Source organism: Thermobia domestica, chromosome 12 (assembly GCF_964235325.1).
Source record: "Thermobia domestica chromosome 12, izTheDome1.hap1.1, whole genome shotgun sequence".
Taxonomy (NCBI): Eukaryota; Metazoa; Arthropoda; class Insecta; order Zygentoma; family Lepismatidae; genus Thermobia; species Thermobia domestica.
The window spans coordinates 201,949,661-202,093,839 of record NC_137465.1 but is presented as its reverse complement, the minus strand read 5'-3'; the positions used below and the strand labels follow the sequence as shown (position 1 = coordinate 202,093,839).

Genomic DNA, 144,179 nt, shown 5'->3' with positions numbered 1-144,179 from the left:
AAAATGATCGAAAATGATCGTTAATAATGTCCAATCTAGTTTTTGGGGTCGCTGAGCAGAACAGTGACACTTCCATTGCTGTTTAAATCCAAATTCAGTGCTGCAACTTGGGAGAAGAGGAGGGAGGGGATATGAAAATGATCAAAAAATGAACGATATTAAAGTCAAATCCATAGTTTTCGAGGTCGCTGAGATGAACAGTAACACTTCCGATGCCGTTTAAATCCAAATTCAGCCACGCAGCATGGAGGAAGAGGAAGGGAGAGAAATATAAAAATGATCGAAAACGGTCGATATCAGAGAGCGATTTAGTAACAGTAAAAAGTAACTGACTAACGGAACATATGACTATTTTTTCTTAATTTAACCCAGTGAAGCGGCTAATTGATGCTAGTACCTTATAACAGTAAAGGAACAGAAGAATATTTGCCACAAATAAGTAATTAACGTACTATTAGCTTTGAGGAGAATAGGATTATGGGAAATATTCATATCCCTTCCTGTTTAGAATCTTTATCTCAATGGAAGTGTAATAATAAAAATACTGAAAATACTTTTGACATAAATATTGAAACATCTTACCCCCACAGAATACGCCTTTAATCAATTTGGTATGATTTTTAGAAAGAGCTTAAAGTGAGTCCTATCTATCTTCCGAAAGTTATTTCAAATAGGTTAGCATTTTTTTTTTTTTTACAACATAGAAAAATACGAATTGAACACGAATCTCAGAGTCAGAATTTTTGACAATTTCTATTTTCCACCTTCTCTCCCCTCTGCCGATGGGACTAAACTTCGGCTTAAACAGCATTCATTTCAGAGACCCCGAAAACTATGGATTCAACACTAATATAATTCATTTGGCATTATTTTTACATGATATTCCTTTCAACCCTTTGGGGTGTCTTACTCCCACAATATTTTCTCTTCATTAAAAGCATTTATTTCTTAGTAAATCTCAATTCTGACAGTCTAAGATTAGCAGACGTTACTGTTTTCAGTGTCCTCTCCGGCTTTCTTCTTTCGTTTCCGAGAAAATTCTGTCTCTTCATCTTATGATATGTATCATATCCGTACATCCAGGGCTGGATTAACACACTCTTACGCCCCAGGATATACTCCACCCCCCAATAATGAATTTGAAAACATTTTTAAAATTGAATTTGAGGGTGGCGATGTGTTGTAATGTATGAAGAAAATTTCATATTTCGATCGAACTGTGAGTCTTTGCTGTAAGTTACAAAGCCCAACACTTTTCAAAATAATTTACTTTTCAAAGAAACCTTAAGTCCTGTTGCTTTTTAATTCTTCGTTTTATTAGCTTGGTAGACATGTTAGCAAGTTGATCCACTTGGAGAACAGTCATGGAAATTTACAACTATTTACATCATTTGATATTATCGATAAGAAATGAAATCTCAAAACATCGGAGCTTTTAAAATGTTCGAAATGAGTGACAGCATCAATTTCCAGTAATAATTGTAAACTTTTGAAATTTTGTTCTGTATGTGACTACACAAATAGCATTTAAATTTCGATTCTTTTACGATAAAAAATATTTTGTGAAATGTAAAGGAAATTCAGAGGGAGCATTCTTATATATATATATATATATATATATATATATATATATATATATATGTGTGTGTGTGTGTGTGTGTATAATATGTGCGTGTTTTGTATGTAAAAATATCACATAACTAGATACGTACGCATAGAAAATATCCTGACGATACAAGGAGTTGATGGAGAAATTATCCCGTAAATTCATAAAAAAAATTGAAAGCATTTCTTGTCAATGGAATGAGAAAAAACAGCTTGAATGTGTCTCTTCTCCTCTCATTTACATACCTTCATTTTCAACCGATATGTCTTACAAGTTCGGTTGGAATTGCTCCAGAGGTCTAAAGTTAGACAGAAATATAATTCATACACATACATTAAAATATATATTTATATAGAGCAACGTCTTCGGCGTTGGCCGTGAAAATTAAATTCTCAATCCAGCTTACATGTTCGTTCATGTCAAAGCTTGGGATTAAACGTCATACTGTTTTCTAATACCTTACCGATCCCGAAAACTATGAATTCCACTCTAATATCGGCCTTTTCGATTGTTTTATGTGCAACTCCTTTTCATCACCCTAGGGTAATAATGGTGTTTAAACATAGGTTTAAATGGTATAAAGAGTGTCACCAATCAACTTTGGTGCTCTGAAGACTATAGATTCAACACTAATATTCAGAGACGTAGCTAGGGAGGGGGTCGGGAGGGGCGCTTACCCCTGAATGATAGCAAGAGGGCGCCAAATGAGCAAGAAGAAAGAAAAAGTGTTAAAAATGAGTAAACAATGTGAAGCTAAGGAAAACTATTAGCGCCCTATTAAATAAATATACTTGTTAGTTTGCAAAGAAATAAATACATTTAAAAAAAAAAACTTGCTCGCTGCGCTCGCAACTCGAACGTTTCAATGTGAGTCACTACAAGTTTCAGTGTTTCTTAAAAATATATATATTATATATGATTTGTTCATGATGAAAAGATATATAAAGTGCCGAGTAATCACTTATAGTGTACGGACTGTACGCAGGAGCGTTGTCAAAACAGAAACAGTTAAAAGTTTGAAATACATCTTTGGCGTTTTGATGGTGATTAGTTTGTTTAGTTAATCACGTTTGTCTGTCCAATCGTATTAATCACAACGTTGAAAATGAAGGTATGTAAATGAGAGGAGTGAAGAGACACATTCAAGCTGTTTTTTTTTATTTATTGTCATTTGCTTTTATTTATTTAATGCTTTCAATTTTTATGAATTTACGGGAACATTTCTCCATCAACTCCTTGTATCGTCAGGATATTTTCTATGCGTACATATCTAGTTATGTGATATTTTTACATACAAAACACACACACACACACACACACACACATATATATATATATATATATAGTGTCTGTGTGTTTGCGAGTGTATTTTAATAAGTTAATTAATAATAAGTAACCTTAAATTCAGAACTTTCATTTCTTAAGAAATTAAGGAATTTCTATAATTTCAAACATATATAGTAGCCAATTTTTGAAAATTTCAAAAGTTTTCAATTATTACTGGAAATTAATGTTGTTACCCATTTCGAACATTTTAAAAGCACATAGATTCCAATATATTGAGATTTCATTTTTTATCGGTAGTATCAAATGTTGTAAATAGTTGTAAATTTCCGTAACTGTTTTCCAAGTGGATCAATATACCAACCAAAGGTAGTTTTGTCAAGTTTAACAAAAAGTCCAAAATAAACCTCTCGAATACAGCTCTTAGTTGTAAAAGAATACACAATGATCGCTTTTAGCCGTTGCAATGGTCTGTCCAAGCAGGTTGGTAAATTTGCGATTAATTTTCGCTGTGTTACTCGTGCGATTAAAACAATGACCGCTATATTTGTACGTCATCTGTCAGTTCAATTGAAACTATCTGAGCTGCTCAGCAGGAAAACGGCTTAGATAAAGTTACGATGCATTTTTACAAGAGTATATAGCGTTGCTAATAAAACGAAGAATAAAAAAGTAACAGGACTTAAGGTTTCTTTGAAAAGTAAATTATTTTGAAAAGTGTTGGGTTTTGTAACTTACAGCTAACACTTACAGTTCGATCGAAATATGAAATTTTCTTCATACATTACAACACAATGGGCAACAAGAACATCACCACCCTCAAATTCGATTTTAAAAATGCCTTCAAATTCATTATTGGGGGCCGCGGTGGCTCAGTGATAAAGCGTTCACCTCTGGTGCTAGGGGTCTCGGGTTCAAACCCTGCTCCCGCCAAGTGAACTTTATGGTGGAGAAACACGGTGTGTGTGTGGGTTTTCTCGGGGTTCTCCCGTTTCCTCCCACTTTCTTCATTCCACCATTTCATTCATCTCTCATCATCACCGTCTCCTTTAGCCTAACTGGCATAACCGTGGGACGTAAAACTCAAAAATTTCATTTCATTTCATTTCATTTTTTCATTATTGGGGGGGTGGAAGTATATCCTGGGGCGTGTGTTACTCCAGCCCTGGATGTACGGATATGATACATATCATAAGATAAAGAGATAGATTTCTTTCGGAGACGAAAGAAGAAAGACGGAGAGGACACTGAAAACAGTAACGTCTGCTAACCTTAGACTGTCAGAATTGAGATTTACTAAGGTATAAATGCTTAGAATACTAAATTTATGAATAAATTATCTCGAAATAAAGAAAAAGAATCCGTTCTCCGCACCAAGGCTGGGCCACGAATCAGTGCTCTTCTCTCCGGCGATGTGACAAGCTAGAAGAAGTGTTCCCATTTCCCTGGATTCTTGAAGACTACTTTCTAAAGTCTGCCATAAACAAATATGTAGAGAGAATCCTGAATCACTTTCATCTTACCATTACATAACAGTAACGTAAGTTGTTTATTCGCCGCGGGGGCTACTTAGAAAGTCGATACACTTGACCTTGTATTTATATTTATATAGTTGTTATTATCTTGGTATGTCCCTTCCTCGCTTCCTGGCCAAGTGCTTTCAGCGAGACTGGTCGGAAGTTTAATTGCCTGTGGAGGTGCTTGCCCCGGATCAGGCACGCGCCCAGATTTTTTTTTTTCTTGGGAAGGTTCTAAAGTTTGGAGGGGGATACTACACGACATTACGTATATACACCGTACAATATTCTCGAAAAGACGATAAGTAATTGTTAAGTACCACGGGCGTCTCTGGCGGGGGGGGGGGGGTGACGAGGGGGACGCGTTGCCCCGCAATATTTTGAAGTACAAAATATTCAATATTTTATTCTAATTTAATTTATTTATTAACGACAGAATAACATATAAATAATATTTATTTGGAATATAATATTCAGGCTATAAAATGATTATAACCGAGTTCTTGATATATCTCAGGTGGTCCGTGAAGGTAAGCAGAAAGGTAACAAATGATATCGAAGATAAACAGCTCGGGCTAGGTACTACCATTTAAATCTCTTTCTTTGATGTCTCCCTTCCCTCGAAATTTTACATGCCAGAGACGCCAGTGTTAAGTACTACCACATATTTTATTTAAAAAAAAGATGGTATATAGCTTATCTCTGGTATGTGAAGTCCCTGCTTCGATCCCGACCAAGTAAGTTTCTTGTGGATAACATCGTGTCCGTTTGTTTCCTTGGGGTACTCCCGTTTCCTCCCACATTCTAATTCTACCAAATCTTCCGTCATCATTCACTTGCCTTAAGGCATAAACGTGGGAATTTAAACTGAAAAATTTTTTGGTATTCACAATGAGACTGTAATTTTGTACAGTTATTAGATTTGGAAACTATGCTATTCATAACTATTAGAAGTCTTATAGAATGGCTACTGTCGTCCGTGAGTCTATCTGTCTGTCGAAATCGATAAGAGATATCCAAGAAACGTCTTTTGCAATTGATTCAGCGTTCCAAGAATAGGTTACACCTAGTCCGTTAACCCAATATTCAAACCGGAAGTGGTAGAAACAAACCATTTCCGGTTTTAACGTTGATCGCCATATAACAAGAACGGTAGTAGATAGCTATAAAGCGGTTTTTCAACGATCGATTCAGCGTCTAAAGAAAACATACAGTAGTATTACCATCCGCGACATTGTACCAAAACCGGAAGTAATTGGAATTTACTACTACTTCCGGTTCAATACTTGTTTACGTGGAGAAAAATTTTAAATAGATTTCTAATGCCTGCTGTATTGAGACAGATTCAGAGTCTCAACAATGTTTTTTTTTTCTTCGACATTTATCTATCAATTGAATCCGGGAAAATCTACCGATTTTCGGTTACAACACTGATTGCACAATGGATAAGACAGACATATCGAACAGCAGTTTTTTTTTTTATTATTATTATATAGTCAGTTTTTACTCAAACTATTTTCAAATAATTTAAACGTTTGATTTCATTATTAGTTTCAATATTTTTTTCTCTCTCTCTTTCCTTTAGCCTCTGCTGTTAAATACTTTTGAAACGAGAAAAGACAATTTTGATGCTTAGTCCAGAAGGTATCATGTCGTTGGCTTCCTGCGCTTGGACCTGCTCGTCACTGGAGGTATGGTAAGAGGGTAGCCAATCACCACCAACCGTCTACTGCGCTCAGCGAGCCACGAGTAACCAAGCTGGCCAGTCCCCATAAACGTCACTACAACTTTTCGCGGGAAGCCAACGTTGTTATACTTTCCATAGTATAGGTAAAGTTTCTTTAAATATAGAATTTAGGTAAACGCGGTTGAAAATAATAATAATAATAATAATAATAATAATAATAATAATAATAATAATAATAATAATAATAATAATAATAAACTAACGTCTCTGCAGTTTAAACGAAATGCTTCAGTTTAACATTCCACGATTATGCCTGTTAGGCTAATGGACCCGATTCATCAAGGCAAGTGAATGTTGATGGAATAATTGGTAGAATGAAAGTGAGTGAGGAAACGAGAGTACCTTGAGAAAACCCCACACACACGATGTAATCTACCACAAACTTATTCTTCAAGGGATCGAACCAAGGACTTCACGCACCAGAGTTAAGCAGTCTACCACTAGGCCACTGTTACTCTTTTGCAGTTTAAAAACAAGTTCGTAGTTTAATTTACTTTAGAAACCTGTAAACCCTTCATAATCTTCTACGACTTCCAGAGGGAGCCCCCATTCTGAGAACCACTGGTTTATTGGATCTGTTAAAAGAGTATATTTGAGTACAAGGCATTCAAGCTTCAAGTATAGAAGCTTGATATCCATTAAAAAAAAAAAAAAAAAAAAAAAAGTAAGCACGGCGTTCTGAGCATGTCTTTCCTTCAGTTTGATCCCATCTACCGGCTTATGTGTCTGATCTTCGTCCAATATTAGAGTTGAAGAAAAATTAAAATCTTCTAATCAATCAAAAGCTTCAACTATATGTCATGAAAGCATACTTTGTACTCATCTTGGTAGCGGCATGATGGAAGTCGTGCTGAGGGAATTTTTTTGTCACTTTTACCTGAATAGGAGGTGTAGTTATCGCAATTACCAATTTTCATTTTTACGAAAACAGGCTTTTCCCCGATCTTCTCGTAAACCGCGTATGAGCATTCACACTCCTCCATATTATTGGATTTAGGTGAAAGAGATCCTTTCGACCGGCTATACGTCGCATTTTTTAGAGTTATTTAAAAGCATTGCTTAAGAGAAAAGAGGCTTTCAATTCAATTCATGCATATATTTATGTTGTAGATAAATTCACGCATAAATTCGTGATAGTTTCACTGATTTTATTTTTTGTTTGTTTGTTTGTAAGCGTTTATGTTCCCAATGGTCCCGTATAAATTTTTATGGAATCTGCTTGTAATTTTTGCAGTTAGAACATAAACCACCTCAGTAGATGCTGTGTTGAAGTGGTTAAGATTTTTGGTGAAAAAACTTATAATTATTTCGTCAAACGCTTTTAATATTTCACAATTTGATAGGCTTTAAAATTCACCCTGGACACCTGGACACCAATTAACAACATTGGCAAAGAAAGTGAAAAGAATACATATTGAAAGGTACCACGGCTCCATTCCCTTGCAAGAACTGAGCGAGAACCCTGGGAAGACATCACTAAGGATCGCCAGCTACGAAATTCGAACGGGACCTGTTGATTGCTATCCAAGAAAGCTAACCAGTACCCTATACACGATATGGAGGTATGTACACTAACTGCTTCGTCATATGAGAGCCCTTCCTACATTTACTTAAAAGTATTAACTAATTCCGTGACCTAAGGAAGCCCCCCATTTGACATTCACTCTAATCAGGACAGTCGCTACTCCTCCCCCTCAAAGTCTTATCTAATCTCGTCTTCAGTTTTCCTACCGGTCTTCCAACGCTCGCCTATATCCGCCTATCTTTAATTCAAATGTATCTCCTAAAAAATCAACAGTCATATTAGTAGCGTTAATTGGACATGGGTTTGGAATGGGGCCTAGCGTTCCTCTTCAGTCGAGGCCGGAAGGTATTTTCCTCCGGAGCTAAGGTAAGTTACATTCTGATAACATGTCATCTGTGAAGGACACGGCCTTCCGCAAAATGTTCCAGTGCAGCCCCCCTCTCTGCCACCGGTCAAAATTTTCTGTAAAAACACTTTGATTAAGGCTGACAGGAAACCGACCTCTAGGTTTGTATCCAAAACAAGAAGTTACCTGGAAAGGAACTTGGGACCACTTGCACAGGAGGGAGAAATTTGCCTTTCGAGTTCCTCTTGAAATGAAATGTTTAAGTTTTACGTCCCACGGTTATGCCGGCTAGGCAAATGGAGACGATGCTGATGAGAAATGAAAGGAAATGGTGAAATAAAGAAAGTGGGAGGAAACGGGAGAACTTCGAGAAAACCCATACACATGGTGTTTATCCATCACACAGTCCACTTGGCGCGAGATGGCATCGAACCAAAGACTCCACGCACCAGAGTTGAGCTCTCTATCACTGAGCCACTGCGTTCCCTCGAATTCCTCTGATCAAGGGAAGAGTCTGTGGCCCCACGTTGCGTAGTCACTAAGGTTCTAGCTTTTCGTGCGAGTGATCCTTTGTTCCATTCCCAGTGAGGATACTCAGTCGAAAAGATATAATAGATTTTTCAGGCCAGTCATCGTGAGCGAGCTTTTCCTCAAAAATACCAGGCAAGTGCCGGTATGGTACCTAACATATAGATCCCAGCCCCCTTCTTTCCTTCTTCATTCCTTCTCCAAATGGTGTGCTCACGCGTCATCCTTCTTACGTGACGGGCTTATGATTATACGAAACGGTAATTCTCAGAACTATTTATAAATAAAAAAAAATATATGGTCGAGAACAAGGAAAACAACTGAGATCTATAGTTAACCGTCCGACAAAATTAGTATTAAGAAAAAAAAATGGTTACCTTTTCCAGAGAACTGCAGCTCCCACTCCCTGTTCCAAAGGAACTTCCGCGGAAGAAAGTAACAGAATTAATGTCTTCAAATGAACCTGCTACACCGTTCTTATCGTAAGTAACTGTAAGCACTTCGTGTACGCATGCGTGGTGGATGCATATACATCTGAAGAAGTCCACTCTCCTTCATATGCAGTAAAAGGGAAATTTCTTCTGACCGCTCTCTATAGGTGTTCGTGCATTTGATCAACCGGTGACAATGATGCTGGTACGGAATTAAGGTCACACACATTCAGTGTTGCCAAACATGAAACGACAAAAAAAGTCCCAATTTACTTTTGAATTTCCCACATTAATTGCAATCATAAATACTACAGTTTATTTATTTATTCAACACAACAGGATCTCGGCCCACTTACAGTATTCTTCTTTTTTACTCACTGTTATATCTTTTATCAAGATTACATTTATACATTTTTCCTTATTCTTATATATTGTATACTACACCCAAAAACATCTATTCCAGACATCCTTTCAATTGCATTGTAGGAAGCACTCATCCTCCATATAGGACATTTAGTGAGAATATTTGTTCTTCCCTTTTTGTAATTAAAAGTACTGTTTTTTCCTACACGGGTTTTACCTGACGGGACATGCAATTGAATCTTTGACGTAAGAACGGGAAATTCAATTTTAACATTTAGTAATTTGTGTAAAAATAAAAGTTCCGTGTGTTCTCTCAGCTGTTTCAAAGTGTTCAAATTGAAGTTTTGTACTATTTCTTAATATGACTCGGATTTGAGATACATGCCAGTTTTTCTATAAATAAGTAATTTCAATAATTTGGATTGTATAATTTCAGTCATATGTATGTGTTTTAGACCAAGTCAAATCTATGTGTTTTAGACCAAGTCAAATCTGTTTTAGACCAAGTCATATCTATGTGTTTTAGACCAAGTGAAATCTATGTCTTTTAGACCAAGTCATATCTATGTGTTTTAGTCGCATATTCTAACTGCCATCTCAGAAAACAGAAGTAAAGTTTCATTAATATCACATCGTTCTAAAACTCTTTGCCTATTCTCATAATAAAGCCAAGGTTTATGTATGAATTGTTAATAATTGTTTCAATATGATGAGTAAAAGTTAATTTAGGATCAAATAGCACTCCTAGATCTATAATTAGGTTAGTTGTCTCTAAATAATTTCTTCGATAGAATAGGCATAGCAGTTACCACCTACATCTGGGGTACTATTGTGCTGCCAACATGTCTTGAGCCGTGGCAAAAATGCGAACTGCAGCTCACACCCTCACACACCCACACGTTGAGCCAATAAGGGTTCAGCTGTTGCTTAGCGAGAGAAAGGGAGTGGAATTCCGTCAACCGATAGCAGCGCTTGCAACGGAAGACTAGGAATCAAAAGTCAATGTGGCATATCTTTACACAATATTTTCTTCCTAGAATTTCTGAACAAGCCAATTCCTGCTCTCCATACACCTGTTGATACCTCCATGCCACACCTAACTGAACACCGGAGCGTTGAACAAACACGTGCTCTCTCAACGGAAACAATCTAGGAAATATTACAAATCACAATCGGAAACATTACAATCATCAATATTACAAAAATTAAATGTAAAAATGAAACTCCTGATGTTACTCTTGTCAATATGTGGTAATATGCCCTCAAATTTCGATCTTCTATATTTGTATAGTAGTTTGTGAATAAATATTTTCCTTAACCGCTTCCCGGATTAACCCGAGTTATTTCGTTTTCCTAAGTAGGTCAGTTCTGGTCGAATTTTCTTCCCAGACATGACTATGTTTTACACGAAATATCTCGGAATAAATCACAAAAGAACGGTCGACGAAACATAGTGCGAATTTGCTCGTCCTGGTCCAAATTGAAGCAAATGCGGAAATCTTAATAACTCGGGTTGCTCCGTCAGGATCTGGTTACTTCGGATAAAGTTGACCGGGAAGTGGTTAAACGGAAATTATAGTTTGTTTACGGAAAACATGTCTCCATCACACCTTTGTGCCATCACCTTTCAGCCTAACGACACTGAATAGAAGGAAAAAACTTGGTTCTCCACATATTTTGTGGATGCCTTTTAGGATACTGAACGGTTCTAGTTTCACATCTTACTTTGTTTCTACGTTGTCATTGATTCATTTTTTTTTCATTTTCCTTTCTTAAATAATAGACAGAGCTTGTTTGTGGCTAAGCGATTAGCGTGACATGGGAGACCTAGGTTCGACTCCCTCCGCGGTAGCTCACGTAATTCCATGTCTCATATAGCCTTGCTGCTGAAAGAGGACGCTAAACTGGAAACAAATCAAACAATCATTATATAACAATTTGTGTTTCTTGGCACTTGAAATTAAAGAATCACACATTATTCAGTTACTGCACAAACCAATTCCGTACTATCATGAACATTTTCGACAACAAAAAAACATTTTAAGGAAAACTTTGAGGAGTAACACTGATTTCAGACCACTAGCGGATCCAGAAGGATCGTTTGGAGTGGGCGGTTCGCTTCCTGGAAGATAAATGTAACCTCAAGGTGACCAGAATTTTAGTTTGTGGAAATAAGACGCATATGAATCCGGGGTTGGAGGGGCGTGTAAACTTGATTCTCAGATTCCATTTTGGGACCCGAATTTGTAAGCTTTTTAAATGAACGTATATTCTTTCTGTAGATTTAGATCAAATACGCACTTCCGTTCCGGAGGTATGGAGGTGTCATGATTCACTTCACACATAGTCACCGCGATATATCAGATACGCTGTCTTGCACAGTGAATATATAACAAAAGTATACATGCATAAGAATAATACAAAATCTCAACAAATAACAAAATTCATTATGATATTTCTATGTGAAATACGGGACTAAAATTAATGACCAAAATCGTCATTAGTTTTAACGGTGATTGTGGTCTTTATTTTTGTCGCATACTTTACATTTCTTGGTAGCTTAAAAATAATACAATAATTAATTATAAAGTGATGTTTGATAGTATATGGCATATATTGTTCCAAATAGTCCAAAATATAGGAGAGCAAGCTTTAGATATTACTTTCATTTCTATTTACATCAGGATATAATTCAACAGATTGAAAATTGAAAAGAAAAAATATTCAAACTGAACTCAATGGATGTTTTAGTGGCTCCGTGATTCTTCCCCGTGGTGATTGCTCGAACATGAATTTCGAATTTCTCCCGAAAGAAGAATGTTGTTGTTTTCCCTTCAAAGAACAGGTCTGCTCATTCAAGGTTACAGATCAAGCACAGGAGAATGAAATGGATACACTTTCAAATACATAATACTAATCATCTCTGCATTTAAACCTTGTACCGTACTACTAACAGGAAGCCAGAGCGACGGTTTGAAGTCAAACTACAGCAGTAACATATAAAGAAATGAATTGTGAATATAAATCCTATATAATATATTGCAATATTACTTAGCCATACGAATCATTACTAGGTAAATACACAATTTATTCAATAAAATACTGCAAATAATGTAATAACAAAAAATATCAATATTAAACTTTCTCTTACACTAACTCAACAGAAATTTTGTTAAATCTAGCACGAACTGTGTATATATTTTACATGAATTAAAATTATTTAGAATTACAATATAAGCCATTATAATGCATAAATAGTAAAAAAAAAAAAAAAAGAAAAAGAAACCTCTTGAAAGATTAACAAAGCCTACGATAAAATGAACGAAAGAAGATCAGAAATGTAAAACCAAAGTGATATTTCCGTTCATTACTGCACACAAACTGTATTTCCTTTAACATACCGACTGGTGATATTTGGCAATATCAAATATTTGAAAAATAATGCAAATTAAAATTTAATTTTGAAAAATCCTCATCTTTAAATGAAATTACCAATAGAGAATAAATAAAGCACGTATAACTTGTTGTTTTTCTTTCATCTCAGATATAATATGAACCCCATTTAGCCTAATAATATGCCCTCCTGCTGGTCTAGTCGCTAGCACAAGCACCTTGGTGTATGGGGTCCCAGGTTCGATTCCCGGTGGGAGAGCCTTTGGAATTTTTATCGTCCTCGATGTTTCTGCGTTCGTGTCTTTGTTGTTCTAGGTTAATAGAAAAACGAGTAATAAGGAATAAAATAAATAGAAACCTAGTGTTAAGTAGTTAAGCAAGTTAATAAGGCACATTTGGTGGATCAGTTAACTTTTTTTTAAAAAAAAATGGCTAACACGCTTACCTTTGGTGCGCGTGCTCCCGGGTTCAATTCCCGGTGGGAGTACAGTTGAACGAAAAAAAATGTTCGGATTCCACTATAATGATTAGATCCACGTCTTCTTTAGCCGTTCTGGCACAGTCGTGCGACGTTAAACAAACAAATCAAATATCATATGAATAATATATAATTGTTTATTAAAATATATACACATTTTTTACGATTGTTGTTGTGCCCTTTTGATTGATTTAAAGATTTAGAAAAAGCAATTTCAAAATATTTTTCGAGTTCCTTCATCCATCCTTCTTGATTTTATTTGCGATTCTATAAATCCAAAGAGTTCAACTTTAGACTCAGACTCATAACTTTCTGGGAATGCTCACGAGTTGAAAATAATTACGGGCAAAGACCATGACGGGCGGAAACCACACAACGATCTTAATCACCTTGCAGTCTATCTCTGTGAATGTTACAGCACAAGCTCAAATCTACCTTCTTCCTGACAAATTCCATGTTTCTAACCTTCAAAGATTCTTAGATATTGATATCTTATTATAATAATTGTAATCCCGCCCCTTTTTCTTTCCACCTGTTTTTCCCCCATTTTACTACTGCGTGTCAAATTATTTTAAATGAGAAATCGAAATTCCAAATTTCAAGTGTCTAACCGTAAGAGATTCGGGAAGATGGCCATCTTATTAAAATAATTTCTACTCCGTCCCCCTTACTTTCTTCGAATTTCCAAAAAGAATCCTTTCTTAGTGATACCCTACGTCACAAATCTTATCTACTGTTCGAATTTCAAGTTCCTAGCTTAATCGGTTTGGCCTGTGCGAAGATCAGTTATTCACTCAGGACCTCGTCTTTTATGTATGAATTACAATAACAGCTTGTGTTATTTTACAAGAAAAGATGAAGTGCCATTAAAAGTCACAATGAATCCCTGGTGCCTTCCTGGTGTTTCCGTGTTGAACCCCAAAAGTCACCGCTCGCTGTTGATCTAGTAGTTAGCAAAATGTACCATTGATCTCGGATACATGAGGTTCTGTGTTTTCATTCCCGGTGAGTGAGCATCGAACGCACTACAGTAGTTGAGACCCAACTTTAAACTTTAGTACTCGTTCTGTAAAGCATCGCTTTTGACAAATAACATTAAGTACATATCAATCAATCAACGAACCGAAAAATCTGTTTCAGAGAGCTTTTCAATAAGGAGCGCTGAAGAATCTATATTCCTCTTTATTCAAGATAAAAGTAATTGAGGTCTCAGGACCCGAATTTCATTTCCACATCTTTTTCTAGGACACAATTTTAAAATATACATTTTTTAGTTCAAAGAGTGAGTCGTCTTAGCCTCCTTCCTACAGCTGTTCGTCTAACGAATGAATCATATTCTCGCTTCTTTGGGGCTTATGGTGACCGTCTCAAGGAACTAAGGACAGAAGTAGTCACAATTCAAATATGTCTGTAATATGTATGTACTATTAAGTAAAACAAATTTTGGTTAGACTCTGCTAGGCATGTGATACAGATTGAATCGGTCGGGAAAAGAGCATATTTGTATCTCCCAACGGTAAATGCTGGAAGGAAAAAAGACCTTTGGAGGGGGCGGTCGCCCCCTCCGCCCCCCACGTGGATCCGCCAGTGTTTCAGACTTATTGATGAGTTATCACATCTGTTTCTTACCTCTAAAGAAGCTTTGTTGGCGTGATGTATGCGAGAAACCGCATACACGTTGCCAATTTCTACAACAACTCGCTTTATCCATTTTGGAAAAATGAATAGTAAAAAAAATCCACGAAATGGGACTTTTCCCACTACACTTACTTTGGATGGTTGCATAGCATTAACTGTAATTGAATATTATTTATTTTTTTCTGCTTTATACTACTTTATAAAGACAAACAAAAGAGAGAAAACAGGATGGAAATGCAATTTTAAAATCTGACTTCGTCTAGGGGGAAGACAGGAGGTTGCAGAAGCATGGTTTAGTCAAAGCTTAAGGGCTGAAACCTCAATCACGATTGGATTTTCATGAGTTGCTCAACTGCTCCTCTTATGAGGTAGGTAATTTTAATAAATTAAGCTTTCAGAGCACAAGGGTATCAAGTCGCATTAACAAAGTTACGAGAAAAATAAAGTTTGTATGGAATGTTTAATTGCAGGAAAGTGTTTACACGGTTTTTATTTAATTTATAAGAGTTTTTAACAATATCTGGACATGAATCTTTTAAGCTTCCAAAGCAGTTGCCGATGGAGATTTTAAAGTTCAAAATGAACAAAAAATGCACTTGATTCCCTTGTGCACTGATCGTTCCAAATATAAATATGGATAGCGTATCATCAACGCTATTTATGTCTATTCCTGTTAGGTTTACATAAACATCCCATATCCGTAAGATTGAGTTGATCGTGAAATAAATTATTTAAATGTCAGGTATTGAGTGTTATGTATTATTTTGTGGCAATATACTTTAACTTAACGTTTATCTGGGAAGGATTGATACCAGCCCTACCATCAAGGTCGAGAAATGCTTTAATGGTAATACTACAAGTTAGTATGAATTATTATGAGTATAAATGTATAATTCCTATTTCCTGTAAATGGATGTAATTTTCAGTTTTGGTCTTAGTTATGATCTGTTTTGGGCCTACACATGCTACTCAGGTAAGCGTTGGTACAGACTTCATCATGATGAGATATAATAAAATGCTGAAAAATATTCAATACAGTCGGTACCCTGGGTTGAACCAGTGTCTTTACGGCTAGAAAGGAAGCACGCAAAAACGAGCGGTTCAACAATTGTGCTATTTAGACTTAGTATGTAAGCATTAATGAAGAAATAGGTTTATTATTAAATATATCCGAAGAAAGAAATTATATATATAGTGGTTTATCATATTTTCCTTTTGGCGAGTAATGTCAAGATCGAATGAAAAAATAGTGTCATCTGACCATACTTTTCTACAAATTCTTGCAAAATTGAGAAGGTGCTTAAAATAACAAGCAACAGATTGTCAAAAATGACATGAATTGTCAGGGAAATGCGATACTCAAACGCAATTTTTTGCTCAGTTTTATTAGGCAGATATCGCGATAGTATCTTGTTGAAGGTCAGGGTTATTACATTTTTATTCTTAAATTTACCTAGTAGGTAGCACGCTTCAATGCTGGTGATGATTTCTTCTAAAAATTTTGTTAGGGTAACTTGGAAGAAAACAAAATATGAGAGACCTGCACATGAACACTATTTAGTGAAGGAGTATAATGCACAAGAATGAAATGTAATTTATCTTTGCTATTGGACAAGTATATACAGGCCCGCAACTAGAGGGGGGCTAGGGGGGCCTGGCCCCCCCTAAACTTTTCGTGGCCCCTCCAGACCTCAACACAAAAAACATAATTTAGATATGTGCAAGAGAATTTTTAATGACTTGCTCCCCCCCCCTCCTAACATATCCATGGTCCTCCCAAACCTCTGGCTGGTTGCAAGCCTGAGAATATATAGGCAAGGACAAATAGATATATGTATATACATAGGTTTATTTGTATTCGGCAGGAGGAAACCAAGTCCCTGGAAACATGGCTGGAAGTAACATTCCTTACCTTCTTCTTCTTCTTCTTCTTCTTCTTCTTCTTCTTTTTAAATAGAGTGGCATTATTTATAGATCATTTTCAGTTTGGTCACCTATTATTAAAAGTCATGTTATACTTGTTGCTTTAACATCACAACACGAGCAACTCTTTATAAGCGCCTTTACCTCTGTGAAAGAAAAAATAATAATGTCCAAATATTAAATTTAATGTTAAATTCCTAGTCGAAAACGTATGTACCAGAAAATAAATAGAGACAGTATAGATAAAGAATTCAATCTGTGACACACTTGTTGAAAACCATAACTAGATGTCACGTGCAAGCATTTTAAATTGTCGCATCTTTTGGTTTTATCTGTATAACAATTTCTCATCTCACGATCAGTGTTTCTTTCAGAAAAAAGTGTTCCAGCGAGAGAACGCTTAGTATTCTGGTGTGCACATATTATTTTCACAAGGTACTATTCTATTTATTATTATTTTATAGACGTATTATTTTGATCTCTTTCGGGGAGTAATTCTCAGAGCTCCAGATGACAGTGTCCCCCAAAACACACCATATAACACACGCACACACAAACAGTTTTCCAAGGATTTTCCAAGTAACCCAAGTTTACGATACTAGTGCAGTAAGTTAACTGATCTAGGTTCGTAAATAAGAGGTCAAGAAACAATGGTAACAAGCTTCTTTGCACAAATTTTCGTTCCGGGTAAAATTAAAATGTGAGGGACAGGAATTTTTCCAAGGGAGGGCAAAAGACCAACACACAGTGAAGCAGCAAATATGTGCACTTTGATACACATAGTTCTTCATTGAAAAGAAGTATTATTGACGAACATTGAATAACTTTATCAACTACAGTAAATATGTTCAATATTGTAGTGTGTGAGTATGCAAATCTAATATGTTTAGAAACGTATTTTGAAGAAACGAATTCCTTTCGAAAATCGAAAGGGGATCAATTTCCACCCGTTGTAATTGTGCATGGTTGAGGGCTACACTAGAAAACTACTTGGTAAACAATGTTCTCTACTCAAGAATAACATGTACGTTCCTTTTGCTCAGAAAAGAAGAGGGCCCGCCATTGGCCATGCACCCGGAAAGATGTCTGGAAGAAAAATATTGAACATTAACCGCTGCTATTTGGTACACAAAATAAGATCATACTTATATGTATATAAATAAGATTATGATTTTCTTCAGGATTTTTAGTCGAGGCGAGGTAGAACCAATACCTGGCGAATATTCTCTATTCTTCAACTAGTGCAAATGATTGTATTTTCTCCATTATAACCTGTTCAAGATAGTTAGATTGTGTATAAGAATTACAATAGACTAAGGTACTTTTACTCCATAGCAATGCTGTTTCTCACTTTTTCGGCACGGTACCCTTAATGTTAGATAGGGTAATATATATATTCGTTTAGTGATTTTCGGATCTCTGAGCTAATACTAAACGGTAACTTTCTATTGGCAACCCTGCAGCAAGGGATTACCATTGCTCGATGCAGAGCAGGAATGAGTACATAATTACGTAACTGTGTGTTCAGGCAATCCGTGTTCAAACCAGAAGATTGAATTTGTTTTTCTGTATTCTGACAGTGTCTTTCCATGCAATCTCATATATTGCGATGTAGATATAATTTGGCATCTGCAGTCACTATGTTCTAATGCAGTGATTCCCAACCGGTGTGTCGCGTAGTCCCATAGGGTGTGTGGCGAATTTTTTAGAATTAAAATGTTATGAAGCATTGAATAATTTGTTAGAATCAATTTTGTGGTATACTTTATTAAAAGTGTTGCCAACTTTTGAAAATGGAAATACCTGACACTCTCATAAGATCATCGCTTGTCAAAAATGTGTACAACCTGAAAGTTGTTACTTCACATAAAATTGAGCGATTCGGACTTCCAATTTAATAACTTTAGTTACTTTTGAAACATTTATTAAGTTTACATATTCAAGTTTTGGTTGAGTAGGCATATGTAATTTTTGAAGTCTACAATCAATAACACACCGTATTTAAAACAGAAAGGCAAATATAATTGACAATATAATTATGGCATGCACAAAATATACGATCAGTCTGTAACCGTCATTTTGTGAAACTCAAAGAACACTACTGCCAAACACCAATCCTATCTTACAACTTTTTCTTATTTCATAGTACTTTTAAGATTTTCATTTGAATCACCTTCGTGCTTGAAAACTAAGTGTTACCAGCTTTGCTGGGATTGGTAATGTCTCATAATGTTTAATATAGTACTTTTACTGAATCTGGATGCATTATTTAATTGGAAGATGTAGCTGAGGATGAAGCTGTTCTTGAAAATGTACCTTGGTTGACCTGTAGCAGTTTTGATAAGTTCAGTAAAGTTTCCTGCATTCAACTCTTCAGCAAATTCCGCGCATGACAGGTAGGGATGCGCACGAGACACGATTTATGGCTGTCTCGACTCGAAAATGTGCTGTAAAAGAGATGTTCTCGACTCGAAAAATATATATTTTTCTATTGGAAGAGCCGTGTCTCGACTCGAATTTTGTCAGGAAAATCCTGTCTCGACTCGTCTCGTGCGCATCCCTAATGACAGGTCGATATCAAAGCGAGTTATAAGCTCTTCTTTAACCATGTTCAATGACAAACGATTCCTGTCGTCACTCCAAAATAATCTGAGTAGAACAGAATAGGACTAGTAAGTGGAAAATTGCCAGACATTGAACGCCCAGTTTTGAGATCATACTGGACACCGGACAAGGAAGTCAAGAACCGAACTGTCCGGTAAAAATACCGGATGGTTGGCAACCCTATGTACTAGTCAACAACCCCAGCAGCAGGAACAATTCTCAATACCACAGTGATTCATTATTCCGCAGAAGCTTATTGTGTTACACTACTATAACTTATGTTATTAATAAAAATAAAAATCAAGAAACTGTGTCTTGATGTCGTGAGCATTCAATAAGTGTGCCGTTAGTCTAAAAAGTTGGGAAGCACTGTTCTAATGCAACAACCAACTGACTCAAATCAAGGCTTACATGCATTAGAGATGAGCCTAATATCTGCCTTTCACGCTAGGAAAGAGAATATCACAACAACATTTCTACTTTGTAACACAAATTAAACACGTTCAGACACGCGAGTGTACTATTTCTGTTCATTGTTGCCTCTTCGTTTCATTGTTTCCAATCAGTTTTGAAAACCAAAATCCGAAAATCAATTTTCGAAAGCGAAACTGAAAATCGGTTTTGAAAATCGAAACCAAAAACCGAAAATCAATTTCGACAACACCAGTATAGGTCAACTTGTTATAATAGTTATACCAGCCAGGAGAATTACTTGTACTTGTGGCTGCACATCAACAATGGTGACAAGTCCGATTTTCTTCCCCCTCCTCAAAATCAATCGAGTTGAGTTGAATTTGAGTTTAACGTCCCTTTTGAGCAGCGAGGCTCTATGAGACGTGGACCTACTGATTAACGTGAAATCCGAACCACATGAGCTCCCACCGGCAGTCCAACCCGGGTCATCTACACCAAAGGTAGGTGCACTAGCCACTAGGGAGCTCACGAGAATACATACAACATCGAGTATATACAACATCATTATAATTGAAATCAACAAATGTATTATTTTGAACGAAGTCATAGAAGGAAACAGTTGTCGTCATCTTGTTTTTATTACTCAGAGTCAGTCTCCTACTTAAATTATCCAGTATAATGGCAAAATCTCGAAACAAAGACGGAAGTAAATAAACTGGCAATAAGCAGTTACTCCCATCAGTTTCAACGATTAATTAACAAGCTGGGCATACACAGGAGGAAAGAAAACTAAGACCCGGAGCCTAAGCTCTAATGTAACATAAGGTTTGCTTTATACGAAGCTGGATCAATAAGTCTTCGGCCTCATATCCTTAGAAATAAGATCCAGCCTTGTAAATTTAATATGTTATGTTGTAGTCTTTAGTAGGCTTATACGTGAAATCTCAAATATCTAACTCATTTTGTTTTCCAATTACAGGTATGTGAATGAACCGTTTTATGCCATTTGCTCAAAATGGAGCTTTTTGAGTACCGTGCAGTGATAAAGTTCCTATTGAAAAAACAACTAAACAGAAAGCAAATCTATAAAGGATTGGTAAGTATGTTCCATGATTCTTCCCCATCATATTCAACTGTAAAGAGATGGTGTCACGAATTCAAGCTTGGCAGAGAGTCATGTATAGATGCACCACTTGCCGGTCGCCCATGTACAGTGACGAATGAAGAAAACCTAAACAATCGTTGATATCGTTATGGCTGATCGAAGAGTAACTATACGCAATATCATAGAGGAGACTAACGTATCATATGGTAGAGTGTAGTCAATATGGTCGATGTTCTACAGAAAAACTTATCTTCTCGATGGGTGCCAAGAATGTTGTCCATAGATCAGAAGAGGCAACGAGTGGTTTGTTCCCAAGAACTTTTGGCCATGATAAAGTGTAATCCAGGAAAGTTATACAAGCAATTTGTAACCATGGATGATATTTGGGTCCACTATTTCGATCCGGAGACGAAACGGCAATCTATGGAGTGGAAACACCATGGTTACCCATGGATCCGTAAATTCCGCGTCATGCCCAGCGCCAGGAAGATAATGGCATCAGTCTTCTGGGGTGCTAAAGGAATTTTATTCATTAACCATTTGCCATGTGAACAGACCATCACAAGTGATTATTACGCCAACTTAATCGGAAGCTTTCGCGAAACCATCAAGCAGAAATGAAGAGGAAATATGTCAGGCAAAGTGCTTTTCTATCAGGACAATCCTGCGATCTACAAGTCAACAGTTACAATGACAGCCATTCATGATGCTCACTTCGAATGGATCGAGCACCCATCCCATTCACGAGACTTAACCCAAGTGATTTTTTTTATCTATTTCCGAATTTGAAGGAGCAATTGCAGGGAAAGAGGTTTGACAGTGATAACGATATATGTGTGCGATAGAGGATTATTTTGACAGTCTCGACGAAAGGGTTTTTTGAAGGTCATGCAAATGTTGGAACATGGATTTGCCAAGTGTATTGAGGTTCAGGAAGACTACATTGAGAAATAAGAAACAATGAATATCGTATCTCTTTTCTTTCTACTCTAACCCGACAGCTTATTGATCCTTCCTCGTACATTGTGCGTGACTTAAAAAAAACTTACATTCTAAAATAGCTGACCTAAATTCTTGAGTACCTAGGTAATTGCACTGAGACTCGTCTTCCAAGTTCATGAAACAAGACTAAACTTCATAACATAATATTTAAAACGAACTTTTTTTTACAACATGCCCAGAAGCAGCATTATTACATAAACAAGAAAAAAATTATATATATATATATATATATATATATATATATATATATATATATATATATATATATATATATATATATATATATATATTATACTTAAAGATATAACTTTCTATCCTGAATATTATTCACATGTTTTGCGTTAGGTTAAGCAATTATGGCAAATTTATACTACTGCTATGGAAAATAAACCAGAGTATTACTAAAAGCAAAAGGTTAAAAGTCAACTCCTCGAAATATAAATAAAATATTGAAATTACAACGTGGATAAAACATTACAGGAAGAGGACGTGGTAAAACTAGGAGATGACATGGTCAACTGGGAAATGGCATGAACTACCGTACTTAAGATCAAACTATTAGACAAGTTCACCTTAAAAACAGGATGGTTCAGAAGTAGGGCGCTCACTTCTGGTGCGAGGAATATCTCGTTCGATATCAGGCTACGTGAGTTTGTAGTAACAACATCATGTCCGTGGATTTCCGTAGTGCTCGACCGTCTCCTCCCGCATTCTCATTCCATGAATTACTTTATAAAATACATTCTCATTAACCATTAGTCTTCATTAGCCTAAAGGTGGAACGTGAAATTAAAAGTAGAAATTTCATTTGCCGGTTAACCAAGGATCCATTCGTCGTCTTCTGCAAAGATCAGTGCGTAAGTAACATTGAATATAGAATGAAGTCAAAGAATTCAGAACCAAGACAAAACGCCAAATATCAGTCTCTTGAAAAGTTTGTATATTTATTATGGACAAGCTCTACCATTTAAGCTCATTGTACTTGTATAACTTTTAAAGCTAGGAGTTGTAGTATAGTGAAAGTTTTTTTCATTCTCTCTCTCTTAATTGGACATTTCCATTGCCTCACACTTCACCTATTTCAATTACAACCAACCTATAGATTTTCCTTTCTTTTCTTTTTCTCTTTTTTGCTTATTAATTTATGAAAGTTGCTTCGAAACGTGATCTTAAATCTCATATAATCTTGTCCTCTATCGTTGAGCGATAACTGAAAATATTGACCTCTTTGACACACCTGAAAGAAATGAAATGATAATTCAGTTTAATATCCCACGATTATACGGCAACGGAATGACGATGGAAATATGGTGGAATGAAAAAAATTGGGAGGAAAAGGGACTAACCCGAGAAACTCCACGGAACAAGGTGTTGTCAACCACAAGCGTACTTAGCCGTAGATCAAAGAAGGGACCCCAACATCAGAGATAAGCACTTTACCACTGAGCCACCGCTTTTTCCCCCTTTCAAGTAAGCTTGAAACAAAATTAAAGGATTTTTTTTATGGAAATTAGGTAATTTGTAGAAAATTTATGATTAACATGCTTTTATTCATTTTTCCTCTCTCGGGTTAATTTCAATTTGAAACAACAGAAGTACGAGTTGTCTCGTAAATATTTACTCACAAGCAGAATCAGGCAAGCACACAGATTTTTGTTGTTGCTGTTGTTGTTGTTGCGAGGGGTTCAAACTTTGAAGCAAGCTCCAATACCCACCAATACGTCTACGTAGTATTGAACAGATATTATTCTGCACCAGAAAAGACGATAAATACTTTTCAATTAATAATAATAATAATAATAATAATAATAATAATAATAATAATAATAATAATAATAATAATAATAATACGAAGATGAAGAAGCAGGTTTCTTTTATAATTAATCTATACTGAATAGTATGCAGTGATAATATGTACATATATATTATCTCTCTTTTACTTAATCTTTTACAAGTATCGAATTGTAATTTAAAAACTGGATTGTTTCGATTTACGAATCGTTTTATAATTATATATATATATATATATATATATATATATATCTATATATATATATATATATATATATATATATATATATATATATATATATATATATATATATAGATAGGTAGATAGATAGATAGATAGATAGATAGATAGATAGATAGATAGATAGATAGATAGATAGATAGATAGATAGATAGATAAAATGTTCTTTTACTACCTTTTTTGTTTCTGTTATTTATTGTAATAAATAATTGTATTCTGCACTTCCATATTCAGAAAAAGTGATAGAACTAGATTATTTTCATAAGACAAAAGTACGGATGAAGGGTAAGATTAAATTTTTATGCTAATCAATCATTTCCCTGTTATTACAAATATAGCTTTATTGAGAAACTGTACAAATATATGCTGCGTTAGGAAGTTTTTTGATGGGTGTTTTCAGACCCGGTGGACCTCGGGGGTGTGTCCCTGAGCAGAATACACGCACTATATTTCATAAAATCCTTAGAATTTACACAAAAATTTTCGCTAAAGATATTTTTTTTTGTCTTCCGATTTCAACTTTAAACACTGCAGGCAATTCGGCCTTGGAATAATTATATAGTAACATTTGTATCAAAAGCAAATACTTTTTAGAAAATTATCATAAAATATTTATTTTGTTATGACTTTAACTAGGTAGGTAATTTTTATTATTTTAATTTTACTGAGTGACTTGAATTTTACATTAATTTTCAATTGTAATTAGGCAAATTTTACGAAAGTTCTCGTGGAACGGAGAGGTGGACAAAATCACAAATGACGGTTGAATCAAATAGTAGAAGCTGTTAACTTTCAAATAAACTGCAAACATTAATTTTAACGTGCTAAACATTACTGTTGTCCTCTCAGATGTAGCAAATTATGTAGTACCCCAATGAAAACCCCTGATGAGCAAGTGCAGTACAGTACTTCGTTTGATTCATAAAAGCGAAATCTGATACAGGAAGAGAAGAACATTCCAGGCTAAGTATGAAGAAATCCCACTAATTTGTTTTACTTTAAAACAAACTCATGAAGATTTGGTCCCTGTTGAATCATGACCACAGTGGCTGGCCGCCAAAATCGAACAAATTGAAAATTACGTCTCACGAAACTCGAAGAAATTATTTCGTTCTTCTGCCAGAAAACTATATACCACCCGGTCTACAATTAAGTAAATATTTATATCAGTCAGCGGTAGAGACCTGCACGGGCCGGGCTTGGGCGGGCCGACACTGATTTCTCTTCAGGTTGGACCGGGCTGGGGCCGATTAATTGCAATTCTTTAATAATTATTGACATTCGTTAAACGATAATTAGAATAAAGGCAAACGTTGAAGAAGTGTGCCCGTGAAAAACGTTACAAAATGAAACTTCGAAAATTTATCGGGCCCGGGCCGGGCTTGGGCCAAGAATTTAAAAAAAAACTTATCGAGTCGGGCCGGGCTCGGGCCGAAAATCTCCAAAACTTTTCGGGCCCGGGCTGGGCCGGGCCTACGTACATTCGGGCTGGATTGGGCTCGGGCCGAAAAATTCGGCCCGTGCAGGTCTCTAGTCAGCGGACTAACTTTGTTTTCAACATTGGGGAGGGGGGGTAAGACCGTTCCCATACTTTTTTTTTTTTTTTTTTTTTGCGATGTTCAAAATATTTGTTGTGGAGAATCACGGGAGCGGAGTAGTTACAGAAGTTTGAGTACTACTTGAAGTTTGAGTACTCGATTCTCATAGTTTACGAGTGTGATTTCACCCGGTGAAACGATACTCATATTTTGTTTATTTACTTTAGTGAGAGCACAGTGACGGCAAAAGAGACATTTTCAATCAAGCTTTTTAATATCAACATAATATTATAAAGGTAACCAAGAAAGTTCTGTCGCTTTTTTACCCACCACTTCCGAACATCGATATGTCCCCTAAGATGTACATGGAAAATCAAAAATAGTCCCCATCAGCATCGACGACCTTCTGCCAACGACCAGTGGTTAAAATAAACCATTTCCAGTTTTAACGTTGATTGCTATAAACCGTTTGTCTTATCTTGGTGTCAGGAATTATCTCCCAAACGTTGTCGGTGTTGTTTTGAAACACCCTGTATAGAGAGAAGCGTTTTTTCGCAATGAATTAAGCGTCCGAAGAATATATTCCATCTCCATTCTAATCTCTCCACTAAAACCGGAAGTGGTATAAATCTGCTACCAGCTCCGGTTTTAATATTAATAAAGAAAATATCATAATACCCGAACTCCTTCGCTTTTTGTACACGTGGTTCTCCTAATTATTTTCTTTTTTATGAGGATATTATTTATCAAACAAAGGAATAGGGCATTGATATCCTGAAACCAAGAATTGACATTTACTCAGTAGGTATTCCAACATAAATTGTTGTAACAGGAATTTCTGCTGGATATTTGAGTGCGTATGTTGTTTTGCTATTGGTAAGGTAAAAAATACAGTCTTCGGTGTTATTTGTGTCATCAACCACACTTGCTTATTCCATGAAGTGTTTGTGCAATAAATATAAAAATATTTTATGATCACCGTAATCTAATTACTTTTATAAACCATTGTATCTTTATGAAGTTAATATTTTTAAGTAACTAGTTGTTTAGTTATAGTCTGCCTCAATCAATTTTGTTTTTTTAAAGGAAATGTGGAATCAAAGGCCGTGTCCAAAAAGTACAAGTGCGCATTCAAAGTTCACTTATTTCCAGAACTGACGTCACCTAGTGTGCGTCAAAAGGTCCAGGTTCAAAAGTCTGCGAGTGCGTAGTGCGTAGTGTGTGAAGATGTAGACCATGTTAGTCCACTTCTGTACTTAAGATGGCGATTTCTCGTAGTAATAACAAGGATATTATCAGAGTAACCTCTAAATAAAACATTAAAAATTACATTTTTGTTGCTGTGGATATTTTTCTGAACTGATCTTATAATACGTTTTTAACCAGATAAATATGCAAATTAGTGATTCTATAAGTAGAATATCAAAATGTTACAAACATATTAAATGTATTTGTGTTATGTCTCTGAGTATACAATAAAATTTAAAATAGTGTAGGAAAAGCAACCGAGAGATTTCTTTAATCTCTCTATCTTACATAGACCTAAACATGATAATTACTGTATTTGTAACATGATAATGACTGTACTGCAACTTGATAACTCTTGAACTATCCGACCGATCTCGATCAAATTTTCAACATAGATGAGGTTCAGGTTTGGAATGTTTTTTTTTTTTTTTTATCATTGTACTTAGTTGGTGCAACTTAGGAAGAGGGGGCAAGACATATAAAAGTGATCAAAAATTACCGATATTAGTGTCAAATCCATAGTTTTCGCGGTCGCTGAGATGAACAGTGACACTTCCGGTGCCGTTTAAATCGAAATTATGCCAATAATAGTGATATTTAATTTTTAAGACAAAAAACATTTTCCATCAGAGAGCGCTTCAGTTATGTCAGAGATCCGTAAAAAGTGACCGGCTAACGGAACATATTGCTATTTAATTTATTTTAACCTGGCGAAGCAGGTAATAGACGCTGGTAATGCTATAAAGACATTCGTGCTTAAAATATTACATGGTTTATATACCTTAATTGTGATACTTAGACAATCAGTAATGCAGATTTTGCACGTAAATTTCTTACTTTAATGGCATATGATTTAAAATTTTAAGCTTAATCTATTATATAAAAGAGAACGCACAAATCCTTTGTTAGCTCATCACGCTAATACGGCTGAACCAATTTCTTTCATTTTTGGGGGGTTATTAGGATTTGGACCCTAGATGGTTTTTATCATATCACTTTAATTTTTAATTACCAGTGTCTTGAGATAATTGACCATTCAAGTGTCCATAACGTACAAATCCTTTGTTAGTTCATCATAGGTATAAAAATAAACGTATTTATATGCAACCCGCATGACCGTGTCACTCGGCGGGTTAACATAAATGACAGGCGATATAATGTTAACATTAATGCAATCTTCTATGGTTTTTATCATATCAATTGAAAGCGAAAAAGTAAAAATTATCTAAGTAACAAAGTTTATTGCGTTCCGGGGTGACCGCAGCGAAGCGGGGCGGGTTAACATAAATGACAGGCGATATAATGTTAACATTTACTGCAATCTTCTATGGTTTTTATCATATCACTTGAAAGCGAAAAAGTAAAAATTATCTAAGTAACAAAGTTTATTGCGTTCCGGGGTGACCGCAGCGAAGCGGGGTGAACGCTGCTAGTATAGAATGTAATGAATACCTAGATTATTCATTTCGCTTTGGCTACAGCTACGGATAAAAATGTTAATTTGTAGGTAGATAGGTCTAATTTTCTAGTTTTGATTCTAAACAAACAAGTTCCTTTCAAAACTTGATATTTCCTTGCCCCTGGTCTGTGTGACGAACCATAATGTGCCAATTATCGTACATTTTGCATTTTTGACAGGTGATCAAAAGTGAAATATAAAATTTCTTTCTATGCACTTATCATTTTTTTTTTACAAATTCCTCTTAATTCATACAATTCCATTACTGTACCCCAGCGTTTCCCAACAGGTGTGCCGCGGCACACTGATGTTCCGCGAATAGGTCGCTGGTGTGCCGCGAGGAAATCGAAACAAAATTGTTAATTCTATAGGAATCAAATTCCAAGACATAGGGAAAAATGTATATTTGTGTTTCACATTACTATGAACCTCTACTGTGAATCTACAAAAGTTTCATACTGTTACTTTTCTGTACACTTTTAGTGTTGAGAAAATTATTTGTTATCAATCTTATGACCATTATTGCTTCATTATTGTTGCAGTTTATTTCGTAAGTTGAAATTTTAAAATATCATTCAATCCTTTTGACAAAACAAACATGCGTAAAAATTACCTACATTTGTATTTTAAAAGTACAAGAGATTTGTTTATTCGTTCGTTATTTAGTAATCTTCCTTTTTAGTGAAAGGTTGAGTTAGTTTTAGGTTAGTTTTCGAAAGAGAAAGTGGATTTTTAAAAAACTCGAGTCCTATATTTCACTGCAATTGTTTACTTTTAAATTAGAACGAAAAATAAGCATAATGATTTACCGCAAAGGTAAACCAGTCATCGGCATATATATATGAATGTGCCGCGAGAACTCAAGTTACACCTCTAGTGTGCCGCAAGTTGAAAAAGGTTGGGAAACGCTGCTGTACCCACTATGAAACGATTATGAACAAGTGACTCCTCCCGTGTAGTTGAACAATGAGACCCATTACGTAACACACCTGGTGTTTTTTTTTTTTTCATAAAACCGTTTCTTAATTTTCATAAAATTCTTATTACATGGCCAGTTTTTATGTATGCTTATACTTGGACGAGGGGATTTGTTTCGTGACTGAGTAACAATTTTCGCAGTTGGAAGCATGAAGGAGGAGAGGTGGGTGTATATCAAGAGAGATGTAGGGCGCCGAAAGTGAGGTGAAATGCAAGCATGATTTGAAATGTATACAACGTACAGGACTACATTTGAACAGGTTTATAAGATAATAAATGTACATTTTTCTTCATTTTTACCATATAATTTTAATTAGGGTTATTCACCTTGAGTATATATGATCCTTATACATTGATATTTCAGTGATATAACTTTTCCCTGTAAATTTTGCAAATTTTGGTGCTCATGCACCACTTCTTACCTTGTCATCCTTCTTTACGCTTGGTGCAGATTAAGAATACGGAGACAATACTTCGAAGAATTTAACTTCGTTTCTCTCCCTTATTAATCATCCTACACTAATAACCTTTATTAGCTTTTTTGTTACTTTCATTCTGACATGTCGTTTGATTCTGTCGATTTCTTCGTAAATGTTGTATTTTATCGCCGCCATCTGCGGCACTTAATCGGATAACTTACTTACTTTGTTTTCCGCAGGAAACATGATATAGAAACAGTTCTGTGTTGTAAAATGCAATTATTTATTTACTTAACAATCACCACACTGTAAAAAGATGTACGGTCACGACAGATTACCATCAGTTCTGGCTGCCAACAAATTACACCAAAATTTACTGAATTACTGTAAAATGTATGGTTATAGGCCATAAAAAGCCGTATTAATGCCCTATTACCATAACTTGAACACTAATACCGTAACATTTTAGGGTAATCTGTTGGCAGCCAGAATTGACGGCAATCAATCAGTAAATATGGCCATAACTGTTTACAGTGCAGATAAAGATCAGAGGCCATTTTATACTGGCAATCTTAAAACAACAATAGAAAGGATTTCGGAAGGTATCGAACTGTTTAGTTGGTACCATCTCGGCATTTGCCTGGTAGGGTTGAGGGGGAAAAATGAAAAATCCGAGTCAGGATGATCGGCAGCTAAAATCGAACCCACGACCTCCCAAATGCAAAGCCAACACTCTACCGCTTGAGCTATTTCGCTCAATACTGAAGAAGATGATTCTTCAACAAATTGTATGTTGAGGGTGGTTTGGAGTGTATCTATCCAAGCGCATGACTGAGGAGCAGAAGAAGAAAATTATAAAGGCAACGAACGAAACCAGATAATATTTGGGTGACATACCCTACACAGATTCTTCCTAGTTATTGTTAGTAATGTTGGTCTTTCTTATTTATTCTTTGATGGATTCCGGGAGGAAAAGTGAAATGAAATGAAATCTTTAAGTTTTATGTCTCACATTAATGCCGGCTAGGCTAAAGGAGACAGATGAAAAATGAATGAAATGGTGGAACGAAGAAAGTGGAAGGAAATGGGAAAAACCAGAGAAGACCCACCCTTACGGTGTTTGTCCACCACAAAGCTCACTTGGTGTGAGCTGGGATCGAACTAGGGACCCCATGCACCAGAGGTGAATGCTCTACCACTGAGCAACCGCAGCGCTGGATTCCGATAGGAATTTATGTGCATAAACTATATTGTGTAGGTAACCTGCATAGTAATACAGAAGTGAACTCAGAATTAAAATATTGAATTAGCTAAATATATATTGCATTGAGGTAGTATAGCATTGATATTCAAAAAGTGAAAAACGCGCGACTGTGCTGATATTGGAACCCAAGTCTTCGTCTTGATATGCCGAGACCACTATTTAGTCCGATCCTTGAAGAGCGATATATCATATCAACTGTGAAGACGGTGCTCAACCACTTCCATGTATGAGTATTCAGGAACAGAATTGGGTAGTAGCGTAATCGTTAACGCATAGACACCGTAAGTGGGAGGCCCAGATTCCAATCTCTCTAGCAGCAATCATATAAAACTCTAGACTGCACCTTGTCATGTAGTTTTTTTTCTTTCATTTTGAATTCTTTCTTTCTCTAAAGATGTATATATGAAGACTGAGAACCAACACTGTATCAACGAATGCCTGCTATATTTTAGAAGCACAATTTAGCAAAGAACCCTTTGTTTGTTTTCTGAATGCAGCACAAAAACTTGTTTCGATTATAATTCTTTTATTTATTTTTAATATCAGTTTTATAAGAAGTCCAACCTTCTACTACGACACTTTATTGCAAGTTAATTGATAAGCATTTAAACAATACAACAAACGTTAAAAACAAGGGTAAAAAAAGAGAGAAAAGAAATTGTAGATCCCACATTGACCTGCTGTAGCCACGAGAAATCAAAACATTCACATGAAAAGAAAATAGTCTTTTGAATGAGAAGCACTTTTTGACCATTTTCATTCTCTGACAGTTTTTTTTCTTTTTTCTTTTTTTACAAAAATGAAATAAAATAAAAATAAGTATATGTTTAAAACAAGTCTTAAAGAATACACGTGTTTAAAACAAAATGTTTAAAACGTATATAAAATTTGTTTAAAACAAAATCAATTGTTTAAAACAAGTTTTAATCATTTGTTTTAAAAATTTTGTTTTAAACAAAATAACCCTGTGTGAAAGGAGAATAATAAAAGGGTGTGCGATTCATCCTCCCGGCAATGATTGCGTGACTGTCACCTTTTTGGAAGAAGATATAAATAACGGTGTCAAATCACCTACAACAAACGTCATCATCCATCTCAGAAGTTGCTACTGTTGTGTGTGTGTGGATTTGAAATTGTTTAGTCTTGTGGCAGTATAAGAATGCCAAAAGAAATATCTGGGTCCCTTTAGTTGTAGTGCAACATCTTCAAATTCGAATTTTAACTAGCTCAGAATTTTGTCCAGTTTTTGTTCACCCAGGAAAGGAATTTGTACCGTTCAAATAAACGAGGGAGGGCCATTTCAAAATTTGTCCTCATCGATCACCTGGAGTGCGGCATCTTAAAACTTGAATTTTAACTACCTCAAAATTTTGTCCAATTTTTTGTCCACCCAAGAAACATATTTGTACCATTCAAATAAACGAGGGAGGACCATTTCAAAATTTCAGCCACTTCGATCACCCGTAGTGCGACATTTTCAAATTTGAATTTTAATTAGCTTAGAATTGTGTCGAATTTTTAAACATTTTTGTACCACCAAGAATAAATTCTGTACTATTGAAATAAACCAGAACCGGTCATTTCAAATTTGGCCACTGACATTACCTGTAGTGAGACATTTTCAAATTCGAATTTCAGCTATCTTGATGGTACAAAAATCTACAAAAATATGGAAAATTCTAAACTAGTTAGAATTCGAATTTAAAGATGTCACACTAATGGTGATTGAAGTGGCCAAAGTTTTGAAATGGCCCTCTTTTGTTAATTTGAATGGTACAAATTTTTATGGCACAAAAATGTAAGGAAATTGGGCAAAATTCTGAGCTAATTAAAATTCAAATTTGAAAATGTCGCACTACGGGTGATCGAAGTGGCTGAAATTTTGAAATGGCCCTCCCTCTTTATTTGAATGGTACCATTTTTTTCTTGGGTGGACAAAAATGGACAAAATTCTGAGCTAGTTAAAATTCAAATTTGAAAATATCGCACTACATGTGATCGAAGTATACAGGTATAACAATACATACTTCTCCTTCATACCTATTCAGACTATCAATACAAAACTTGGTACACACATTTCTTATCCCCTATACTATTTCTCCAGATACATGTCGATTGTCTATCTTTACCCGGGGCCACTGCAGAGAGGTCCAAAGTTGATGGGAGGGATTTCTGGAAGGAATTTTCCCAAGTTTCTCTCACCTGTTCAAATGCATTATGGGCCCCAATACATAACATTTCTGGAAAGATTGTTTCATGCTGAACAGTTTCCAATGAACAGTGTTGATGCAATAGCTATTTTACTGCAATTTTCTTTATACCAACAGGTTTAATGGGCCACAGGGACTTACTCCGTTGTCCATGGCACCTAATTTTTTGTGCATGAACATATCTTTATGTTTATAGAATAGACTAGGTTTGATTCGGATATCCGGATATCTCGATGGCACGTTTATGTCCGTTCCTTGTTAGCTAGTTAAAATTCAATTTTGAAGATGTCTCACTGCAGGTGATCGAAAGTTTTAAATGGCCTTCCTTTGTTAATTTAAATGGTACAATTGTTTTCTTGGGTGGACAAAATTCCTGAGCTAGTTAAAATTCAAATTTGATGATGTCGCAGTACAAGTGATCGAAATTTGTAAATGACACTCCTTTAATAATTTGAATGCTATGTTTTTTTCTTGGGTGGACAAAACTTGACAAATATTGGACAAAGGTGTCGCACTACAACTAAATCGGCCCGAAAAATCTTCTAGAAGTTACCTTCTGAAGCAATGGATTGAAGTTGAGAGACGTTAACAATTCAAGATGAAAATATATTTTGCAAAGTGTATGCTAAACAATTAATAGACTACTTTCAAAGTAAGTAAGCTTGTTTTCAGAAAGGACATTTCTATTTTGTTCGACAGCAAAAGCACAAATTTCAGCTACGCTTTTTTTCCCCCTTCTTATATTTTCATAACAGTTTCAAGTGTGGTAAGAAGTTTATGCAACTATGAAACAGCCTAGATGTAGCTTTCTTTTTCATACTTGACAGAGTTAATCCCAAAGAAACCGTTGAAAATGTTTTCAGGAAAAAAAGAATTTTAAAAATGAGTTCTAAATATGAGAGTATTTAAATGTAGGCTTATGTTGGTTTCATATACACCTCTGTCTCTCGAAACGTAAAGTCCCTACTAAGTCAGGTCCTGTACACTGTGCAGAAAAATGCCGCCGTTGGAAAATGGCATCTAATAAAGCCATCCTTCATATGTACTCACTTATTTTATCATTCGTAAAGCATTTGTAATTATTTTATATTAATAACCCTACACTTGTAAACCTAAAATACAGCTGTATTACTTTATGTTTATTTCTGTCGCCTGGAGAAATTTGTTTCCTATAATCATGTCTTTTCATGCAAAGTATTGAATTTTACCTGTAAACTTCCAAAATATGGTGCTTCAAAACTGCACCTGCACCAAAATTTTGACTACTCACCATTAGAAAAATACTACTTGCGTATTTTTTTTTTACACATATACTTAATATTTTAAGTATATATTTATAGATTTGTAAAAATATACTTACTGTGCGTCTACATACGACGTATCTTCAAGGCCAGCCGGTAGCCAGCCCAAAAATGTAGGGGGGGGGCTGAAGTTAGGGATGCCGTATTATATATAGTTCATCATTATATTATAGCCCATCACCATATTATAGTTCATTTGCAAGACTACCGTGAAAATTTTAGGGATTCAGCAAAAGTTTAGGGGAGCCCGGCCCCCCTAGACCCCCCTGGATACGGGCCTGCTTCAAGGGTAAAAAATTAATCTATTATATAAAAGAGAACGCACAAATCCTTTGTTAGCTCATCACGCTAATACGGCTGAACCAATTTCTTTCATTTTTGGGGGGTTATTAGGATTTGGACCCTAGATGGTTTTTATCATATCACTTTAATTTTTAATTACCAGTGTCTTGAGATAATTGACCATTCAAGTGTCCATAACGTACAAATCCTTTGTTAGTTCATCATAGGTATAAAAATAAACGTATTTATATGCAACCCGCATGACCGTGTCACTCGGCGGGTTAACATAAATGACAGGCGATATAATGTTAACATTTACTCCATTCTTCTATGGTTTTTATCATATCACTTGAAAGCGAAAAAGTAAAAATTATCTAAGTAACAAAGTTTATTGCGTTCCGGGGTGACCCCAGCGAAGCGGGGTGAACGCTGCTAGTTATGCATATATTAATAGCGTCGTCTGTGAACAAAAAAATTTCAGATCCAAATCGAAACGGACTATGTTTGTGACTCTTAATCTCTTGAACCACCCGACCGATCTCGATCAAGTTTTTGATGTAGATGCAGTTCTGGCCTGGGAGTGTTTTTAGCTATTCACTTTGACGGCACAACTTAGGGAAGAGAGGGAATTATAAAAAATAAATAAAATTTAATAACTCTTCAACTACCCTCCGATCTCCATCAAACTTTCAACATACATAAAAGATTCGGACCTGTAATGTTTTCATCATCTTACTTTGAGGGCACAATGTAGGGTGGGGAAGGGGGGACATATAAGTAAAAAGATAATAATAATAAAATTGACTGTCTTTGTGACTTCAACACGCTTAAACTACCGAACCGATCTCAATCAAATTATCAACATTGATGAGACCTAGGGAGGTATTTATCATGTCCCTTTGACGGTAGAACTTAGCTTAGGAGGAGGGGAGCGGAGAGATATATAATATTAAATAAAATAGAACTCTTAACCACCACCTGACCGATCTCGATCAAATTTTCAACATAGATGACGTTCCAGCCTGGAAAGTTTTTTCTTTCTTTCTTTCTTTTCTTTTCTTTTTTTTTCCATATTTTCACATTAACAGTAGAACCTAGGGAGATAAATATATAAAAATAATTAGAACTTAACTCTTGAACCACCCAAGCGATCTCGATCAAATTTTCAACATACATAACATTCGGGCCTGGGATAGTTTTTATCATGCCGTTTCCCGCAACATGGGGAGGGGAGAGGGATATATAAAAATCACCGAAAATGACCAATCAAAGAGTGCTTCAGTAAATATTCAATCATTCAGATAACAATAGTGTTCTGCGCTTGCGCAGGACGTGTGGGTTTGCTGGTTATTATTATTATTATTATTATTATTATTATTATTATTATTATTGCTTATAGTGCATGTGATGGTTGGACTTTTGCGTCTCTGTCAATACTGAAACCATATGAGACGTATACCTAATTGTGAACACAGAATCCTAAGTATATGAACTCCCACCGGGAATTGAACCGTGGTCGCTCACACGAATTCTCAGTAACGAATAAGAGTTAACACGAAAGCCTGTTTCATATATTGTATTTCTGCTTCGATAAAAGAAAAGAATGTCCCTCGTCAAACATTGCTTTAAAATATTTAATATTCGTCTTTGTACAGGTTCTCCCACTCTTATGAATTTTAGATCAAGATAAAAAATATATACAGACGTTTATTATTCTTTTCAGTTTCTCTTTTGTTTTTTTAGTTTCTTTTAAAACCATAACAACATTCTAGCGATCCCTGAGGACAGGTACGTGCCAACGTACTTATTTCAGTGAGAATTTTCGAAAGTCACTCCTCACTCGCTCCAAGTACGAATCACAATAAATACCATAAACTCACATATTTATGGGTCAATAATTAAAATATTTTTACTGGAACAAAAGTATTTTTGCAGAATCCGATTAAAATGCCAGAAGGCTTCTATAATTCGCTTTAATGATAGCGTCACTTTCTGTATTTTGTGTTCGTTGGTTACTTAATGGATTTGCAAGTAATGCCAATTATTTTATTTTTTCTTTTTCTTTTTTCTTTTTTTCTTTTTTTTAGTTTCCTCTCGCAAATTGTATAATAATAAAATAGACGACTGGCTTCATCGCGCTAACACATGGTTAGACAGTGCATGTTTACTTTCGCTGATGCCGAAAAGATATGTTAGATTGCGCCTAAGAGAATATATATGAAACAATGGCCGACATATATCAGCTAGTCCTTAGGGCTATATTGTTCATATACGCGCCTGTAGCACGGAAGACCATGGAGATTCGACTGCATATTTTCCACACTTGTTTGTTTATTTTGTAATTTCCTTGCACATTGCGCTATATGAGAGACAGAATTGCGGCTTATCGTGAGATTCTAATAACTTGAGCTCCCACTGGAAATCGAACCCAGGTCTCTCGCATTAAAGATGTCTACCCTAATCATGTATCCACACAAGTGAGTTCGTATTATTTTGAGTTTAACGTCCCACGTTTATGCTTCTTGGTTAAGGGAGAAGGTGATTATTATAATTAACTAAATAGCCTAATATAGAAATTGGGAGGAAATGGGAGAACCCCGAGAAGACTCATGCTCACGGCATCTGTATACCACAGAGCCCACTTGGCAGGAGTTGAGATCAAACCCACGACCTAATGTACCGGAGGTGAGCACCCTACCATTGATTAGTCATTTTTGTTTGCTTTCATAGTTGTGAACTTTCTCAATAATAATTTTCCTTGAATAGCAGTTCAGCGTCTCTGTCAACACTCAGGCTATATGAGATTGTTCCATGTCAGAAGGGCCTGGACGAAAGGGCGAGGACAGAAAGGCCTCAGTCAAAACGGCCCAGCGACAAAAGGGCTCCGCGCCAAAAAGGCCCCGCGACAAAAGGGCCCGAGTCAAAAAGGCCCCGCGTCAAAAGGACCCGGTAAATACGGTTCCACGGCTAAAAAGCCTGAGGTCAAAGCAGAAGTGAAAATCAGATATGCACAAGGGGATAGTGTCCCATTAGTAAGTTGAAGTGTTTGCCCAATAGAACTAAGAATATCAGTGGTTAATTGAAATAGGAAATTTGAATGGCAACATTGATCTTGTTTGGTTGTTGTTTGTTCTGCAACAATCGCTATCACTTTAGTCGGTTCTCTATGAAAGTTTGTTTGCACTCCCGTCTTTCTGAGTTTGTATTCTCGAGTCATAGCCCAACCAGACTTTATCTATTAATGACTGTTCCCTTAGTTCTAAAATTCCATTTCTGTTGCACTGGGTATTATTGCAAAAACTGTATTGATTTGGAGTGTGGTCACTATTTAAGCCATCTTGAATTTCTCTTATTGGATACTACACAATATTTTTAAATAGAAAGAGGTAAGTGTGTTTCACAAATTGGGGCTACAATCTCCCTATAAACGATAATCTAAATTGATTTTTGAATAGCCTCCATCCGTTTACGAGACAGCGTATGCCACGTTTGACATTTTTCTAGTACAAAAAATGGTACAGGCAAGTAATAAATAAAACGTTCGTCGTGTTCTTCATGTTTCTGTTCGTATGCTTAAGTTTGTAGAATATTGTAAAGTCAGTTACCACATATACTAATAGTAAGTGTAACATTTCTTAAATAGCAAGTATATTTGTTGTTAATTGTTACTTTACAAATATAAAGCAATAGAATGCTCTTAATGTGCAAAGTTTCAAATATTCAGTAGAGCTCAACGACTTTTTCAAATAGTAGCAGGTATTAACAATGTTTTATCTTGTCAGAGTAATGTGCTGTGTGGGCTTAATATGGTAAGAGTATAATGGTAGCATAGCTAGAAAGAAACCATATATTATCAAAATTAAGAAAAATAAGATACTCAGGTTTTCTAGTTTACGTAGATAAGTCCAAAAATTGGTGGGAATATGTGTTGTTTACCGACGAATATAAACTAAACCTGCATGGTATGATGGTAGAATATAACGTTTTTTTTGCAAGTGGTATATATATATATATATATATATATATATATATATATATATATATATATATATATATATATATATATATATATGTGTGTGTGTGTGTGTGTGTGTGTGTGTGTGTATTACAGGCGCAAAATTTCGAAGTCTATTGCACTCGCCAATTCAAAAATGATGGCCGCCAATATCTCTCACGTACAGATTATGAGAGGTCATCTCCCCACGGCCTTTGGTTTGACAAAGAAAGAGATTACATCAGGGCATAACATTTCAAAACTAGACCAGGAGGGGCAAATTACAACGTTGTGAATACTTCATCTTCCATATTCGTTGGGAAGACTCCATATTCCGTGTTTTTTTCTCACCCAATGACAATTGTTTTCATGCGAAACAGAAACTGCGCAGCCCTCTGTGTTTAGGCAGAAATCATTTCTATTGAACACTGTCGCCAGCTCTATTTTTTTCCGGGCGACCGGAAATTTTGCGCCCTATATATATATATATATATATATATATATTACTGTTCTTAGGACAAAACGTTCTTAGTCTCCACATATAACTTTGATCACATGTTTCTCCAACGGGACGAAGCGCCGCCACACTATGGACTGAACTTTTGACATACTTACATAAAAATAAAACCTCTCCACGACGAGGGATTGGAAGACAAGTATGGTCGAATGACCTGCAAGATTTCCCTATCTATCACTCCTAGGTTACCCTCTATATGGGGATACATTACGGACAACGTGCATCACACGAAACCACACACCCTGAATGACATAGATCGTCTTGTGAAAGAAAGAAACCAGTCTTCTCCGTGATAAGCTACAGCATGCACTTTCCATTTTTTTACGACCAAGTGGCCTATTGTCAGACAATCGACAAAATGCAGATAAATATAAGTAAATGTCACATTTTTTGTCTATAATATGCAGAGTACGGCTACCCGCAGGAATATAGTAAACCTTTCAGATGTATTTGAATGTTTAATCTCAAACGTAGCACATTCTATCCCGTAAAGAATTAGTGATAGGTGAAAAGTGAGTTCAGGTTCTCGTTTCGGGATAAATCCTAATCAATATTAATGTGTCACATGTACCCTTTCCATTTATAGAATGTTGTGTAATATCCAATGTAGCGGAATCAATGTTGGCTGCCACGATGGCAAGTTTTGCACCAACACCCATTGCAACATTTGTTTTTTCCTAGTGCACATTATTACTGGATTATCCTGATACTTTTGCCTACTATGTGGAATTGTTAAACATAGCACATCTATTTTGTAAAAGAATGATGATAAGAAGAAAGAAAAAAAAAAGAAATTCAAATTCTCGTTTGTGGGAAGATTCAAGCCTAAATTGATATGCCGAATACTGTCCTTTCCATTTGAAAATATTATATGATATCCAATATGGCGGAATCCAAGATAGATGCTATGATGCCAACACCCTTAATCAATGCAGTTTTAGCATCAATACGCACTTGTAACCTTTTCCATTCCTCCGTCCACGTGTCTCGTTATTAATTGCCTGTCCAGATACTTTTGACAACTTACAAATGTCAAACGTAGCACCCTACCTCGAAAACGAATAAAGATAGATTAAATAAAAACAAGCATTTTAGGAATGATCCAAAAAATAAATCAAAAGATTGCGATTTTTCTCAATAATTAGTTTTTGGATCAGGGGCTACAAAATTTTTGAAAGGGCCCTTAATCGAGTTTTCGTATTGTTTACGGAATAAGAACATCATACTGAGTTAAGTGATAGTTCAAGTTTGGCTACACTTGTAGTTCTACAAATATATCAAACACATATTGAGTAATTACAGACTGGTTAACGTTTAATGTATTTCCACATCTCCATGTCACGTATTGAATATTCAGATTATTTACGAAAGAGTCAAGCAGGTTCTTGACTGGGCAAAATACTACTGTATGAAGGGTTTGATTTTGAATAATAATTAATGTAGCTCACGATTCGAGAAGTGCATTTTCAAATTCAAGACAAGACGAATAATTGTTCTGTTCTCGTTGGCAACACCAGTTCACTCAAGTCTTAGATTTCAAAGATGTAACACGATCCATAGTATAAAATCTATACATTGAAAAAATGATTGGATGAACATAATATAAATGATTTTGTTTTCTTTCCACGATTTTGTTTTCTGCCACCTGATCGCGCTATAGTCCGTCTGCTTAGAAATAGCCACACCCTTTAGCACTCGGCAACGTCGCGTCAGAGCTTGGGTTTTATTCGTTTAGCTGAAATGCCAAGATGTTTATCACAGGCTTTAGCATATATATTGCGGATAGAGTTATTGTGTAAAAATACAGTAAAAATGATCAGAAATATGGAATATAGCAAGAAATGATATTGTGCAGTTATTATCTTATACAAGCTGTAGTAAACATGAACACATTTTCAAGATACGCCACTGGCTGCAATTAGGTTGTGCAAAAATCTGCAACATCTACTAATAATGACCTGCCGTTCCACTAACGCTTTTCGTCCATTGAACTTTTGTTCTTAAAATTGAGAACACAGAGAACCAAGAGAAAGTGGCGTTCTTTTTGTAAAGAAGATACCTTGAGGATTGAGGGTTCATTGGAATTTAGCCACATGGATAATAATCATATATGTCTTCAAATTGCTTCATAATTAAAACTGCAAAAACGTGACAGGTTTCGCTTTTCGACCTTGTTTACCAGGAGTTCTAATTGGGCGTTAATATATCTCTTATTTCTATTTGATATAAACAGAAAGCATAGAATAACACATAAAGAACGATAAGAAGAATTTAAGGAATTATATAAAAAAAAAGGGATCGAAAGATTGCGATCTTAGCCAATAATTAGTTTTTGGATCAAGGGCCACAAAATTTTTGAACGGTCCCAAAATCGAGTTTGCGTATTGTCTACGGAATAAGCACATCATACTGAGTTAAGAGTTAATTTGGGTTTGGCTACACTATATGTAGTTCTCCAGATTGAGGCGTACAAGATAATTTTTGATTCAAATATAACGGATCTTTTGATCCCACAACAACACAATGACACAAGAATATAAAAACAGCAACAAAATACTTGATATATAACACGAGGATTTAGAGAAAACACATGCACAGGTCATAAGCAAACATCGTATAGCAGTAATTGATTCGATAGTTTAGGGATATATGCTTAAACACAGTGCTTCCCGACGTGCTTCCAAATCAATGGTGGTAAGTAAACAAATAAGGTGCATTTCGCCAGCCCCCCCACCTTGGAGTTTCGAAAAAAAACTATGCCAATCGTTTGTGCTACGTTTGTGCCGGAATGTACCGCAAAAATTTTCGTTTGTACCACTTCCGGTACGAAGTTATAAGGGTTTTAAAGTGGGGGGGCTGGGGAAACGGCAGCCCCCCCACCTTGGAATTTCGAAACGAAACCTATGGCAATCGTTTGTGCTACGTTTGTGCCGGAATGTACCGCAAAAATTTTCGTTTGTACCACTTCCGGTACGAAGTTATAAGGGTTTTAAAGTGGGGGGGCTGGGGAAACGGCAGCCCCCCCACCTAGGAATTTCAAAACAAAACCTATGCCAATCGTTTGTGCTACGTTTGTGCCGGAATGTACCGCAAAAATTTTCGTTTGTACCACTTCCGGTACGAAGTTATAAGGGTTTTAAAGTGGGGGGGCTGGAGAAACGGCAGCCTCCAAACTTGGAATTTCGAAACAAAACCTATGGCAATCGTTTGTGCTACGTTTGTGCCGGAATGTACCGCAAAAATTTTCGTTTGTACCACTTCCGGTACGAAGTTATAAGGGCTTCAAAGTGGGGGGGCTGGAGAAACGGAAGCCTCAAACCTTGGAATTTCGAAACAAAAGGTATGCCAATCGTTTGTGCTACGTTTGTGCCGGAATGTACCGCAAAAATTTTCGTTTGTACCACTTCCGGTACGAAGTTATAAGGGTTTTAAAGTGGGGGGCTGGAGAAACGGCAGCCTCCAAACTTGGAATTTCGAAACAAAAACTATGCCAATCGTTTGTGCTACGTTTGTGCCGGAATGTACCGCAAAAATTTTCGTTTGTACCACTTCCGGTACGAAGTTATAAGAGTTTTAAAGTGGGGGGCTGGAGAAACGGCAGCCTCCAAACTTGGAATTTCGAAACAAAACCTATGGCAATCGTTTGTGCTACGTTTATCCGGAATGTACCGCAAAAATTTTCGTTTGTACCACTTCCGGTACGAACTTAAAAGGGTTTCAAAGTGGGGGGGCTGGAGAAACGGAAGCCTCAAACCTTGGAATTTCGAAACAAAAGGTATGCCAATCGTTTGTGCTACGTTTGTGCCGGAATGTACCGCAAAAATTTTCGTTTGTACCCTTTCCGGTACGAAGTTATAAGGGTTTTAAAGTGGGGGGCTGGAGAAACGGCAGCCTCCAAACTTGGAATTTCGAAACAAAAACTATGCCAATCGTTTGTGCTACGTTTGTGCCGGAATGTACCGCAAAAATTTTCGTTTGTACCACTTCCGGTACGAAGTTATAAGAGTTTTAAAGTGGGGGGCTGGAGAAACGGCAGCCTCCAAACTTGGAATTTCGAAACAAAACCTATGGCAATCGTTTGTGCTACGTTTGTGCCGGAATGTACCGCAAACATTTTCGTTTGTACCACTTCCGGTACGAAGTTATAAAGGTTTCAAAGTGGGGGGGCTGGAGAAACGGAAGCCTCAAACCTTGGAATTTCGAAACAAAAGGTATGCCAATCGTTTGTGCTACGTTTGTGCCGGAATGTACCGCAAAAATTTTCGTTTGTACCACTTCCGGTACGAAGTTATAAGGGTTTTAAAGTGGGGGGCTGGAGAAACGGCAGCCTCCAAACTTGGAATTTCGAAACAAAAACTATGCCAATCGTTTGTGTTACGTTTGTGCCAGAATAAAACCGCAAAAATTTTTGTTTGTACCACTTCCGGTACGAAGTTATGAGGGTGTTAAAGGGGGGGCTGAAGAAACGGCAGCCTTCAAACTTGGAATTACAAAACAAAAACTATGGCAATCGTTTGTGCTACGTTTGTGCCGGAATGTACCGCAAAAATTTTCGTTTGTACCACTTCCGGTACGAAGTTATAAGGGTTTTAAAGTGGGGGGCTGGAGAAGCGGCAGCCTCCAAACTTGGAATTTCGAAACAAAACCTATGGCAATCGTTTGTGCTACGTTTGTGCCGGAATGTACCGTAAACATTTTTGTTTGTACCACTTTCGGTACGCAGTTATAAGGGTTATGAAGTGGCGGGCTGGGGAAACGGCAGCCCCCACCTAGGAATTTCAAAACAAAACCTATGCCAATCGTTTGTGCTACGTTTGTGCCGGAATGTACCGCAAAAATTTTCGTTTGTACCACTTCCGGTATGAAGTGATAAGGTTTTAAAATGGGGGGGCTGGAGAAGCGGCAGCCTCCAAACTTGGAATTTCGGAACAAAACCTATGCCAATCGTTTGTGCTACGTTTGTGCCGGAATGTACCGCAAAAATTTTCGTTTGTACCACTTCCGGTACGAAGTTATAATAGTTTTAAAGTGGGGGGCTGGGGTAACGGCAGCCCCCCACCTTGGAATTTCGAAACGAAACCTATGGCAATCGTTTGTGCTACGTTTGTGCCGGAATGTACCGTAAACATTTTCGTCTGTACCACTTCCGGTACGAAGTTATAAGGGTTTTGAAGTGGGCGCTGAGGAAACGGCAGCCCCCCACCTAAAAATTTCAAAACAAAACCTATGACAATCGTTTGTGCTGCGTTTGTGCCGGAATGTACCGCAAAAAATTTCTTTTGTACCACTTCCGGTATGAAGTGATAAGGTTTTAAAATGGGGGGGGGGGGCTGGAGAAGCGGCAGCCTCCAAACTTGGAATTTCGAAACAAAACCTATGGCAATCGTTTGTGCTACGTTTGTGCCGGAATGTACCGTAAACATTTTTGTTTGTACCACTTTCGGTACGCAGTTATAAGGGTTATGAAGTGGCGGGCTGGGGAAACGGCAGCCCCCCCACCTAGGAATTTCAAAACAAAACCTATGCCAATCGTTTGTGCTACGTTTGTGCCGGAATGTACCGCAAAAATTTTCGTTTGTACCACTTCCGGTATGAAGTGATAAGGTTTTAAAATGGGGGGGCTGGAGAAGCGGCAGCCTCCAAACTTGGAATTTCGAAACAAAACCTATGCCAATCGTTTGTGCTACGTTTGTGCCGGAATGTACCGCAAAAATTTTCGTTTGTACCACTTCCGGTACGAAGTTATAATAGTTTTAAAGTGGGGGGCTGGGGAAACGGCAGCCCCCCACCTTGGAATTTCGAAACGAAACCCATGGCAATCGTTTGTGCTACGTTTGTGCCGGAATGTACCGCAAAAATTTTCGTCTGTACCACTTCCGGTACGAAGTTATAAGGGTTTTGAAGTGGGGGCTGAGGAAACGGCAGCCCCCCACCTAAAAATTTCAAAACAAAACCTATGACAATCGTTTGTGCTACGTTTGTGCCGGAATGTACCGCAAAAATTTTCTTTTGTACCACTTCCGGTATGAAGTTATAAGGGTTCTAAAGTGGGGGGCTGGAGAAACGGAAGCCTCCAACCTTGGAATTGCGAAACAAAAACTATGCCAATCGTTTGTGCCGGAATGTACCGCAAAAATTTTCGTTTGTACCACTTCCGGTACGAAGTTATAAGGGTTTTAAAGTGGGAGGGCTGGAGAAACGGCAGCCTCCAAAGTTGGAATTTCGAAACAAAACCTATGCAAATCGTTTGTGCTACGTTTGTGCCGGAATGTACCGTAAACATTTTCGTTTGTACCAATTCCGGTACGAAGTTATAAGGGTTTTAAAGTGGGGGGCTGGAGAAATGGCAGCCTCCAAACTTGGAATTTCGAAACAAAACCTATGGCAATCGTTTGTGCTACGTTTGTGCCGGAATGTACCGCAAAAATTTTCGTTTGTACCACTTCCGGTACGAAGTTATAAGGGTTTTAAAGTGGAGGGCTGGAGAAACGGCAGCCTCCAAACTTGGAATTTCGAAACAAAACCTATGCCAATCGTGTGTGCTACGTTTGTGCCGGAATGTACCGCAAAAATTTTCGTTTGTTCCACTTCCGGTACGAAGTTATATGAGTTTTCAAGAGTGGCTGTGGTAACGGCAGCCCCGCACCCAGTAATTTCGAAATGAAACCTATGCCCACTCTTTGCACTACTTTTGAACAGGAACGTTTCGCTAAACTCTTTTCTGTACCACTTCCGGTACAAAGATACGAGAGTTTCAAGCTACGGGGCTGCCGTTTTGATGCCCCCTCGGAATTTCGAAACGAGACCTATGCAAATCGTTTAACAACATTTGTGTCGGAATGTATCGCAAACATTTTTGTATGTATCACTTCCAGTACAAAAGTATGACAGTTTTAACTAGGGGGCTGCCGTTTCCAGAACCCCCCATCTTGGAATTTCGAGATAAGACTATGTCAATCGTTTGTGGTACGTTTTTACCGGAATGTAAAGCAAAAAAAATTACGTGCCTGAAGTTGGCCCCCCACCTATCCCAAATCACACCAAACGTTGCACATCGTTAATGCATCGTTAGTGCACATTAGTGCATTTAGAACTAACGTTAGTGCTATCAGCGTTTACGAGATCGTTTACGAGATATTGAAGATTTTGGTTTGGGACCTACTTCATATGAAGTTAGCCCCCCACCCATCTTTATGCAGACAGATTTTCACTAAACTTAGCGCATCGTTAGTTCACTTAAACACACTAAGCACTACCGTAAGTGCTACCATATTTTGGGATTATTGAAGATTTTCGGTGGGGGGGCGAACTTCAGAAATATCAAATTCTATACAAATAGAGGTAGAAACATGGGGTTGACGGTAATCGTTAGTGCATTGTTAGTGCACTTAAACGCAATAAGCACTAACATTAGTGCTACCATATTTTGGGATTTATTCAAGATTTTTGGTGGGGGGCCAACTTCAAAAATATCAAATTTTATACAAATAGAGGTAGGAACATGGAGTTAACGGCAATCGTTAGAGCGTGATTAGTGCACTTAAATGCACTAAGCACTAACGTTAGTGTTACCATATTTTGAAATTTATTCAAAATTTTTGCATAAACTTCAGAAATATCAAACTTCAGAAATATCTTCAAAACTTCATACAACTTCAGACTTCAGAAATATCTTCAACTTCAGAAATATCAAATTTCATACAAAGTGTCAGTATTTTCAGGAATCAGTAACGAATGCACTAATTACTTTGTTAGTGCTTGAAGAGGGCGCAAATTCACGCTGACCACCAAAGATATTTTACTTGTAGCACCTACACTAATTAAGCACTAACGTTAGGGGTTGGTGCACGAAGAACCACTAACGATGCACTAAGGATTGTACTGGAAATGATCATTAGTGCTTTTTAATTTGGCAGAAATTTGACACAGTGAAAAACTCCCCTTAAATTTCTTATGTGAGTTTCCTGAGATGTAACTGGCCATAACTACACTAATAGTGAAGCACTAACGAAAACAGCTCTAATTTTTTTCGTTATTGGTTGAAGTGGAGCGCCAAGTTCATGAAAGCTTCCAAAGGTTTTTTTACTTGTAGGACCTACATTAATGAAGAACTAACGTTAGGTGTTAATGCACTAAGAAACACTAACGATTTCAGTAGAAGAGGTCATTAGTGCTTTTGATTTTGGCGGAAATTTGACGCAATGAAAAATTCCACATGAATCTCTTATGGGATTTTTGTGGCATATAATTGGCCATATCTACATCAATAGTTAAGCATTAACGGAACTATGAGTGTTTTGCAGAAGCGCTAACGATACATTAACGAACGGACTTATTTTTCGTTACTGCTTGAAGTGGGAACCAAGTTCACGCTGGCCCGCAAAGGTTTCTTACTTGTAGCACCTACATTAATGAAGCACGAAACTTAGGTGTTGGTTCACTAGGAAGCACTAATATTACAAGGAAAGAAAACTTTCGAATTTATCGTGAACTTAGCCCCCACTACAAGCACTAACGAAAAAATTAGTTTTATACGTTAGTGCATTGTTAGTACTTCTAGAAGATACAAGTAGTTTCGTTAGTGTTTCACCATTAGTGTAGAAATGGCCAATTATAAGTCTCAAAACTCCCATAAGAAACACGTGGGGAATTATTCATTGTATCAAATTCCCATCTCATTCAAAAGCACTAATTACCTCTGTTAGTGCAATTGTTAGTGCATCGTAATTGCTTCTTAGAGCACAAACACCTAACGTTAGTGCTTCATTAGTGTAGGTGTTACAAGTAAAGAAACCTATGGAGAAGTCAGCGTGAATTTCGCACCGACACTTTAAGCACTAACGGAAAAAATAGTCCAATTCGTTAGTGCTTCTATAAAGCACTAACAATTTCGTTAGTGCTTCACTATTAGTGTAGTTATGGCCAATTACATATCACGAGACTCACAAGAAATTTAGGCAAATTTTTCATTGAATCAAATTTCCGCCAAATTCAAAATCACTAATGATCTTTTCTAGAGCGATCGTTAGTGCATTGTTAGTGCTTCTTAGCGCATCTACACCTAAGGTTAGTGCTTCATTAGTAAATGTGCTACAATTAAAATACCTTTTGAGGCCAGAGTGAACTTAGCGCCCCCACTTCAAGCACTAACTAAAACTTAGTGCCATTCGTTAGTACATTGGTAGTGCTTCTGGAAAACACTAACAATTTAGTTAGAACTTCAATATTAGTTTACTTATGGCCAATTACATGTAACGAAACACATAATAAATTTATGGGAAATTTTTCATTGCGTCAAATTTCCGTCAAATTCAAGAGTACTAATGATCTATTCTAGTGCAATCGTTAGTGCATCGTTAGTGCTTCTAGAAAACACTAACAGTTTCGTTTGTCCTTCAATATTAGTGTAGTTATGAACAATTACATGTCACTAAACTCCTATAAGACATTTATTGGGAATTTTTAATTGCATCAAATTTCCGCCATATTCAAAAGCACTAATGATATCTTCTAGTGCAATTGTTAGTGGTTCTTAGTGCACCAACCCCTAACGTTAGTACTTCATTAGTGTAGGTGCTACAGGTACAATATCTTTGGAGGGCACGGTGAACTTGCGTCAACTTCAAGCACTAACAAAAAATTAATGCCATTCATTAGTGTATCGTTAGTGCTTCTAGAAAGCACTAAATGTTTGTATGAAATTTGATATTTCTTAAGTTGGTCCCACCAGAAATCTTGAATAAATCCCAAAATATGGTAATGCTAACCTTAATGCTTAGTGCATTTAAGTGCACTAACGATGCAATAACGATTGTCTTTAACTGCATGTTTCTACCTCTATTTGTATAGAATTTGATATTTCTGAAGTTGGCCCCCATCTAAAATCTTGAATAAATCCCAAAATATTGTAGCACTAACGTCAGTGTTTAGTATTTTAAGTGCACTAACGATGCACTAACGATTGCCGTTAACTCTATGTTCCTATCTCTATTTGTATAGAATTTGAAATTACTGAAGTTGCCCATCCCACCGAAAATCTTGAATGAATTCCAAAATATGGTAGCACCAACGATAGTGCTTAGTACGTTTAAGTGCACTAACGATGCACTAACGTTTGCCATAACCCCATGTTTCTATCCCTATTTGTAAAGAATTTGATATTTCTGAAGTTGACCACCCCACCAAATTTTTTGAATAAATCTCAAAATATAGTAGCGCTAACGTTAGTGCTTAGTGCGTTTAAGTGCACTAATGATGGGATAATGATTGCTGTTAACACTATGTTTCTACCTTTATTTGTATACAATTTGATATTTCTGAAGTTGGCCCCCCCACCAAAAATCTTGAATAAGTCCCAAAATATGATGGCACTAACGTTAGTGCTTAGTGATTATAAGTGCACTAACGATTCCCGTTAACTCAATGTTTCTATCTCTATTTGTATTGAATTTGATGTTTCTGAAGTTTGCCCCCCACTTTAAAACCATTATAACTTCGTACCGGAAGTGGTACAAACGAAAATTTTTGCGGTACATTCCGGCACAAACTTAGCACAAACGATTGGCATAGGTTTTGTTTCGAAATTCCAAGGTTGCAGGCTGCCGTCTCTCCAGCCCACCCCCACCCCCACTTTAAATGACTTATAACTTCGTACCGGAAGTGGTACAAACGAAAATTTTTGCGGTACATTCCGGCACAAACCATTGGCATAGGTTTTGTTTCGAAATTCCAAGGTAGGGCGTTGCCGTTTCCCCAGCCCCCATTTCAAAACCCTTATAACTTCGTACCGGAAGTGGTACAAACAAAAATTTTTGCGGTACATTCCGGCACAAACGTAGCACAAACGATTGCCATAGGTTTTGTTTCGAAATTCCAAGTTTGGAGGCTTCCGCTTCTCCAGCCCCCCCACTTTAAAACCCTTATAACTTCGTACCGGAAGTGGTACATATGAAAATTTTTGCAGTACATTCCGGCACAAACGTAGCACAAACGATTGCCATAGTTTTTGTTTCGAAATTCCAAGTTTGAAGGCTGTCCTTTCTCCAGCTTCCCCCCCACTTTGAAACCCTTATAACTTCGTACCGGAAGTGGTACAAACGAAAATTTTTGCGGTACATTCCGGCACAAACGTAGCACAAACGATTGGCATAGGTTTTGTTTTGAAATTTCTAGGTGGGGGGGCTGCCGTTTCCCCAGCCCCCCACTTTAAAACCCTTATAACTTCGTACCGGAAGTGGTACAAACGAAAATTTTTGCGGTGCATTCCGGCACAAACGTAGCACAAACGATTGGCATAGGTTTCGTTTCGAAATTCCAAGGTGGGGGGCTGCCGTTTCCCCAGCCCCCACTTTAAAACTATTATAACTTCGTACCGGAAGTGGTACAAACGAAAATTTTTGCGGCACATTCCGGCACAAACGTAGCACACACTATTGGCATAGGTTTTGTTTCGAAATTCCAAGGTTGGAGGCTGCCGCTTCTCCAGCCCCCCCACTTTGAAACCCTTATAACTTCGTACCGGAAGTGGTACAAACGAAAATTTTTGCGGTACATTCCGGCACAAACGTAGCACAAACGATTGGCATAGTTTTTGTTTCGAAATTCCAAGTTTGGAGGCTGCCGTTTCTCCAGCTCCCCACTTTAAAACCTTATAACTTCATACCGGAAGTGGTACAAACGAAAATTTTTGCGGTACATTCAGGCACAAACCGAGCACAAACGATTGACATAAATTTTGCTTTGAAATTCCTAGGTGGGGGGCTGTCGTTTCCCCACCCCTCCACTTCAAAACCCTTATAACTTCGTACCGGAAGTGGTACAAACGAAAAATTTTGCGGTACATTCCGGCACAAACGTAGCACAAACGATTGGCTTAGGTTTTGGTTTGAAATTCCTAGGTTGGAGGCTGCTGTTTCCCTAGCCCCCCATTTCAAAACCCTTATAACTTCGTACCGGAAGTGGTACAAACGAAAATTTTTGCGGTACATTCCGGCACAAACGTAGCACAAAGGATTGCCATAGGTTTTTGTTTCGAATTTCCAAGTTTGGAGGCTGCCGCTTCTCCAGCCCCCCACTTTAAAACCCTTATAACTTCGTACCGGAAGTGGTACAAACGAAAATGTTTACGGTACATTCCGGCACAAACGTAGCACAAACGAATGCCATAGTTTTTGTTTCGAAATTCCAAGTTTTGAGGCTGCCGTTTCTCCAGCCCCCCTACTTTAAAACCCTTATAACTTCGTACCGGAAGTGGTACAAACGAAAATGTTTACGGTACATTCCGGCACAAACGTAGCACAAACGATTGCCATAGGTTTTGTTTCGAAATTCCAAGTTTGGAGGCTGCCGTTTCTCCAGCCCCCCCACTTTAAAACCCTTTTAAGTTCGTACCGGAAGTGGTACAAACGAAAATTTTTGCGGTACATTCCGGCACAAACGTAGCACAAACGATTGCCATAGGTTTTGTTTGGAAATTCCAAGTTTTGAGGCTGCCGTTTCTCCAGCCCCCCCACTTTAAAACCCTTATAACTTCATACCGGAAGTGGTACAAACGAAAATTTTTGCGGTACATTCCGGCACAAACGTAGCACAAACGATTGGCATAGGTTTAATTTTGAAATTCCTAGGTGGGGGGGCTGCCGTTTCCCCAGCCCCCCCACTTTAAAACCCTTATAACTTCGTACCGGAAGTGGTACAAACGAAAATTTTTGCGGTACATTCCGGCACAAACGTAGCACAAACGATTGCCATGGGTTTCGTTTCGAAATTCCAAGGTGGGGGGGCTGCCGTTTCCCCAGCCCCCCCACTTTAAAACCCTTATAACTTCGTACCGGAAGTGGTACAAACGAAAATTTTTGCGGTACATTCCGGCACAAACGTAGCACAAACGATTGGCATAGGTTTTTTTTCGAAACTCCAAGGTGGGGGGGCTGGCGAAATGCACCTAAACAAATAGGTTGGTGAAACCGGAAATAAGATGGTGTGCACTACATAGTTCACCTAGGCTTTAGTAGAGGGCAGAGTGGAAGCGCACATCTCAAATCAGTTTCTCTCTGTGCTGCCATCTAGGATTCTCTGCTCCGTTGAATGGCTGACGACCGGAGGCGACAGTCTTCGCGTGAACATCTTACCGATGTATTGAAATGAAATGAAATGAAATGAAATGAAATCTTTGTTTTACGTCCCACGGTTATGCCGGTTAGGCTAAAGGAGACGGTGATTATGAGAAATGAATGAAATGGTGGAATGAACAAAGTGGGAGGAAACGGGAGACCGAGAAAACCCACAAGCATGGTGTTTGTCCACCACAAAATCCACACGGCGCGAGCTGGGATCGAACCAGGGACCGGAGGAGAACGCTCTACCACTAAGTCACCGCGCCCGCTATCGATGTATTGAGTATAGGAAGTGGAGAATAAGTATTCATTCTCCAGTGGTGTAATACTAGAATTTCTGGAAGGTATACGCTAGATCGTTTTCAAGAGTATAGCGTATACGCAAGACTACTTGGCATATAGACACACCAATATACGCTCATTCTTTCGTAAATTTAAGATGAGTATACGACAGACCAGAAAATGTTAGGTGGGTATACGCAGTATACTCCTCTATATGAGCCATTACATCCCTGCGTATAAGGGGCTATTAACACAAACCATCAAACACCAACATTTTAACGCCAGCAAATTACGGTTTAATGTATTTTGAATAAGCACAACGTTCTACTAAGGATGGAAATCAATGTTACCAGATCTGATAACTTCCATAAATAATAAGATAAGGTTATATTTTTGTAGTTATTCGACATTGGTACGATTGATAATGTACTTTTACTTTTAAAAATCCTTAATTTAGCCAAAGAACTAAATTATCATGGGCCAAGTATGGTTGTACCATAGTTTATGTTAATTTCTTTTCCTTTTGGGGGTCGAATTTCCTTCTCAAATTTCAGCCCAAGAATTTTCGAATTTTCTTTTTTCCTTGTAGCTTCCTTCGTTGTAGAGAGATCTCCTTAAGACTTGTCAGGTAGAACTTCGAATAGATACCTAATTGTTGACATCAATTGAACCATCCTCAGCGCAGTGTTGCCAACTAGGGAAATTAAAATTTCCTAAATTTGGGCAAAAAAATTCTAAGCATTTCATTATAAATCCGTACTTATACGTCCGAGCGTAAGTCAACTTACGCCAGTCGGACATTGGTCCTTACTGAACAAAAGAAGTTACAGATCGTTAGAGTGGTATAATTAGGAGGCGCATAAAAATTCGTATTTAGGTTCTAACCATTAATTTTTCTGGTTTTTCCCTACTTTTCTGTTTACCGTAATCTACCTTTTGTAATTAGAGGCTTTATTTCTTAAATATCGCCATGATACTTGTAGGATATATTAATGGTGTAACAATGTTTATTTTAAGATAATTTGCGTCCATCTGGTAGCAGTGTTGCCAGCTACGGAAAATTCTCGATTTTAAGTGAAAATATTGTAAAAATTCCCTTTTGTCTCTATTATTTCCCTCTTGTTGGCTACATTCGAACAAACATACCATTGTCTGAATGCCTCGTCCTTAGCCTACACACCGCACCATATAAAGTTCCACTAGGATAATTAGGGAAAGTGCAGGAGAGGTTTATAATAAACCATGTTCTGTAAATGGTAAGAAAATGTTGAATTTCTGAGGTGGAATGAGATTTTTTTTTTAATTTCATGCTTACATTGTTAGATATCGCCATGATACTTACAGGATATATTAGTGGGGACCAAGGTTTATTTCCAGATAGTTTGGTAGTGTTTCCAGCCAGAAATAATTCTCAATTTCAGGTGAAAAATTCGGAAGATTTTCCTTTTTCCTCCTGTATTATTTCTCTCTTGCTGGCCACACTGAAACAAACGTACCACTATCTGAAAGCCTTCTCTTTGGCGTACAGAACGCACAATAAAAGGTTTCAATAGAGTAATTAGGAAAACTGTAGCCTCACCATATCTCTTGATTTTTGCTTCTGAGTCGTAAATAGTGTCAGAATTTCATATGTATGATGACAAAGAATTTTTTTGTTTCTTTCTTTGTATGGCAGACAGAGACTTCAGATTTTACTGTACCTTGTCAACACACGAAACATGTGTCAACAGTGGTGCCAGCTTCAAAGAATCTTGAAGTTCGGTTAGGGAATTTTCGGTAAATTTTCGCCCCTACATTTTCCTAAATAATTTTCCTCTCGTTGGCAACACTGCAATGTAATTTACACCAAAAGAATAGCCACATCCCTCTTCTAAAAAACAAGGCCTTAGCCATATCAATCGGTACATAGGTTTTGAGCAATAAGTCACTAACTTAAAATGTAGGAAAACGCCAAAAATGATCTGGGATCAGATTTGGAAAATATAACTGTTTGGTAGATTAAAAAAAAAAAAAAAGATTGTAATATTCCCCAATCTGATTCCTCTAAATAAGGATTTGATCCTTGCTCTGAATCGAATCCTGTTTGATTGAGAGCTTGGACATTAAGGAAATTATAAAAGAAATATTTAGAGCACTTCAAAATGTGGTACTGGAGGAAGACGAAGAAGATAAAATGGACAGAAAGAGTATTAAACGAGGATGTTTTGAAACGGATAGGAGAGAAGCGGACGTTTTTAGCTAGCATCCTTCGATGAAAAAAAAAAATCGATTGGACAGAGCTTGCAAAGAAATTGTCATCTTCATACTGGCATAAAGAGAAAGATGGGGAAAAGCTAGGAGTAAGAAAAAGAAGAACACAAATAATCGATGAGTTGAAAAATAAAAGAAAATATTGGAAGTTAAAAGAGGAAGTGAAGATCAAGAAACATCGATGAAACATTTCCAGGCCCAAATTTAAGAAAAAAGAAAAAAGAAAAAAAAAACATTAGTTCTAGAACCTGCCAAGAGCCAGAATACTTAATAATAATAATAATAATAATAATAATAATAACAATAATAATAATAATAATAATAATAATAATAATAATAATAATAATAATAATAATAATAATAATAATAATAATAATAATAATTTCGAGTTGCCAATAGCCTCTCCAATGTGATTCCTCTTTGCAGCCAAACTAGTCAAACAACTTTTATGAACTGAATAACTTATTGGAAAGTTGTATTTTCGGAGGAGGGGAAGAAAGCATGCAAAAACAGATTATTTTTTTTTTAATAAGCACACACAAAGTTTTTATTTCTTTCTGAATTTTTTAGCTCTTCTTTGTTGTTATTTGGATCAGTGTTGCCAGACATTCCGTCCTGAACGTAGAAATACGGTATTTGATCTTTTCGTATGTTATAGCCCGACTCCTTGACAAAATTTTGTAGCAAAATTTTGTTTTCAAGCAAAAGATGTTAACATCTGTCATGTTTTCTATATCTCAATTTCTCTGGCGCATGGAGTACTTGGTTCGATCCCAGCTCACGTCAAGTGAAGTTTGTGGTGGACAAACGCCGTGTGCGTGTTTTTTCTCCGGGTTCTCCCGTTTTCTCCCACTTTTTCATTCCACCATTTTATTTATTTCTCATAATCACCGTCTCCTTTAGCTAAGCCGCCACAATTGTGGGACGTAAAACTTAAAGATTTCATTTCATTATCTCCATCTCCAAATGACCACTAGTCCACATGTTGCCGCAAGCAGACAGAGAGGTGCTTTGGGCACACGGATTTCCCCTTTTCGACTTCCAGTAAAATAAGTGTAATCAAATCAGTGGTGATTTGAGGAGTGACCCAAGAGGGATATTCCACCCGAAGGATGTCTCAGATCCTTCGTGTATTCAAAGTTCCCTGGGTAGGCTTACCGTAATTTCTGGATACGTTTTAGAATGGGCTTGGACGGGATTTTTGAGAAGTTAAAAACGGCTAAGTTTAAATTCAAAACATCCAATTACTCGTTTTCTTTACTTAAAATACATTTTTTTACAACTCCCGTAATTATTTTCTAAATTATTATTCTCTGATTAAAATTTTACTTTCTGATTAAATTGTTTTCTTAGAAGAACACCTTCCCCATGCCGAAAGCGTCGGTGGACCAGCGATGGCCAAAAATTGACTGCCCAGCAGCGACGACCAGCGGTGGCCTCACTTTCGTTTTGAAAATTATAGTCTACCACCAGCGGCAGAGACACGACGAAACGCCAATGAACCGGAAAATTACTACCTCAAAATATGTTAAATTGCCTATATGTGTGATTTGTTTACATTAAGATGAGTATAAAAAACACTTTAAAAAAAGCACCTCGGAGAGGATGCGAACCACCAACCTTACGATTAGTAGATGTGTGTTCTTCCCACTTCGTCACGGAGGCGATGAAGGAAACCTCGCATGAAGAGGGATACATCATTCTGGACTTTTTTGATTTTGCCAATTAGAGTGCTCGTTTAACTCTGTATATTCTACGGTAACAATTTGTGATCAGATAAAATGTATGCGCCATATAATTTTATAACAAAATTATGCGCATCCATTTACTTTATTTTATAGGTCTCCAATATTCATTTTCTAATGGTTGGCGACAGTTGCCATCCAAATTAACCCGCAAGTACTCGCGCTCTTTTTTGTGACAGCAGTACTCGCGCGTGGATCCAATAGACCCCCAAATAGATATTTTTTTACAATAAAAATATTATTTTTTATAATTAAGACAATGTAACATAACTCTTGACATGTTTTTAAAAGTATTTGCTGCAGTTTGATCTTTTGGTACTCGTTTTGAGACATTTTGCTATATCTTTTTTTTTTTTTTTTATCAGGACTTCTGGCTAGCATCACAAAATTTACGTGTTTGGGAGTCTGTGTACATCCCGCATGAGTGCTTAAGGATTAATACAATTATACGCACTCATATCAAAATTTTCACTTCATGATGTAGAGGCAGATGTTACTCTTAACTCACGGAGCACACTTTAGGAACAATTCGTCAGGGAAAACAAATACATTATTATAACCACATGCACCTGACTGCCGATAGTTCATGTTGGTGCCTTCGCGATTCTCCGCAACAAATTGGAGTGCGAACCAAAATAAAGTTCTCGCTGCTACATGGTGGTAACGGGATACGGACAAAATCTCGCGGCCGAAACATCGCCGCCCAAAACCTCGCGTGGCCAAAACCTCGCTTCCCAAAACCTCGCCGCCCAAAATCTCGCCGGGCCAAAACCTCGCCACCCAAAACATCGCGTGGCCAAAACCTCGCCGCCAAAACCTAGTGGGCCAAAATCTCTTGGTGTGGTGAGAATAGGGGCGCCGAATTCTACTTCGCCCCGGGCGCCGAAATCTCTAGCTACGGCTATCTATCTATCTATCTATCTATATCTATATCTATATATATATATATATATATATATATATATATATATATATATATATATATATATATATATATATCCCACTCCACCTCCCTTTTGTTGTGCCGAAAAAGTGAAATTATAAAAGACATCCTAGGCTCGAATCTCATCTATGTTGAAAATTCGATTGATATCGGTAGGATGGCTTAAGAGGTATAATGTAACAAATATAGTCATTTAATTTTTATATATATATAGATTTCCAAAGCATGCATTAGAATTTTTCTTGTCATTTTTTAATGTAATTATGCGTTATTACTAAATATATACATATAGTAATATATAGAATATCCTTCATTGAATAAATCGTCGTGAAGAGGTTTTATCCTGACGACATTTCTTCCCAGGCGACACTACGTCTCGCTTAATTTAGACCAGGCGAGATTCTGTGTCGCGAGATCATTACAACGAGATTTTGATCAGGCGAGATTTTGGGTATGGCGATATTTTGGGGCGCGAGGTTTTGGAAGACGAGGTTTTGGCAAGGTGAGGTCCTGGCCCGGCGAGATTTTGGCCCGCAAGGTTTTGGGTGGCGAGATTTTGGCTCGCGACCTTTTGGGCGGCGAGGTTTCGGCCAGGCGAGATTTTGTCCGCAACATTTTGGGTGGTGAGGTTTTGGTTCGCGAGGTTCTGGCCGCGAGGTTTTGTACCCAAACCGGTGGTAACTTCAAAACCTCGACTCCAGATATCTATTTCGACTCGACGAAACCCTGCTGTCTCTGACACACTAGCGGCAATCCTTTGACGTGTCACTGTATCGACGATCGACATTTATCATGAAATGAGCCATTAGATGTTGGCGACGTTTACGGCATGGGGTTACCACTCTTTATATTTACTTGAGAAAAAAAAAACTATCATATAAATCATTCGCAATGATGATAACTCGTCGGTTTTCGAATGCTCTAGATAAGAGACTAAGAGTAACGCGACTGAGCGAAAAAGTCGAGGTAGTAAGTTAATTTCGGTTTTTGATCTTTATTACACTAAGTAATTATTTCAACATTTTTCCCGAGTAGGCTTATCGTACTTCCAGGATTCAAGCTTGTGTCCAGGATTAACTACTGTTTGGAATTTTCGGGTTAGTCAATGGAAAACCGGGAAATTTTGCTCTATTTGCTCAATCAGTTGTCTTACAGAGCTGTCTTATGAAGACTTCTATGAAAAAATAGAGAGTGGTAACCCCATGCCGTAAACATCGCCAACATCTAATGGCACATTTCCCGATGAATGTCGATCGTCGATATAGCGACACGTCAAAGGATTGCCGCTAGTGTGTCAGAGACAGCAGGGTTTAGTCGAGTCGAAATAGATATCTGGAGTCGAGCTGTTGAAGTTACCACCACGTAGCAGCGAGAACTTTATTTTGGTTCGCACACCAATTTGTTGCGGAGAATCGCGAAGGCACCAACATGAACTATCGGCAGTCAGGTGCATGTGGTTATAATAATGTATTTGTTTTCCCTGACGAATTGTTCCTAAAGTGTGCTCCGTGAGTTAAGAGTAACATCTGCCTCTACATCATGAAGTGAAAATTTTGATATGAGTGCGTATAATTGTATTAATCCTTAAGCACTCGCGCGGGATGTACACAGACTCCCAAACACGTAAATTTTGTGATGCTAGCCAGAAGTCCTGATAAAAAAAAATATAGCAAAATGTCTCAAAACGAGTACCAAAAAATCAAACTGCAGCAAATACTTTTAAAAACATGTCAAGAGTTATGTTACATTGTCTTAATTATAAAAAATAATATTTTTATTGTAAAAAATATATCTATTTGGGGGTCTATTGGATCCACGCGCGAGTACTGCTGTCACAAAAAAGAGCGCGAGTACTTACGGGTTAATTTGGATGGCAACTGTCGCCGACCATTAGAAAACGAATATTGGAGACCTATGAAATAAAGTAAATGGATGCGCATAATTTTGTTACAAAATTACATGGCGAATGCATTTTATCTGATCCCAAACTGTTACCATCGAATTTATTGGCCAAATTAAAAAAGACCTGAATGATTTATTCCTCTACATGCGATTTATCCATCGCGTCAGTGGCGAAGTCGGAAGAACACACTTATACTAATCGTGAGGTTGGTGGTTCGCGTCCTCCCGAAGTGTTTTTTTTTAGTGTTTTTATACTCATCTTAATGTAAACAAATCATACATATAGGCGATTTAACATATTTTGAGGTAGTAATTTTGTGGTTCATTGGCGTATTTTAAACTCAAGTTCGACTTTCAAAAACAAAAATATATTTGTTTAATAATTTCGATTCGTAAAAGGTTTTCTTCTTAAGTTTGAAATCATAAGGTACAGAACAAAGTACTTAATCACCTACATCAACTTCAATTCTCACCTACATCAACAATTTTCAAGGTTTGCAAAATTTATCTTCACTATTTCCATGAATTATCTTGGGAGCAGATAGTAACTAAATAAACAGCATATTAAAATAGAATAGGTGGGGTGATATTATTGTTTTAAATGTACATGCCCCAACGGAAGATAAGGATGACGATATAAAAGACAGTTTTTACGAAGAAGTGGAACGGATATTTGACCAACTCCCGCGATACCATATGAAAATTCTATTAGGGGATTTCAATGCGAAGGTAGGGCGAGAGGATATTTTCAAACCGATTATAGGGAACGAAAGTCTGCATAAGGAAAGTAATGACAACGGTGTTAGACTCGTGAACTTTGCAACATCCAGAAACCTAATCGTGAAGAGTACAAAATTCCCACATCGCGACGTTCATAAATACACTTGGACATCACCAGACGGGAAAACACATAATCAAATTGATCACGTTTTAGTAGATAGAAGAAGGCAATCTAGCATAATTGATGTCCGGTCGTTTAGAGGGCTGATTGTGCCACTGACCACTACCTGGTAGCAGCGATAATACGAGAGGTTATCGTTGAATAAAGGTAATATTCATTGTCCGAAAACGGATAGATTCAATTTAAAGAAATTAGAAGAGAGCCAGGTAAGAGAGGAATACCAGATTGAAGTTTCGAATAGATTTTCGGCTTTAGAAGATTCGGAGTGCACTAGTGTTGAGGATACCTGGATTGAAATTAGAGATAGCATTAAAATTTAAGCAAAAGAAAAATTGGGACACGCGGAAATACGCAGGAACAAACCATGGTTCAACCAGGAATGCATAAAACTATCAGAGAAGAGAAAACAGGCAAAATTACGCTGGCTACAAAATCCGAATGAAATGACTACACAAAATTTCGCAGATATCAGGCGGGAAACTTCCAAAACTTTTAGAACAAAGAAACGCGATTTTCTGAAAGCTAAAATTAAGGAACTTGAAGATAATAGTAAAAATAAAAACATACGGGACATGTATAAGGGAATCAACGAATTTAAGAAAGGCTATCAACCTCGTGCTTATATATTAAAGAAATCTGACGGTACAGTTCTCACTGACACGGATAGCATCTTAAATAGTTGGAAAGATTTCTTTGACGATTTGCTTAACACGCAACCAAAAACTAGTGTGCGTGGAGAAAAGGAGATACAGACCGCAGAACCGTATATTCCAGAACCCAACCGAATAGAAGTAGAAACCGCTATAAAGAAATTAAAGAAACACAAATCTCCGGGTGTAGATGAAATTCCGGCTGAGTTAATTTTAGCTGGAGGCGAAAAATTGTGGAACAAGATACACAAACTCATTCTCCTTATCTGGAACAAGGAAGAATTGCCACAAGAGTGGAAATCATCAATCATTGTTCCAATCCACAAGAAAGGCGACAAAACTGACTGTAATAATTATCGAGGCATTTCTCTTCTGTCAACATCCTATAAAATCCTTTCAAATATTTTGTTAGCAAGACTGACCCCATACGCAGATGAAATTATTGGAGATTATCAGTGCGGATTTAGACGAAATCGATCAACTATCGACCAAATATTTACCATTCGCCAAATACTCGAAAAAAAAGTGGGAATACAATACCCCGGTACATCAACTATTTATTGATTTTAAAAAGGCATACGACTCGGTTAGGAGAGAAACATTATACAACGTGCTTGCAGAACTTGGAATACCGAGAAAGCTAATTAGATTAATTAAGATATGTTTAAATGAATCCCAAAGTAAAGTCCGGGTAGGAAAATTTTTGTTCACGAGCTTTCACGTCGAAAATGGAATGAAACAAGGAGATGCGTTGTCGCCATTATTATTTAACTTCGTTTTGGAATACGCTATAAGGAAAATCAAAGATAGCAACCAGGGCTTACAGTTGAACGGTATTCACCAGGTTATGGCATATGCTGATGATGTAAATTTAATAGGAGATGATAGGAGAACAATAGAAAGAAATGCAGAGATCTTATTAAACGCTTGCAGGGACATGGGTTTAGAAGTAAATGCAGAGAAAACTAAATACATGGAAGTGCGTCGGGACCGGAATACAGCAAATTATGGATGCGTTAAAATACTAAATAATACTTTTGGTAAAGTGGATACTTTCAAATACCTAGGATCAATATTAACAGAGGAAAATCATATTCACGAAGAAATTAAATGTCGACTAAAAGCAGGGAATTCGTGTTACTATTCGGTACAGAATCTCTTGTCGTCGCGAATTCTGTCGAGGAATTTGAAACTTAAAATATACAAAACGATAATCATGCTTGTTGTTCTGTATGGTTGCGAAACATGGTCACTTATTCTGAGGGAAGAACATAGACTGAAAGTATTTGAGAACAAGATCCTGAGACGAATATTCGGACCCAAGAGGAACGGGAATGGGGAATGGCGGAAACTTTATAACGAGGAACTACATAATTTATATGGTTTACCCAACATTCTTAGGGTCGTCAAGTCTAGGAGGCTTAGGTGGGCAGTTCATGTAGCTAGAATGGAAGAAAGTAGAGACGCTTTCAAAGTCTTGACTGGAAGACCAATCGGAAAACGACCATTAGGAAGACCTAGGCGCAGATGGGAGGACAATATTAAGATGGATCTCGCAGAGATTGGAATACAGAATAGAAACTGGATGCAGTTAGCTAAGGATAGAAGTCAGTGGAGAGCTTTTGTGAACGCGGCATTGAACCTCCGGGTTCCATAGGCCATAGAGTTAGTTAGAGTTATTAAAATAGAATGAAATATCAGAACATAAATTCTGGCATTGCAGAATATTATTATGTAATGCGCTACGGTGCAGATGCAGTATAGGGCGCATTACAGTAGTACTGTAGCAGGAGCATCATTTTAGGTCGTAATTACTCTCCTCTGGAGTTTGAGGTGTATATATACTTTTAATCAATAGTATACTTCCATACACCTGCTTTTAATACCGAAGTTGAAAGCCTTTTATTTCAAGTACCTTTCTAATTTTCTCACAATGCTGAACAATAACTATAAAGGCGCCCCCATTGACATTCAAACTGTTACTTATGTGCTTCAGAGGTATGCATGTTAGTTATAAGTTAGTATTTCTCAAGTTATATAAACTCAATGAATAAATCATTATTACAAACATTTTTTAATCGAAAGGTATTTACTACTTCCTTGCTTCCAAATCTGGTAAAAGGAATTTTTAATACATCAAACAATCCCTAGCGAATAATTATTTTGCTATCTAGGATTCTGTTCAGTAGAAATATTTATATTACGCAAGTAAATACTATATATCTTCTGACTAAAATTCGGAACAGTGGATGTTTCATTATGTTAGTTTGAATTAAAGAAAATAATATACCTCTCCAGTAAAATTCCATTACTAGTCATACCAGGGTAAAGTATCTACAAAAATACAACTTTATCTTATTAGGTATGGAAATGCTAGATCCGGCAACATTGATTTACTTCCTTCTTAGAACATAGCTCATCCATGGAGAACGTGAAACTTTCTTCTATGCAATGATATACGTGACTATTGGTCAGTGTCGCAGCTGACAGAATCGCAGGTGGCTATGTGTGCATGTACTCATTCAAAATACATTGAAGTTAAAAAATTGGTGGACTGTCTATGTGAATAGCCCCTAACATTTAATTTTTCCTCTGGTAATGTGATAGAGATTGAGTCACTGTTATTATTTTTTGAGGGACATGTTTCGACAAGATTTTTCCTGTCATAGCTTCTCTTACCATTACGAATGATAACAGCCTCTGTAGCAATATATGACAAGCCTCACAAACAGGGACCTAAGCATGGATCCTGGGGGTCCAGATTACCCGAAATCCCGACTTTGTGTAAAATTTGCTTCATTTTAGGTTTAATTTTGGACAGTTTTAATATAATTTATTCCCATATTGAATTTGAACCTCCTAAAAACATTTTTCTGTACGTGCCTAGTTACCAAGTCACTCCTCCAATGTTACAATTTGCGTGAAGTTCACCACCTTAACTCTATCCTCGTACACTATGTGATAATCAACTTAATATTCATTTTAGGTGCCAGTTTTTGTAACAGCGGCTCTACTTTCTATATGGGCCATAAAAGTTTGTCAGTAATAGTTCCTCCAGTACATGCTTCATGTCAAACTGAATGCTTCCAGTACTTCAGAGTGCTGTGCTTCTAATGCGCATTCCAGGAGTTTCGGGAGTTCTCATTGGAGACCAGCAAAGACCTACCTTTTTGATGAGCCCATCGAATTCCGCTTTCGGAGATAAGATTTTCCATTCCATGCTAAACATGCAAAAATATGTTTGTCCTAAAGTAACCCCGTTTTATATCATTGATATTTCTTTTTATACTCCTTGCAAATATTTTGAAAATAATTTGTTGGAAACAACAATACAGTTAGGTACAGGTAATAAAACTCTTGAAATGCATTAGAAAATATAATTTTATTTAATAATTTTTAAATTAACATATACTTTACGCTCTTTTGTAACATACATACATACATTTATACATACATACGAATTCTTTCCAACTTCTCCTCTGGCTTCATCTTCACGAGCTCCTCACTCTTCAGCCATAAGTTCTTCCTGAAGGTAGCATCTTCCACAAGAGAACTCACTTTCGCAGGCTGGTCAAGAAATAAATTAATAAATATTAAATTAGAATCAATTATTCAGGAGTAATATTGATAAGTAGCTTCTAAGTTATGTAAAAGAAAATGATTTAGTTTCTGGGACGATGCTTTTGTTATGTTTAATTAATTATTGAAATGTTAAAAACGAAACTTTTGTATATGAGTGTACAATTAAGAACATTTCATCAGTGTTATACGAAAAAACAACGTTAGACGTCATAAGACAAACAACTTTTAAAGAAAAACCCACAACGAAAATAAGTTACAAGGACTGCTTACGTACAAGTTGTTTGTCACATACTCACTCTCTCAGACTAGTATAAAAGATTAAAATTTTGGAACTATTTATTCTCAATCGATCTCAATCTTCATCATACTTTGTCTTCGCTACTCCGTCATCTTGCGACTTACAATTGGACTTTGAAGCTTCAACGATGATGGTCAACATCGAGCTGAGAGAGAGACCTTCTAACGTTAAGAGTAAGTTCTTTACCTTTTGAATAATCCAAGTCTCTTTGAAGAAGTAATTTCTTCAGGCAGTCTCCTGCTATGGCCTCAAGTATAACAGCTCTTAAAGCTAAGAATTCATCATTTATTAATGAATACTATTGTAATGTTTTGCAGACCTTTTGAGCTCATTTTTAATACTTAATGTTTGATAATATTACGTCTGCACATTTGTAATAATGATTTAGATATCCTTGTAATAAACATATACATTGAATTCCTTTCTTCCATATACTACCAAGGTTCATAATCGATAAATAGGCAATTTTGACACCCAATTCATTTTTAAATTAAACATGGCTTTCCCTAGCGAACAATAGAGACTAATCATTCAAAAGACGTATTAGCATTTGCTATGCCGATAATAAGAGGCCTACATTATGAAAATACTTCTTCCTGAGCATTGAAATACTACATGTATACATATCTCTGCATGTCTTAATGGTTTCTGGCTTACATTTCTATTTTGGGCTTTAAAACTCTTAGTGCAAGAAATATTTACAAAATGGCTCGTAGACAGCACAACAATAATACATCGTCCAGTGCTCCTTCTGTTACTTTCCCTACGTTTATTGATACCTTTTCAAATTCTGACGGTCAAGACGCGGAAACATTCATACAGAATTTTGAAAGATTTTCCTTATTACATAAATTGAATGAAGACACCCAGAAACAGGTCTTCAAACTTTCGTTGACACAGTTTCCAGCGCTTTGGCTTAATAGAAATGAACAGTATTTAAGTTTGTCGTGGTCCGCATTGAAGGACAAATTCTTGGAACAGTTTTCTCCCACCTCCTCTTCCCTCGAGGCTACACTCTTATTTCAGAAACGACAACAAAACAAAGATGAGAAGCTCCTTCCGTTTCTATATGAGAAGTATGATCTGTCTCAGCGCATTTCTCCCCCCATGCCTTTCAAATCGTTTTTGCTGCAAACGATCATATCCCTTCAACCACGTTTTGTACCGCTATTTGCTCAACATCAATTTGATAACTTTTCGCAATTAATAGCAAAAGCACAAATAATAGAAAATTCTGATGCATTGTTAAGATATAGAACTGAGCAGGAAAACAAACATGTAAAATTCCAAGATTCTGCTACCTCCACTCCCTCCCCTTCTCTTTCGTCCGAAGAACAGTTAAACAAGATTTCAAAACAGCTCGAGGCGTTACAAGTAAGTTTAGCTATGCGAGATGAAGCAACACAGGTTATTGCCACTGTTTCAAAACAACAACTTGAAGAAAATAAGCAAAGTCAGTATCAAAAGAAATCTAGACGTGCTTCCCCTCACAGGTATAATAATAAACAAAACGGTGAAACTAGACAAGCTTCTTCTCAAGGTAATAATAAGAAGAAAAATAGGTTTTCAAATGGCAAGCAAAATTCTACACGATTTTATCAACAGTATTATGCTGTTCCCCCCTTTCCGTATCACATGCCACCATTTGGGCAGCCTTATGGCTCTCTCTATCCCCACAACGCCTTTCCAGCTTTAGAATATGCACCAATGCCAAAAAACGGGGATCAATAGGGGCTGGGCACCCTGCATCCTTTTGGTTTCCAACCCCGCAATTAAATCAAACTATACCAATATATTCACCTCAGAATTTTAGGCCCAATAATTTCTTGCATGGAAATTCAAAATTAAATCGGGAAGCTCCATCCTTTATACCATCGGCAAAGAGTGCAAACACTCTTCAAGTTAAGCATTTATTTGACTTGCCGTTCAAGTCAAATTCCAGTCAAGGGTTTCATGATAACATTTCTCAGTTACAGATTCATTCTATTACCAATAGTACTAACTATGAAAATGTTAAGCGTACAATTGGTACTCAATATGAATCACATGCCGTTCCTCACCATACCGTTCCGCCTATTCAAACAAATACTAAAGTAACAGTGCCTTTGATATTCAAGAATCAACTTCCTTATGTAACTGGTTCCATTTTAGACCAACCATATAACTTCTTACTAGATACAGGTGCTATGACGTCACTAATCCATTACTCTTTGGTACCGCGAAATTGCAAGATATTTCAATTAGCTACTAAAGTTTATGGCATAAGTTCGACACCTTTACACTTGACAAAAGCAGCCTATATTCCCATAGTTATATCTGGTAAAACTTTTCAGGTTTTATTCCGTATTTCACCTATCGCCAACATTCCCATTCTACTTTCCAATAAATTCCTAACTAATCATGAGGCAAACATTTCGTACCAAGCTAACACGATCACTCTTACCCATTATGGGGACACACACAAATTTCCCCGGGAAAGTGATAAAGAAACCTCATTGTCCGCTAAAGTCAGTAGAAATTGTAGATTTAACTTCTATGTTAGACAAGGCACGGCGATACCCCCTAATTCAATAAGATATGTACCCCTCACTCTTGACACTCCAGTTTCCAACACGGAATTTGTCATTCAAAATCCTATAATAAAGAATATGCAAGGATGTGTTTTTATGCAAACTGCAGTAAACTCAAATAATATGTATTTACCAATAGTGAATCCAGGAAACTCTAAACGTTATTTGCAGAAAGGTACTCACATTGCTCAGGGCGCTTTGTTACCGAAAGATACACAATCTGCTCACATGTATCTTATCCGTAAAATTTATGAGCCAACAAAAAAGCAAACACGAGATAGGGTTGCCAAACGCCTAGAGAAAATTAAACCTTATATTGATTACAGTAAATTTAATATAAACCCAGATTTAACACAGGAACAGAAAGACAAATTACTTGCAGTATTAAAACTGACATGGAGCAAAGCTTTCATCAGATAAAATTAGATGAAGCAGATCAAGAATTAACTAGCTTCAGTGTTCATCAATTAGGATTTCCACATAGTCTTTTTAAAATGAATACGCTACCCCAAGGTTTTCGTACATCCACATTAATTCTACATAGAATTGTCAAAGATATGTTTCGAGACTTTTCCCCCAAAGAATTTCTTTCGTATGTAGATGATTTAATATTTTTCAATAGTACATTTGATGGTATGCTTAGAGTTCTAGAAAAAGCATTACAAACAGCAGAGAAATTTGGTCTTTTATTTAGTCTCAATAAAACACAATTTGGTGTTCAGAAATTTAAATTCTTAGGCTATATAGTAGATCAGGGCCATATCTCACAGGACCCTGACAAAGTTAAAGCCTTAACTTCCCTCGAACGACCACGCACCCCAAAACAATTAAAAGCATTCTTAGCAGCTTTACAATACAATAGAATGTTTTATAATAAACTATCAATAGTTGCTGCTCCTTTACATAAATTTGCTGCATCAAAAGACAAAAATTTACAGTGGACTCCTGAACTAACTGAAACTTTTGAGAAATTAAAACAAATGGTAACATCTGCTCCAATATTACAAATTTATAATCCCTCAGCTGAACACATGTTAGTCACAGATGCTAGTCCTGTCGGCTGTGCGGCTGCGCTCCTACAAAAATTACCGAATGAAAAACACTGGTCTATAGTTCAATTTGCTAGTGCTACTCTCCCACCTAGAGTCAAAGCATATCCTATATATTATGCAGAATTGTTTGCTGTTTTCTTTGCGCTCCGTAAATTTTACAGATACTTAATAGGAGGACATTTCACCATCTTAACTGACAATTTAGCATTAGTAGCTGTTAAGAAAACCACTAATCTTACTGCACAAATGGTCCGATGGTTAAGCTATATTCAAATCTTTGATTTTACTATTAGGTACATCAAATCAAAACAAAATTCTCTTTGTGATTATCTCTCCAGACATCCTTTGGAATTATCTCCGGAAGAATATGAAGAGATAGAACCGGAAGAACACCCGTATGCTTTTTTGGTTTTAGATAGCAACACCGATATAGCGGAATTACAACGTTTAGATCCCAAATTTTCTAAGATATACAGGGTGTTACAAAATCAAGACACTAATCATCCCAAGTATGCCTTTTGGTCCAAGCAATATGTCATACAAAATCATAAGTTATATAGGATAATTTATACACCAGCAGGAAACAAATTACGCTTATGCATTCCCGATGCATTGAAGGACACAGTCTTTCAAGAGTTTCACTCAGACACCCATCCTGGCTTTCATAAAATCAAATTTCTCATTAAAGATAGATACTATATTCCTAACCTTCAAAATTGGCTAAGGACAAAGATAAATGGATGCATAGAATGCAATAAGTTTAAACGTAATTATCGCTCCAATGAAATTCATATACAAACCCATCCCCCGTCGGCACTTTTTGATACTTGGTTTGTAGACGCCATAGGCAAGCTACCAACTTCTAATGGTTATAATTATATTTACGTTGCAACAGAAGCAGTAACCTCCTTTGCGGTAGCACAACCTGTCAAAGATATGACCACAGATACCTTCCTACAATTTATTTATGAGAATATCATTTTGCGTTATGGCACACCAAAAGTTATACATATGGATAAGGCTCCAAACCACACTGCTATCAAAGTACAAGAATTTTTCAAATCCCTCAATATTCAAGCCAAATATGCATTACCAGCGTCACATCGCACAATAGGCTCTGTTGAAGCAACAATTTGAAAAATTCAATCGGCTATTCGTTTTCTTTCAAAATTAAATCATTCATCCTGGTCCCAATACGTAACACAAGCAGTAAGCGTCTGTAATAATACGCCACTGACACAATCAGGTACAGCTCCATTTACGTTACTTTATGGACAACAATTTAGGTTTCCAATAGACAATATCTTACAAATTCCTTTACAGAAAATGGATCAAGATAATAGGTTGTTGCAAATAGATGAACTTAGATCCTTGGTCCAATTTCATAGGTACAGAGTATTTCAACAATTGAAATCGAAAGCGCAAACTAAGCCCAGAGATTATCCGTTAGGTAGTCAGGTGATGGTAAAGAAACTATACACGAAAAAGGGTGAATCGCCATCAATGTCTGAGTTATACACTGGCCCACATACAGTTAAAGCCAAATCATATCACAATAATGAATATATCATTGACATCAATGGCACATTACAGCCCGTAGCAATAGATCGTTTAAAGATCTACCTCCCAGACACATCACCAGATCCTGCCTTTCAGGCCAAATATCGTAAATATATGGCTAGCAATGCTCCAAAATAATATCATATCTATATATTAGAGATATTTCTCATTTACTACGAATAGTTCTTATATATATATACAAAGTAATTGTTTTTCTTTATCATAGAAATGTTTTACATTTCCTTCAGGTAGAGATGAGAGAATTAAAATAAATAAATAAATAAATATATAGTATTTGCTTTCATATTTAGCATAATTTCTTTTATATTTAGTGTATACTTATTAGAATATATATTATATTTGTATATAGATAATATATATATCTGTAAATAGATAGATATAAATGCCTAAATTTTAATATTATTTATTTGGTTAAAGTTAATATATGTCACCCACCCACCTATTCTTTCCCTTCCCCTCTACATTCTGTCAATAATACCACCCGAATATAGAGATAGTACTCATTCCCTCTGCGTCTGATTCTCACTCGCTAAGACTCAGGCAACAGAGTTTTGACTGACAAGTTTATGGGTGTTAAGTTGAAAACGAATTTCGCTCGAAGATTTATACAATATTCTTGACATAAAGAATTTTGAAAGGTATTACTTTCTTTTCTTACAATATTTCAGTGCTTATTTCGGAACACAATAATAGTGTTCAAATCTCTTACGAATTTCCAAAATATTAAAAATTTTCAACAGCCCATAATTCACATTGTCAGAATTTCTTTCTAACCGACAAAATAAGTTTTCAAATCAGTCATAAGTCACTTAAATTCTGTTACTTTTATATTTCGACGTAAAAAAAAAAAGTATTTCCCGTTCTCTACATACTTATATCAAAATCTCTTTAAGAAGTTTACATAGTTTATTATTTTCAAGCCAGCCACTATGGGATATGTTAAATATATGTATATGTGTAATGAAACACAAACCCATTTCCCATTATCCCATTAAATTCGCGTTTCTTCCCACCCTATATACCATTTCCTCCCGTTTATGTATATAATTTGATATCAGATATTAATCTCTCTCTCATCTCTCCTCATCCTACACGCCATCATGTCGTCACCAGCGGCATTCAGCTGACTTCAGCCTCCTGGATGATCTCGTCTCCAGAGATCACAGATGTCTTCATCACATGGACATTCAGTCAAGTTTAACCGCAGACAGCAGTCAACACAGCATTCCTGATTCTTCAATTATCATCAGCAGCATCCCATGCAGTCAACGTTCCAGTTCCAGCAGGTGTTTCCAGTGGTTCTCCAGCAGATGCCTCATCGAAGTGGACTCAGCATGGACACGAACCAGTCACCTCCAGTGATCCAGTCCCACCTGATGGACCCCAGTTCAATTCCCACCCCACCCCATGTGTTTTCGCTACAAGAAGCCACAAACTATCGTCTTTGACTATCGTTGGTGTTACATCTTGTATTCATCTTCGCTCTTCAGCATCACTAGATGACCAGCGGCAGTATTGACATCTTCACACATCAGTTCGCAGCCAGGGTTTCCGTCATCCGACATGATGTTCAGTGCAGTCATCCCACGAAGAGCTGGCCTCTCAACAAAGATGCTCCCTGTTACGTCGCCCCTGCCTGATACGCAGTCAGCGTGATTCTATGGAGTCGCGACCATGAGAATCAGCACGCTCCTGTCCAATGGTTTCGTCTCATAAGATGCTCCATCTTCTCAAGTCATCGCTCATCGCAGTTCATCATCCTAGGAAGACGTTCCTTCTCCTTTGACCCACTTGCTGTATCTACACTGTCAAGGTTAACTTTCTCTATGACAATGAACTTGGTTTCATGACACAGTAAACCACCACGCTACTATGTTTACAAACACTTGTGTAGTGATTCACAAAAGTGAAAGTGATACTAACTCCACCCAAAATCAGTGTCTCTGTTTCAAGTTACAATAACTATATACAGTGAACACTCGCTACTTCGTACTATTTATTGAAATATTAAAAATTTTCATTGCTCTCTTTTAAAATTTGATGACTCTGCATTCAAATAAGAGAACAATTTTAGCAGAAGAGGCTATGTTATGTTTAATTAATTATTGAAATGTTAAAAACGAAACTTTTGTATATGAGTGTACAATTAAGAACATTTCATCAGTGTTATACGAAAAAACAACGTTAGACGTCATAAGACAAACAACTTTTAAAGAAAAACCCACAACGAAAATAAGTTACAAGGACTGCTTACGTACAAGTTGTTTGTCACATACTCACTCTCTCAGACTAGTATAAAAGATTAAAATTTTGGAACTATTTATTCTCAATCGATCTCAATCTTCATCATACTTTGTCTTCGCTACTCCGTTATCTTGCGACTTACAATTGGACTTTGAAGCTTCAACGATGATGGTCAACATCGAGCTGAGAGAGAGACCTCCTAACGTTAAGAGTAAGTTCTTTACCTTTTGAATAATCCAAGTCTCTTTGAAGAAGTAATTTCTTCAGGCAGTCTCCTGCTATGGCCTCAAGTATAACAGCTCTTAAAGCTAAGAATTCATCATTTATTAATGAATACTATTGTAATGTTTTGCAGACCTTTTGAGCTCATTTTTAATACTTAATGTTTGATAATATTACGTCTGCACATTTGTAATAATGATTTAGATATCCTTGTAATAAACATATACATTGAATTCCTTTTCTTTCATATACATACCAATTAGCATTAACCACTATACTATTTTTTAAATTAAACACTTTGTTGGTGAGATCAGTAAACTACTATTTTATGAAAAAAGATTGGAAAATTCAGAATCATGATTATAATATAAAGGAAATATATCTCCATGTATGATTAACGGTAATTCCCAATAGACAACATTCCTAATATTTCGGCTACGGAGGCAGGCAGCACTTGTAACAGAGCGGAGTGTACTAACTATTAGGAATTATTGTTAGTTACAGAGGCAGGCATTTTGCTTTTATAATTATTATATTTGCCGTACCTAGGTTATTGGGCTTGGATTTAAAGTGTATGAACTTAAAATTAAAGGTCATAGGAATTGTAACAATAAATTATCCATATGAAAGCATAAAAATAATAAGGGAAATAGAAGCTTAAAAGTCTTAACTTGAAGTTGAAAAAGTTATTAGTAGTATACGTAAGATCTCTTTTAGGGGCGAAATGTAGCTGTAGCACGCCCATGAAGTCTTTATGGAATATTATGGTCACCTGTTTCCGTACGAGTGAAAGTTTTGGCGCTAGTATTGATTACACTGACATTTTTTGTTTTGTCTATAATCATTTTTTCTATCTTTCGATTATATAGAGTGAAAAATCATTTGTTAAGAGGGGTGAGAAAGTCTATGCAGCTATAGGTAGAGCTAAATTATACACAGGAACGTTTCTCCCAAATTCGAATTTTGTTATAAAATTCTGCTTATTATAAAAGTTGTAATACAAAATCACTCTAATATAAATAGTTCTCTATTACTGGATAAAAAGAGTATCCCAATGCCAAAGCAGCTAAGGGAGAGCTCCAAGCAAGCTAGGTGGAGTGGATTTAGGATTCTCAATGCTCCACGCAAGCAGAGGGGTGTTAAGAATTACAGAGCTTCATACAAGCTAAGTGTCTTGTGATAGGAGTCCCAATAAAGCTCTGAGCAAGCTACAGATTGTTGGTTAGGTTATTCCTAGAGTTCCAGGAGTAAGGTATAGGAGTGAAGGTGACCAGCCGTCGACTGCTGGAAGTCATTGTGAACTTCCTGGTTTTATAGATGCTCCAGGTGAGGCGTCGGTGATCCTCTGATCTGACACTGTAGTAAGTCGTAGTAGGACGCACATGGCTAATGTTTATAAATATGAGTACTAGTTAACATCTCTACTGCGACAAAAATGTACTTTGTATGGCCATCTTCAATGGGGAATTCGCCTAAAGCGTCAAAGTGACAAGTGCTGGCTGGCTATAGGAGAAACTCGGTGGTGCAGCAATTCTCCCTTTGGATTTATAGGTAACTTCCGCAGCTTTTGACAATCAATACAGGTTTTAATTTTATGAACCAAATAAGCTTTGTTATTAGGAAAGTAATATTTTCGTAATTCGGACTGATAAGTTTTGTTGAATCCAAAATGCGGAGCTATAGGATGTTTATGTATGGACTCGAACCTTGTCTTAGTAATGATTTCGGAATACAAGGGAGATATAGTGGGCCCAATTCTGGGTGACAATGAGTACGATATAATAATCCATCTCTATGGTGGAAGTATTTCGCTGAACGTAGATCTTATATGTATTTGATCTTAAATGAATTTTCATTCACTTTTTCTAAAATATCTCTTCTAAGGCGAAATTGTTTAGAAAAATATTCCGGGACTCCTTGTTTTTGTGCAACATCTTGAATCAACACATTTTCTCCGGATTTGTACAACACTTATTGATATTTTCTCTTTAAATACTTCTTTTCAGATTTAAACCTTTTCTGAAGGTACTTACAGAAATCATCGCGTGCTTCTTTGACTTGTTGTAACCTCACTTCATTGTCTTTATGATCGCATCGTAAATCAAATACTGAGTCAACCTCCAACCTTAGTGGATACCCATGCAACAAATAAAATGATGAATATTTTGTCCCTTCATGCCTGTGTGTGTATTTATTGTAAATATGATGTTCAGTAAAACCACATCCCAATTTGTAATTTTTGTATCTACGCAATGACACATATAATTTTGTACTATCCCATTTACTCGTTCTGCGTAGCACTCGGTGTATTGTGCGTTTGTGTCAGCAAAATTCAAATGTATGTTGAATTTCTTTGTCATTTCTTCCCTTATCTTCCCTTCATATGCAGATAGTCTATCCAGAATTATTTGTCTTGGCGCTCCGTATTTTAAGATTATTTCCTGATATATCGCTTCAGTTATACAATTAGCCGATAAATCTGGAACTGACTTTGGCATCACAAATCTAATTGCAAGATCGACCATTATTATTACGTATTTGTGTCTATAAGTTGCTGACAATGATAATGGATTAAATTCATCTACTGAAATAACCTCAAATGAAGCATATTTGGGATACATTTGAGCATTTAAAGGTACTCTCTGTGTCCTACCTTCATTCTCCAGACAAGTAACGCACACTGCCGTTTTATCATGAAAGAGATTTTTCATGTTTGGCATATAAAATCGTTTCAACGCCATTTATAACAATTGATATGTGAGAAATGACTACCTCCATATTGATCTACATGTATTTTTTGAAATACGTACTCTCGCAAACTATATGCATAACAAGTATTTACATTTATTATCGAATCTGAATTTTCTAAATAACTTTCCGTCTAAGCTGATTTTTGTTTTTCCATCTTCGGATCTACTTCCTCCTGATTTTGTAATGCTGCATATATTGGTCCGAAAACAAATCCGGAACATTAACCGAATACTCGATTCATAATAGCGTTTTAAATTCGTCAAACTCTTCATCACACTCCGGTTTTGTTTTGGTATTTCTATTTAAAATATCTGATTGATCATCTTTCACTTTTGTGCTATATAGGAATATATTTATAATCCACAAATTGCAGTGTCCATCTGAGAAGTTTAGGCGATAATTTTGGCACAGTCTTCAAATACAAAAGAGGCTTACAGTCTGTATTTAACTCAAAGTCATTTCCGTAAAAATAAAAATTAAATGCTTTATAGAACTCTAAAATTGATAATTCTATCTCACAAAAGTGCCTCTTACTTTTAAGAGGTGTTAGTAACCTACTATAATATCCTAATTCTGTCTACTATCCATTTTTTCTGTTGTTGTAAAAGGATTGCCAATCGATTTTTGACAGCCATCAACATACAATCTTAATGGTTCTCCAGGCTTAATTAAAGCTTTCATTAATTTGATTTTTAGTTTCTGAAACGCCTCTTCTTCTATTTGTGTTCACTGAAGTTTCTTTGCTTTCCTAGTCACCTTATGAAACGGTTCTATCATTTTTTTGTAGACTTTACAACATTTTCGTACATGATTTGCTAATTCCAGAAATGATTTTAACATTTTCCGGAGCCTAGAATTCCTTTATTGCTCTAATTATAACTACCTAACTAACTCTATGGCCTATGGAACCCGGAGGTTCAATGCCGCGTTCACAAAAGCTCTCCACTGATTCCTATCCTTAGCTAACTGCATCCAGTTTCTACTTTGTATTCCAATCTCTGCGAGATCCATCTTAATATTGTCCTCCCATCTGCGCCTAGGTCTTCCTAATGGTCGTTTTCCGATTGGTCTTCCAGTCAAGACTTTGAAAGCGTTTCTACTTTCTTCTATTTTAGCTACATGACCTGCCCACCTAAGCCTCCTAGACTTGACGACCCTAACAATGTTGGGTAAACCATATAAATTATGTAGTTCCTCGTTGTGAGGTTTCCGCCATTCCCCATTCCCGTTCCTCTTGGGTACGAATATTCGTCTCAGGATCTTGTTCTCAAATACTTTCAGTCTATGTTCTTCCCTCAGAGTAAGTGATCATGTTTCGCAGCCATACAGAACAACAGGCATAATTATCGTTTTGTATATTTTAAGCTTCAAATTCCTCGACAGAATTCGCGACGACAAGAGATTTTGAACCGAATAGTAACACGAATTCCCTGCTTTTAGTCGACATTTAATTTCTTCTTGAATATGATTTTCGTCTGTTAATATTGGTCCTAGATATTTGAAAATATCCACTTTATCAAAAGTATTATTTAATATTTTAACGCATCCATAATTTGCTGTATTCCGGTCCCGACGCACTTCCATGTATTTAGTTTTCTCTGCATTTACTTCTAAACCCATGTCCCTACAAGCGTTTAATAAGATCTCTGCATTTCTTTCTATTGTTCTCCTATCATCCCCTATTAAATTTACATCATTTTATCACTAATTTGAAATCCTACATTCGAAACCTGTGATCCAACGCCAATATTTCAGTCCACATGAACTTGCATTTTTCAAATGATAGTTTCATCCCTGTATTACATAATCTCACCAATACTTTCTTTAAAATCTCAAGCATTTTCTCCTGAGAATCTTCGTAAAGGAATACATATTCCATAACAACTGCAGACGATTCTATGTTTGCTAACGCCATACTCATTATTCTGGCATTATTTGCTGGTGCTGATAGATATCCCATTGGTAGACATTTCATTCTAAAACTACATGTACCTTCTCCAGGTATATTGAAACCAGTGTAGTCTCTAGACTTTTCTGTAATTGGAATTTGTAATATGCAGACTTCACGTCTAACACAGAGTACCAGCGGTGTCCTCCCATCTATGCCAACAAATTATGGGTGGTAACGACGTAGCATGAAAACAGCATATTTATTAAGCACATGCGTATCCACAACGGCACGAAGTGAATTATCCGGTTTTTGATAAACAACGTGTGTGAATATGTTTATCAAAAACACATGGATGTACTGTGATTCTGCGTATTTAATAATTTATTACAGAGGAAAATATTTAGCTGTTCCCGGACTAATGGTTTTATTGGTGCAGGTATCGCGTACTGCGGTTTGTGAAATATTGTTTTCGTTTTCAATTCGATATGATGAGCACAGTTCTTAACTCGTCCTATCGAATTTTTACTCCATGTAAAGCATGTGTCCACTAATTTCATTCGAATGTGTGACTCTGTTTTATCTCCAATAACTAACCTCGACTCATCAAATTCTTCTTTTGCCTTTCACATTTCTTCTTTTTCTTTTCTTTTTTTCTTTTTCTTACTGTTTACAACCTATTTTCCTGTATGTACGGTTCTCCGTTTCCTAACACTGTACCTGTTACTAACGTGATTTTCTTTTGTAATGGAGTTACCACTTCTACTAGATTCTGTTTTTACGATGGTAAAACTCTTGGAATTAAAATCTGCATTTTGTCCTGTATTTTATTATCTGGTTTTAATAAGCATTCATCGTCATACTAAGCAGGAAGGGTCACGCAGTGGCTCCGCTGAGATCCGAACGAGACAATTGTGTTTGCATTTGATATGTTATAATTAGACGAATCCCAAAGTTATACGTGCCACCGGGCGGAATGTCGTGAGTTACAACATATTTTGTAATATAAAAGCTACAAAGCTGGCAGAATAGTTTAAACCTAGTCATTTGTTCGGAAAGAGTTGAGTAAATGGAAAACTCGGACAATACGTATCCCATCATTTTCAACGACAAACATTTTTGGGGTAAAAACTTTGTTTCAGGGTCCCCCGCAGGGACCCAGACGGGGTTCAACTCAAAATTTTCAAATGGCAAGGGGGTTAAGTAGCACATCACTTGAAAGCTGTTGTAAAATAAAAGAAAGTGCAGCAAGTCTCGTCTCTCTACGACCACCCTGTGCAAAATGGCGGCGGGTCAAAATGTAAACAAAAACTTAATTGAAAAGTCCATGGTTAGCCCTATAAATCGGAAACAGTGAGACAAATATGAAAATAGGAAAGGGAGTGTGGCATTATTTTCAAAGTACAACAATTTGAGTTAAAGCGTCTTGTTCCAGGGTGCCAACAGGGTCACAGGTAGGGTCCAACTAAAAAGTTTTAAATGGCAAGAGAGGTTAAGAAGCTCATCGTTTGCAAGATCTTGTTAAATGTAAGTAGATGGATCAAGTCTTGACTTTCTACGACAACCCTGTGCAAAATTGCGGCTGGTCAAAGTGTAAACAAAAGCGTAGATTTCTACTATGGCCACCTTGAATCCAAAATGGCCGCTTAAAACCTATGTCATTCATAGTAGAAATCTAAATCTCTATTTTTCTCTATTATGTATTTAGAAATAATAGGAAGACTATAGAAGAATTGAATTTCGATTTACTTCAACTATTATTTCATTCGATAACAACACATTTATATTTTATTCTTAATGCACGTTCGTCACGGTTCTCTAGACATTATTTACTTGAGTATAACGAATATGCGATGAATACACAACTCTGATTTCCTACTCATACTGCTAAACAAAAGTTGAATACCTTAGGGTATTTTTCTAATTTTGTCATACGTAGCTCATACAGAAAGAACTTGGTGCACCAGTAGGTCGGGGGCTCTATTGTAACGTGTTAGTGATGATTACATTTGTATGTCATTCGTTGGTTTGATCGCAATACTTCAAGCAATACCAAATATACAAAAAAAAATCATTTGCAAGATTGGCGAGTAGTACCAAACATGTGTAAGTCATTTCAGTACATCGCGCTGCGTCAAACTTTGTTGGTTTGGTCACAGTATTCCAAGAAATAACATATTTATATACAAACTCATTTTTCACGCTGGCAGCCACATTGGATTACAGATTATACTCTTTGATATTTTGTGGATATCTACTATTAACCATGAACGTTCCCTTCTCCAACACCAGTGGTGTGAGATGGATATGCGTTCGATACATAGTGCGGCATTTTGAACTCAGGATGTTGCGTTTTTGAACATTTTGCATATTTTAGTCACTTACTAATCAACATTAATGCCAAATATGTTTTCGTAGCTTCAGCAGTTTGGTACGCTAATCCTTTCGATATAGGTTTGAAGCGGCCTAGGTTGGATTCAAGGTGGCAATATATTTTCAATTAAGCTTTTGTCTACATTTTGACCCACCGCAATTTTGGACAGGGTTGTCGTAGAAAGTCGAGATGCGCTCTGTCTTCTTTCACTTAACAACAGCTTTCAAACGATGTCCTACCTCTCTTGCCATTTGAAACTTTTTAGTTGGACCCCACCTGGGACCATGTGGGGACCCTGGGACAAGACGTTTTCACTTTAATCGTTGTACTTTGAAAATAATGCCACACATCCTTTCCTGTTTTCACATTTGTCTTACCGTTTCCGATTTATAGGATATTGAAAATGATGGGATACGTGTTGGCCGAGTTTTCCACTTACTCAACCGTTTTCGAACAAAATGACCCGGTTCAAACTATTATGCCAGGTAAATTTTTTGTAGTTCTTACATTACAAAATATGTTGTAACTCACGATATTCCGCTCGGTGGCACGTATAACTTGGGAATTCATCTAGTTATAACATATCAAATGCAAACACAATTGTCTCGTTCGGATCTCAGCGGAGCCACTGCATGACCCTTCCTTGTAAGTATTTATTAATTTTGCCGGAATCATTACTTTAGTTCGTCTGCGTTAAAAATACTTTTCTTGTTAACACAAACTTCAGTATTACAAATGACTGCAATATATTATATGCTACGTTTGATATTTGCAATATTTATGCATTTACCACTTCTCTTGAAGGAGGTTTACCAAACCTATGTAAAACTATTGTTTTATTATCATAGTCAGTCCTAGTTTCTGGAAGTTGGAGAAAACCATTCCCAACCAGTACATTGTATTGAAAATCTTTAATTATTCTGAAACAATGGCGGAAGTTTTCCTTGCTATTTCTAGTTTCACAATTACTACTTTCTACATTTGCAACAAATTCTCTGTAATTTCCTGAAATTTTGTTTCTTTCCTCAACACTTTAGCAGCTAATGGTATTCAATTCTGGTTTATAATAGACAATTGAGAAGCTAAATCTCCAACTACCTTTATGCGTTTCTTTTTCAACCTGAACCGGTAAATACAACATTTCTTTTTCACATAAGAAAGAGGTTTTTAACTCTCTTTTCTACACCGGCCTAATACATCTTTTTGTAAAACTGACCCTGTAGTTAACCCTACAATGCATAGTGGAGCAGATATGGGTCATAGTAGTAAATGTAATCAGTGCTTTCCTACGTAACGGTATATAGTTGCTAATGCATTTCGAACCAGATTGGGGACATTTGAAGCTAGTTGCAATTCCACAGTTTCCGCTTAGATGGCACTTTAACCATACCGGTACTTCCGTTATTCATTTTTCTTTTCTCTTGCAAAACTATTTTTTTTCACAGAAAATAAATAAATCATGATTTGTAGGATTAAGGATGTTTTAGTGCCGGTTAGAAACATTGATATCAAAATACTTTTGTGAGTTTAAGAAAGAAGAAGAGGGATTAATGCAGTTACTTTGTCTTTCATTACTTACTTTACAGTTAAAGAAGTACTTTCCAGTTACTGATCCAACCTCTTCATCCACTGCTAAGTAAATATGGGTAGATGCTCCCTCCTTTGGACTCTGTAAAATGATTACAAACTTAAAAATACATCTTTCCTTATGCAATACAACAACTGCAATGAACGAAAAATTAGGACTCTTCACAAAGATTGTTTTAATTAGTTTAATATTACTCATATTCATTTTTACTTGGTGGGTTTCAGTGAGCGTTGCAACAAATTGAAGCTTCTTACCTTATATATGGTCCTTGCAACGGGTTTTACCACACAGAGCTCCCAGCTGTTCTTTACGCTATAGAGTTGTGTGTTAACTGCGCCAGGATGCAAAGCATTTACTGTGACACCTGCACAAAGGATGAACTTTCATTAGGATATTAACATCATCCATTTTTTCACAATGTTAGTAGTTAAATATACAACACTGAAGAAGAATATTTTCTTTTAATACACCCATCACCATGTGTTCCTCAGATGTGAAGAAGTGAAAAACATCTTTATCAACATCAGCCCAAAAAAGGTTATTTTCCGGTTATTTTCCGCGTTATGAAGAGATGTACAATCACATGTACACATCATCATTGTTAACATCTAATAACTGTCAACTCCAAGCAGAAAACCTCATACCTTAGACAAATCTAATACTTTCTTAGAAACATATTATTTACTAGTATTAAAATGTTTGGTTTCCGAGCGATGATGTTAACAGGAGTGTATTCTTTTACCTCAGGATTCTTATTTTCATTAGAAAATACTGTCTGATACCGTTTTATTGATTTCCATTCATTTAAATAGAAGTCCTGATTGGCTGTTATTATTATCACAAATACCAACATATAGCGGATTTACGGTGTATGTACGCTTTGACAGACAACAGCTGTGAAAGGTAGTTGTATGTATTAGGAAAATTTCCAAAGATGTAGGATATTGTAGCATCATATTTCACGTCAGGTGGAGATGGTGTATGTTATGGATGCAAATTAAGAGAAAGATGGGAATAAATGTTTCTTGTTGAACTATCTACTGACTACTGCATGACCATCATTTGTATTCGCACCATCTGCAACGTGGAAGGGTTTCAAACCTGAAGAATATTCGAGACTACTACTGTTCCATGAGTTCTTCCTGCAGAAACGTGGAATAAGTCCAACTTTATCTACACAATCGCACGTGTGTCCATCTATCCATGTCTTTGATGAATCCTCCCAAGAGAAAACTTTTTCACGGCATCCCGACAGAATCAGTACAACTTTCAAAGTAACGGTTTTGCCTTCCAGTAACTTTCCTTTAAGACATTGATTAAAACTGTATAATATATACGATTCTAATACTATCTTTCATTGGCAATCTGTTAGAAGTTTGCAGTATTTTTCGTCGGTATCTTGGATTTCACAATCACGTCTTCTAGTTACACACTATTCTCCCCTCCAAAAAAAAATGACCGCAGTAATTATGACTTTTTGAGCTGAAAATTTTCTTAGTCAAACTTCAGGTATTTTCGGAAACAGTAAACCAAAGATACCAGGAAATTTTGTGTTTCCATACGTAAAATAACATTTACAATGACAAGAAAGACAGCGAACATATTTCTTGCATCCATAGTAGAATGAAAAAGGCAAAGGAAAAACAGCATTTATAACGGATATGAATGGCATTGTCTTGAAATTCAGGTATATATTTTCAGAAAGAATTTGGCGGAGAAGTTTATGTTAGCGCAGTGCTAGAACGCAAGACTCCTAATCTTAAGTTCGAGAGATCGATTTCCGGTTGAAACAAATGTTTTTCTATGTAATGATGTATTCCTCAATGCATATAAAAAATTACATGAAAATAAATTAGTTGCATATGTATTCATACAATCATTTAAAGACATAAGCAATTATGGTTTAAAATATAACATCTGAAGTGTGGTGGCTGTTGACTGAACATTGGTATATTACATGTGAATGTTAAATACAAATTAAGTAAAACATGTTATGCAATGTATAAGTGTATGTTGTCCTATTTGTCATACGAAATTACATCTCAATATTCTCATTACAGCATGAGATTTTCGTTCTTAAAGATAGTATTATAATCCCTAAATATTAGACATTTGGATTTGGTGTATATTTAATTCACTGCTAAAGTTGTGCATTATTATATATGTACTTTATTCGTGTAATGCATGATCGAAGTTATGCAGAGTAAAATGCACTATTTGCTGTGTAATTTGAGTAAACCAGAATGATCTACTCTTTTGAAATTATTATTATTTCTCCCTATACTTTACACAAGACATTGAATCATACGTAATTGTATTTCGTTAAATGCTTCCAATATGAGTTTTGGTGACATTTCGTATAGAAACCAGCGGTAGCCGACTGGAAATCACTAGAAAGTCATTAATTTAGAATGTCGAAATTTTTCGGTTTGGGAATTTCGCAATTGTAGAACGTGAAATCCCATAGTCAAAAATTTGAAACATGACATAACAGTTTGACAGGATCGTAGAAGAAAAACAGTAAAAATCCACAATGGTATTGAAATGGTTTCATTAAATTTTATCCCCTTAGTCTCTGGCTCTCGGTCCATGAAATTTTGGCAGGGGTACTTTAACCTACTCCTTAAATTTTGGGAGAACCTCGCTCTTAAATTTTGGAAATTACAAAAGCTAAAAATTTAGTCTGATAGTATTTAATCGGGGTATATACTTTTGTAAGTTTGCGTGGTTTATGTCGTCCGCTTTCATGGGTACAAAATTGCCAAAAATGTAAATATCGGAGGTTTTTGACCTATCTTCTTGATGAGACTTTATTAACTTATATGGTTGAGTATAAGAGTCTATTTTCTTTGGTAGAAGAACATTGATACACCTGTCTTCAAGTTTGGGAGGGATACCAAGGACCACCCTTTAAATTTGGTAAGTGCTCACTAGGATCCAAAATGTGTCACTGTAAGCTTGCAAGATTCATCTCGTGCTCATTCTTCAGTATAAAATGTCAAAAACTACACAATTTTGATTTTTTGACCTATTTTATCCTCTTTGATAAGGCTTTATTATCTTATATGGTTATATGGGTGAATATAGGACATTGTGTTTTATAAAACATTAGTACATTGATGTATTCTAAATTTTTCGGAAGGGTACATAGGACCATCCTAAAATTTGCGAATTGTCAAAAATAATAATAAAATTTGGTAATTGTTCTCTGGGACCCAATGAGTCGTCCAGCTTATCCCTTCTGTGAGTAAAAAAATATCAAATATAAGTATAGCTACGTGGTCGCCACATGATCGGTTATTGACCTAATTTATTCTCTATGATAACCCTTTAGCAATGGTTGTATATTTTATTACATACGTGTTCACTACCTTCTTATAGAACATAAGTGCATTGAAATTTTGGAGTTGTACATAGAATGATTCATTAAATTTGGGAGTAAAATGTGGTAAAGGTTTTCTAGGACTTAGATATGTAACTTTGTAAATTTGAGTGGTTCAGCTTATCCCTTTCTGCGGATGAACAATTGCCAAATATCGAAAAGTATTATCATGTGGTATTATTGACTTAATTTATCTTGCTACATTTTTCGAGGAGTACATATCTCCACCCTTAAATTTGGGAATTTCCAAAAAATAAAATTTGGTAAATATTCGATACCAATCGAATATATATTTTTGTAACTTTGGTTGCTACTGCTTGCTTTTGGACCAAAAGATATTTCATGCAAAAATTTTTTTGTAAGCCTTACATCCGGAGATCTACATGTAGTGTAGCCAAACCCAAACTATCAATTAACCCAGTATGATGTGCTTATTCCGAAAAAAAAGAAAAAAAGAAAAAGAAAAAGAAAAAAAGAAAAAAAGAAAAGAAAAAAAGAAAACTCGATATATGGGCCGTTCAAAAATGTTGTGGTCCCTGATCCAAAAACTAATTCTTGACCAAGATCGCAATCTTTTGATGCAATTTTTGGATCATTTCTTAAATTCTTTGCTAAGATCGCAATATCTTGATCCATTTTTGGATCATTCCTAAAATTCTTGTCTTATATGTAAAACATTGTTACAAATTAAAAATTTGTAATTTTTTTTTTACCTAATATATCCTCTTCCACAAACCTTTAATGTATTATATGTTTATACAAATAAGTGAAGGGGTTAATTCTTTTTTTATAAAATATGGGAACATTCCAGTTTTCCTTTTAAATTTGGGTGGAATACTTGGCCCACTTTTAAATTTGAGAATTGGTAATAATAATAATAATAATAATATATATATATATATATATTGATAACTGTTCTCTAGGATTTGCATATATACTTCTTTAAATTTTGTTGTGCCTCCTTATTCCCATTTTATAGATACAAAATATCTATAAAATGGGAATAAGCAGGCACAACAAAATCAGAAATATATTATCAAAAATAATACTTAGTATTTAGCCGGAAATTTAAATACTGGCTGGATAATTGAATTATTATGAGGCGTGTCTTTGGCGTGGGAGACCCGGGTTCGATTTCCGGCGGGAGCTCATATGGAGCGGGAGCACATTTTACTCACGTAGGTTCACGTCTCACATAGCCTCGCTGCTGAACGGGACATTAAACTCAAAATCAAATCAAATATTATGAGGATCAATTTTGAGAGTTGTGCTTAAGCTGACTAAGATAATTATATTTATACGAATAACCATAAAATTCTAGTATCTTTTATTGAATATGAGTACCTTGAAATCGGGAGAAGTACATATACATCCTTATATTTTGGTATTGTCAAAAACCGTAATGTTCTCTTAAACTGCGGCAAATTTGGATGATCGAACATATGTCCTTTGATATGTAAAAATTGCAAAATTCAAATTTGAGGATTTTGATCAAATATATCATTTTAATACTGAAACTGAGGAACGACTTATAGTCTAAGTCTTATTGGTGTGAAAATTTTTGGATTTCAAACCTGATAGGTAATTATTAAAACCAATTAATGTGAACCCATAACAATTTCACACTTCGAACATTAGTCACAACTCAGTCTATGGTCATTGGCGGAAAGTTATCTTTAATTAAATGTGATTGATTGATCCCTGCTTTGAACTCCAAATTTTGACCTTTAATTATTGTAACCTATTGATGTGTATTATAATTTCAAATTTCGAACTCTAGTGTTGTAACTATATCTCACAGTATCAAATAAATGGTATACAAATATTTAATACTTGATATACTAAAATCGATTAACAACAACAATCGAACACTTCAAACTTTAGTTACAACTTATTATAAGATTATTAGTGAAAACTTATTGTTGATGCGAATTGATTGGTTGATCGCTAGTAAGTTATCCTTGATGCAATCTGATTGGCTGAATACTTTCAAATCTTTGTTTTAATTCCTCTATAATGTTTTAAATTTTTTGCTTTGTGTTTTTCGGTTACTGTTTAAATGCTTTGAATCGTAGAACTACAGTAACGACTTATAGTCTAGAGCTACTTTGATGTAATCTTATGAGCTGATTAGTTGAAAATTATTCTTGAAACAATTTGATTGGCTGTTCACTTTCAAATTCTTACTTAATATTTTTTGAAGTTTGTAAATTTCTGGTTTAAATTTCTCAATCACTGATTGATCTTTTAAATTTTAAGATTAAAAATATTTTTCTAAAAAGTTTTTACTTTGAAAGAATTTGGTTTCAATATTTTGAGCTTTGAAAATCTTTTATTTTTTGTTTCTAAAATCTTTCTTTAAAATTTTTAGTTTGTAATTCTTTGTTTGAAGCTTCGTTTGAAACTTTTGGTTCAAAAAATTTTAGTTAAAAAATGTTTGAAAATGTTCAGTTTTAAAAAATGTTTTAAATTTTTGATCAGCTTTAATCTTTGTTTTAACATACAGTATCTTTCCAAAATTTTGCACTGTTTGAAAATTTTTGATTAGATGTTTTATTTGCACACATGAAACGGAACAAACTTACAGATATATATTTAGGTCCTAGAGAACATTTATCATTTTTTTTGACAATTTCTATGTTTAAGATGTAGTAGTTCAATGTGTCCCTCTCAAAATTTAAGTGGAGTGGACTGATGTACGTACTATATGTAGTGTGAAAATGAATTGATCCTTGTCCTCAAACATATAGTCATATGTCGTAGCAAAGTCTCATTTACGAAGGTAAATTAGGTAAATAACCGATCACATGAAAATATAAATATTCTGGCAACTTATTGACCATAGAAGGGAATAGGTAGGACTTCTCAAATTCACAAACTTATATATTCGAGTTCTAGAGAATTTAAATTTTTGAAAATTCCCAAATTTTGGGGTGGATCCTATGTATCCTGTTTCAAATTTTGAAAGAAATTATCATTATTCCCATGTCTTATGGAAAAGAGTTGACCATTGTACTGATCTAATACACTAAAGTGAAAATGAAATCTTTGAGTTTTACGTCCTACGATTATGCCGATTAGGCTAAAAGAGACGATGATTATGAGAAATGAATGAAATGATGGAATGAAGAAAGTGAGAGGGAACGGGAGAACCCCGTTAAAATCCACGCACAAGGTCTTTGTCCACCAAAAGCTCACTTGGCGCGAGCTGGAATCGAACCAAAGACCCCATGCACCAGACGTGAACCCTCTACCACTGAGCCAGTGCGGTCCCCATAATACACTAAAGTCTAATCAAAGATGATATGATAGGTGAAAAATTAAAATTTTGAATTTTTGACAATTTTTTACCAATAGAAGGAAACAAGGTAGACTACCAGAATTTACAGTGGTATACTGTATATTTGGGTTATATATAAGATTTATCAATTTACGATCCCTCCCTAAATTCAAGATGGTTGTATCGATATACACTTGTTCTATGAAAGACAACGGATTCTTATACTCAATCATATAAGGTAATAACTCCTCATCAAAGAAGATAAAATAGGTAAAAATTTCAGAAATTTATATTTTTTACCCGTGAAAGGGAACGAGATGGACAAGTCAAAATTCAAAGGTTTCTTTCCAAAATTTAGAGAGGGCACTCCTATGCACTCCTGCATCAGGGACAGTAACTTCAGAATCAGGGATTCAGGAACACAAAATCTTAACCAGGAATCGCTTATATTATTGCATATTTATACATAAGCTTCGAGTCTCTGACAACGTTTGAGATAATTCTCTACTGGTTTTTACAAGACATTTTCTTTTAAAATGTAACCGATATTCAAAAAAAATGTATAAAAGAATTGCTGTACTGACAATAGTCTTAGTTTAGTTATTCTTATATGGCAAAGTTTTTTTAAAAAATATTTTCGTTGTTGATTTACAAAAACAAAATAATGAATCGTTTCTTAGCTTTACCGTTTAATTCATTGATAACTTACCTCTCTTCTGTAACCTGTCGGCAAGTTCTACGGTGAACATGAGAAGAAAAAGTTTGGAGTAAGAATAGGATGTATATCTACTGTACAGCTTCAGCCTTCTCAGATCCTTCCAGATAGGAGCTTTGTGCAGACAAGAACTCACCATCACTATGCGGCTGGGGGCAGATTTCACTAGTAACTCTGAAAAACGAAAATTACACAATTCTTAACATTTCAAATTAGCCCTCCAAGGCCATGTAGCATTAAAATTTAACTCTATCCTTCGTATTATTATTATTATTATTATTATTATTATTATTATTATTATTATTATTATTATTATTATTATTATTATTATTATTATTATTATTATTTAGTATTCTGCCTCTTGACAGGTCCTTGGTCTAATGACATTTATTGATTTATTTTACATTTTAGACTGGAAATATTTCTTTCACGTTCTTAGATCTTCAGCGTCCTCTTTCAACTCTTAATGTTTTTCCTCGTTTTCCTTCCATATTCTATGACGCTATGAAGAAGACAATTTGTTCGCAAGATGCATCCAATCCAATTGGCCTTCCTACGGAGGATGCTAGTTAAAAGCAAATTCTTCTCTCCTGTCCGCTTTAAAACATCTTCGTTTGTTACTCTCTCTGTCCATTTTCCTTACCCATCTTCCTCCAACACCATATTTGGAAGCTCTCTAAACATTTGTTTCTCTAATTTCCGTAATGTCCAAGTCTCTGAACCATATAGTAATATACTCGATATATAGCACTTGACCAACTTTTTTCTTAGTCCAATATTAAGGCTGTCAGTTAAGAATGATCTTTTGTTATTGAATGCTTCTTTGATTATGTCAATTCTTGATCTAATCTCTTTAGTGCAGTAAGCGTCTCTTGTCAAAAATACTTCCCAAGTACTTGAAATAGTCGACCTCTTCAAGTTCCTTTTATTATACTCTAACCTGTAAAGACGCGTTTCCACAAAATATGCTCATGACTTTCAATTCTTCGAGGTTAATTTCCATTCCTGTAGTCCTTCGATTCTAGCTATAACAACCGTATCATCTACATACCTGATCTTGTTAATGATCTGCCCTGCAATCTTGAAATCTCCAATTTCCATTAATGCTTCCTTCATTAAGCATTCACTGTAAATGTTGAATAATTGTGATGACACACTACATCCTTGTCTGACTCCTCTTCCGATCTCCACACTATTGGTTTCTCCTTCATTCAAGTGCAACTTCATTTGTTTTCCTATGTACAGGTTGCGAATGAGTTTTCGGTTTCTCCAGTTGACCCCGATTTCTTTTAAGTATTTTCAGAAGTTTGGTCCAATTGACCTGGTCGAAAGCTTTTTTGCCAGTCGATGAATCACAAACACAACTTTTCCTTTACTTTATGAACAATTTCTGATATAATTCTTTTAAACTCAATAGCATTTCTCTTGCCTTTTTCTTTTCAGAACCCAAATTGATCTTCCTACAACTTTCTTCTATATTAGTTTCCAACCGCCTGTTCAATATATGCACAATAATGTTTCCAGTGTGGAAAATAAGGCTAATGGTTCTGTGATCGCTGCATTTCTTTGCTTACTTTGTCTTGGGTAATTCAACCATTGTAACATCAAGAAAATTCTTTGATTATTCTCCACTCAGGTAGATTTTGTTAATAAGTGAATTCAGTATTTTCATTGCATTGTCTGCTAGTCTCCTAATCTCCTAATCTTCTGCTATATCGTCGTCTCCAGTGGCCTTCCTCCTTCGCATGTCCTTGATGGCTTGTACTACTTCACTTTTCAATATACTTGGTTCTTTTTCTTCATTATCCACTTTTTCATCTTCTTCATCCATCTTTATTTCCATCTTTACTTTCATTTTATGTATTCCTCCCAAATTCTAAGAATAATTCGATCGTCAGTGACTACATCTCCTTCTTGATCTTCAATTTCAAACGTTTGTATAATTTTGTTAGCTTTCCCTCTTAATTCTTGTGCTTTCTGATATATCACTCTTTAAAAAGTGGATACAAAACAATACAAGCTACGTCACAGATGGCAAAATGTCTTTGTCATCCATCTGACAAACAAATTGCTTGTGAAAAAATACCAACAGGTCCAACATTCCAACACAAAAACACATATCGACGCAGCTGTTAAACAAGCTTGTTGTATTATGAGAACGTAGTTAAGGTTGTAAATACGAGCAAATGATTAAAGTCAAATGCAGCTTCGGAAGCTTCTTTTTATTCCCAGATGATCCACATTACTGTTTGACTCATGGACTTCATATGGTAGCAGAAAACATCCGATTTCTGTTTACATATATCAATTCCTTAACACCAAATACAAATAAACTCTTTGTGATGGTCCCCCTCATACACAAGCGTATTGTGAAACACTTCCTCACACTCCTGTTTCTCCTGAACCCATTCTTATCCGCTAGGGAACTTTGCTTAAAGAGCAATGCTTTATTTTGACGAACTGAAAGGTGTTGTGCAAGAATTCAACTCTTCTGATCTGAAAGTCTCAGCAGATCAAAGATACTTTCAATTGCCAAGACGTTAAAAGAAATATCATAACTATAAATACTTATTTTATGATCGCGTCGACATCAATTCAGAAATTTAAGACGTGATTGACGCTACAAGTGACCGCTTAGTTCTATTTAATTGAGTTCAGCACGAGCTCCAGTCAGTTCCCGGTGAATTCGGCGCTCTGTGGAAAAAAATAAGGCTGTTCTTGAAAAAACAATTGAAACCCTGGGAAGTTCCCTTCAAGGCCTAGATTCGAGACTGCCAAAAACATAAAACTCTAAACTTGTGCCTCCCTATAAATATTGTCCGGTAATAATTTTGCCTCTCTATAAATATTTTGTTGATATTGAAGGTCATATTGTGGATACAAACTAATTCTAACAGACAAACATCACAAGCTGACACATTGGAAATGTAGAGAAACATCTCGTGACCAGTCGTAATTACCAGTAGGTGTAAATCCTTACAAGGGAACCTTCCAAAAATGATAGTTGCAGTGAAAGATGTGACCTATGCCAATTGAAAGAGCTGTAACAGAGATGAGCATTCCCAAAAAATTAGCTGCTCATAGCAATAGGTTCAAGAAATATAAGGGGTGGAAGTTCGGGAAACAGCAAGGTTGGACAACGGGGGGAAAGTGCAAATTCCGCAAAAAAGGGGGCACGGCAAAATACAATGCTAACAAGTGATGCATAGAAAGAGACTTGCCACAATAGGGAACATATGAAGGCCACCAGTGGGGTTAACAGTGTTGCCAACTGCAATGAAAAGTACATGTTTTGCAAAGAGCACTATATGAAGTGAGTGCAATATTCAGTGACAACGTGTCATGTAGAACATAAGATATGACGTGTATAATCAGTGGTACAATCTAACAAAAGAAAATAGAGAAAACGGAGTACGAAAAATACGGAAAAGACGGAGTTGGCCATAATGCGCCACATTTGATCACGAGCTGTGCATATTAGAATGAATAAAACAAGAAAGCACCAACTATGCAGGAAACCGACCTACCTATAGTCGAAAAGAAAAACGAGTTCCAAAGTTGGCAACACTGGCCATGGAAATCCAGACAATTCTAATATAGTTACGCCACTCGCTTCACAAAAGGAAAATTCCGGCAACAGGCATCATCGCCTTCGCATCAATTGTGCATGCTCGTCAACATTGTAAGTGAAATTGTTCGATGAGACAATGGTCCAAACAGAAGATACATTTGCAGTGAGCACAGCGTAATACTGCCAATCCGTCACACATGGTACAATGATCGCCTGTGAATGTCTTAAAACAGTACTCTCGAGATGTCGGAACCTTTGGTGGTCTTTCTATCACATATCCACACCTGTAGAAAACATACATAATCAAAGGCTTGAAAAAATACATGCCGTAAACTGGTAATGGTGTAAGGCTTGAAGTTTCAGAAAATTCTCGCGAGACCAAATGTTAAAGTGAGTATCTGAACACAACTTCTGTAACGTAGCACACAAAGTTCTTGTATGGTCTAAAAACATAAACATCCAGTGGTTGTATCAGACCCGTACAACCAGGAGGGATCAGTTCAACTTTGAAATTCACTCCGGATCGTACATGCTCGTAGAGCAAGTTGGTGTTTTTGTTCGCTGTCCAAGAATCAACAAGTTGTACAACATCAGTTAGGTTTCTTTCTGGCAAACTTGGCCAAAACAGGTTGGCATAAAACACGCTTAAATCACTATTTCGCATGTTTGCGATTGTATTTGGGAAGGCCTTAATATTCGGAAGAGTTGACAAAAAGTCTTTGGTCTTCTGGGGTAATGTTCCTTTGCCTTCTGCCACTTATACATACATTGGTGACAAAAGAGTTCCATCAGCAGAGATGACAGGCATTATCATATACGAATGTGATGAAGACGTGATGACGAAAGAAACCTAACTGATGTTGTGCAACTTGTTGACTCTTGGACAGCGAACAAACACACCAACTTGCTCTACGAGCATGTACGATCCGGAGTGAATTTCAAAGTTGAACTGATCCCTCCTGGTTGTACGGGTCTGATACAACCACTGGATGTTTATGTTTTTAGACCATACAAGAACTTTGTGTGCTACGTTACAGAAGTTGTGTTCAGATATTCACTTTAACATTTGGTCTCGCGAGAATTTTCTGAAACTTCAAGCCTTACACCATTACCAGTTTACGGCATGTATTTTTTCAAGCCTTTGATTATGTATGTTTTCTACAGGTGTGGATATGTGATAGAAAGACCACCAAAGGTTCCGACATCTCGAGAGTACTGTTTCAAGACATTCACAGGCGATCATTGTACCATGTGTGACGGATTGGCAGTATTACGCTGTGCTCACTGCAAATGTATCTTCTGTTTGGACCATTGTCTCATCGAACAATTTCACTTACAATGTTGACGAGCATGCACAATTGATGCGAAGGCGATGATGCCTGTTGCCGGAATTTTCCTTTTGTGAAGCGAGTGGCGTAACTATATTAGAATTGTCTGGATTTTCATGGCCAGCGTTGCCAACTTTGGAACTCGTTTTTCTTTTCGACTATAGGTAGGTCGGTTTCCTGCATAGTTGGTACTTTCTTGTTTTATTCATTCTAATATGCACAACTCGTGATCAAATGTGGCGCATTATGGCCAACTCCGTCTTTTCCGTATTTTTCGTACTTCTGTTTTTTCTATTTTCTTTTGTTAGATTGTACCACTGATTATACACGTCATATCTTATGTTCTACATGACACGTTGTCACTGAATATTGCACTCACTTCATATAGTGCTCTTTGCAAAACATGTACTTTTCATTGCAGTTGGCAACACTGTTAACCCCACTGGTGGCCTTCATTTGTTCCCTATTGTGGCAAGTCTCTTTCTATGCATCACTTGTCAGCATTGTATTTTGCCGTGCCCCCTTTTTTCGAAATTTGCACTTTCCCCCCGTTGTCCAACCTTGCTGTTTCCCGAACTTCCACCCCTTATATTTCTTGAACCTACTGCTATGAGCAGCTAATTTTTTGGGAATGCTCATCTCTGTTACAGCTCTTTTAATTGGCATAGGTCACATCTTTCACTGCAACTATCATTTTCGGAAGGTTCCCTTGTTAGAAACACCTTTTTATATTGGAAACATAAAACAGTGAGACTCGTATTATTTCGTGTAGTGTAAATGCACTCTCACGCATAACTTTCTCAGATATATACAGTGGCGTACGCAAGGGGTTTAAACTCTCCCCTTGAAAAATGAAATGAAATCTTTAAGTTTTACGTACCAAGGTTATGCCGGTTAGGCTAAAGGAGACGGTGAAGATGAGAAATGAATGAAATGAAGAAACTGGGAGAACCCCGAGAAAACCCACGAGCACGGTGTTCGTCCACCACAAAGTCAACACGGCGCAATCTGGGATCGAACCAGGGACCCCAAGCACCGGAGGTGAACGCTCTACCACTGAGCCACCGCGTCCCCGAAAATCTCCCCTTGAATAAGACATTATAAAGAAAGATATTTACACACGTGCGTAGGTTTTACCAGGATTCTTCCATGTTGTCCCACTTTCTTTATTCCACCATTTCATTCATTATCATCAACACCTTCTCCCTTAAGCTCAGTGTGTGATAGTAAGACGTTAAACAACAAATTTCATTCCTTTTATAAGGATTTACCATGTTAATATTTGTATACACAAATCCTAAAACGATATGAACTTACAAGTTTGAAAACTTCCCCCTTTCCCCGCTTTTCAGTCATGAAACATGCGTATGCTATTGGATATATACACGCACAAAAGCACTAGTATGAAGAAAGGGACTTTATACTAATTAGTTTTTACCTGCCAGCAAATGTGTGAGCAAAAAGTGTCCCAAGTAGTTAGTAGCCATCAACTTCATCAACCCTTCCTTGGTCTTCCCTGGTGTAATTGCAATTCCTGCGTTGTTAATGAGAACGTCCAATCGGTCCTCTGTTTGCAGAAACTCTTTAGCAAAGTTCCGGACACTCTCCATGCTGCTTACGTCCAGGTACTTCACGAAGACCTTCTCATTGCCTGTGATTTCTATTATCTCAGCTGGGAAAAGAAAAGCAGATAATAATTATTACGTGGTTTTCGGTAGATACAATTGTCTCAAATGCTTTTGTGTAAATACACATTACTTTAAATGCCCTTGGGTAGTGCACATTGACTCACATGGCTTTGGGCAAGTGTACATTGTCCCAAATGCTTTGGTGTAGATGCGTATTCCTTCACATGCTTTTCGATAAATGCACATTGTCTCACAACCTAATTAGTAGATAAAGATTGTCTTCTGATTTTGGGTAGATACAATTGTCTGAAATGCATTTGGTAGATACACGTTGTCTCAAATGGTTTTGGGTAAATATACATTATCTCAAATACATTTTGGTAGAGTGGCCTCGCGTAGCGTAGTCGCTAACGCTCTCGCCTTCGGTGCGAGCGGTTCCGGGTTCGATTCCCAGTGGGGTCACTCGGTCGAAAAATTGCACCATGCTTTTTCAGGCCAGCCACCCTAAATGAGATTTCCCTGGGTTTTTCTCATTGACACTAGGCAAATTCCAAGGTGGTACCTAACTTATAGGTCCCAGGCCGCTTCCTTTCTTCCTTCCCCAATCCCCAGAAATCTAAATCCTAAGTCCTACATTTGGGTAGATACAGATTGTCTTACTAACTTTTCGGAGATACACGTTGCCTCAGAAGCTTGTCAGTTCAGACATTCACAACGCCACACCATGTTCTTATTTTGTGTGAGCTATTTGAGCTGACAAGTGGCGGCTGTAAAATACTAATGAAACATTTTTGGGAAATTTTTAAAACGAAAAGTTTTCCGATTTTATGAAAAGTTATTAATATTCTCTATTTTTATATCGTTCTTTACCGGAAACTTTATTTGTAATAGACGTCGTAATACCGTAAACTTTATTTGTAATGGAGAAAAAAATAGTTACAAAAAGTGAAAATCAAAAAGTTCTTTATTTTTGAGAAACACACAAGTTAGGGAAGTTTAATATAGTTTCTCTTTAGAATTCATCTTTGATGGACTTTCATCAATATCATTTGTGTGTTTCTACATTCGCATAACTGCATCATTTACAGAGCTACTATAAATCATGTATTGTAGATTTTTGATTACCAAAAATTCCATAGTTTAACTCAAGTAACTCATTAAAACTAACACTGAAAATTTTCAGAAAATAGAGGTTTCTTCATATATACATTGAGAAAAGAAAGTAACTTGTAAATAATAGACAGGTTGGATGGTCCAGTTGTTCTTCCAAGGTTTTTTTTTTTTTTTTTTTTTTTTTTTTTTTTTTTTAATTGTAAAAGGAAAGAATATAGCTGCAAGCTGTAATAAGCAACTTCATTTTAATTTATAACAGAAACAGGTATTTAAAAGTCCTGTATTGCCTTCCGTGTATAATTATTTTTTGTATCATATAATTATTGTGTGCTCAATTATGATTCCCTTATATAATCATATGATTTCTTTTATTTAGTTAACAGTAAACCCACTGACTGCCTCATTGATTCACTCAGCAAGAGATCACAGAAGCTACAAGGCCTAGGTCCTTTAAATTTAGTGGAAATGTTCTTTTGCATCCTACGGTCTAAAGAAGACCAGTTTTTACAAAATGCGTATTCTAAGGAAGGGTGTTTAAACTTAAATACTTTTTTTGACGTTTGCCAGCTCTTTGAAACTATTTTACATATAATCTTGCAGTTTTGTATATTTTTTCTCTAGGATCTTAGCCTGCAAATAAGTCAAAGTTTCTGGAATATCTTTAGGAGGATGGGGCCTTAAATACGATTTTGGCATTTTGTATCACTTACTTGTATTTAACATCGAAGGAGAAGAGGAATCGAACGCAGGGAGAAAGAGAGATCAAAAAGATTAAACGCTGTAACAGGCATGTGTAGATGCTACTTATACTGTATATATAATAACCTACATAATTTCTGAAAAAAGAACTGATTATACCGTTTCAATACTAAATTTTCTGGCTACATTTTTAGAACTACAATTGATAATAATGATAAAAGACTTATTGCTACTAAATAAATCAGGTATTATGAAACAACTAGTTCCCGGCCCGGTTTCTGTTCACTAAACCTTTTCATCAGGCCGTCCTGACCTGTTGTTGAAACATAACATTTTAAATAAATTGAAAATTTTTACTAGATAAGTAATCTCTACCTCGAAAATATTCTTCTCGTTGGAACATCCAGTGTACCACAGGAAACTCAGAGAGTAATTCAGAACGTAAAGAGTTTCCAACTAAACTATAAATACGTAAATAGTTCTTTTCTTTCTTTAGAAGTAAATACTGTGGTTACTGTCATAGCTGTTTTGGTGATTTTCTGATGTTGGTGTAACACAAACGACTTTCTCCATTGAATAGCTGTTCAATTCTTGTCAAAATGTTATACATTATCTCATGAGGCCCTTGACGACAGTAAGTCCTCTGTGATTGGACTTCCTACTGTTCCAGCTTGCACTTCCTGATATAGACTGTTCCAAATATGATGGAGTAAGAACGATAAATAAGATTGTTTGTACCATTGCACTAAGTTAATTGTAGCTGGGGACCTGGTAGTAAGATTGTTCTTCTCCCATTCTCGCGAAGGGGAGAATGTTGTGGGTAAAAATGCTACATTTTTGAAAACAAGCCACGTATTACCAATAAAGAAGAATAAGTTTCAATTTTGTTATTGTCGTGCTAAAATAATTATATGTAGAAAATAGTATCGCTGAATTATGACGTTCAGTAATTGAATACCCTTTGTGAACCAGATCTCTGAATAACAAATAGTTATATTTGAACTCAACTATGTTTGCAGAATGTTGTTTAGTAGTGGGCTACGAATTGTAAATTACCCTTTACAAAAATTATAACACCTTCTAAGTTCTTCGTTACAAAGTTAACTCAGTGAATAAACCCACAATGATTCCAATGAAGAACTTCTTATTTTCTGTTTAAAAGAATCTTTATAAGGAACTTTCATGCAGATTTTTTTTTCGTTCATTCATTAAATATTTTGCGAAACATTTTTATTTTTCCTGGATTTTACACACACAGAAACACTATGTAAAATTTTCATTGCCAAATACAAAACAATAATAGAAACATTTCTAGTTATGAAACGTTATCGTAAAATAATTATTTGCTGTTACTTCATATGCCTAAACATGGATTCAATCAATTTTATATTTTAATGTAGACTTCCTACAAGATTGAGGATATTTGTTTAAACGGAAAATTTAAGTACAATAATTTATCTGATAAGACAGACCTCAGAAAAATACCCGGCAATGACCTTGAACTGGCCTGTGTGCGTTTCTTCTTCTTCTTCTTCTTCTTTTTTTCCCTTACCAGGCTGTGGCTGAGTTACCCGGACTGCACAATTATCGAGTGCTGAGTTTTAGGGAGTCTACTTTACTAGATTTGTTTGAGAAATTATTACGTTACTGGATTTATATGTGTTAAATATTTGAGTGCTAGTTGAAAACAGTTTTCATGATGGGAACAGCAACATATCGCTAATTATGAATTAATTTTGTTCAATCAATATTAAATATTTTTCGGAACTTGATTTGCTCTGGCTACTCTCAATTGCAAAATTCGGGGTGAGCCCATGGGGATGGCGTTGTGGCCCTGACCAGTGATGATGCGTTAGTTTACTTAAATTAATAAACACATACTTACAAAAGGAATAAGAAACTTGCAATTTAATATCATAGACATTATAATAAAAGAATTCTCTTACAGTTACAGTATATTGAATTTTTGAGGATTAATCATAGAAAGTTATTGAGTATGATTGGACTCTATTATTCTGTAATCACGAAACTATTTTTGGCAGAATATTTCGGGTAAATGAATGTGTGTGTTCCGCAGTTACGCCCTGCCGGATAACGACGGGTTGGCTATTTTAGAAATATCTTAATACACGTTACACATTATGAATAAAACTATTGATAACGTCATCAATGTTATTTCTCTGCCTGTCACTACAGATTTTGCAAATTCATTCATTTCGACTGGCTAACTAAACTTTCACGTCACAGAGCACCCAGTTAAAACTGATTGTAGTAGATGATTAGATTTGAATGTTAGAACTATTTATTCCTTACCTTGGGCCTCCCTGGCTTCGTCCATGTAGAGACAACCCAGGATTACTTTGGCTCCTCTTCTGGCTAAGTCAATGGCTGTCTCTTTCCCCAGACCTAAATCAATTGAAATCATAACAATCAATAAATTATTAAGATAGTCTAATTAAAAATAGCCTCTTACTATAGTTACAATCCCCTCCATTAATATTTGAGTTCCCACTCTTAATCTGAGTATCAATGTTCTACTTCTTATCTTTACAAGATTAATTAACGACAGCTCATTAATGTAAAAGTTGATACATCAATGTTCTAAAAAGGTTAAAGACTATTATACCATTATTTGATTTTAGAAGGCCCATTCTTTGGTTTCTACTATGGACAAAATTTCAGCAACGTCTGCCAATAAACATAACTAAAAAGTATATCTGAAATAAAGGAATTCCCAGTGTGGCCATCAGAGGGTATGAAGGTCTTTGCACCTACAGAAGGTAACAAGTCAACACAACTCTCTTCACTCTTTCCCCTCAAGATTTCTTAGCATAACAACCGAAAGCTCTAGCAATACATCACTGCTACATAAACTCTTTAACGGCTACATGAACTTCACTCTAATACATAAACCCTACAACCATTTGCTTGTAAATGCTAATTGCACCAAGTCAATATTTAATATTATGTTTTAGAAGACAATGATAATCAACATAGGAATACACAGAAGATCCCCGTGACCGTAATGCTGCAAATTATAAACACGTAAAAATACCAAATAATACTATCGAAAAAGTGGATAATTTCAAATGTCTAGGATCAACTTAACAAACCAAAACCATATCCATGAAAAAATTGAATATAGACAGAAGCAGGGAAATCGTGTTATTATTCAGTCTAAAATCTTTTGTCTTTGCGAATCCTGTCGAACAATTTGAAGTTTACACTAAATCATAATTATATCAGTTGTACGGTACTGTTGCGGCACATGGTCACTTACTTTAAGGGAACAGCCGCAGACTGGAAGTATTTGAAAATAATATCTTACGGTGAATATTCGGACTCGGATTCGGAGGCGAATTAAATACTCATTACCAACTCAATTAGACAGCTGCCGTTCAGGGATAAAGGCGCTGGTATAGACCCAGTAAATATAACAGGTCCATGCAACAGTGAATTTGTACGGCCTTACGATTATCAGTTGACTACAAGATGGGTAAGACACGAAATGTCAGCGAATTTGATTGCAGCCAGATTTTCGGGTCAGACGTATGAACCAAGGCACTGGTGTTCATTGACTGTATCAAAAATGCACCCACGACGGTAGCTCTTATGATAATAGGAGATAGACAGACTACAGTGTGGAGGGTTGCTCGTTAATTGAATGGTGAACGAAAACGGCGTGTGAGGCCATGCTATCCAGGACCATCTGCTCGTCATGGTGTACAGAAACAAGTGTCCCAGGAGAGCATCTATGTGAAACATTTAGCACAAAACTCAACGATCGACATGAGGATAAAACACAGCTATTGGATGGTGAAGGCATTGAAGAAAGCCGCCTAGAGAGATAATATACAGTTGGTATACATCGATGGTTATATTGGTGCGTTGTCAATCATATAAACAAATGGATCCCTCTTGGTAGCAAGATACAGTTCATGCCGGTGGTAGCGGTATACTAATTTGGGTACTGTTCACATTGGATGATACAGGACTCCTGGTACATCTGAAACTGCTCTCACCAGCGAACGCTACAGGAACTTGTAGGAAAATCATATTTAAACTTTTATTCGCCTCCTACATCCTGCCAGATCATTGCTCCCGAATCCTGAGTAATTGGTTTGATGAGTACTCCACGGATGTGAAGAAGCTTCCTGGTCCCAAGAAGCCACGAGCTCAATCCCATTAAGCACATCTGTGACACTTTCGAGGGGGATGTGCATTATCTGCGACTTACTCCGACCAATCTTCGTTAGGTGGCTGTTCAAAGATCATGAATCAGTATGATCCCTAAGGCTTCTGGTGACATTTGAAGATCATGCCACGTGACATCGTTACCGTATTCAAGGCTAAAGGGGATGCTACGTGCTACTAACCATGAGTTTAATTCAGTTGCTCGTGAGTGCATAATTTAATTTTAAAAATAATTGTTAATTTTTGTGGAAGGGCGCCGATTTCTCTGTAAATTTGGGGCGGGGGGGACATTTAGATGCAGAAGGTATATATATATGAAGATTTTGAGACAAATTGCACTCAAATTATGCCAAATATTGTATATTCAAATATACAATAGGGGGCCCACATGAGCTTTGGGGGCCCCGGGCCTCCTTGTCCTCCAAGGATCGGCGTCCTTGGGCTACTCATTTCAAACAAAATTCTTTGGACTCATAATAATAATAATAATAATAATAATAATAATAATAATAATAATAATAATAATAATAATAATAATAATAATAATCTTCACTTAATGATTCCTTGATTTAACAAATTTCCAGAAGCAGGCGAAGCCATTTGACACTGTAATAACTAACAAATTGCTAGCAAATACAATGGGAAAAATGTAGATGACGGCCCATATTCAAAAATCATCACGGTCTTCGGGTGGGGGAACAGAGTAATCCTTGCCAAAAACAATCTTTCACTGGATTCGAATTCAAGGCATTTCGAATTAATCTACAAATTAATGTAGAATTTAAACCACAACCAGGGACACGCAGACTCAAAATCGCTATCTTTAAAGAGGCTGACCCTAACTGATGTTACGAAACATAATACAGCGCGTTCAATCTAGAAGCGGTATGGAAGGTATATTGTGCTTGTTTTGTTTTTCCATTATGCCTATTCTTACCGAAAACGTTTATTGCAGTGTCTGGGAGGCAAGGGAAGGGTACGAGAAGGGACGGACGCATTGTCACTTGCAGGTGCTCCCCTGTACTGCTAGGTTGTATTTGTTTTTCGTTCAGTTGAATGAGAAATTGCCCTCTACGATGCCAATCAGTGTTTAGGAGCGCGGTTTTATTGTTCGACTGAAAACAGTCAATAAATTGCGGGAGACAGGGTCTATATGTAACATGAGACACCGATGTAAGAGAACTGCACTAACATAAGAGGCAGTGACTAATGTTAAGGTAGGTTTCCATTTTACATGAATCTTGTAGCGGTCATAAAAATCCTTGCAACCAGATCTTTCTATTTACTGTTTACATGTTACAACTTCCTGAAAGCAAGAAAGGTATCTCCACTCATTCAGCACTGCACTCTAGTGGACAAATAGAGAACCTGCTCATTAGAAAACGTGTATTTTGGCTTCCCCTCCCTGTCCAAACTGGTTTTTCCTTTATGTCAGCGGGAGGGCGATAGCAGGAAGCAAGCAAGACGACCAACAAAGTTGCACATGGGTTCAACTCCTTGCAAGATGGGAAAAATGTTGTATGCCCCTTTCAAGATTGTGTTTACATGGAGAAATATAGTAGGGTTGCAAGCTTTATTTTATGGCAGCTACAAGATTCATGTAGCGTGACAACAACCATTAGTGAGATAATGACAAGATAATCTCACAAACCTTTACGACGCTGAAGCCAGGAAACGCAAATGTCCGTAGGATCAGCCCATGCAGCAGTGAGGAAAATGTTGAAATTATACCCATATCGAATTCAAGTTTTTCTTCCCGGCGGGAGCTCATGTGGTTCGGATTCCACGTTAATCAGTAGGTCCACGTCTCATATAGCCTCGCTGCTGAAAGGGACGCTAAACTAAAATCAACTAAGCTCAACTCAAGTTTTTCTTGAACTAAAACAAATTGACTACGATAATCATGTGTATTACTGTCCATGATTGAAGGACTTCATTGAGAATGATATCACTCTGTTGGACTACTTATTATTATTATTATTATTATTATTATTATTATTATTATTATTATTATTATTATTATTATTATTATTATTATTATTATTATTATTATTATTATTTTCAGATGAAGAATGGTTTGACCTGATTCGTTATGTGTCTTCTCAAAATTATCGAACATAGAGCTCTGAAAGTCCTCAACTTTTTCTGGAGACTCCCCTCCAATCTCAGAAAGTTGGTGACTGGTGTGTGGTGTGCAGGAGGTGATTGGTTTTGCTCATTTGTTTAAAAGACAATAGATGATGAAACTTACCAAACTTTATCATGCAGTTTGTTGCAGTCTTGGAACCAGAAGAACGTTGATGCTGGTTTTTACTAAGATGGCTCAAATCCACACGCTTCCAATGAGACTATGGCTATGTTAAGAGATTTCTTTCGACACAGGATTATTTCAAAGGGCCTACGGCCTGCCACATCGCCAGATATTTCAAATCCGGACTCCATTTTATGGGGGACTTTGTAACAAAAAGTACACCCCTTAGAAGAGCTGACGCAAAACATCACCGTGAAAATTAAGAGTACAGGGTTAGCGTAAATCATTCATTCGTTTTCAAAAGGGTATGTTTTCAGAAGTTTTACACGTATACGTGTGAAAGATATATGAAAGGAACCACAAACTCACCAGGTTTGCATTGTGTAATCCAGGTGGCAGCACGAGTAGATTATCTTTCCGATCGGGTGTGCCAATGTGGCAGTACGAGGTTAGTATCTGCCGAATATGGAGGGAAAGCAAGAAAAAAGACATCGTCTGAACTTGTGTCGTTCCACCAAAAGGCCACATATTGAACATTAGTAGGGGTTGTACCTTGATATAAACTGGGTGTGTTTGTGGTTCTTTTTCATATGTCCTTTATGTGTGCACGTGTAATACTTTTTCACACTGAATAAATCATTTGTGCTAACCCTCTATAACTAATTGTTCTCCATAATATTGCACAGAAAATGGAGAAACGTGTTAAAAAGTGTATTCAAGAACAAGGCCATCATTATCAACATTTGCTTTAAGAATCTTGTATATTTGTATATTGTATACTTATGCTTCATACCGCTTTTAAATTGAACGCACTGTATTTACATCTAATTAACTATATATTAGCAAATAATTATTTTAGAAGGAAAGTTTGTAGACATTTTATACCCTGAACCACTTGACATATTCCTAGAAGCAGAAAACATTTCTAGAGTGATTCAAGTTACCTTTCTGTAAGGGGCGTAAATAAGGGCCCCGCAGACCCTGCATTGTGGGAGGGCCCAAGCCATCAGGGTGCCCCCAAATCATGAAATGGGACGTAGATAATGGGCCCCACCCCACGCTGTCTGCGGGAGGGCCCCCAAGCTTTTAGTTATGCCACTGCTTTGTGTTTTGATTACCACCTCTGCTGTCAACCACAACAACAGATTTCAATCCCGGAAATATCCTGGATCTTCCACACTTAGGCAAAGAGCTACAACTTCTTAGTCACAGTCACGAATAAGTTTACATGCATACTTGTGAGCCTTATTCTTTTGTAAGTCCTTGCTTTGAAAATAAAGCGCTGGCTGTATCTAGTTTTTTATATTTAGAGTATCAGACAATCATGGGTAACATTACGGGTACTATTGGCTCATGATGATTGTCTGTTATATAAACTATAACACAATGATCATTTTGTGGAGACCGAAATACAATTTTTATTTTAAAAATGAAATGAAATCTTTAAGGTTTACGTCCCCATGGATATGCCGGCTAGCATAAAAGAGACAGTGATGAAAAATAAATGAAATGGTGGAATGGAGAAAGTGGGAGGATACGGAAAAACTCAAAGAAACCCACGAACACGGTGTTTTCTCCACCACAAAATTCACTTGGCGCGAGCTGGGATCGAACCAAGGACCTCACACATGAGCGATGTTTGCTTTACCACTTAGCGATCATGGCCCTTAATTTTGATTTTAAAGTTAAATATTTCAATAATAATAATAATAATAATAATAATAATAATAATAATAATAATAATAATAATAATAATAATAATAATAATAATAACTTGTTGATTGATGTAAAATAGTCCATTGCCTCACTATGTTGGATCAACACTGCAAGTTGTATTTCTCCACCACGTACCAAACACGGGAGCCTATAGGGTCTACCCAAGAAAGAATGTTAGATACCATTAGGTTACAGGAATTATTATTATTGTCTGACCTGTAGCTCCTCCAGTAATGAGGACCGTTTTTCCCTCCATCTTTGTGTCGCTTGTGTATTCATATCTACAGAACACAGCTTTGAACGATTCCGTGATCCATATCCACAGGGTTATTAGACCATGCACTAGCTCTTCAAACACTACGTTCCAGAGCACCATGATCAGTCTGGAAAAAAAATAATAATAAGAGCAACCGATGTGTTTATAAAGAAGCTTCAAACGTTTGAACAGTTTATGTATCTTAGAGCAGCAAAGAATTCTGAAAGTACATAAGTACAAATTTATCCAGTATCTTGTAATGATCTGAATTTTTTTAGTCTAATCAAAAAATCTTAAATTTAAATTACAGATATAATAGATAAAGAAAGAAGAGCAAAGATAATGCGCTTCAGATTTTATAAGTAAAAGAAAGACAGATTTAAAAATAACACAACCACGCACACACACAGAAAAATATAAATAATAATAAAAGATCTGTGCATTGGACCCCAGAGTATGATTTCAATGTATTTTGTTAGACAGAATCCAGATTTCGAAACCCCAGGAAGATCGATCGTGTTAATTTCTTGTTATGGGGAAAAAAAATTGAGTGATTTTGGATAGGGAAAATAGACGTATAATACAGACATAAAAAATGTTCAGTGGACTCCAAAGTATGGATTCGAAAAATTTTGTTACACAATCCAAATTACAAAACCCCAGAACAATTCACCCTGTCAGTTCGTTTTTATGGGCAAAAAAACTTGAGTGATTTTGGATAGGCAGGACAGGTTTTTCGCCCATAAAAAAAATTGACACTATCGATCTTCCTGGGGTTTCGAAATTTGGATTTTGTCTAACAAAATACATCGAATCCATATCCTGGGGTTTCGAAATTTGGATTCTGTGTAACAAAATACATCGAATCCATATCCTGGGGTTTCGAAATTTGGATTCTGTGTAACAAAATACATCGAATCCATATCCTGGGGTTTCGAAATTTGGATTCTGTGTAACAAAATACATCGAATCCATATCCTGAGGTTTCGAAATTTGGATTCTGTGTAACAAAATACATCGAATCCATATCCTGGGGTTTCAAAAAAATTTGGATTCTGTATAACAAAATACATCGAATTCATATCCTGGGGTTTCGAAATTTGGATTCTGTGTAACAAAATACATCGAATCCATATCCTGGGGTTTCGAAATTTGGATTCTGTGTAACAAAATACATCGAATCCATATCCTGGGGTTTCGAAATTTGGATTCTGTGTAACAAAATACATCGAATCCATATCCTGGGGTTTCAAAAAAAATTGGATTCTGTATAACAAAATACATCGAATTCATATCCTGGGGTTTCGAAATTTGGATTCTGTGTAACAAAATACATCGAATCCATATCCTGGGGTTTCGAAATTTGGATTCTGTGTAACAAAATACATCGAATCCATATCCTGGGGTTTCGAAATTTGGATTCTGTGTAACAAAATACATCGAATCCATATCCCAGAACTTCTATTTTTTGTATAATGGGTTGCTCATAATAAAAGTGAATTATTGTTCAAAGCCATCCACATATAAAATTTACCTTGCATGAGTTAAACAAAAACAAAATTTTTAGAACACCAACGGTAACACTTACTCTCATATGTAGACAAACCAAACATCTGTGTGCACTCGGTACAAATAATTGTAATAAATTTATCATTTAACAAGAACAAAATCCGAAATTTTAGAACGTTATATTTACAAGTTCTTTTTCTTTCTCTTAGTGCCACATACAGAAACACACACATAAAATAAACTTAAGGGCCTTCACTACGGCGAAATTAAATATACCGCTAATTTTAGAGTTTTTCTATAATATCTTCAAAACAAATAAAAATATTCGAAAAGCCGAAACGTAGTGAACTAGACAATACCATTTTGCATGTGATACCGTTATCACAACTCATCTATCTGCTTTCGATTTGCAACTGTACATAGATTTAGCAGTTTTTGCGGATTCTGTATATAGCGGTATACCAAAAGCAGATAGGTGAATTGTGATAAAGGTATCACATACAAAATCGTATTGTCTAGTTCAATACGTTTCTACTTTTCGAATATTTTTTATTTGTTTTGAAGATATTCCAGAAAAACTCTAAAATTAGCGGTAGTTTAATTTTGCTGTAGTAAAGACCCTTAACAGACTAGCATGGTCTTGGATCACCTCTCGCACTCACAAGTCAAAATTGTTCTGATACAACATGGAATGGACTCATAGAGGTCGCCGAGAGACACCAAGTGGAACACATTATTCAGTTTGATAGGAAAGGAAGAGGACAGAAATGTGTGTCCGGTTCCTGTCTTCAAAGTGGAGAACAGATACTAAATTATATTTCAGTCCGGAGGACGTGTTAAATTTTATCCCCATAACAACACTATCCATGGCTTTGAATTGGATATTGTAACGAAAGAAACACTGACCAAATCTTCAACATATACTGTATTTTAAACTGTAATATATTACGGTTTCAGATATCTGACATATCCTTCATCAGACACTATAGTTATAGTGTCTGATGAAGGATATGTTAGATATCCGAAACCGTTACACTGTAGTTTAAAATACAGTGTGAGTTGAAGCTTTGGTCGATATTTCTTTTGTTACTTTATCCCCATGTTTCTCAAACTATGACACAACAACTTCAGCGGTGTGAATGGGTCCAATATCACACTGAAATCTAGCATCATTGCTCGAAAACAATTTCTGGATCAAAGAATGCAGATGGTCCTCTAAATCGGAGTCAACCACGGGGAGTAATACGACTGATAAACGTTAACATAGGATGTACTGAAACCCAGGATATTGCAGCCAACGGCATCACAGAGTCTGCTCCATATTTCACGGTAGGGAGAAGACACTGAGGATCATACGCTTCTCTCAAACATCTGCGGTACATAAATGATTTGAAATAAGGTGAATGATGATTCATTTGATCATATCACGCGTATCCAGTCATCATCAGTTCATATTGCATGATCGCAGTACCTCAGCAGGTTAGTGGTACCAAACGTCCACTCCATCAGTGCATGTCATAATCACTTGCCGCGAACTGTGAGAAGTGTTGGTTGAGTTCTGAGTGATAACCTGCTGTAATGGTCGGCGGAAGCATTCACTGAGGATTTTATTGTTCCTCTTCGTTTTCGTCATTTTGTAATGAGTTTTGTAGGTCTCATCATCATCTTGGATACTGTTTTCCACGACACACCCAACACACTTGCACCACATGATTACGAGAACAACTGGCCATTTTTTGGGACTCGGAGAGGTCACCCAGTTTACACTGTCATCGTCTGATGAGTCCACTGCACATTGACATTGTGCTGCTCCTTATGTACAGTACTCTGCATACAAAATGTTATAAAAAATTTAAGTGCAAATTACTAACAAATTCTTGCGCCGTGTCCTCATGGATTCAGAAACACGTTTCGGTGGACTACTTGCTCCTGGTATTCAATCCAACTCCTCCGACTCCTTTTCTTGTCTAAAGATGCCTGTGTGACGTAATATATTCCAGAAACCATGTTTACATGTTTTATTGCTCTAAAACCGTCTCTTTCATCCGTTTGTTCTGAAATATATTTTTAGAGCCTGAATACAAAAAATGTTACAAAATGTTTCCATAGGTTTATAAACGTCTTTATTTCCATTCTTTCCCTTCTTCAAAGACTGCATATCACATCAACCAAGGAAGATGCTCCTTGTGAAATCTATGGAAATTGTCAATAACGGCAGTAGGTTTTGTGCTTCCTAAAGTCTGTAATGAGAGCGCAGAGCTCTAAAAACTACTGTCAGAAATGAGTGCTATTCAATGATTAATTTCATTTTGTTTCCCAGTAATTGCAAGCAAATGTTTCAGGGGCGTCAATTCTTAAACAAAACACATATGAAAACATGGCTACCAGTCCTGGTTACACTAAGAGATACAATATAGTCAGTTTTAACCCAAAAAAAGCTAATTAATATTTCTTTTATTTCTCTACTTGTTTTGGGTATAGCGACTTTGTGCCCATAGCAAGCTTATTTCTTTTTTTCCCTGACTTGTTTCGGGGAAAGCTACTTTGTGTCCACCATGCATTTTCGTGTACATACAACATTTAATTATTAATGGGTTGGGTATTGCAGAAACGAGCAAAAAATTTTCCTTCTGTAAAAAAAAAATAATAAATATACTCCATAGTTCTGTATAATCACTAACATTTTAAAACATTTTTCTGACCAGAACAAAATGAATTATTTAATAACTATACGATTTTTTTACAGTTTCAAGGACCTAACGTCCTCTTATTTTAATATTATAATAAATGATAATGCTAACTAACGGCTGAGGAAGATATAAGATTTGCTGTCATCTGTCTTTTCTCAATGTCTCATGAAGAGGACGTTAGGTCCTTGAAACTGTAACAAAAAACGTATAGTTATTAAATAATTCATTTTGTTCTGGTCAGAAAAATGTTTAAAAAAAATAAATGTAAAAAATTTCAATCCCAACTCATACGTGTACAGAATAGCATCTTTTCCTTCTTTTTCCTACTAAAAAAATCATAACCCAAGTTATGAGCTTTCCGAAAACATCTATGAAAGTATGAAGCATTCCAGGTAGTAATGGCTTACTCAACGTAACTTACAAGCTCCTTCGTTACTAAGCGGTTAGGGAATGAGCCTTTGGCGCGGGAGATCCAGGCGCGGAAGCTCATGTGGTTCGGATTCCACGTTAATCAGTAGGTTGACATCTCCATATATATACCCTCGCTGCTGAAGGGGACGTTAAACTCAAAATCAACTGAACTCAACAAAAAGTTACGTGCAATCTGAAACACTTGGCAATTGCATTTGAGCAGTTCGAGTAATACCAATCTTCTCTGTGTCAGCCGGTTTTCCTGCCTATATTTATAGTTTGTAAAAAGTCATTCCTCTTTCCTTTAGAAAATATAGTTTCATAATACATGGATGATTTGTAGATTGTTATTCATAGCGCATTTTCAGCGAACTAGTTTTTGTTGAGTTCGTTTGTAATTACTCTCACATCTAGTTCGGTTAATAACGCATTTCTTTAATGATTCATTGCTTGTTGAAATAATATTTCCTAGTTGCGATCACGTCACGATGATGTTGCATACGTATGTAACAGGAAAGGACTAATAATACAATTTATTAAAGTAGCTATTGTTATTATCATTTATTTATATTTACTGAGTTTTTTTATAAATGTAGTAGCTTCCAGTGTTTTAAAATAAGTATTTTTTAGTGTTTCTTAATCAATTTCCTTTACAACAATGAAATTAGTTTATCGAATCAAACAAAAAATGCACTATTATTTAGTTGAAGTGGGTGTTGAACCGTTTATATAATGTAACTGCTGCAAGCGAATGAAAGAGAAAGTTATTTTGGTGCAGGATTATGAACGACTTGTAACAAAGTTGTAAAGATGCAACTAAAGATGTAAGTTTTGTATGAGTAGAGCAAAAATTAACCTTCTTCCATATATTTAACCTTACAACCACACCGTGCTTTTATTAGGACATGTATCACACCGTGGGGTCATATACGACCCCAGTCTGGAGAGTCATTTTATTAGACTAGATACGGTTATATTATGTTAGATTAGATAATATTAGGTTAGGTTAACTTAGGGTAGATAATGTGTGGTTTGTTAGATTATATATGTTTATGTAGGTTATGTATATATGTGTATATATGTATATATATATGTTAGATTATATCTATATGTATTAGATTAGGTTAAGTAAGGTTAAATGAGGTGAGGTTAGGTTAGGTTTATTAGGTTATATAATCCTATACATTTCACGTATCACATTTTATATATGTTGACATAATTCGTTTCTTTACCGATTATCCAAATAGTCTAAAATACACGAGTTCTACATTATAACAATATTAAATGTTTTCATTGGGTTTCAATTGTTTGATATTTTCATTGTTTTACATAGACATAAATGAAACAGTTTTCATTGTTTAGCATTGTTTACATTTTGCAATTCTCGCAAATGTTGTGTCGGTGTTCAGCACACACACTTCTCTTACACAAGTAACACACTGCTACTCCTTTTCTGTCTTTCTTCCGGCTACAGAAAGCACATCTACCTGGTCGTCCAACTGGTGTCACACTATGTACCGGTTCCTCTTCGATGCCAAGAACATGACGAATATTGTTCCTTAGCTGTTTTGGCAACCTCTCGTTATTTGCTCTTCTTTTCATGTGTTGTTCACAGAGTGCCAATGCAAGAGTCTTCAAGAAATCAGAACGCTTCTTCAGTGTTGAACTAGATCCCGAATTGCACCTGAAGATAACGAAGCTATTTAGTGCCGCTGCATCTAACATACCACAAAAAACTCTGAGTGGCCACCTACGTGTCTTCCTGGCAACTGTTTTCGAATGACAGTATTGATCAAATTGATCCATGCCTCCTTTAATTTTGTTGTAGAATAAGATTATTTCTGGTTTCTGCGTCTCATTGTCTATGTCAGCTTGATTATGCATAGACGATATCAGAACTACGCACCTGTTTCTTCTTGGTACAAAGGAGACAGCGGTTTTGTTTTCCTGAAAAAGAAACAAAGAGGAATAAACTGGTTTTCCTTTTGTTTCAGTTACACATGGTGGAAGTTCTGGTTTGTTCTTCTTCATGGTGCCAACCATGGTGAGTCCTTTTTCCAAGAGCTTGTCAGCTACCTCACAAGAATTAAACCAGTTGTCCATAGTTACATTTCTGTTTGTGTGATGGATGGATTGTGTGAGTTCAACACATATTGAGTTGGAATTGCAAGCTGTGAATCTCTTCTCTCTTTTCCAACATATGATTTTGCTGCACAAATATACGATGTTTTGGCGTCACACATCATAATAACTTTTATCCCATATTTATCGGGCTTGCTTGGAATGTACATTTTGAAAGGGCATCTACCCCTGAACCCCAATAATTGTTCATCTATCGTGACATATTCTGAAGGAGTATAATATTGAGAGCAGTGACGCACAAAGATACCCACATTTCACGGATGGCAGCGAATTTGTCTACAGATTTCCTTTGGTCCCTTGTAGCTTTATCGTCAAAGCGCAAGCAGTTTATGAGAAATTCAAATCTATTTCTTGACATAGTGCTCCTAAATGCAGGGGGACCAAACGCTTCAGACCACATATCACTTACTGTCAGGTGAGAATTTTTTAGAACACCGGCTAGATAAAGCAAACCAAATAAGGCACACAATTCAATTTTGTCAGTGGAGGATAGATAACTCTGATCTGATTTGAAGACACACTTTTGTTTTTCTATTTCTTCATTGGTAAAATTCACAATTGTGTTCAAAATGTCATCTGAAAAAAACAGTAGCCAAATGTCCTTTGCATCGGTTCTTTGTTTCGCTTCCTTCTTGGGCCCTGGGAGATGAATAACAATGTTTTTTTTCAACGTTCTAGTGGATTTTTGGTGCAAGGGTTTAGTGTACCACTTACTGCCATTCTTCCCATAAATGACTTTACGTTGTAACAAGTCGGCAACATCATCGTTATCAACATCAGCTTCAAATTCATCCTCCGATTGATCATTCTGCTCCTCATTATCCTCATTTTCACTTAACAGTTCATCAGCATCGGACAGATCATCATCTGATTCTTCTAAAATGCGTACAATATCTTCCTGGTTAGAAAACTTCCTCGATGCCGCCATTCGTAAAAAAAAATCGCCCACTAGAAAATGATTTGTTATATGGCTATTCAAAACAAACTATGTTTCATTAATTACACCGTGGGTTCATATACGACCCGAGCACTCAAAATAACACAGAACTTTCCGCACCAACACAACAATGCAACTTGCAGTGTCAACAGCATGCTCCGAACTGAAGCTAGATGAAGTGTTGTGTTTCTCTCTCACAACGGCGCTGGCGTAGAACGCATTTTATATGCACTGGGGTCGAAGGTGACCCCACGGTGTGATTGTAGGGTTAACCTCTTAGTCACAAATTGACTAACTAAACTTAGTTTTCAATGGCGCTTTTTCACACTTAACTTTCGGTTTAACAACAACGTATTTGTTTAAGCAATATGAGTATTGAAATATAATGATTGCAATTTCTTGTAGGGAGGCAAGTTCTGACATGTTCTAAACCAGTGGAGATAACCTGTGATGGGAACACTTTGATCAGAATTTTCACATCTATAGTCAGTTATTATCTTTGGAATTTGAAGAAAAATATGAAATTTAAACACGTTCCTTAAATTTGCAGTAAGTGTTCGTGACAATTCTTTCCAACCATCGCCGTGAACAGCTATCACAGCCTTCCATTTAGGATTAGGATTAGGAATTAGATTTCTAAGTTTTCGGCAAATATGGCTATGTTAGCCCATCACGTATGAGGAAAGACGCCCCTCGGCGATCGCACTGTCCGGAGAAATGGAAGGAAGCGGTCTGGGACCTGTATGTTAGGTACCGTGCCATCCCGGCATTTGCCTGGTGTGAGTGAGGAAAACCTCAATCAGAATGACTAGCCTGAAGAACCTTGCCTGGTGTGAGTGAGGAAAACCTCAATCAGAATGACTAGCCTGAAGAACCTTGCCTGGTGTGAGTGAGGAAAACCTCAATCAGAATGACTAGCCTGAAGAACCTTGCCTGGTGTGAGTGAGGAAAACCTCAATCAGAATGACTAGCCTGAAAATCCTTTCACACTTTTTCGACCGAATGTCTCCACTGGGAGTCTTTCATTTTCCATATAGTCAATAGTCAATGCAGATTAAAATAGCCAATGTCGAACATCTTTTCAATCCGTAAGACTTTAATGTATAATTCGCAGACATCAGGGCCGGCCTTAAGCCGATTTGATCGATCGGGCCCCACGCTAGTGCCGTCTACTCTACTCTTCAGTGCCGTTTTAACAGCATATTAGACTCCAGAGCAAACAAATGTATTGTGGACCCCATGGCTAAATTTTGCTCCTAATACATGTAATTAATATATGCCATTCTACTCGCGGGGCCCCAGGCCAAGTGGCTACGATATCGTTAAGATGGCTCTGCTACTCTCGGTTGTCAAGTACACATATCATATTGCAATACAGCTACATCCATGGACTCCACAAGGGAGGGTACTACCTCTCCCTAACAACTAAATGAATAGTTTGTATTAAGTTTACGAGCATAAGCAAATATTTTCTGAATTTAATGCTGCAGTAGCTTCTTTATTTTTTACGTTTACAACTTCTTTCGTAAAAATAAATATTATGTCCAGGAAGTATTCTGCATACCTCCAACACCCCTAACACTTGCCAAAATTTCCTTACACACACTCCTGGGCGTAAAAATATACATTTCTTTTAGTTTGTGTAAAAAAATTATATCATTATTTTGGGTGCACATTTTCTTTTATTTTGTACACCCTACCAAGTGAAAGTTCCTGGCGTTCTTACTGATTATGCCATATGATACTACCATGAATACCAAAATAGTATCAAATAAATCAGCCTCAGTGCGACTTCTTTGCATATTCTTTGTTTTATTATAGCTATATTAAAAATACAAACCAGAGGACAAACTTTGCCCTCTCCTGCAAAAAATTTCGTGGATGTATTTTTTTTTAAATCAAGTCAGGAAAACCGAATGTGTACTAGTGCGTACTGAATAGGTGGCTGCTTATGAAGGTTTGTCTTCTAACTCGAATAATCCAACGGAGAATATGTCATCCATCTTCGATCAGTTTCTTAAGGTTTGTGAAAGTCTTATCACCATTTCGTTTTGTCTGCAGTCGATAACGATTTCAAGCTGATTATACCTTTCATAAGTAGCTAGCTACCTACGATGTTCTCACCAGCATACATTACATTTTCCTGACTTGAATTCTTTTCAAAAAGATACAGCTATTAAGAAGTCTTTGAACCAACGAATTCATATCAATATGCATTTCATTATATCTTACACATATAAACTTATGGAAACATAGACTTCATCATTGTATTTCTCGCAAAATTCGGACCCAATTTGATATATTGCATGACCCTCTTCCTATTTAAAAAAGTCGAGCGAGATACAAGATGGCCGACTTCAAGATGGCAGCCATAATAAGCATACCCTTAAATAGATGTCTACTTCCTCCTGGTGTCGGTTAATTTGTTTTTCTTAATCCCTTTACCCGTTTTACAAATAAAATGAAATATTCAAACTTGAAACACATTGTTATGGCGTATTCTGATCAATCAGGCTTCTGCCCACTGCGGTATTCTTGATGGACGGAAGCACTTTAAATTTTGCTTAAGCTCGTTTCTTAATATTCCACACTTCTCTACCAAATTTAGTGAAGAAATTAGATTTCAACATCAGTAGGTTTACTTGTAAGAGAAGGAAACTATGAAATACTGGTACAGAACCTTCTTGAAAAATTGCGAGGCACAAGAGTGAAGTATGCATTTTAAAATTCATTTACTATCTGCATTTCCATTTGAGTTATTTCTCTGAAAAATTAGCTCCTATAAACAATAAACAGGGTGAGCGTTTTCGCGAGAACATTTTGCAGATGGAAAATCATTGTAAAGGGAAATGGGACCCGCGCCCATGATAAGGGCCCATTGACTATTCAACAATTTTCTCCCTGGAAAAAGTAGTCTGAGCGCTAGACGTTCTGGCCCCACTTCGCGGGGATGAACCAACACTTCTTGTTTTGTGTTGCCTTTTCTAAACTAAACTAAATTAATTGTTTAAATAATCACTTCACAGTCACTGAAACAAGTAGTATTATGACTATTTCCTTTTCAGATATGATATACAAATATTGCTAGTTGAAGATTTACATATATATAATTTTAGATTGAAATGTATATACTTTATATATGTTTGGTCTATTAACTTTCACGCACTATTTAAGCGCACATTTTGATTGGTATCCGTTCCGTTCTGACTGCAAAATCTCTATTAAACTTTTGAAATGCAATGAAATATATATATATATATATATATATATATATATATATATATATATATGACGTCCCAGAATTTGTTCTTAGGAGAAGGATGATTTATGAAAGGTAGTAATTATGAAATTAAAGTTTGTGTGCTCTCCACCGAGAATCGAGTGTATGTACACCACAGGCGCACGGGCTAGCCACTAGACCAGCAGGGAGAGCGCAGGGTGTTAATGAACTAGACCGGCAAACTGAAACAAGTGATTCCTTATATAAAAACAAGGGAAAAAGTTCATATGGACCCGTGCTCAAAAGTGCATTGTTTTAGAGATAGGACTGTCCGAAACCGTGGCAAAATGAACTTTGGGGGGCGAATATCTTCAAACCTAATAGCTATTGAGCTGAGACGACTTGTTATTGTCTTAGACTTGTAATCTGTTCTATCCAAAAATAGGAAATAGGACATAGGACACAGCGAGGTGGATTACTATCAGTGCAGATTGTACTATTGTTCCCCGACATGTCTCTGTGCTCCTGATCCGTTCAATAACATTCTCATCATTCTGATTGTCTGGCAATACTATAACGATACTTGTATTTCATCACTCTTTATTATATCTTTATTTGTATTTGTGGGCAGAAGTACTTTTAAATTATGCACAAGCTGCTCAAGAAAGGAAGAAGAAGATTATGAAGAATAAAATATACAGATGTAATTTCAGGGATGTTATAAATAGAGGATCTGCCCATATGTATCTTCATCCTATTAAATCGATGAAGCCGAAAAACAACCGAGCATCGGCACGTCTGATTGGCTACTCTCGTTTCTGCCATTGTCTCATTGGATACTTTCGTTGCCATGATTGTTGGCTCAAAACATTGCAATCCTATTGGGCGGAGTGGGCAGAGTAGGGGTGGCGAAACTGTGACTATGGCTTCAAGATTTTCTTGTAAGGTATTCAGATCCTCTATTTTATAAGATCCTTGTGTAATTTCTTTTCTAGTTGTCATAGCAACGAGAAATAAATATATCATAATTGCGTATTCATCTTGTGTAAGCTACATGCACATTGTTTTTTAAAGAAATGAATTTGTTACGTGCAATAATAAACGGTAATATCTAGGTGCAGTGTGTAAATTGTTTTATGATGGTTTTTCGTAGCCTTGTAGCTATATAAATATATATGAACTGTGAGGACCTGTTTGATTTCGTCGTCTTATATAAATTGGTGGTCCTCGCTGCAGGATTGCTGTTATATAAATTTGGTGGTTCGCCGCCAGGAACCTTAGGAGATTTGGACGAAGTTTAGTAGACAATCTCCTACACAGTAAAATCCAAGTGTGCAGATTGATTTTAAGGCTACATTAAATTTTGTTAAAAGCAGTATCAAAACGGAGTATACTTTGTTACGGAGCGGCACAAAGATCTTCAGAAATAGCAACATGAGTCTTCCCATATTGGAAATACATCTGAATCAGATGGCAATAAGGAAATGAACTTTTCTGACCTGGCCGATCTCATTAAAGAACAAATGGAACAATCAAAGCAATGAATGCAACAATTGGATAGTAAAATGGATCAACGAATGAACCAACTTAACAGTAAAATCGATCAACAGACGGAACTAATGAACCAATTTAACAGTAAAATCGATTAATAGATGGAACGAATGAACCAACAGATAGGACAATTAAAGCAAGATTTTGCTGAACAAATGAACCAACAGATGGGGCAATTAAAGCAGGATTTTAGTGATTGCATGAATCGACAAATGGAACAAATGGAACAACTCGTCAGTAAAATTAATAGTAACAGTTAACCTTTATCAGAACAGATTAAGCTGACAAATCAACGGATTGAACAAAATGAACCTGAAGCTTCCATAGAAACAACAGAAAATGCAGATCCTGAGTTTGCATTAATGAAATTTACTGAGTTTTCGCAAAAACATACTGCAGTATTGGTTGGATCAGATTATCCTGACTTTTCTCTTCATTCGAATGTTTTTGATTGTCTTGCTGATGCTGCATGTAATGAAGATTTTAGTAAGCATCAATATGCAAAAAGTTATGGTCATTTTTGTCTAGTGAATGCTATTGGTTGCTCGTATTCCCAGTATATTCAACAGAATATTAATCCCGGAAATGAAGTAATGCAATAGAACCGTTTGGTGATATGTACACGACATTGGTTCATGTAGCAGAAAGAAAGTTGATTCAGTATTCGTGAAATTCCGAAAGAGAACGTGTGTTCCCACCAATGCTTGTAGTGATTGTTCGATTGAGTTGGAGCTATTGAAATGTTCATTCAACGAAAAGACCGAAATGATAGTAGTGAACAATCAGATGGTGCTTTTACCGAATGTGGTGCAGTGCGTTGACTTTAATCATCTAGGTATGACACTGCAAAATTTTGAAAATCCATCAATGGTGCAATACAGTACTAGCCTGAACCAAACTAACCTTAATCGAAATCAAACTCGAAGTGTTTATGTGAGATTAAAGTGTGACACTAATGTGAAACGTAATGTTAACTTCATGTGTACCGGTAATGTAACCGAACCCAATTACAGAAGAAACAGAAACCGTGGTAGGACATATTACCGTGGACATCGTGTAAAGGACAAGTACAGATCCGTTAAGAGACACGACATTTCGCCACCAGTGAAACGAATGAGAACAACCTAATTTTACCGGTAAGATAACCGAACCTAACCTTATTAGTAACAGTAATAGTAATCGCGTAACCGAACCTAATCTTGGTAGCAACAGTAATAGTAATCGTACACTTAAGAAGTATCTACTCATTAGATCTAATTTCCCTCGAATTGGACTTTGTAGAAATTCCATAGATGACACAAATTCTCAAAATGAGGAACAAAGAACTATAGAAATAAGTAACGCACAAAACTGTATCACGAATTATGACTTTCAAAGCAACTTGAATGAATTTGTTGGTCATGTAACTTAAGCTAAAGTTACGGCGTACGAGAAAACCGTATTCAATTTATTCTTGTTTTATTCCACTGTAAATATCGTTATGATTTTGATTGTCATTCGTACCTCATTTGAATTCTATGAAGATAATTCAACGAATCAACAGATGGAACAATTCGTACCTTTATGATCTTGATAAGAATTTCTTTTGCTCAAACCGTAACATTTTTTTTGAACTACATTTTTGTACGTTCTTCAAACTATACTAAGAGTAAGTGGATGCAATTAGTCAAAACGTTATTTCCTTCTGAGATTGTGACTAAAATCAACATGGACAACACATAATCTGTGAGCTCATTCTTAATATGACAGTCTTTTTACTTGTGTTAATTTTTGTGGTCATGTTAATTATTATGTTATGTTCTGATTATTATCGATATTTCAATTTTAATTTATATTTTGTTTGAACATATCGTATATTTGATCCTTTCTTGTGTAAAATAGCAATTGTGTAAATGTCATTATTATCAATATTTCAATCTTATTTTATATTTTGGTCGATTATATCATATATTTGATCCTTTCTCGTGTAAAAGAGCAATTATGTAAATGTCATAATTAGTTTTGCCCGCTATTTTAAACTTATAATATGTATCAGTGGCCCCAAAAGGACCTTAAAATTAAACAACATCCATGCCGTAATCTGAATGTACCCTCATATTATCGAATATTTGAAATGAAATTAATTGAAAGAATTAAGATAACATATAAAAATAATATTGCTATAAAAGTAAAATATAATATATTTATATGAATTGTATTTCTTATATATATGAGGGTCATACGGAAACTCAATTAACTAGTATGTAATAGGTAACGGTCCAGGATTTCTCATTTTTGGTTTTTCTTTTAGAAAAAAGGGACTCTATTATTCGGGTGCCATATATAACGATCCTTGTATTTCATCACTCTTTATTATATCTTTAATTGTATTTGTGGGCAGAAGTATTTTTAAATTATGCACAAGCTGCTCAAGAAAGGAAGAAGATTATGAAGGGGAAAAATATAGAGATGTAATTTCTTTTCTAGTTGTCATGGTAACGAGAAATAAATATATCATACTTGCGGATTCATTTTGTGTAATCTACATGCACATTTTTTTAAAGAAATGTATTTGTTTAATTTGTTACGTGCAATAATAAACGGTAATATCTAGGTGCAGTGTGTAAATTGTTTTATGATGGTTTTTCGTAGCCTTGTAGCTATATCAATATATATGAACTGTGAGGACATGTTTGATTTCGTCGTCTTATATAACGTGGTGATTCTCGCCGCAGGATTGCTGTTATATAAATTTGGTGGTTTGCCGCCAGGAACCTTAGGAGATTTGGACGAAGTTTAGTAGACAATCTCCTATACAGTAAAATCCAAGTGTGCAGATTGATTTTAAGGCTACATAGTAATTTTATTAAAAGCAGTATCAAAACGGAGTATACTTTGTTACGGTGCGGCACAAAGATCTTCAGAAATAGCAACATGAGTCTTCCCGATATTGGAAATATATCTGAATCAGATGGCAACAGGGAAATGAACTTTTCTGACCTGGCCGATCTCATTAAACAACAAATGGAACAATCGAAGCAACAAATGGAACAATCGAAGCAACGAATGCAACAACTGGATAGTAAAATGGATCAACGAATGAACCAACTTAACAGTAAAATCGATCAACAGAAGGAACTAATGAACCAACTTAACAGTAAAATCGATCAACAGATGGAACGAATGAACCAACAGATAGGACAATTAAAGCAAGATTTTAGTGATTGCATGAATCGACAAATGGAACAAATGAAACAACTCGTCAGTAAAATCAATAGTAACAGTCAACCTTTATCAGAACAGATTAAGCTGACAAATCAACGGATTGGACAAGATGAACCTGAACCTTCCATAGAAACAACAGAAAATGCAGATCCTGAGTTTGCATTAATGAAATTTACTGAGTTTTCGCAAAAACATACTGCAGTATTGGTTGGATCAGATTATCCTGACTTTTCTCTTCATTCGAATGTTTTTGATTGTCTTGCTGATGCTGCATGTAATGAAGATTTTAGTAAGCATCAATATGCAAAAAGTTATGGTCATTTTTGTCTAGTGAATGCTATTGGTTGCTCGTATTCCCAGTATATTCAACATAATATTAATCCCGGAAATGAAGTAATGCAATAGAACCGTTTGGTGATATGTACACGACATTGGTCCATGTAGCAGAAAGAAAGTTGATTCCAGTATTCGTGAAATTCCAAAAGAGAACGTGTGTTCCCACCAGTGCTTGTAGTGATTGTTCGATTGAGTTGGAGCTAGTGAAATGTTCATTCAATGAAAAGACCGAAATGATAGTAGTGAACAATCAGATGGTGCTTTTACCGAATGTAGTCCAGTGCGTTGACTTTAATCATCCGAGAAAACCGTATTCAATTTATTCTTGTTTTATTCCACTGTAAATATCGTTATGATTTTGATTGTCATTCGTACCTCACTTGAATTTTATGAAGATAATTCAATGAATCAACAGATAGAACAATTCGTGCCTTTATGATCTTGATAAATATTTATTTTGCTCAAAACGTACCATTTTATTTTTGAACTGCAATTTTGTACGTTCTTCAAAGTATACTAGGAGTAAATGGATGCAATTTGTCAAAACGTTATTCCCTTCTGAGATTGTGACTAAAATCAACATGGACAACACATAATCTGTGAGCTCATTCTTAATATGACAGTCTTTTCACTTGTGTTAATTTTTGTGGTCATGTTAATTATTATGTTATGTTCTGATTATTATCGATATTTCAATTTTAATTTATATTTTGTTTGAACATATCGTATATTTGATCCTTTCTTGTGTAAAATAGCAATTGTGTAAATGTCATTATTATCGATATTTCAATCTTAATTTATATTTTGTTTGATTATATCATATATTTGATCCTTTCTCATGTACAAGAGCAATTATGTAAATGTCATAATTTGTTTTGCTCGCTATTTTCAACTTATAATACGTATCAGTGGCCCCAAAGGGACCTTAAAATTAAACATCTATGCCGTAATGTGAATGTACCCTCATATTATCGAATATTTGAAATGAAATTAATTGAAAGAATTAAGATAAAATATTAAAATAATATTGCTATAAAAGTAAAATATAATATATTTATATGAATTGTAATTCTTATATATATGAGGGTCATACGGAAACTCAATTAACTAGTATGTAATAGGTAACGGTCCAGGATTTCTCATTTTTTGTTTTTCTTTTTAAAAAAAGGTCCCTATTATTCGGGTGCCATATATAACGATCCTTGTATTACATCACTCTTTATTATATCTTTATTTGTATTTGTGGGCAGAAGTATTTTTAAATTATGCACAAGCTGCTCAAGAAAGGAAGAAGATTATGAAGAAAAAATATACAGATGTAATTTCTTTTCTAGTTGTCATAGCAACGAGAAATAAATATATCATAATTGCGGATTCATCTTGTGTAAGCTATATGCACAATTTTTAAGAAATGTACTTGTTTAGTTTGTTACGTGCAATAATAATAAACGGTAATATCTAGATGCAGTGTATAAATTGTTTTATGATGGTTTTTCGTAGCCTTGTAGGTATATAAATATATATGAACTGTGAGGACCTGTTTGATTTCGTCGTCTTATATAAGTTGATGGTCCTCGCCGCAGGATTGCTGTTATACGTAATATCATGTCCTATTTCCTATTACTACCTACAACGTTACACACATGGCCAAGAAACTTTCCACATTAGTCATCGCAATGAGCAAATGTCTTTCTAGAGTTTTCCATGGATTCCCTCGCGGTTCTCCCATTATCTAGCATACATTCATTCCCTTAACTCTTTTCATATTTCTTTAATCATCCGTCCCCCTTGAGCGTAAGAGACAACCCACTGAAATGTTAATTTGTTTCAAACAAACCTAGGAGGATAAGTTACCAACTACTCTTCTCGAGATATCTATTTCCTTAACACGACTTTTCCCTCTTTCTCTTATATAGACAGTATTGTTGCTTTTATGTGTCATCAGCTCCCATACGTTGTAAACGGTCTGTTGTTCGCTACATGAGAAGGGCAAAAGGGGTATCATACAGGGTAACTCAGTGGTATTCTGCACCTTATGACAAGGGGTTCCACTTTATATCTGCTTCCAAGTGTGTTTGTGATTAAGAACGTTATATCTACTGTTCTTTTCTCTTTTTTCATTTTTTTTTTTTTTTTTGTGCAGAGGATACTCCAATTTTCTCGCAAATCCTCATTGAATAAATTCTTCCAAAATCGTTACGCATTATTAATGTCTATCTCCTTTAACACACAGGTCAAGATTGTGGGTCATGGCCCTGAAGATGTAATGATTTGACTTAATTTCCTTTGTTCACTAAATTAAGGTCTATTTGTAGATATGCAACCACGCACAACACACCAAAATTAATTCGCCGTCTTGGTTTTGTTCAAAATATTGATGATCTGTCAATGACTTTTTCTTACTTGGTGGGACGTTGTTCCATGTGTCATGAATCGGACTCATCTATCCTAACAGAATATCCGGGACCCCCAACTTCCTGTGGGTAACTCCTTTGCGCCGCCACTGAATGATTCAGAATCATGCATTTTTGGATAGAGCGAATTACAATAACAGTACAATAATATGGATTACAATACAAGTCTAAGGCAATAACATGCCGTCTCAGCTCAATAGCTAATAGTTTTGGAGATATTTGCCCCCAATGTTCATTTTCCCACGGTTTCGGACAGTCCTAACTCTGAAACTATGCACTTTTGACCACGGGTCCATATGAACTTTTTTCCTTATTTTTATGTAAGGAATCACTTGTTTCAGTTTGTCAGTCTAGTTCATTAAAACCCTGTATATATACATATAGGTAATATAATTAGTTCTACAGACCTTGGTGCTAAGTATTTGTAAACCTGTGGCTCCGCAAAATGCTCCCAATTTAGCCCCGCACCACCTAAGGCCAGCCCTGGCAGACACTAAGGAATAATCACATCAAATCTATGTCTTCGATTACATAATGTGATTAAAATGTATAAATAAAACACGAACGCCTTGGAAAAGTCAAAATTGTACTGTGTAATTGATTTTGCGTCATAATGCGTTATGAATGTTGAATACCGTTATTTTAAATACAACTTCGTACTATAGATTATCTGAAAAGGTAGTGAATTAGAGGACAGTCATTTCTTACGAGATCATAATTACAATTTTTATTTCTTATTAAGCAATTTCTTTTAATAACTACGAAACAGCATACTATTTCTTTGTGGTATAAAATAGCTGCTTCCGTTTCTAACTACAATAAATCGACTTTGCACTGACAGTGGTCAAGTTTTATTTTATTTATATAGAAATATTTATTTAAACAACGAGAATGAAATAATTGGTTTCTTCGTCGTAATGAAGATGTATTTAGTATATAGAATTGAGTATTCATAGAATAGCTGAATGAAGTTTTAATTCCGTGTATGATAATGTATTTGTTGAAATATATGTAAAATAATTTATTTAAGAATTAGTCGCTGCGAAGTATCCCAGTACTTTTAATTAGTATAGAACTTTGTATCTGCTACATACTTGTTACCTATGCAATTGAGCTAATAATGAACTAGTTGAACCTGCACTCTCTACACAGCGCATCATTCACATATAACCATGAATCTTCTTAAGAAGATGGAGGAACTCTTCAGTTATCCATGGTTTTCTCGATGCTCTTTTCATTCTGCCAATGTTATTGTGGAGTGTGTCTAGTAGAATCTTTTTAACTTTCCCCCAACTATTTCCTACATTGCCAAGCACATCGCCCATTGCACAGAATTTTTCTTCAATCTCTTCTTTCGCATCGCTGTCGATATTTCTTAGTCGCTCTAAGTTCCATTTTCGATTTATCCTCCCATTTTTCTTGATCAACTTCATTAACTTGATCAACTGAACAACTCAACCAGGTTTGCACTTCCGCCACTAGATGATTGTGGTCCTAATCAATATCCGTTCCTGGTAGTGTCTTCACGTCTCTTACACTATTCCTGAAACGTTGATTCACAAGAATGTAATCTAATTGGTAGCGTTTCTTATCTCCTGGATTTTTCCACGTGTACAGCTTGGCATTTCTTTTCTTAAACCACGTGTTCATCACCACTAGATCATGTCGCCTGCAGAAATCGATAAGCTTTTGACCCTGTTCGTTTCTTCTATCTAGTCCAAATGGTCCCACTGTCGTAACTATTTGCAGTTCCTTTTACTACGCTGTTGAAGTCTCCCATTACTATGACGTTGACTTTATCTCTTACTTTCTGATGGAAAATGTCATTAATCTCATCACATATTACTTCTACTTCATTGTCATCACGATCGGTTGTTGGCATACACACTTGTATTGTCACAATATCCAGTGGTTTTGCACTTAGTTTCACAAACATTATTTGGTCACTGTAGCATTTTACTTTGGTTACACTTTTTGCTAATTCGATCTGCATTGCTATCGTGACACCATTCTCGGCCTTAACGCCACTCGAATAGAATATTCTGTAATTTTCCGATACTGTTTCATTTTTTTCCTGGTAATCTCACTTCACTCAAGCCCACTATGTCCTTTTTACATTTGTCCATTTCCATTTTTAAATTCTCAAGTTTACCCACACGTCGTAAAGTTCGTAAGTTTCATGTACCCATGCTGAAATGAAAGTTATTATTTTTTCCTTCGATGATTCTTCCCGGAGATCAGAACGTGGGACTATTTTACCTCCACAATTTTTACCCTCAGGAAGAACTATCATATTTAGTTATTCTCCTCCTTCATCCCTCCTTGGAAAAAGATGATGTGGTAGTATTTCCAATTCCTTTCCACATTTCCATGTCGTTGACCACCTGGTAGTTCATCCACCTTGTAGATCAGTTTCCCCTCCTTAGGACAAGAAGGTGCCCTGACCTCTATCCGCTCATCTGCCCTCCGAGAAGGCCGTTGGCACTTGATAAGAGGCTGATTCCTTATTCCGGGAGTCGGTTGGACCTACGTTAGCCGCCACAGACGTTGCCCGCTTTCTCCGCGAGGAGGTGTAGGTTGGGATTGTCCCTTCCTTTTAAGATGAGATCCGAAGGCTTTCCTCAAACCTCTCCAGTACTTTTAGACAGCGAAGAAAAGTAAACGTCGGTATTATTTCTAAATTGTTCTGCAATAGTTGTGAATGTACTAAAAACTATTGCATTTGTTTATTCAATTTAAGATTAGTTCGAATTTTGATTTCCCAGCGTATATTGAAAAGTACTGAAAGTCCAACTTACTGATTCTAATAGAAAGTGACTATCGAAATAAAAATTCTATCTTTGAAATGAGTTTTATTCTTTGTGAAATAGGTGAATTAGTTTTAGTTGTATATTACGTTTATTTAAAAAGCTTTGAACCCGGAAGGTATATAAATCTGTAAAACCCTGATGAAGGCGGTTTTTAAAGCTTTCGATAGAAAGCCATAGACCAAATGTTTTGGAAGATAGTTTAATGAAATAAGAAATTGTTACAACAAGAATAAAACTATTTTCAGTAAACATGTAAGCATTTTGTTTTTATGCAGAGAATCAGCAGTGTTGCAAACTTAGTGATTTTAATCGATTTTTTTTTACTAACAGCCTTTCCTCTCGCTCCCTTGCGTATTTGTTGTTCGGCATATTTATTAGTTACAGTCACTATATTTTACAATTATGCACTTATCAAACAAAGTATTGGAAGAACTGAATAGGTGTAGTATTTTCTGAAATATATAGAGTGTTTCAAAACAACACCAACAACGTTGGGAGATGATTCCTGCCAAGAAAAGACAAAAATTGTAGACCAACCTGGGTGCACAATTGCTTCCTTTTGGAGTTATAGACGGGCAAAAACATGAAAAAATGAACTCTAAAGGTCCATAGCTCCAAAACTATTGGACCTACCGTAATCGGATATGGATTCCACTTAGAAACTAGTACGTGCCTTATACAAAAACACATCTTTCAAAATTCTAAGGTACTAAAGCAACAATTTTTATACAGGGAGTTTGGCTACGGGCATATTATTTCAAGTTATCACTAAATACCTCTATAAAATTTTTTGAGGAAGTGCTACAGGATTCTGAAACTTGGATATTTGAATAGGGCACATACTAGTTTCTAAGTGAAGTCTTGACCGGACTACAGTTGGTCCCATAGTTTTGGAGCTATGGACCTTTAAAGTTTATTTTTTCATTTTTCGTCAGCCCATAAGTCCGAAAGGAAGCATTTGTTCACCCAGGGTGGTCTATACTTTTTGTCTTATCTTGGTGTCAGGAATCACCTTCCAAACGTTGTCGGTATTGTTTTGAAGCACCCTATATTTTTTGCTGATAACAGGAAACCTACGGAAAATGGGCTTTTGAGAAACGTGAACAGAAGTTCGCTAGAACTTTCGAAGTCATTATTCCACCCTTCCGCCACTAACGCTTTTTTCACTTTCAGAAACCTACGATATTTTCTTTTCTGAGTCTGATATAAAGATCGAAAGTGCTATCTTTCACAATCTCCCAAGATTTCTTGTAAGGAGAGAACGGCGTGACTTGATGTACCACTCGTGATTAGAATATCCATTTTTGTTTATGATACACAAAAACGAAATGAAAATACGAAAAGTACAAACAATACCACGATGCAGGAACACCTTCATTGAATCAATGCGGAAAACTGAGGGCAAATGGGAGCTTTCTTTCCAAGGCCTTTCTTCAAGAAGAAACATTTAGACCTATTTTTAGGTATAAATGCTGTGTTTTCATCTCTGATAGAGAAACTTTTGAATCCTATTCAAGGTTAAATATCAAAGAAAGGATTAACAGCCATTCAGCTGTTTCCGTTTACCTTTCTGATGTCCTTCCTGGCTAAGCGGTTAGCGTACGAGAGTTTGGCGTGTAAGAGCCGGGTTCGATTCCCGGCGGGACACCACGTTAATCAGTGGGTCCACGTCTCACATAGCCTCTCTGCTAAACGGGACGTTAAAATAAACTCAACTCAACTTCGTTTACATGTCTGTAGTGTCACGTGATAAAGGTCCATATATTCTATGCATATGCACACAAATGTCCGTAAGATGTAGAACGCTCGTGTATGCATATGCTGGCAAGCGGAGGCAAAGTGTTAGCGAGACATCAGGCTATAAAAAAAAATGAAATGAAATGAAATCTTTAAGTTTTACGTCCCACAGTTATGCCGGTTAGGCTAAAGGAGACTGTGATGATGAGGAATGAATGAAATGGTGGAATGAAGAAAGTGGGAGGAAACGGGACAACCCCGAGAAAACCCACGTACACGGTGTTTGTCCACCACAAAGTTCACTTGGCGGGGGCTGGGATCAATCCCGGGACCCCAAGCACCAGAGGTGAACGCTCTACCACTCAGCCACCGCGGCCCCATCAGGCTATGCACTACATTATGCTGAACATTAAATAATTACATATTGAAGTTTCACGATTCCTCTTTGCTAAATTTACGCTCTAATATCCGAAACGTCTAATAAAAGTGTTTATTTCATATAAGGAAATCTTTTCAGTTTCATTCTCGTTTCTTTTGTGTGAGGGGGAGGAGGTAATCAGTTTATTTTGAAGCTTTGTCATTGACACAACCTCTATATATTTAAGCTTTTCTACGTTTACATGGAGATCTATGGATTTGCATGCGTTTACTTGATCTTATTCCATTACTTCTTCTACCAAATCTCACTCTGTTCTCAGAGTCATTGACTTTGTAATAACGTATGAGAGGCTTACCATGTCACGTGTTGTACGTTTGAGTAAGCGTGAGAAGAATACCATTTCCTCCACTTTGAGGCTGTCATCTGTTATGAAATTATTCTTTATGGAATTGGCTTATGTAATGCTAATTGCAAACTTGTACTTCAATTGCTTTTTAATTGTATCCTTGCTTTTTGACCAGGACGACGGCTTTCACCTAACAATTTAGTTTTTTTAAAAAAAAATAACAACCCACGATTATGCTCTGAGGCTAAAGGCAGCGGTGATCACGATGAATGAAATGATGGAATGAAGAAAGTGAGGGGGGCGGTAGAGTTCACACACGGAGTATTTGTCCACTACAAGTCCGCTTAGCGTAAGCTGGCATCGAACCAGGGACCCCATACATAAAATGTGAGCGGCGCTCTGAGATACACCGCGGGCCTGAACAAAAATTAAAAAGTATGTCTTGTTCCTTTTTTTAATTTCAGGTACAACAGAGAGAGTGTTTCTTACAATCATAATATATTTAAGTCGAGACAACTTTTAATTTATGTATATAGGGGCATATATAAAGGGCTGAACCCCCTTCGTTGTGAATATTTACAACGAAGGGGGTGCACGTTCACTAGGGCCTGCCTAAAATGAGGAGCTATCAGTAAAAATAGCAACACTTCCTTAAGAATTCTGTACGATACAAGTATCCAACATATTCCAAGTGTCCATGATTAAAGACATTTCTGACCTAAAGCAGCAAGCTAATTATGTACTGAAAATTATATAATACAAAGAAGGCGTAGGTTCGATTCCCGAGACCAGACGCTCACAATCTCTAGGGCAGTTCCTCATTCACACCACAGATGCTTATAGGCATTAAAAATAAAATTTATTTCAAATGTACCAGTAGTTAATGGTGTACCTACCATCAGAAAATTCAGTATCCAGCCCTATATATATATATATATATATATATATATATATATATATATATATATATATATATATATATATATATATAAACTCATTCTACAATGTTAAAGTAGATTTTTAGAAAAATGAAGATTTCGTATAATTAATATAATTAAAAGAAATATAATAGAGTATTTATCTTTGGTGCCAGGAGTTTGTGAGTCGATCCCCGTTCACGCGACTTGTGCTGGACAGCATTGTGGCTGTGAGTTCCCTCGAAATTCTCCAATTTCGTCTTACATTCTCATTCTACTAATTATATGATAATAAATCACTTCGATTAATCTTCCTTATTCTTTAGTCTTAAGGATATTTTTATTAACTTTTGTTTACAAGTGCCGATAGGAGAAAGAAAGTATGGTGTTAGAAAAACAAAAAAAAAAAAATTCGATTCATGGACTTACACGCTTCATGGCTCCTACATTCAACGAAGGGATTCTTGGATGTCTGTCTATTTGCCTCTTCGTCTGTCCGAAGTGCTATGTAAATATGTATTATCTCCTAGGGGAAAGCCGTTCATCGTATCGAGTTCAAATTTAAACTTAAAGATTTTTGTAAGATTCTCCAGGGGAGGGGGAATGGAATTTTCTTCGAACCCCCGAAAATAACCATAGTTTACCAAAAGGTGAAATCAAACTTTGCAATTTTCTCTAAAAAGAACTCTAACGACTTTCTTCATACTTCATAACTCTATAATCTATTAACACTTTTATGAAAATGAAATTATTTCTTTTAGTTTAACATCCCACGATTATGCCTTTACGCTGAGGGAGACGACGTTTAAGGCAAGTGAATGATAATAAAAGAATTGGACGACCTTTAAGGCAAGTGAATGATGATAAAAGAATTGGACGACGTTTAAGGCAAGTGAATGATGATGAAGGAATTGGACGACGTTTAAGGCAAGTGAATAATGATAAAGGAATTGGACGTTTAAGGCAAGTGGTTGATAATAAAAGAATTGGACGACGTTTAAGGCAAGTGAATAATAATAAAAGAATTGGACGACGTTTAAGGCAAGTGAATGATGATAGAAGAATTGGACGACGTTTAAGGCAAGTGAATGATGATGAAAGAATTGGACGACGTTTAAGGCAAGTGAATAATGATAAAGGAATTGGACGTTTAAGGCAAGTGGTTGATAATAAAAGAATTGGACGACGTTTAAGGCAAGTGAATAATAATAAAAGAATTGGACGACGTTTAAAGCAAGTGAATGATGATAAAAGAATTGGACCACGTTTAAGGCAAGTGAATGATGATAAAAGAATTGGACCACGTTTAAGGCAAGTGAATGATGATAAAAGAATTGGACCACGTTTAAGGCAAGTGAATGATGATAAAAGAATTGGACCACGTTTAAGGCAAGTGAATGATGATAAGAGAATTGGACGACGTTTAAGGCAAGTGAATGATGATAAAAGAATTGGACGACTTAAGGCAAGTGAATGATGATAAAAGAATTGGACGACGTTTAAGGCAAGTGAATGATGATAAAAGAATTGGATGACGTTTAAGGCAAGTGAATGATGATAAAAGAATTGGATGACGTTTAAGGCAAGTGAATGATGATAAAAGAATTGGATGACGTTTATAGCAAGTGAATGATGATAAAAGAACTGGACGACGTTTAAGGCAAGTGAACGATGATAAAAGAATTGGACGACGTTTAAGGCAAGTGAATGATGGTAAAAGAATTGGTGGAACAACAATGTTGTTGGAAACGGGAGCACCTTGAGGAATTCCACAGACACAATGTTGTGTACCACAAATTTACTTGGACGGAGACCATGGGCGGAGTTATAGGGAGTCATGTAGGGCATTGTCCCCCCGAAATTTTTCACAAAAAAATTAGAATGCCACCTATAAGACGGCCATCTACCAAGACATCCGAAACCGACAAAAAGGTCTGCCTCCACTTCCCCCCCCCCCCAGCAGACAATTCCTAGCTCCGCCTATTCCGGAGACCGAACCCGGCACCAACACACCACAGGTAAGCACTGTCTACCACGTAGTCACCGTCCGCCCTGAAAACCTCTTGCTACGGTTAAGTTGTTGTTCTAGGAAAAATCCATAAGGGGCAGTTTGCTCTTGGTAGTTGGTCCTTTGTGGAAATTATCTCAAAAATGACTTGGGCAAATTTGTTCATATTTCATAATTATTAATAAGACTACACTACAAAAAAATAATTCCTTAAATTTGAGAAACCGTTTCTTCTCTGTGAACCCAGACAATATTTTCTTAGAAATGAGATTTGGCAATTCTCATTCATAAAAGAAACAACAGTATGGTATTTCGTTCCGCTTTATATAACCTCCTTTTCGTTTCTTTATTTCTCATTAATGAGAATTTCAAACTTTTATTTCTAAGAAAAAATCTTCTCGGTGCACAGATTAAACAGTTTCTTAGATTTTAAAAAAGTATTTTTTTACAGTGTACATTGTGGTAAGTGGTTTTTCATTTAAAAATCCAGAAGAATTGGGTTATTTTTGGAGTTCAGCTTTTCCAGACCATTTTACCATATAGGCCTATAATGATTTTAAGGTTATTTCATAAAACTGAACATTTCATTAATAACCCTATGAAGTGAACTTAAAACATACAAAACGATAATCATGCCTGTTCTTCTGTATGGCTGCGAAACATGGTCACTTACTCTGAGGGAAGAACATAGACTGAAAGTATTTGAGAACAAGATCCCGAGACGAATATTCGGACCCAAGAGGAACGAGAATGGGGAATGGCGGAAACTTCATAACGAGGAACTACATAATTTATACGGTTTACCCAACATTGTTAGGGTCGTCAAGTCTAGGAGGCTTAGATGGGCGGGTCATGTAGCTAGAATGGAAGAAAGTAGAGACGCATTCAAAGTCTTGACTGGAAGACCAATCGGAAAACGACCATTAGGAAGACCTAGGCGCAGATGGGTGGACAATATTAAGATGGATCTCACAGAGATTGGAATACAGAGTAGAAACTGGATGCAGTTAGCTAAGGATAGATGTCAGTGGAGAGCTTTTGTGGACGCGGCATTGAACCTCCGGGTTCCATAGGCCATAGAGTTAGTTTTTTTTTTTTTTTATGAAGTGGAACGTGTTATTCCTCCTGAAAAGACTAATAAAGAGTAGTTTGTTCTGCGGGGCAAGTTTTTGGGATAATTTTCCCAAACACTGCTCAAGCAATTTTGTTCATTTTCATAAATAAATATTTCATTAACATGGCATATGAAGTCCACAAAGGGTGTTTTATTTCTTGATACACTTTTTAAAATATTTTCTCAAAAAAAAAAAAAAAAAAAAGTGGTCAAGCGAATTTGTCCATATTTCATAAATAAATATTTCAATACAACTCTACATATGGTGTAATTCATTTCTAATGAGAACTCCTCAAGGGGTAGTTTATTCTTGGTTTCTTCGAAATTTTCCGAAAAAGTCTATTATGATTTTATTCGAATTTTGTGAATGAATCGAGAAAGTTTATTGCGATAGTACCAGAGCGGTAGTCAGCCCAAAAATGTAGGGGGTGCTAGGTAGAAGTTACGGGAGGAGGCAGAACCATATTATAGTTTATCATCATATTATAGTTAATTTGTAAGCCCACCATGAAAAGTTTAGGGGGCAGTAAAAATTTAGGAAGGCGACCCCTGTCCCCCCGTGGATACGGGCCTGGATACTCCGTACTTTTAATTCTTTCTTCTTAAGTTTTCATTTTAAGATTTTAAAAATATTACTATTCAATTTTAACTAGTCGTTTAAAGTAAAGGTTATTATTCTTAAAATAATTTTATCTATTTTCATTTTACAATTAAATTAAGAAAAGCGTAATATTAAGAGCCCTCATTCACGTTGCACAAGTTAAGGAGAAAACAGTTTCATGATATTTGGCGGAGCAGTGGCGTATTTAGCGGGGTGGCTTCCGGGCTTAAGCCCCCCACCCGAAATCTTACTTAGTATAGTAAAGTAAATTAAATATCTTGTAGAATTTTCACATTTTCAGGCAAAGCCTTCCCCCCCGAAAGTTAGCAAAGTCCCTCCCGAAAGAAAATCGTAAATACGCCACTGGCGGAAAATAAATAGTGTCAAAGGAAAAAGTTAAAAATGAGATAATGTAGGCCTATATGAAATTAAATTAATGGTTCCATTGGCTACTAAGATGCTCAGTTACTATCAACACACTTCAATGAATAAAACGTCATTACCAGAAGCCTTTCAAACACCCAATAGGAATGTATGTCTATGTGCGTGTCAAAAAATTCCTAAAATATTCATTATCAAGATGATTATTATTATTATCTTTATTATTAGTATTATTATTTCTGTAACCTATTTCTTTGACTGGTTGCTGGCTTGGTTAGCAGTATATTCGCAGTGTTACTTTCACTCTCGCAAATTGAGAGTCCTCCCTGAGGGAAGTATTCTGCGATCACCATTGTGCACGCACATTGATCTGTGTAGAGTCTACCACTGAATACGGAACTCGTACCAGAGTTTCTACATATTAACAAAAAGATCCTGACGGAAAGATCCTGCTTCCGCAGATAATAGATCTTCTTCACACACAGAATGAGAGTTGAAGTTTCGGGCGCTACTATTCACAAATGTAAAACAATACTCTACAAAAAAGCTTTTCATACCTTAGAACTTCCTTCCTTCCTTCACGGCCGAGTATGTGAAACTCTTGATTTAACAGCAAAAAGCTTTGACATTCACGAAACACTTTTGAACTGTTAGCTGAATTGAGTAAGGCGCAGAGGTTACCGCTTGATTATCATTTCATTCACAATCCCCCGTTCCTTTCCCTTCCAAACGTAAGGGTTACGTCATCATTTCTTTAATAATAATGTTTAACGTTTGATTATTGAATAACTCTGGAAAAGGAAAGTATGGCAATTGGTAACCCTGTTTCGCTGACAAGCGGAAAGCGGGAAAGCTACAGTGGTGCCACCTAACAAGATTCTAAAATGCAAAGAGAAAGTGAAGTGAAATGAAACCTTCTTTCTGATGCTATGCTTTAGGCGAGCGTTTCTTAGAATGTGGTTGTTTTGGACTGAACATTACTGCAAAAAGACAGAAGAAAATAGAATTCAAGTCAACTTCGTATCACATGTTATTGTAGAGAGTCTCAAATAGATGTTCTTTACGCAAACAATAAATTGTATAAGCCTATAATTTAATTAAATAAAGATATGTTTAATTGCATCCCAAAGTAAAGTCCGGGTAGGAAAATTTTTGTCCACGAGCTTTCACGTCGAAAATGGCCTGAAACAATGAGATGTGTTGTCACCACTATTATTTAACTTTGTTCTGGAATACGCTATAAGGAAAATCAAAGATAGCAACCAGGGGCTAGAGTTGAACGGTATTCACCAGGTTATGGCATATGCTGATGATGTAAATTTAATAGGAGATGATAGGAGAAGAACAGAAAGAAATACAGAGATCTTATTAAACGCTTGCAGGGACATGGGCTTAGAAGTAAATGCAGAGAAAACTAAATACATGGAAGCTCGTCGGGACCGTAATACGGCAAATTATGGATGCCTTAAAATATTAAGTACTACTTTTGATAAAGTAGATAGTTTCAAATATCTAGGATCTGTATTAACAGAGGAAAATCATATTCACGAAGAAATTAAATGTCGACTAAAAGCAGGAAATTCGTGTTACTATTCGGTTCAAAATCTCTTGTTGTCGCGAATTCTGTCGAGGAATCTGAAGCTTAAAATATACAAAACGATAATAATGTCTGTTGTTCTGTATGGTTGCGAAACATGGTCGCTTACTCTGAGGGAAGAACATAGACTGAAAGTATTTGAGAACAAGATCCTGAGACGAATATTCGGACCCAAAAGGAACGGGAATGGAGAATGGCGGAAACTTCATAACGAGGAACTACATAATTTATACGGTTTACCCAACATTGTTAGGGTCGTCAAGTCTAGGAGGCTTAGGTAAGCGGGTCATGTAGCTAGAATGGAAGAAAGTAGAAACGCTTTCCAAAGTCTTCACTGGAAGACCAATCGGAAAACGACCATTAGGAAGACCTAGGCGCAGATGGGAGGACAATATTAAGATGGATCTCGCAGAGATTGGAATACAAAATAGAAACTGGATGCAGTTAGCTAAGGATAGAAGTCAATGGAGAGCTTTTGTGAACGCGGCATTGAACCTCCGGGTTCCATAGGCAATAGAGTTAGTTAACATAAATTCCAAAATTTGTTGAAAGAATTCAACTATTAACCAGTTGAGAATGCTCCAACAGCATTGCTAGAATGAATTTTAAAAAGAATGGAGAGATTGAGTGTGAAGGATAACTATGATTGTTCCTACATATAAAACTAAATCCTTTATCCACACCTTCCTGTGTTTCTCCCAAAAATTAGCAAAATATAATCTCCCTATGACTTACAGTTCCCGAGCTCCTTATATATCGCGAAACTCAAATTTTTTGGGTCTATATCTGAGGGCGGTGGCCAGTTGGCCAGTGGACACCTGTTACTACTTACTACCAACATGTTCACCATCCTCTTAGGTATTGATCAACGCCAATATAATCTCTCTATAGCTTACGGTTCCGGAAATATGACTCCTTAAATTTCCGGAAATCGGTCATTTTTTGCCCAATGCCTCGGAAACGGTAAGAGTGTCTCAGAAAATCCCATCACTTTCTCAGATAGTGTTTGATGCTCTATGAAATGGAGGGCTCAAAATTGAAAATAATGCAGATAACAAGACATACATTACAGAATTCAGTAACAAACTTTTTAAGTTCATTAACTAATCGACTGTGTATCTCCTTCTTTTAATAACAATATTAAAAAAAAAATAATTTCGGCTGTTCTACTGGCTGTCGCGGGAGTCTTTAGTACACGGGGTCCTGGGTTCGATTCAGTGGAAGAGGATTGAAACTTGAACGCATTACGATGGTTCAGATTCTCTGAAACTAGGTCCACGTCTCATATAGACTCGGTGTTTTAAAGAGATGAACTTCAACAAACACCTACGGCAACACTACCAACATAATATTAAGAAAATTTTGATTAATACCAATTTAAAGATATAAATGCGCTCAGAAAAGTGATCCCCAATTGAAAGAAGCTTGAGAAGTTTTGCCCTAGTCTAGTAGCGGAACAGGTCCATGGAAAACTGAAATGAAATCTTCCAGTTTAACGTCCCACGATTATGTCCTTTAAGCTAAGGGAAACCGAAGAATAAGGCAAGATAATCATGATGGAAGAATTAGTGGAATGAGTATGTGGAAGGAAACGAGAGTACCCTAAGAGAAACCATGGAGACGATGTTGTCCACCACAAAATTACTTAGCCGCGGATCGAACCAAAGACTACTGGAAGCGCTCTATCACTAGTCACCATGTCCCTCGACTGGGTTCATGGAAACGATCGGGTGGATACTATACGTTGGGAGAGAAGCGGAATATTATACCATTTATAGGTGTTAGTTGCTATAGACATCTCAAATTATGTATATAAACACATGAGTTTTATTCGGTGCGAGCGGTCCCAGATTCGATTCCCGGTGGGAGCACACCGTTGAAAAAGTGTAAAAAGCTCTTTCAGACCAGCCATCCTGAATGAGGTTTTTCTCATTCACACCAGGCAAATGCCGGGGTGGTACCTAACTTATAGGTCACAGCCCGCTTCCTTCCTTCCCCGAATAGTCTGATCGCCGAGAAACGTTATCCCTCATACATGACGTGTTAAATGACCTTAGATGCTAAAAGCCAAGAATTCTACATCTTAATCTTATTTATTATTATTATTATTATTATTATTAATTAATTAATTAATAAATTAAAACCAAATAAACTAACTAACTCTATGGCCTATGGAACCCGGGGTTCAATGCCGCGTTCACAAAAGCTCTCCACTGACTTCTATCCTTAGCTAACTGCATAGACCCTACAGTTTCTACTTTGGATTCCTATTTCCGCGAGATCCATCTTAATATTGTCCTCCCATGTGCTCCTAGGTCTTCCTAATGGTCGTTTCCCGATTGGTTTTCCAGTTAAGACTTTGAAAGCGTTTCTAATTTCTTCCATCCTAGCTACACGACCTGTCCACTTAAGCCTCCTACACTTGATGACACTAACAATGTTTGGTAAACTTTATAACTTATGTAGTTCCTCGTTATAAAGTCTCCGCCATTCCCCATTCCCGTTTCTCTTGAGTCCGAATATTCGTCTCACATCAGTATCTTGCTCTCAAGCACTTTCAGTCTATGTTCTTCCCTCAGAGTAAGCGACCATGTTTCGGAACCATACAGAACAACAGGCATGATTATCGTTTTATATATTTTTAGCTTCAATTTCTCGACAGAATTCGCGACGACAAGAGATTTTGAACTGAATAGTAACACAAATTCCATCCTTTTAGTCGGAATTTAATTTCTTCGTGAATATGGTTTTCGACTGTTAATATCGATCCTAGATATTTGAAAGTATCCACTTTATCAAAAGTATTATTCAATATTTTAACACCTAGCTATAATTTTCTGTATTACGATACCGACGAACTTCCATATATTTAGTTTTCTCTGCGTTTACTTCTAAACCCATGTCCCTGCAAGCGTTTGATAAATCCTGTGCATTTCTTTCTATTGTTCTCCTATCATCCCCTATTAAATTTACATCATCAGGATACGCCATAACCTGGTCAACACCATTCAAGTCTAGGCCCTGGTTGCTATCTTTGATTTTCCTTAAAGCGTATTCCAGAACAAAGTTGAATAATAATGGCGACAACGCAGCTCCTTGTTTCAGGCCATTCTCGAGCTGAAAGCTCGTGGACAAAAAATTTCCTTCCTGGACATTACTTTGGGATTCATTTAAACATATCTTAATTAATCTAATTAGCTTTTTCGGTACTCCAAATTCTGTAAGAATGTTGTACAATGTTTCTCTCCTAACCGAGTCGTAAGCCTTTCTAAAATCAATAAATAGTTGACGTACCGGGGTATTGTATTCCCACTTCTTTTCGAGTATTTGTCGAATGGTAAATATTTGGTCGATAGTTGATCGATTTCGTCTAAATCCGCAGTGATAATCTCCAATAATTTCGTCTCCGTATGGGGTGAATTTTGCTAATAGAATGTTTGAAAGGATTTTATAGGATGTTGACGAAAGGGAAATGCCTCGATAATGCTAGACCTCGGTTGTAAAAGGTGATAACCCACATATCACAAAAATTTTAGTTCTGTGAATGAAAAATAGTGACAAGCATCTTCTTCTTCTGTTCAAGGTGAAACGTATTTCGTTTTCACATACTGATGGTAGGGAAGGACACGGTGACATGCCACTCCGGCGAATCTTACTCACGTATAAGGAGACAACCTGTAGTTTATTCACAGAACTAAAATCTTCCTGATATGTGGGTTATCACCTTCTGCACCCGAGGTCTAATAAGTCAGTTTTGTCGTTTTTTCTTGTGAACCCGCTTAATTGCTGATGTTATTCGTTTGTGAACGAAAAATCCTGTTCCTAGTTGATTATTTTTTTCTTTCCCGTAAAAGAACGTAAAGTTTTCGAAAGGCACAGTTCCATTTCCTGAACTCCTAGTAGGTCCATCCTGTATTTCTCTAACTCGCTCGTTACGGATTTTAAGGCACCTGCCCTTTCAAGACTTATAATATTCCATGTTCCAAATAATATCATTTCCATTTTCTTTTGCTGAGGTCGTGCCAAGTTATCAGTCCTGGTACGAGGCTTCTGTGCATGTTTCTGAACAAGTGTCTTTTTTTTCTTTTTTTTTTTTTTGGAGGTCCACTCCCTGTCGTCTGTCCGCGACTGCTTATTCAGTATATTCGCAAAACGTCTATATCTATATAGAGACCTTCTCCCCGATCCGCAACCTGAGGTCGCGCAATGCCGTGGTAACAGGAACCCACATTACAGAGAAATTATTTTCATTATAAGACATAATTTTGAAATAAACATACTTCAAGAAAACCTTTAAAGATTTTTATTTTCGTTTTATATTTACACTTTCTATACATTATTATTGTAAAATGAACTTACATTGAAAAGTAATGAGTAATTTTTAAATTTGTATTTACAGGAAAAATGTTAATTTTATTTTCGTTATTAATTTAATTTTTGGGGGTCCTGATGAGGGGAGAATACCCTTTTTACCGGACGAGTTAGTCCACCCTTCCCCTAGACCGCAGGAAACGGCTCATGCAACAAATAGATTATAGAAAAACTGATGTAATTAGAAACGGTGTAATGAGAGATAGTGTTACCCATAATACATTTCTCTTCTGGTCTCGTCTCAATTGTTTTTTTTTAAACGAGACGAACATTCGTATATTAAGGTCGCAACACACACACTGAGAAAAATCCATTATCCGGCCAGCGGTATATTGTACAAATACAAGGATTCGTTATGTTTACTACGGAAATCTGTACGGTACGGAAATCGTACTTTATCCATACACTACACAGGTATTGTCTTTTACCCGCTTAGATGTTATATCATGTCGCTGCAGGATATCTGACATTTAACAATCTTCCGTATTTTACATACGTATACGTATGTAAAATACGGATGATACCCGCTTAGATGTTACATCATGTCTCTGCAGGATGTGTGACATCTAACAATCTTCCGTATTTTACATACGTATATGTATGTTAAATACGTGAGCTATATGTTATATACGTCCATCTGTTTGTGAGACCCTGACTGTTTATATACAGCTCTCTTGCACCATAGCTGACGTCATCGAACAACTGTCGTTTACTTGCGAGTTGGTTCATAAACGAGGTTGTATACAAACGAAAAAGAAGAGAGGAAGGAAGCAAAAGCCTGGGTAAGTACAATAGTAAACTATTACTTTAGTTAAATATTCCATTAATTATATTTCCTTTAGTACAATTCTAACTTTTGCTTTAATATAGTACTAAGTTATTAATGTGGTTTATCACTGCAACTCTTACTATTCTAACTCTTTAATGATTGTGGAGAAAGGAATGGGTGAATCTGAATTTTAAGAAATCTTTGAATATTGTAAGGGTCACCACGTCGCCGTACCAGGCAATAGCCATGCGTACTACACGTGTTGATAATAAACACAAACAAGTAGACGACGATCCCGAAGAGAAGTCACTCACCATCGCCAATAGTCGGAAGGACGAGAATCAACGGATGAAGCCGACAATACAGGATAAAAGGGACCTGCACGCCTCGACCAACATCAATCTTCCCGGATTGATCGAAATACCTAAAACCCATCTCACGACGCTTGGGCACCGAGAAGTACCCATCCTTATACCCATGACGCTTGGTCACCGGGTTCCTTTCCTCTTTCTCACGATCACCGAGAGAGAGATACCTAATCTACAACCCTCTCACGACGCACGGTCACCGAGAGTACCTCACCTCAAAAGTCCATGACGCTTGGTCACAGGGATCCTATCTAATCTTACCTAAATATTAGAGAAATTACTTATTATAATTTGTGTACATAAAAGACTTTTATAATAAAAAAGTGAAGGGAAAAGTCCAAATCTCGTGTACATTTTATTGCTCTGCCCAAGAAATTTTACATGGTAGATGCGTCGGCGTCTATTTTAACTAACTAACTAACTCTATGGCTTATGGAACCCGGAGGTTCAGTGCCGCGTTCACAAAAGCTCTCCACTGACTTCTATCCTTAGCTAATTGCATCCAGTTTCTACTTTGTATTCCTATCTCTGCGAGATCCATCTTAATATTATCCTCCCATCTGCGCCTAGGTCTTCCTAATGGTCGTTTTCCTGTGGGTCTACCAGTCAAGACTTTGAAAGCGTTTCTACTTTCTTCCATTCTAGCTACATGACCTGCCCACCTAAGCCTCCTAGACTTGACGACCCTAACAATGTTGGGTAAACCGTATAAACTATGTGTCGGCGTCTATTTACAGACATTAAAAGGACTTTCCTACCGGACGCTCTTTTTATTAACGAAAAAAACTTAGAAACTTTTTAACAATACAGTGTAAGTGTTACTAAAAGCAGGATCATATAAAAGATAGTATCCGTATTATCATAAATACTCTCATTACTCTTAACAGTAGATTGATTCGTTATAGGCTGGCAGGTATTTATGCCAACAACTAGATCGGGAAAAGATACATATAAAGAAGGTGAAACTATGGCAGAATCAGGCTCCCGTATACCTGTTAATATTCCTCATTTAACTAGATATTCTGGTCACAGTACAGACGACCCCGATCGATTTTTCATGCTGTTCGATCATTTGGCTTTACTTCAGGCATGGACCCCCGAAAAGAAGAAAGAAATTCTCCCAATGTATCTGCAGGACGTAGCTCTTAATTTTGTTTTACAATTGCAAAATCAGAACCAATTCGACACACTAAGTTACAAACAACTGAAAACCAAATTAATTTCTCTGTCCCGCCCAAATTTACAGCGTATAAGGCGGAATTAGAAATTTTCCAAATTCAACAAAACGAAAATGAATCGGTCGATTCATATTTCTTAAGGAAATTAAGGACCATCAGACAGCTAATGCTAGAAGCTTCAGAGGAACAGAAAATTCATTTTCTTTCGTTAGGACTACAAAGAAATTTGCTGCAAAAAATAGCGTTAGAATCCTTTTCAACAATCCAGCGGCTGCAGGATCGATTCCATGAATTGGAAAAAGCTCAGGACCTCATACAGAAGAGGAATTACGTGGAATTGTCACAGGCAATTCATTCTTTAATCGGCCAACCTAACCGTCCCTCATCACTCCCTATGTACGATCACCATAGCCAAACGAATCCTAATTCATACTTGCCAACCTATGTACAACAGCCAACTTCTACTGTGCATCACACCCAACCTGCTCCTTGTTATTCGCAATCGTTGCCTTCCGCACCTCCATTACAGAATATTTCCCCTCCACAGACAACTTCCTCTGCACCTGAAGGTTCAAATCCACACCCTCACCAAAGTCAAACCCGCCCTCACAACCTCCCCACACGGACCTCACCAAACTAGCTAATCAAATGGCCGAGCTCTCATTAATGGTGGCACAGAATGCCATGAAGACCAATTATAGGCGTAACAACGGGCGAAAAGCGGATGCGAAGAATACCAATAAAGGAAATAACGATAGAAAGGAATACCAATAAGGAAAGGTGGTAGAAAAAAGAACAATTTTGTAAAAGGCGATAAAACATCAGTCTGCTCAATTTGTTATGAGAAGTACCACGGAGCATCCATGTGTTGGAATAATCCTAAAAATTCCAACCAGGGAAACGCATAGATGGGCTCGCAGGCCGAAGTCAAGCCTCGCGGGCCATACCAGAAAAGTCGGCGCGGCCCACACAGACACCACCACAATTAAAACGCAATAACATTCAAGAAGAGCAGGCAACAACGGAAACTTTTAAGGATACGGACGCCAATTTTTTCACCCAGACGACCTATAATGAACATCGAGAACATGTTAAACTGGGAATAGAAAGTAATAAACTATTGCTCAATATTAATGTAAATGCAAGCAGTCTACCAGTTATAATAGACACTGGGTCTAGTCTTAGTCTATGGTCAAGACGGGACGTACCCCCAAATTGTAAATTGGTACCACTTCAAACTCGTATCAAGGGCATTGCTAACAAAGTTCTAACTTTAAAGGAAGTAGCTTTAATTAAATGGTCAAGACGGGACGTACCCCCAAATTGTAAATTGGTACCACTTCAAACTCGTATCAAGGGCATTGCTAACAAAGTTCTAACTTTAAGGGAAGTAGCTTTAATTAAATTTAAAATTGGCACCACCACCTTTTCACATTACTTCCGCATCATAGATACTGACTTTAATCCGATTTTTGGGAATGACATTCTCACAAGACTTTTCTCTCAAATAGATTTGGAGAATAAATCCATATCATTATACAGAAAACCTAGGAAACCTACGTTTCCAATGGAAAAGCAAGAATTGGAAGAAATGTCACAAGAAACTACTCACTCTTTGCACTTGCAAAGGAATGCAAACGTCATCACAGCGAGTAAAATTACGATTCCGGCGAAATCACATTTCTACTTCCCTGTATCGATTCAAAGAGAAACAATTCATGGCGCTGCATTTTATATTACTCCACTACAATCATTATTAGACCGATAAGGCTTACAGGCAATGACCATGAGAGTACCGAGTAACGACCTTACATTGCTAATTTCCAATCCTACGGCACGAATAATAATATTAAATAAAGGTACACCAGTGGCGTATAGCTCATGTGGTTCGGATTCCACGTTAATCAGTAGGTCCACGTCTCATATAGCCTCGCTGCTGAAAGGGACGCTAAACTAAAATCAACTCAACTCA

General features: G+C 36.4%; 3 protein-coding genes across 3 annotated transcripts in view; all 3 read right to left on the bottom strand.

Moving 5' to 3' along the window:
• The window catches only part of LOC145666936 (retinol dehydrogenase 12-like), a 141,233-nt gene extending 132,011 nt beyond the window's left edge, over positions 1–9,222 (bottom strand). Inside the window, exon 1 of the mRNA XM_081734548.1 lies at positions 8,931–9,222. The gene's annotated coding sequence lies outside the window, so the exon portion shown is untranslated. The remainder of the gene's footprint in view (positions 1–8,930) is intronic.
• A 55,087-nt stretch (positions 9,223–64,309) lies between these two features.
• Positions 64,310–134,645, bottom strand: LOC145665855 (retinol dehydrogenase 12-like). The gene is made up of 8 exons (XM_081732969.1): positions 134,482–134,645; positions 105,178–105,344; positions 99,114–99,206; positions 94,799–95,032; positions 88,456–88,635; positions 81,339–81,448; positions 81,076–81,165; positions 64,310–64,501 (listed from the first exon to the last, which is right to left on the bottom strand). Exons 2-8 carry the CDS (start codon positions 105,335–105,337, stop codon positions 64,379–64,381), a joined length of 990 nt encoding a protein of 329 aa, XP_081589095.1. The 5' UTR covers positions 105,338–105,344; positions 134,482–134,645; the 3' UTR covers positions 64,310–64,378.
• Positions 112,160–112,897, bottom strand: LOC145666239 (uncharacterized). Its single transcript, XM_081733304.1, has one exon. The coding sequence runs from the start codon at positions 112,895–112,897 to the stop codon at positions 112,160–112,162; it is 738 nt and encodes a 245-aa protein (XP_081589430.1).
• Positions 134,646–144,179: the final 9,534 nt, after the last annotated feature.

What these genes read in the sequence shown, in the direction of transcription:
- LOC145665855 (XM_081732969.1), bottom strand. Translation starts at nt 105,337, where the DNA reads ATGGTGCTCTGGAACGTAGTGTTTGAAGAGCTAGTGCATGGTCTAATA. An exon ending in CGAAGCCAGGGAGGCCCAAG is followed by an intron (nt 95,033 to 99,113) that starts GTAAGGAATAAA and finishes TTCTTTTCCCAG; the next exon opens with CTGAGATAATAGAAATCACA. An exon ending in TTGCAAGGACCATATATAAG is followed by an intron (nt 81,166 to 81,338) that starts GTAAGAAGCTTC and finishes ATCATTTTACAG; the next exon opens with AGTCCAAAGGAGGGAGCATC.
- LOC145666239 (XM_081733304.1), bottom strand. Translation starts at nt 112,897, where the DNA reads ATGGCGGCATCGAGGAAGTTTTCTAACCAGGAAGATATTGTACGCATT.